This window comes from Strigops habroptila, chromosome 3, assembly GCF_004027225.2.
Source record: "Strigops habroptila isolate Jane chromosome 3, bStrHab1.2.pri, whole genome shotgun sequence".
Classification (NCBI taxonomy): Eukaryota; Metazoa; Chordata; class Aves; order Psittaciformes; family Psittacidae; genus Strigops; species Strigops habroptila.
The window spans coordinates 72943901-73049178 of NC_044279.2; the positions used below are offsets into that span (position 1 = coordinate 72943901).

Below are 105278 nucleotides of genomic sequence, written 5' to 3' on the forward strand. Positions count from 1 at the left end.
CTGGACTGCTGATGTAAATTTGATTTACTTCCTTCTCGTGCTTTTATGTTACACGGAAATGCACTGCTTGCCAAGAGGTACTGCACAAGTGAAGTTCAGTACGTTACTGTGCAAGCCGTAACTCCTTGCAAGAGAAGAGCTTGAGGTGCTAATGTATCTGTTTCTCTGATTACAGCAAGAAATCCAATTGGGTTTTGTCTTGGAAGACTTTTTTTTTTTCCTTGGTCTTTCCTTTGATTCCCAGTACATTTTTTAGGTTTATATTTTTAAATAAATTTTAGGTTGAGTATTCTTCAGAGACAACGAATCTTTAACCTAGGCAGTATCACAGCTCCTGATGTCAGACCAGCAAATCCAGTTCCTTTCAATACTTCTGGCAAGGTTTAGGAGGAACTGAACTGTTTGGTTTGTACATGGTGTTCTAGTCAGTAACTACTAGTATGAGTAACAGAAGGAGAATTTATAGATGATCGTCTCAGGTATTTTGTCAGCACGACTGTGTCAAATGCACAGACCTGAAGTCAAAAGTCACTAGCTGGAGATGATGCTGAAGTGACTGCATGTTATGGACACCACAGCAGAACTTGCTTAGCCGATTGTCATGACCCTAACAAATAGTGGAGAGCTTGCACAGGGTCAGGAGGTTGTCTTGAATACATCCCAGAGGTGGCTGGAGCCGATATGAGGACGAGGCTTGCGCTGAAATGGTTAAGGAACCCTCGGAATACTCTGTCCACCTCAATACCATGGGAGTAGAAATCTTCATCAGTAAATGAAGCACCCTGGGAAGGCTAGAACAGCAGTTTCCACAGTGAACATTCAGCCACAACCTTAGGTTGTCTCACACTTTATGGTAAGGGGGATCTCAGATTTCTATTTAGGAAGGGCCTAGAAAGGCCAGGATTTGTAGCAGTAGCCTCAGACCCAGGACTTTAGCTCTGAAGCTGTTTATTTCAGAGAGTTTACAATAAGAACTGAGCCACATGGACATTACCAGAGACAATAATCAAGAAGATCATCACTGTTAAGAATAAAGGGATGCAAATACATTTCAGATAGTAAGGCAGTGTAGGCAACTGTCATACCATTTCTCCTTCTCCAGCTTGGCAGTGACAGGAAAATGTTAGAGATGTACTAGCTAAGGCTTGTTCTCACCAAGGAGCCAATGCAAACTATTGCACACCAAGAGTGCTGCTCTACAAACAATTTCTCATTGTATTTGGTACAGTGGGTCAAACTCTTTCTTTCCTGTGTACAGAAAAACAGAGCACTAGTGCGGAGGGGAGTCTGCATGAGGGATTTGCTGCGGTGCAGAAGCAGTGAGAGACTGCAGACTGGAGTGGTTGGGGAGTTCAGTGATGTACCATTTTTCCCTCAGACATTTCAATATTCTCGTTTGCCTCTGTGAATTTGAAGCCAAATGCTTCAGTGGGAAGAAGTAGCAATCTTGTTTGCTTCTCACAAGACTTATTTCTCCTTGGAATACAGGAAACAACAGAAGAGCAAGCTGAGAATGCATCCTTACACCTGCCTTGTAGACTTTTTGTCTTACCCTTGAGCCTATTATCAAATCTGGGCTTGATGGTCTCAGCCAACCCAGAGTCTTAACATCCATCTGTTAATGCTAAAGCCAGTCTGACTGGCTCAGTTATTAGGATTAGGGCAAAATATCTCGTGACTTCAAGTTAAGTTCTCAACTTAGTTGTCATGGGCCCTGGGGTAAACAATAACATGCCTTGCCCTTTCCCTCTCCTCCCAGTCAAACCATCAGTTAGCCACGTACTGGGACATTTCTGACCTGTGGGGCCAAATGCAGCTGCACATCTTACCTACTCAGTAGCTGTAGCTGTTTGCTGGATAAAGCAGTGCATTAATTGTAGGCTTTATTGTCTTTGCCAGTTCTACTGGTAACAGTAAGGAAAGGTTATAAACTAACGCCCTGCAAAGGCTGAGCACAACCAGTTCTTTGTTTCAACTAACAGCACTTCTGTAGTGAAACAGAATTAAGGCCAAATTGAGACACTAGTCAAAATTCCAAATTTGTACATTGTCGTTGTTTAACGCCAGCCGGCAGCGAAGCACCACGCAGCTGCTTGCTCACTTTCCCCAGCAGGATGAGGGAAAATAACCAGCAGGGTAAAAGTGAGAAAACTCATGGGTTGAGATAAAAGCAGTTTCATAATCAAAATAAAATAATAAGACATTTTAATGAAAACAGAGAGAAATAAACCCCAAGAAAGACAAGTGCTACAAGTGAAAACAATTACTCACCACCAACCCACCGATGCCCAGCCAGACCCCGAGCTGCGACTCCCTGCCAACCTCCCCCCTAGTTTTATTGCTGAGCATGACTTCCTATGGCATGGAATACATCTTTGGTCAGTTGGAGTCAGCTGTCCCCACTGTGTCCCCTCCCAGCTTCTTGTGCACCCCCAGCCTACTCACTAGTGGGGAGGTGTCAGGAGCAGAAAAAGCCTTGATCTGTGTAAGCACTGCTCAACAATAACTGAAACATCCCTGTGTTACCACTACTGTTTCCAGCACAAATCCCAAATATCGTCCCATACAAGCTACTATGAAGAAAACAAATGCTATACCAGCCAAAACTGGCACATACCTGCATGTCCTATATAAGACACAAGGACATTGATCTTCTTAATTGAGCAGAATACATTTAAAGTGTTGTACAATTATTTTCCTGGCTGACATTGCAGAAGACACAAACAAGAAATGAGTGACATTTGTCTGTGGAGAAAATCCCCACAGTAGATAATCTACTTCAAGATCCATATAATGGCCTATAGATTCAGTGCCTCTGGATCAGGAAGGAATTGAAACCAAGAAGGAGGTTAAGTGCTGGGTACTCTGGTGTCTAACTTATTCTTGGCCTTTGGACTGGAATCTTGAAGAATGTCTTTGGTGCCTCAGCTGCATATACAGATGCACATCTCAGACTGATAAACAGATAGATAGATAGATAGAGCCAACTAAGTACTTAATGAGTTCCAGAACAGCTAGTATGCTGTGGGAGCAGGGCACTGCTACAGCTGAAAAACAAAGGTAGTTTTAAAGCCATCCCTTTCTGGAATCCCATCTCTTACTCTGTGATGTAGGGTGATAACCCCTGAGATACTTTTTTCTTTAAGGTTTATCTTTCATATAAATATTTAGAAGCTAGGTTACTTGGCGAGGCTGGGGCATCCCTTTTCCTCCCTGTGCAAGCTAGGCCACTTAGCATCACAGGTTTCCACAACTGTTAGTCCACACAGACAGCACACACAATGGACCCTAAGTCACTGGCCCTGGTGTTTGCAGCAAGACTCTTCGTGCAGTTTTAGATGATATAGCTGGTTAATTAATAAAAGGCGCCAGCAGCCATCACAGCAAAAACCAGAATACAGTTTCCCCCTATCTTTCAGATGGCATTTAAGACAAAATGGACGTAAAAAATAACACTAAATAACACTTCCTTGGAAGTTAAAAGTCCTGTACAAGGCAGTCCCCCCGTGCACCATCACGGTCTTCTCCAAGGTTCTTTTGAGCTTCTCTCAGATTGTCATTGCCACGTGACATGCAGAAACTGGGGCAAACTAGCGCAAACACAGTTATTTAAAACATCGTCTTCTTCCTGGGAGCTATCGGATTAGGCTGTTGGACTTAATCCCATTTAATGTCTCTGGAGGCTGGGCTCAGCGCGGCAGGGCTGGCAGGTGCTCTGCACTGCCGGGAGCAAGCGCTCCCACCCGAGCAGGGCACTGCACTTGCATAGCCAAACTCCCTTCCCTGCTTCAAGCCCTCACTTTTATTGTAGAGGTTAATAGAACCTACAGTGGGCTTTGGTCTATGCAATACAATATCTATCCCATAGAGTTCACCATGTGTGCTGAAAGGTCATCTGCAGAAAGGGGAGCTCAGCGTCTTCATGACAAGCAAGGCTTGATTTAGTTACCTCCTGCCTCAGAGGCGACTGACAGTGTCTTCCCCTCCATGCTTCCTGGTAGGTGGGGCAATGGTGGCACGTAGCTCCTGTGACAGGAAGAGGTGATGACCCTGACAGGTACTGCTGGCCCAGCGGGTGCGTGAAGCTGCCTGGTCGATGAGGTCAATACAGTAAGTAATGCATTTACAGTAATAGTGCTGTACTGCCTCATGTCGCGTTCCTCAGTGGGCACTCCACAGCCATGAGCAAGGCGGGTGACCAAACTCGGCGGCTCTCTCACACTAAGATGGCGGGGGGGGGAGTGGAGGGCACCTCACCCCCTTCCCGTCGAGAGACTAAGGAAAGCAGGGCAGGATTGCTCGTGGGGGCATACTCAAAGCTTCCATGGCAGCGCGGCGAACACAGACGGGCAAATACGCCCGAAGGTACTGCTGCTTCCCGCGTCGAGAACGGGACCTTCGGTGTCCCCTCCCAGCGGCGTGTCGCACCACCCCCTGAGGCGGGGCTGGGGCGCAGACCCCGCTCCTTCCCCGCGTAGGGCGGGGTCAGCCAAACCGACGCGGCTCTTCCGTAAACACCACCCCGGCCTTCCCCCCCACCCGGCAAGGCCCATTCAGCGCGGGGGAGTCCGCGGAAGCGTCTCCCGCTGTCACTCGATATATTCTCCCCGCTTAGTGCTCGCAGCCGGGTAGGATGAGAAGACACGGACTGTTTCTGCGGGGACAGGCGCAAGCTGACCCGAGCCATCGGACCAACTCGCTGTTGGCAGGCCGGAAAAGGTTCTGTCTCCCCCCGTTACCGGCTGAGATGGACGCGCCCAAGGAAGACACTAATAGTCCGTGCTGGGTATATAACTCCGGGGGGGGCGTTTAAAGCCCCGGCGAGCGCCGCGCTGAGGGTGAGCTGCTGCCGCCGCCGGGCCGCGGTGAGTGACCGGGGTGAGCAGGGTAGGGCCGTGTCTGTGCCGGCCTGCGCGGTGCGGGGCGGCACGGCACACGCCTGGGTGTCTACCCGCAGGCTGTGGGGTCAGAGCTGGCCCGTGCCGTGTGGTGTGCTGGCAGGCGGCGGGATGCGCGCTGCTTTGCAGCCCCCGTGGGGCTCCCGCTGCAGCAGGTGGGTTTCGGAGCCCCTGCTGGAGGTCTGTAGTGCACCCCTCGCCCCGCGTCTCCTGGGTTGTCTCCGTCCCTTGATGCCCGCTGCCCACCGGCACGGGCGCTGCAGCCCCGCTCCGGCTCCCTTCCCAGGGTTGTGCGGGGTCAGGACGCTTGGAGACGGGCAGCCGGGTTCGCATTCCCTGGGGCTGGCAGAGAGAGGGTTCCCCCCTCTCTTGTCCTCCTCCCTTCCTCCCACCGGGCCTGTCCTTGGAAACGGTGTTTGTTTTGGTCGGCGAGTGCCAAGCTCCTGCCTCTGGTAACTGCTGAAAACATGGGGCCGGGGGAGGAGACAAGTAGAGAAACAGATGGAGGAAGAGGAGGAGCCGGTGGCGGTGCCGCTGGCCCACTGAGGGGAGGGGGTCGGGAAGGGCAGGGTAGGGCATCCCCGGCCTCACTCAGTGAGGTTTGTGGCCCCGGGTTGTGGCGCTTTGTGCCCAAATGCGGGAGGTGGGGGTGACTGCCGTGGGCGCAGACCATGGGGGCCATTTGCTCATCACGCTTTTACTTACTTTTAAACCTTCGACAAGAGAAGCCTGTGTGTGTAGGGGAGAGCTGTGGAACTAGAAGGGTAGAGGAGAGAGATGTCGGCTCTAAACTGTGAAAAAGGAGGCATGAGGAAATTCCCTACCTCTTAACAAAGGCTCTTTTCTGCTACGGTGCCGTGAGTGCTGGCAGAGGTGGAATCGGTGACAGGGAAACTCGAGCCCAAAGGAGATTCGGTCGGTGCCAGCTTGAAGATAGTAAGGATGTAAGCCCAGTAGAGTGAAAAAAGTTAAGACGCTTTGAGTGGTAAAACTGGACAGAGCGCTTTAAAAGTGTGCGTGGATGGGGTGACTTACTTGAACAAAGCAGGGCTGTGGAAAAACTCTTCTTGAAGATGTTATCTGAAGGAAAAAACCCCTTCCAAACTGTCTTTCCCTCCCTCCAGGTGCTTCATAAAATGACTTCTAAAGGAAGCTCTTTGGGAATAAAAAGTGTGTTTGTGTTCTCTAAAACTAATCTGATCTTGTGATCTTTATCAGGTATAACTGTATGATACAGTTGCCGCATCACACAACCCGATAAGAGCAAGATGCCTTTAGGCATCTACAGTGTTGTATTCATTGCATCCAAGCTGTTTAAATAGCAGCAGAAACCGTGATAACTTGGTTAACTAGAATCTTGAGGTTTGTACATTTGGGAGATATTTTTAGCTTGGTCTCCTATTTAGAGTTTATCCTTAAAAACCTGTGAAATTGTACTGTTTGAAAGAGAGCAAAGAGTGTAATGAAGGCCACTGTGAAGGAATCCAACCTAATATAAAAGTAAATGTCAGTTGATTTTAGTTCAGGAAGAGTAAGGCTGGTTGTAATCACAGGCTGATCCTTTAATAGAATAGGTAGGATATTAAACTGTGTATTAAAACAACAGCCTAATATGTAATACCTAATGAACAATTAAAAAAAAGTTGGTATTGTCTACTCAATATGGGGAGTTACAAAGAGATGTTGGAAGGTCAGAAGGATTTCTGAAATATATTTACTTGAGAATTATATTAAACCTAAACTTACATGTGAACTTGGCTCTTAGTAATTTACAACAAGCTCTGCGCTTTCTGGAAAAGCAGTTCTTCCAGTGTTTATGCTATAAAAAAAGGACCAAGTAACTCAGTTGTCTTTTGTTGTAACTAATTATAAATGCTTTTCTTCTGGTTTGTACTTCTCTTTGATATGCTCAATGAATGTACTTTTCCTCAAAGCTTTTTAGCTGTTGGGCAACATATTTAAAAACTGTAGATGACACGTCCAGATTCTGCTTGCACATTCGTGTGTGTTTACTTTGTTGTGCTTGCTGCCTTGTTTATCTTTTAAACTTGCAATTTAGCAATAACATTCTGAATCTGCAGAATGTACCCATTCTTCCTTACCATTCCATTTGAGGCATCCTACTAAGTAATACATTTACTGTGGCAAAGACTGCAATGTATTTTCAGTGTGTCATCTCCGGTTGCATTGTTGAAACCTCTTATTTAAAACCTCTTATTTAAATTGGGTCTTCTGAAGCACTCTGACAGCTCTGCTGTCTGTATGTATAGTAGGAACAGGTATGGTCTCAGTACATCAAAATATGTCACAGGCCCCTTTGAAATGCAAGTATTGGTTGCTGAAAGATCCTTTACTCGGGCTAGTATGTAAAGATTTAATGTATATAGAATTTTATCATAAAATCATTATAGGGTGGTTTGGGTTGGAAGCGACCTTAAAGCTCAACTAGTTCTGACCCTCCTGCCATGGGCAGGGACACCTTCCACTAGAGCAGGTTGGTCCAAGCCCCTGTGTCCAACCTGGCCTTGAACACTGCCAGGGATGGGGCAGCCACAGCTTCTCTGGGCAACCTGTGCCAGCACCTCACTAATCTCACGATGAAGGAATTTTAATTTCTACCTTAATAATTTGGTCCTCTTGGGAATCAAGATTGGGGTAGGAAATGGCAATATTAACTTGCCTCCTCAGTTGGCTATTTCTGTCAGGAGCACCTTGCAAATCTGAATATTAACAAATTTGAGTGTTTATTAGAATTATTGTACTGACAGTTAAGAAGTTCTTGAAATGGTGATATGAAAATTATGTGACAGTTTTGGGGTTTTAATGGTCATGTAACTTCTTCCATGTTCTTAACACCTGGACTGGAGCAGTAGACACATCTTGAAGTGCTCATGCTAGGCGAGTGACTTGCAAGACCTTTTGGGCCAGTACACTGCTAACAACATTAACCAAATCTTTCGATGGACCACATGCAACATTAACCTTTTGGAGGTTAGTTATTTTTGTATAAATAAAGCGGGTTTATACATGACTAATGCCTTGAAATACAGTGTTCTGATGCTAAGCCAGAAACAATAACGGGAGGGTAATATGAGCTTTTTAGGCTCTGTAGAGTTACTGTATTTAAGTGAGCAGTTCCACATCAAGAACCTGGAGTGCGTCCTACAGGTAGGTTGCTTGTCACAACTAGTTTCTAGCTGGCACTAGCTTTGAGATCTGTAGTGCAGATCTTAAAGAATAGTTTTAGTCTCTTGTGTAACATTAACTAGTGATTAATTTCTAATTGTAACTTAAATACAATTTTCAAGTCAAAAAAAATCTCACCCTTTGGTTTTATGGGCTCTCTTGCAACTCTGTTTTTAGTCAATACTGTTTTAAATATCTGCTTGTTTTCAATTGCTTGTTAGACATTACGAAATTGCTGATGTTAAAGATCACAACACTGTAAGTCTTGAACCTATGACCTCCTTTCCTGACCAAAAGCCTCTCTTAATGGCTTCTTCAGTAAGATGATAAGCTGTCAGTTCTTGCTGCTGTGATTCTTTTCACAAAAAAACAACGTAATTACATAAGGCACTCAAATGCATCTTCTGTCCTCTTGGGAGAGGAGGAAGAGTAAGCATACACCAAACAAATATTAATCATCTCAATTAACAGGGTAGTACTCATCAGGTTATAAAGGCCTACTCACGATGAGCTGGTACCCAAAAACTCAAATGCTCTAAGCTGTAACTAGGTGTCAGTGTAGAGAAATCTTCATTTTTACTCCCTTTTGTTTTTCTCTTGGCCCTGTGATACGTTGATTCACATAAATACACACAAAGATCATCCTTTTGCTTCCAAAAGTGGCTTTTCCAAGTTCAACGGTTCTGAAGTGTGGTATTCCTTGCCTGCTGAAGTTGATGCAATTTAATCATAAATTAAGTCATATTACTTAAATTTGCTGATGCAAAGTATTGTTGGCTATGTCTCTCCATAAAGTCTACTATAGCATGGCGGGCTTTGTGGCTGTAATCAAAGATGGACAGCTACTTTTGGTATCTGGGCCAAATTCCTTTGGTAGTAATTATGGCTGACTTCCAGTTCCTCATTTTAATATGATTAGGAGCATATTTTTCACTTCCTGTCATACAACCATTAATCATCTCTATTGCACTGTGCAGCTGTCTAAATTCTCTGCAGTTGCAGATTATCTGCCTGGGAGGCAGTTTCTTTATGTAGACAGAAGCACTATGAAGCATGACGTTTCTCAGTGGTGTTTATGCTGAATGTAATGTTAAGAGGCTCAGTTACCATTTGATTTAAAACACACAACCCATCCACCCTCACCCTAGCATTATTTTTGGGGTCTATGGCATTGTTGATCTGATTCTGAGCAAAAACCCACCTAAAGGAGGAGGCCAAACTTTCAGCTACACCCTGTCAGTGTTCTGAATTATTTGCCTATTCTGCCCCAGAAACTTCTATGTTTGCTTCACAATTGTTCCACTCAGTACAGTCTGTTTGTGGAAGGAAGCTAATTGCTAAACATCACTTGCTGGTGAAGTCAGGTGGGGGATGGTAACACCATGGATGGTAATGCCTTTATGGATGTTGAGAACTTCCGAAGTTCTGACAACAGGCAACTTCAGCGATTATGGTGGGTAGTCTTGTATTTTTATTTTTTTTAATACAGTGACTTTACAGACTGTCTCTAACATAACCATGAAGGTATGAAACAGCAGAAGGTACACAACAAACTACACCTGTTATGCAAGCAAGTTAACAACTGCGTGATTCTGCATGTCAAGCCAGATCCTTTCTGTAACACCTTTTTAAGAAAGGCAGCTGCTTGTTCTTCATTCACAAAGTAATGATCAGTAGCTGACTTCTGAGAAACAAACAAAATAGTAAGCATTGGTTTTATGCGAACTGTATTTTGTTTTTCCAGGTCTTGTGTACTGTAGCACCTAAAGTGAATCAGAATGCCTCTCAATGACGAGCATAACAGTGATTCGGAGTCTTCGCGCCTCTCTGAAAGCACAGCTGCTTCTAGTGACTCTGAATATTCAAGACAGAGCTTTAACAGCGATTCTTCAAGCAAACCCAGTTCTCCAGCGTGTAAGCCTGTTTCAACCTTACCTGCATTGTGCATAGACAGATGAGGCTAATACATTTCATTTCTTTTTGCTATCATGGGTAGAACCTGGGATTCTGAATATCTGTTTAAGAGAATTAAGAGAAAGGCATGTCTTTCTCTCTGCTGTGAAGCAGCGCATCTCCTTGTGTCTGGAACACCACCAGCAGCTGTATCCTTGGGGGTCTCCCTGTGCACTCCTTCCCTTCAGAAAGTGTAAGAAAAGTGTGCCACTGTGGACATCCTAATCTTGATGTTGGCAGCAGTCTCCCGCTCAACCAGATACAGCTTTGTGCAAACAGTGGGTTTCTTCTATTTGCTCCGCGCATTTAAAAATTAAATCTGTAGCTTACAGATTTACATTATAACATCAAGTTACATGAAAAAAATCTCAAATTCACTTTTTCATAAATATTAGGATCAAACAGAAAACACACATTTGCACAAGGAATGTATTTTGAGTAATGATAAATAAAACCTTGGCTAAGATGTGCTTCATGTTCATGTCTGTAAGCATTCTTAGACTATGCGTACTTCTCAGCATCTATGTAAGTCTTACATTAAAGCAAGATTGTTAGTGGAGCTGCAATTGGCAGCTGTCTGTCTGTCTTTATTACCAGTTTTCAAAGGCTTAATTCCAAATACTAAATTAAATGGCAGAATTTGGGGGTTTAGAAACTTTGGGAGTTACTCTTGCTTTCTAATGTAGAGTTACTGTTATATTGTTAATGCTTATTGGGGGGGGGGAGAAGTGTAACTTATGATGCATCTGCTATGGAACATAAGTGTGGGGGGGTCTCAAGTCAGTAACTTCAAAATCTTCTCTACAAGTAATAAACCTACAATATACCCATTATATGCTCAGAATTGTAATGGACATCTGGTATCTGTTGTTGCCCATGCTTTTGGTCTGGCGGATTTTACAGAAGAGTTGGTAGGACATCTGTGGAATGAAAGATTCTGTTTGAAAGGGAAAGAAATATCTTAGTTAAGATGCAGAAATATGAAATTGCTCTTCAAAATGTTATGAGGCTTGTGTGGTATTACCCACATACACACCCCTGATAAGCTGGGAGTTTCCTGAGTTAGTGTTTTAAGAAGATATAAAGACCTGGTAATCCTAGGTTGTTTCTTCTAGAGTATGAGAGTCCAGTTAGCAAGCAGCAAAACTTAAATTTTAGTATTTTCAACTGCACTTATGAATTATAGATACTTGGCTTGAACTGATCTTGTTTGTTCCAGCAGCAAGTCCTCCTAAGATGATTACATTTGATGAACTGATGGCAGCTGCAAGAAATCTGACAAACTTGACTCTAGCTCATGAAATTGCTGTAAATGCAAATTTTTGCATAAAACATGAAGACTTGCCACAGAACAGGTAAGAGCCTGAATTTTGTGAAAAGCAGCACTGGGGCTGGGAAGAGAGTAAAATAAAATACCACCCCACCCCAAAAATAACCCAGTCAAAACACAAAACAAACAAACAAAAAAACCCCAACAAACAAAATCCCAAACCAAAACATTTTTATCCTGCATCTCCAGGAGTCACTGTCAATGCTATCTTGCTTGGAACAAGTGGTGCAGTCCAGCTGAGTTGATATACTACCTTGGAGCATGTTGCTCTGTTTTAAATGTCATGAAGATGAAGGGTTAATGTAATATGAATGCCCATAGTAAAGATGAATGTCGGTCTATTCTGTGCAGTTCCAAGCCCTGTGGAAAAGGTGAAATGGTGACTTTGTGTGTAATAGCTCATTGGCGTGGTAGCGTTAAGAAGATAAAGCTCATGATGAACATAGCTCTAATATTAGCCCCAGAAGATATGCAGAAGATCCAGAGGAAGCAAGATGTAACTTCCCTAATGTAGGTAGCTAAATAGACGTATCTGTAAGCAAGAGCAACTTAAAAATGACACTGGTCTTTGCTTTGAGCAAACTTATGTAAAAGACAAGGGCATTTTTAATTGCACAAGTCTCTTCACTGATAATTGGTTGTACGACAGAGAATAGTTTTTGAGAAAGTGTAGTACATAACCTGTGAGGTTAGGACAATGAATACAAATTCAATAAGGAAAAAGGAAAGGTAATACCTCTTTACCTACATCTGAATTGCGAGCACCTTCTTGAGACACCTGTATTTTATAAAAGACTAGTCAGTCTAGACCATGATTTGGGAGCTGATGACCCACAGCCCAAGAAAGATGTGGTTGCAGGGCATGGTAGCTGGTGAGGTGCGTTTCCCTCACCAGCTATTGTGGTCAGACTAATCTAAATCACTTTTACCAATGATGAGAAAATAATTGGGAGTAATTTCTGTATCTAATTGACTTATTCCACAGTTTTGCTGGCACGGTGAAACAGATTGTACACAAGGCATTTTGGGATCACTTGGAATCGGAACTGAATGAAGATCCTCCAGAATATGAACATGCTATCAAGCTCTTTGAGGAAATCAAGGAGGTAATGTTCCTCCTCTCCTGCGCCCTGGTATTATTTTGTTAGCTTAGGTCTGAAAGGCTCTGACTTAATTGAAGGGTCTGCTAACTCAGTCAACACCTCTTTTACTCAGAACTGCAAATAGGTGTATTTATAGTATATTAACATATTATGACTAGTTGCAAGTCAGCTCTTCTCTCGAAGCTTTACATCTCTCCTAGTCTCTTTCCAGCAATGTACTGTGAGCTTATGGCATGAACAGGAGTATAAATGTGACTGTACCAGCTCACGCAGACTTTGTTTACCCACTTCCCTGGGCATTTCACACTCCCAAGACCCAGTCTCGGCACCTTTTCTGGCCCTTTAGATTGGATATTAGGAAAAATTTCTCCACTGAAAGGTAGTCAGGCATTGGAACAAGCTTCCCAGGGAAGTGGTGGAATTGCCATTCCTGGAAGTGTTCAAAAACTGTGTAGATAAAGCCTTTAGTGACATGGTTTAGTGGTGGACTTGGCAGTACTGGGAGAACGGTTGGACTTGATCATAAAGGTCTTTTCCAATCTAGTTGATTCTATGATCATGCATACCTTCAATCCTGGCATAATCCTAAGTCTTTCAAAATTTTGAGTTAGTAAATGTTTGTTTTATAGGGCAGTATCCCAGACACACTTTCTGTTTTACTAGCTTTGAGATTTTTTGCAGAACTGTACTGAGATTATTTTAACAGACTTTCTTTCCTGCTACCTTAGATAACGTTCAGTCTTAATGTGTCTTGTTATAGTCAGATAAATACACTTGACGTTAATATTTAGATCTTACTTCAGCATGTTTACTAAGAGGTTTGCTTTTTATTAATAAGATTTCTTTTTTCCCCCCCTACTTTAGATTCTTCTTTCCTTCCTGACTCCTGGAGCAAACAGGATTCAAAATCAAATTTGTGAAGTTCTAGATACGGATCTTATACGACAGCAGGCAGAACATAATGCTGTTGATATTCATGGGCTAGCTAACTATATTATCAACACTATGGGAAAGTTGTGTGCTCCAATAAGAGACAATGATATAAAACAGTTAAAAGCAACTGACAATATCGTAGAATTACTGAGGTTGGTATTTGAGTGTTTTGGGGGTTTTCAGAGGAAAAACCTTCTGAAAGGGTACTGGGCAGTGGAAGAGGGGGGTATAGTCTTGCAAAGTCTTAAATTGTGTCAGTTTACATAACACCTGTTCTCAAACTGTAGGAAAACTATAACCAGTTTACTGTTCCTGAGATACACAAAAATATTAAGAGTAAGTGGTAGTTGTTCTACTGTTTTATTGTAACTTGGATCATACGCAGGGATCAAAGCAACTGGGACGGAAGAATTGTTTCTCTTTGTGCAATTAGAGTAACTACAATGTTAAAATCTGTTCATTTAGGCTGAAATGTGCCAACTTCAGTACAGTTCTTGAAAAACCTTCAAGGGTTGTAGCATTTAGGGATGCTGCATGCTTGTCTTGGTATCTGTAACTACACCAAACCTTATGCACAATACTCCTTCAAGTATCCTGAACTCTATGTAACATATCCGTTACACTGAAATACTGATGAAGCTTACTTCTCCCAGAATTGAAGTGAAAGTGGTAATGTAGGTGTACCTCACATGTGCTAGTTAAAATCAACAGACTGCTTTAATTGTCAAATTTTAAACTCCTCCTTTCAGACAAATATTCCGTGTTTTGGACCTGATGAAAATGGATATGGCAAATTACACAATTCAAAACCTTAGGCCATACCTTCAGCGTAATTTGGTGGACTATGAAAGAACAAAATTCCAGGAAATTCTTGAAGAAACACCAAGTATGTATCATACGATCTTTAAATTAAACCTTTCTTTAAAAAAGGACTGTTTAAAGATGTGCTATAAAATCTATCAATTGCAGTTAATTTGGAGGAAAACTTCGATTTCTTGGTTGGATCTAACTAATGTGAAAATTCCTTGACAAGCAAGCTACCAATGGGCAATTGCTTAACTTGCTGTAATATATGTTCATCTGTAATCTGGGGTGCTTTCAGACAAATTTGTATTTGCTATATTGGTTGGGATCTGAAAAACCAACAGTCAGTAGCTCTTCCTGTCTGGAGGCAGGATCCCTATATACTGGAAGATGAGACTGTATTTCTTTTGTATGCAGCCAGTCTGTCGTTAGTTTGAAGTTAACATATAAAACTAGTTAGTATGCCTGAAAGTTGGGACAGGATCACTTTTCTTTTTTTATAAATAAAAGGCAAAAATTTCTCTGAGGAAAAATCTTAGATGATACAAAATCGACTTGATCCACTGCTACAGGTTTTGTGTGGTGTGGCTAAACAGGGTTCAGGAAAACACATTTTCCAAGAGAAAAAAGTAAGCTTACTAATGTCTGGAGAAGGGGCTTCTAAAATGGGAACCCTGAGCCACTGATACAGCCTGCAGTGTATTGACAGCAATTTAAATGCTCTTACAGAGTTCTGTCTCCCTTCACCTTTATTTTTCCAGACCTGTACCGCAACTAGTAAGTTGCCTCCCTGAAAAAAGAGGAGGGGGGGAGGGGAATGCTTTGGGAACTTGGACTGTCCACTATGTTTGAGTCTTCAGAAGTCATATACTGTTGTTTATGTGTACAACTCTTCCTCAAGGTAGTGCCTATTTTGATGAAACCATGTAGTAAATCTGTACTGATTTGCAATGCATAGGTGCCTTGGACCTCACAACAGAATGGATAAAGGAATCAATAGAAGATGAATTGTCATCTACTTCTGATGAATCTTCATCATCCCCTGGTGCTGATAGTAGTTCTAAACGAACCATTAGTCCTACACTGGTGCTAAACAATGGCTACTTGAAACTGTTACAGTGGAATTATCATAAAACAATTCCAGAGGTAAGAAGTGTATTTCAGTGTCTTCAGATTTCTAGCTATGTGAAAACATTGGTGTAGTATAATAATCCTTCTATTGATGACAATAAGTGAAGTATTCTCTTGCACTTCTTAAATTTCTGAATAGTAAATTTGGAATTTGGAGACGATATGCTAGTGTAGTTTCTGAAATACAAGATAGGCAACAACTAGAAAAGAACAATGTAAACCTTGTTTTTGCTCTATCCTGTCATAGCTCACCAGCTCCACCCTAAGAGCAGTCTTGGCTGTTTTCAAAGGCTGGGCTTTGTACTGACAGCTCTTGGCTTTGTGTACCTTTGAGGGAACTGGTACAGCATTCTGTTTTCCTAAGAGCAGCAGGAATTAGTGGGATCACTCTTGCTTTAGAACAAAATCAGGATGAGTATCTAGAGGTCTTCAAGTTTCTACTTTCTCAGTGCGTATAAACTATTGCTTTGAGAATCAGTGTTCAGTTTTTCCTGCCAACTCCTGATCACTGACCTCTGCAACTTTCCATAAAGCCAGTTTGAAACTGGCCATCAGTCAGGGCTAAAATTAGCATCTCCAGTGAGCTCCTTAGCTATACTTAGGGTGGCCTGGCGGAGAACTTGCTGAATACATGGGGAGGCTCTTAGTGCTCTTAGTCAGTGGTCAGAAGAGAAACCACCTTATTCTTACCTTACTGTGAACAGTTTTGAATAGTAACTACACACAGGTATCCTCTGATGGATCTAGTTTGCTGTACTACTACCAGATAGTTGAATGTTAATGCTCCTGTGCTTCTCAGTGGAGGGATTTGGTTAGGATGAACTCTTTCTAACCTAAAAAAAGTCACCCTAGCTACATCTTGCTGTGGGAATTACAGTCTTGGTATGATCAACTGTGTGTTTGCCTGTAGCAGGCTATGTATCACTTGCAGAATTAGCTCTGATGGTTGAGCTGGTGGTTGTCATGCCCAGTTGTTCATCACTGTCCATCAGTTCCAGTTCATTTATCAAAGGACAGCTGAATCCAGAAGACTGTTGTCTGTAACCTTGATCACTACAATGTCCTCTGGATCCCCTGAGCATTCTGCATCATTGATTTGTTGGTTGCAAATTTCCAGCAGCAGTGATGAGGAATAACATGTACTGTCCTTGGTTTCCTCTGCACTGAAGGCATTACCTTTCTTCCTGCCATAGGCTGGCTTCTGGTACTCATGCATAATGCCACTTTGTGCAATATTATATATTCAGGATATTTCAGCTGCTGTCTCTTCTGACATTGTGGTTAAAAATACAGATGCTTCATGACTACATCCTGTATCTGTCCTTTTTCCTGCCTCTCTCTCTCTGTATGTCTAAATGGGTATTATTGTTTCAATTCTAGACTCTAATAACAGATGAAGCTCGTCTTCAGGAGTTGAGAGAAAAGCTCAAACAATTAAGGATCATAGCTTGTGTTAGTCTCATAACGAACAATATGGTGGGTGCAGCAATTGTAGATGTGCCTGATTTTGCTGAGCAGCTGAAAAGGATCTGTCTTCCTCTTCTTGAAGGCATGAACAAGAAGTAAGGCCTTATTTTTATCACTCTTCATATTTTTTTTTTTTTTTTTTTTTTAACAGGAAATAGCAGGTGGATCTGAAACCCTTGGAAACAATTCAAATGCCAGTGCTTGTTAATAATAGGAAAATGTCAAATTTTAGTAATCTGTATCTATATTCCCTTTACAATACAAGTCAACTCCTAGGCACATGTTTTCAAAGGTATATTTTAATGAAATCTTAATCTTTGTTAGTCTACAGAACTTTTTGAGCCTAGTACTAAAGTTCATTCATATGCTCTTAATACCGGAGAGACTCTGGCAGTACGTTCACTGAATTGTCTTTCCAGTTGCTTCAAACTAGTTGTAGTTAAAGCTATTTGGCTTCTTATTTCTGCTGCCTACAAGTGATGTGATCTGAAGAAGTGTCTTAAAATAGCTTTCCATTCTGCTTTTTCTCATTAAATGCTATGCATGCGGCCCAGGAAAACACCTCAGCGTAATGGCAAAATGAACTGGTGTCACTGCTGCACACTTGAAATTATTTTTCCTGTTAGGTCCTTATTTTATCTTCCACATGGAGGTTTGTGCTGTACCTGTAGATGCTTGTAAATCTGCAAAAGATAACTTTTCTAAATTCTCTTCTTGCAGAGAGCAGGTTGAAAATAAAAGGGGAAAAAAGACAAGTAAGGTCACTTTACAACCTATGCTCTAGAAACTGCCAAAGTTAATGCTTTTCTGGTTTTTGGTTTGTTTTTTTTTTTTCTTCCAGAACTTTTGATTTGAAGGAGGCTCTGAATTCTGTAGGTGTCCAGATTTGCAGTAAAGTGAACAGGTCTCTAAGTGAAAGAGGTCTTCCCACTCTTGATGAAGAAATGCAGAGTAATTTAGTGGGTCAAATCGCTCATATTGTGGAGGAGAATAATCCTGTCTGTTCCTTGATTGGTTAGTAGTAAGATTGTGTATAATTGTTGTCTTGTATGTGTCATGTCATATATCAACTTACTCCCAGCAAGCTTAATCAGCTGTGTAAATTTTTTTTTTTTTTAAAGCACTTTTACTGCAGTAAAATATTGGGGCAACTAAGAGTAAGGAAATATTGTTTACATATAGAGGGTGTTCTTAGTGTTCTGTAGAACATGGCTAGTCACAGCTAGAAATACTTTGAAAAGTGCCTGTACAAACAAGCCTTGACATCCTCATATTTTGGAGGAGAATTTAGAGAAATGAGTGCTATTCAGCCTCCCTTCTGTCAGTTCTGGGCTTAAACTTAGTGGGTTTTGTAATTTGAGTCTACTTAGGTAAAGTAACTTGTTGCAGCAGGTTTATGCTGTGTCCAGCTTGCAGGAGCCAACTTCAAGAAGCTTTCAGTATTGTTTCCCACTACAGCAGGCTTGGGAAAGAGTTGTTACCCACATTGCTGGATTTTGTGCAGTGTTGATGTGTAGGGCGCTTACAAAGTGACTATGGCTTCAGCTTGGGCTCTCAGTTGTTCTGAGTGTACTTTATATTTCATTTCAGACAAACGAATCCAGTTCTTCCTGAGAAGCTTGCTTGCTCTTCCCAGTTTTCAGAAGTCTATGCCTACCATGCCAGGAGGCCTTTCTGTGATTCAGACAGAGATGGAGCTTGTTGGATCTCAGTATGCAAGCATCGTAAACTTTAATAAACAAGTGTATGGACCGTTTTATGCAAACATACTTAGAAAACTACTTTTTCCTGAGACACCAATGGGGAAAGCAGAAACAGGAACAGCAACAGCTACCAGTTAAAAAATATGACCTATTTCTTTACCCCTTTTTTTACCTTCCAAAGTGATCTGTCTTCCCCACTAAGAACAGCCCACTCCAGTGAGTATTAATAAGAGAGATCTTGTAAAGTGTATGCAGATAGCCTCTGAAATTTACTGGAAAGAAATTTAAGTTCAAGGACATATTTAGTCTATTAAAATACATTTGTTTAATGGATTTTGTCACCTGTAATAGCCAGTGAACTATTAGTTTTCCTGGCAAGCACTTACGATTTGCAGTGGGAAAGGGCTGGCAAAGTACTTATTGTTTTGCCACCATTAAAACTTAATGTTATTTTTCAACTTAAATATATTCACATATAGCAATGCAATTATGAAATTGGAAAACAATTGTAGATAAAATGTACCATGCTTACATTGTATTTTTTTGTAGAGCAACATCTAATACAACACTTAAGTTTCTGAAAAGATTTTAATGTAAAAACTGCTTTTGTAACCAAAACCAGATTTGTACTAGGCCAAGTTCTGGTACTCCTGCAACTACTGGAATGAGAACTTTGGCTTCTGTTATGTTAAGGAATGCTGGTGTTGTAAGCTGTTTGGAGTATAGCAGTTACAGAAGCAGCATTCACCATTTGAAGCAGGAATCATTCGGAACTTCTCAACTGTAATTGAGATTAATGATAAACACCTAAGAAACATGATGTTGGTGGGAGGGGGGTGGCGTAAATTTCTGTATATAATGTTTATAAGCATTTTGTTTATCCAGTGGGGGTCATACAGCTCTTAAATCTAACCTCTAATATGTGTATGTACTAATCTTTGATCTTAATGGGTATTAAGTATTTTTAGGTTAGGTCTTTCTGACCTTTATTCCCAAAAGCACTTGAGAGTGACCTTTCAGAGTACCACAGAGCAGCTTCCCCCTTTTATATTCTGTTGGATGAGGACATAAGCTTTTCAAAGCATATTCTGGGGTCTGAAAGCAAGAACCCAAGTGATTAGTCATTCTGAAAATGTGATTGAATTCACTTTCACTCAGTTTGTGAGAAATACTGTGGTTTTCCTTAAAATTCTTTGTAGTAGGCCCCAATACTTAGTTCCCATTTTAGGTATCAGGAATCTTGCATACAGAAAATAAATAGGCTTGAAATTGAGAAATGTGGAAGTAAACTGTAAGTTTACACAGGCTTTATTTTGCATATTTCAGATTACTGAGAATAGGTAACTGCTGGAATACATATTATAGACATGTTGTCTATGAAATTGAATCATAATTTACTTGAAAATAATCTTTTAATATATTACTACATAATAGTCCTTTTACAAATGTCATATATAAACTTCATATGGTACAAGTTAAATAGCTTGTTCTAATATTTTATATTACAGTCTATTTTTTATGAAGAGACAAGATCACCCATAAAAGCTTAGTGTGTCCTACAAATTGTGTATGTACATTACTATGTCTATCATAAAGGTCTAAAAAAAAAAAGGGCATTATTAGCACTGTGGTTTTGTAGTCCATTTTTAGAGAATTATGTACTCTTTTTGGTAAGGGAAATGACTTCTGGTCAGTTGTTCCTCACTGTCCAAGGATTTTGGTCACATGTACATAAGAAACTTTCTTCAAAATGCCTTTTTAGAAAAGAAGTTTCTCTAGTGCACTTCTGCTCTATCCCTTGTAAAAAACATTGCACAAAATAAAGATGAATATGTATTTTAAAGGGAACTGTTTCCTGAAGCCTGAAAAACCTCTGAGAAAGAAACTCTTAGACTATAGGAATTGTGCCACTAGGTAGAACAGGCTTGCTTAGATGAATATGAAATTTTGATATGCAATTCAAAATCATCAAGAGAAGAACGCATTTCAAAAGCAATTATGGGAAATTAAATGTTAGCAATTTGCTGCATCTTTGGAAAGACAAACTATTTTAAGCTTCAGCCAGAAGAGGATTTTATCAGTGTTTGAAGATGATTTACAACATGATTATGAATTCTTTATCATAATATTTTATATGTATTCTATTATAAAATTAAATACAAAACTATAGATCTTCAATGTTCTGGGGAAACTATCATACTAGGTTTTACCAGTAAATACTCAAATAAGGGTTCATTGGGGGTTTTGGTGGTTAACTTGCTAAAGGGCGTTTTATAGCATGGCCTATGTTTCAAGTGATTGTTTAATGTTTCAAACATAGGCACTGCACCTGTTTAATGTCGTGTGTTGCATGCTGTTGGCACTACCCTGGCTCAAATGCACTTGCCTTTACTCTGAAGTTGCCCTTGTGAAACAAGATGAAATTCTGTAGCAGCTTTCCATGTTGAAATAAATATTTGAGGGTTTGTATGCATTAAATTGTTTATGATATGACTGGTGGTGAAAAGTCATTTATGCCAACTTTCTGAAATGTAATGGGTTATTAAATGCTGAAGATAAATGACTGCACTAGTAACATATTGTGATTTCTCAGCTGTGGCTGGAGTGTAGAAGTGTGATTTAAACTGGGCTGCACAAATAACATTCAGAACACTTGCGTGCTTAACTCTGACTCCATGGGAGAGGCTTGTATTTGGTTTGAAGGGCAAGGTTTTGATAGCAGGGGGGCTACAGGGGTGGCTTCTGTGAGAAGCTGCTAGAAGCTTCCCTCATATCCAATAGAGCCGATGCCAGCTGGCTCCAAGAGAGACCTACTGCTGGCCAAGGCTGTGACCATCAGTGATGGTGGTAGCACCTCTGGGGTAACATATTTAAGAAGGAGGAAAAAAACCAACCTCCTCCACAACAGCAGCCAGAGGAGAGGAGTAAGAATATATGAGAAGTCAACCTACCACAAAGGTAACTTGTGTACTTGATCATAGCTCTACTCTTGGGAATGGTCAAATAGATGGGAGTCTTCAGCCTGGAAGATGATGGGGGTAGAGGGCAGTGCCAGATCCCTACAGTGAGTGGCACTAAAGACACCAGAGTAAGTGTTCTATTATTCCTGTACAATCTCTTCATCTCATAGAATCAGGGAATGGTTTGAGGTGCTTTATTTAGAAAGGTAAGAATAAACTCTTAATCCTCTGAATACCATTGTCAATTTATTACAGTTTTCTATTGTGGAAGTAATCACAATTTCTGATTACGTACTAACGGAACAGGCTGCAGGTCATTGGGCTGAAACAGTTGCTTGCTGAGCGTGTCGTTAGATGGAAGGGCATGAGGGATGTTGCATGATTGCCATGTGTTAAACTCTTTGGGCTGACTGCTTTATCAAGGAAGCTGAAAGTGGTATGAAATGCTGCTACTCTCAGGCTTAACCTGGGCCTTCATGTCTGGGATGCATGTGTGGGGCTCAGACCAAACTCAAGTCAACTTTATTCATGCAGAATGTGAGCCAGAGCAGAGGTGTGTGTGCAAGTACTGTTTTCACTCTGCTTTTAAAATGTACCTAGCAATTATTATGCATGAACTGGCAAAAACTTTCCGCCATGGGAATTTGAAAAGATCAGTAATGTTTCTTTGTTTAATCTTAAACTGGGGAAGATAAGTAGTCCCCTGTTTGACTGTGATTTGGGGGTGTCTATCACAGATACTTGGGGGGGGAAGTCAGTTTGTAGGTGATCTAGCTACAGCACTGAACGCTAAGATTGGAAAGAGACAACAACAATAATAGTTTCTGAAAGCTGATGTTCCGCTTTTCTTTGCATCCTAAACATCGTAAAATATCAGCACTCCCATTGCTGTGTGCCCTCCCTCGTGTGTGTGTCCACCTGCTCCCCAGATTCAGGGAGAGACCCGCAAGCGCTGACAGACATTAAAGCCCCCTCCGAGGAGCCAGGGCATCGGGAATGGGGGGACAGGAGAGTCCCGGCCGCCCTTAGCGAAGCCCCCCCGCCTTTGCCCCGTTTTCCTCTGTGTGTGTCTGCTCTCACCCCGCCAGGGCACCGCGGGCCCGGAACGTTCGTGCGCCGGGCGGCTGCGGCGGGAGGACGCGTTTGGCCGCCGCACACCGGTCCCTCGCCGGCAGCCTCCGCTGGGGTTTCTCTGCGGCGCTGGGGATGGAGGCGCTGGCCACGGAGCTGGGGGCCCTGACCCCGGAGCAGGCGGCGGCTCCCGTGAACACGGTGGAGGTTAGCGGCGGGGAAGGGGCGGCACGCGTAATGGGGGTCTCCGTTCCTCAGGGAGCCCTCCCCTGGGTTTGCCTGGCCTGTGTCCTGCAGGCAGGAGCGAAGAGGCCTCTGCTCTCTGCGGCAGTTCCTTACAGTGTGGGGATTGCCTGGCGTGGGGAGAGAGAGGGGGTGAAGGAGGCCGTGTGTCAGGTCCCTTTGGCTGGACTGAGCTTCTCGTGTGGAAAGAGCACGTCAGAAATGGAGCCCAAGAGCCTCGTGCTGTGATTTGCCATGAATTCCTCTGCCAGCTCCACCGGGAAGGACAATTGCACAACTGCAGCGTTGACACGTGCTTCTGAATGTCAAACTAAAGTGATGATGCTCTGTGAATATTACAGTATGCTCTCCTCTGGAGCTACGTGCTGCAGCCTCGTGCTGTGCCGTCTGGTCCTCCTCACCTGTGTCCTCCACCTGCATCCCTCATCTCAAATGAGAGGTGGGCTCCCCATGCCATGGGAGGAAAAGGTGGGGCTGGTGTAAGAGGATGTTCCCTGAGATCATCGAAGAACAGAAATGGAAGAAAGTTTGTAGGAACTTTGGTATACTTACACTTTGTTTGATATCAAACTTTGTCTTTTTTTAAAAGCATAGCTTTGATAGTTTTGCTAAGTCTTTGTAGGAGTTAGTTAGAGTACTGGTAGGTTTTACAGAGATTCATGTCTGCAAATGCAGCTCCCAGGACTGAGATTCTTGAGTGTATTTTGTCAAGGAAAAGTTGTAGCAAGTTTTCCATTGCTAGGAATATAATTTACCATGTTAACGAGACCAAAAAAAGTTAGTTGCTCTTAAATGAGGATGTCTTAGTAAGGAATTTTCTAAGAAATATATATTCTCACATAAGTTGTTTTTAAAAAAGAGTATGTGCGATTGCATCCTGTTTAAGTATTGCATAGTACATATGGCTTAATAAGATGACCCGAGTCCTCTCCCTGTTTTGTTTTTACTCATCTAGGTTGGTTTTGCACAGTCTTTTTTTCTAAATGGACTTGATTTTATATAATATTACTGTTTAAAAGAATGATGATAATAATAATAACCCACTCCCACCCATCCCTCAAGCTTAAGTGTCTTAGATGCTTGGTCACTGCTTGGAAAGAGATTTCAAACTCTTTTTTGTTTTCAGGAAAAATGGAGACTTCTTCCAGCATTTCTGAAGGTCAGTGTTACACACTCATTTCATGGCATGAATACTTCGTCTCCTTTCTAACTTTACATTCCCCTCTTCTAGCTTTTGCTGATTCCTGGAATACCTACCCTCACCTGTGTGGATTTTGCAGTTATTTGTTTCTCAATTCCAATACAGTTATGGATAAAGTCATTACATAGATAGGATTTCGTGATTAATTTACAGATTCATTTGTGGGGGCATCCTTTTAGAGGATTTTTGTATGGTTATTTTCAATGAACAATATATATGTGTAATGTTTCCAGATAATTTTACTGGTTTACTGGCACTCAAGAGATCCTGTCATGGTCTTTATAGAAGACTGTGGTGTTAGGTTTGTGGTTGTGTTTGTCATAGGAAGCATATAACCACAGTTCTGGGTTTTGTAGAGGCTTGAATATATGTATGTCTTTCCTCATGAAGTCAGAGCCTGACTGAACTCAGAGATTACTAGTGTCTTAATTTCAGTGCTACTCATTTAATCTGGTATTTAAGGCACACTTCTATATAAAATGCCATTGGATGTAATAACAGGACTAAAAAACAGTCGGAAGTGAGGGAGGAGAAAGGCAGTAATGAAAATCGTGTCATAAAGACAATAGGTAAAGTTCGTGATATTCATAGGTACTTTCAGGGAATTGCAGCTACTTCTGTACCCATCATCAGTCTTGAGAAATGTTGCCCACTTCAGCAAGGTTCTTTTCAGCCTCACTGTGTTAATTCCTTTCCTTCCCAGTTTCTTCTCTTCTTTCTTTCCTTCCCTGCACTTCTCCTTTTGTTGCACCCATGAGTGCTTGATCCTGGCAGGAAAACAAAGCTCAAAAGCCAGTTACTGATTGTGTACGTTTTCACTTTGGCTCAGGGCTCTGAAGGTGCTTCAGGGCCCTAATGAATCCTGTTTCTGTGTCTCTCCTAGCAACCACATGGACTTCCACCACGAGCTTGAGCTAGTGATATTGTCTGAATTCTTGAGACTGTGAAAAAGGGAGGGTTGCTGCTGATCGTGAGGTGCAATTTGCTGTGTGCTTTATGCCAAGTGTATCCATCCCACATTATTTCCAGCCAGTCAGCCCTTTACTCCCGGGCTGCTGATGGTGGTCTGGCCTTTCTGTTGCATGTTGATTTATTTATGCCAGCAGTGATACAGTTATACAAAGCTGATATTGTGCATTACAGTTTCTAAAGTGGAGTTTTCTTTCAATAAAGCTGTTGATATCGCCTCATTGGAAAATGGAAAGAACTACTGGCCTGATTTCTAAACACTACTAAATCTATAATATTTTCTTGCCTATATCATGGACAATGTTGTTGTAAATTAGGGTAAGTCTTTTCTGAAGAATTCTGCTCTGGAGTCGTTTCTACTTTGTCTTAACCCATGGAGGCTTCACTGAGAGGCCTGATTTGTCATTCTAAGCTTCCCAGTTCCTACTAATAATCTTAAAATGAACTGTTGCCTACTATGCGAACTATGTAAACATGTCTATTTTATGTATGAAGTCTTAAGTCTTGTAACATGTTATTTGTCATGGGATGTTTCAAAGCTTAAAGCCCTCTGTAAGCATGTAAGCACATGTCAATATCAGCTAGCACTCCTTCCTTTTGAAGGCTGGATTTTGCACTATAGTGAGGATAGTTACACCTTTTATGTCTGCAAATGCCAATCTGTTAACAAAATTAATGCTTCTCTTAGTATCCCTTCAAGCCAAAATCTTTCTTCTTTTCTTGAATCCCAGATCATTTTACTTAGTATAATTCCCCTTATTTTGATTGCTCTGAACACCCTAAACTTAAGTCCTTGGTATGTACTGTATCAACTCATTACCTGGGGGAACTGGGTAATGTTTATTCTGTGTGATATTACCCCTGTGCATGTCCTCTCTCTTCCTGCCTACAAATCAAACTCAGATTTCTTAGGAGTGTCCTGCCCTCCTGTGACTGTTTCCTTGCTTATTGACCTCTTTTACACCCTACTTCTGTTACATCTCATTTGCCATCCCTCTCATTCTTTATGCCAGCTGCTCTTGGTAGGGTGCAGACAACTTCTTTCTCAAGCAGCACACGTGGTTAATTATACTCTAAATGCTTAAAAGTATTTCAAAATAACAGCAATCTGATAAAAGATTTTGACTTGCATTGGCTTATTTATTTATATGAATTTCGAAGTCTATTGAGTGTTTACTGTGTACAGTTACTGAATTATTTTTCTGACTCAAAAGACAATGACAGCTCGTGGCGATGTACAGTTTAGACCAAACTGGTTGTCCAGGCCCTTCTCAGAAGTATTTAACTGAAAGAATTTAGCACAGGTCCAGCAGTACTTATAAATTCTTGTATCTTAATTTCTGCCTTGTACAATTTATGGTTATTGACACTAATTTTGTTTGCTGCATTCATGTATTTTTCAGGTGAAAGGACTTGTGAAGCAGCACATAGACTCATTCAACTATTTCATCAATGTAGAGGTATGCTTTCTTAGTGGGAAAAGGGTGGCTGTTAATACTCAGAAATGGCAGAAATGATTCTGTTTTGTTGTTTGCTTTTTTTGTCCCCCTAGATAAAGAAGATCATGAAGGCCAATGAAAAAGTTACAAGTGATGCTGACCCAATGTGGTACTTGAAGTAAGCATGAAATGATTTCCATATAACTAGTAGCATCCGTACTATGGGTTTATGGGTTTTATGGGTTTTTTATGGGTTTGTTATTGGCTATGTTTATAGGCACCTGTGTAGATATAAGTCAAGAGAGTATTTTCCATGCCTTACCTCTTCTTTGGAGCATTGAAAGATAGGAATATTTAGACAACAATCATATGAAGCAGACTAAATAGCCAGCTCTTAACAATACCTTATGTCATCATTTTTCTGTAATTTAGTAGTCTTGGATGACAGGTGGGAGTTTCTTTTTGCCTATTTGCAAAGGTAACTTGGGTTTTATTGTGTGTGCAGTTTAAATGTTAACTAACTAGAACATAGTTCAAATACAATGGGTTACTTTGGGAGGCACAGTTGCTCATTAGTAACCAACCTACGTTTATCAAAGCAACTTCATTTTTCAGTATATGTAGAATTTTGCTTCCTACGGGTCTCCTGAAAAATATTTCTTATTGCTTATTTTGGAACTGTTTGTATTACAGGTACCTCAATATCTATGTTGGTACTCCAGATGTAGAAGAAAGCTTCAATGTGACACGACCTGTATCGCCTCATGAGGTATTAATGTTTGCATCTGTCTTGTTTGTTTGTTTGATCCTGGGAATGTCTTGGGTACTAGCTGCAGATAACTTTATTTTGAGTATGTGCATGCTACCTGAGGTGAAATAATGCATGCCACCATCACTAAAGAAAAAAGCTTCAGAGATTTAAACCTTGTGTAATAAATTCATTTAACTTTATTTTTTTAATTCTTCCCCCCCCCCCCCGAAACGTGTGAATAGCTGTATTTGGTGTTTCGTGGTAGCTGTATTTGAGTGAGTTTCCATGAAAGCAGTGAAAAGTACTTCTCTTGCTTAATCCTGTGGCTCTCCTTATGACAGCTGAAGTCCTCATGCTGCAATGTAGTCTTCTTTGATGTTTTTATTAGCTTCTTTTAAATATTAGCCCCGTTACTGTCTATACCATAGGTCACTTCAGTCTCCCTTTCCCTCTCAGTCTTCTTTGGGAACGTCTCTGATTTTTTTGCTCATAGTTCTGAAGTCTGAGTCAGAGAGCAGACATGAAAACTTTGAGCAAAACCAGGTGGAAGTTGATAAAATTACAAGAAACTGCAGAAGAAAACGTAAGCCTTATGGGGAGTATGTTTAACTTCTTTGCGCTGCTGTAAGCATGTAGACTAACAAATGGATTGCGTACTTCTGGAATGAAGATGTATACTGGAGAACAGATGCTGCTGTGAACTGAAATCAGAATATCTGTTGCTTTTGGAAGGATATAAGGTAGCTTCTGTACATATAAGAAAGCCATAAACTAAGATAAGGTTTAGACTTTTTAGGATTGCTTCCAGGTATCTGAAGTCATTCAGTTCCCTTCAAAGATTGCTCAGGAATAAGGTACTCCTCTCCTGTTGCTGTGCTTCGAGATTTATACCACTGCAACAGAGGTACTGACAGCCTCTTTTTAGCCTCAGAACAGAAGCTGAGATTGGAACTTTGCCAACATACAGCTTGTTGTCAACCTAATAAATCAGATCACATGTCAGATGCTTTTTATCTTGCTATATACACTTGGTTCATGGAGTTGGATTGTTTGGTTGTTTTTTTTCACGTCGACTCTTATCATGAAATACATTCTGTCCTTTGGAGAAATTCTGGAAAAACAAGCCATCTAGTGGCTCCCTCTTGTGCATAGCCACGTTTCTGTCTCCAGTGACCTTGCTGTGTAATTGTTATTTTGTGTCTGCGTCTTGTGTGGACAAAGCACACACAAAGAATCCCAAAGCCCTTTTTTTCCCCAAGTAGTACTAATGAAGCTGTCTAACTCCCCTTCTCATGCAGTTCTTATGGGAGTTTCATGAACTCTTCATACAAAAGAATTTAAATTAATTAGCAAATAGAATTATTCTCAGTTACTTTTAAATTTGATGAAGTTCTTGGGAGTACAATAGGACCTAGTTTCCTACAGATCACAGCTTAAAAACTGCTGATGCACATCAATATTTTATTACTAGAAAACTAATACACTTTTTAATGTGGTGAGAAGGAGCAGTGATGTGGTGAGAAACTCTGCAATGATTCTTGAGGCATATTTTTCCATATAGTTGCATCTTCAATGTACAGCACAATCTTAATTGCCTTTTATTAATGTATAATCAATATATTGAAATACTACAGTATCATAAATGTACAAGTCTGAAAACTGATAAATTTATAATGGTGGAGCTCAAAGGTATAGAATGCTCAGTGAGGTCATGAATGGCCTGATGTGCATTGCTCAGCTGTATTCAGCAAATGCAATAAACCTTGTCTTACATGAAGATAGGCCATACCTTAAGGGCTAGCAAACAGTCAAGGTGAGGTTGGGGAGAGCAGACCAGAAAGATTGGATTAGAAATGATTGAGCCTTGAGATATATTATGTCCTAGTTATGTATATCTTACTCCTCTTGCTGTTTGAGGAATTTGCAAACAAATTCTGGGAATCTTTACAGGAAGTGGTACTGTAGTGAACCTTCTGTAAGTCATCTTTAGAAATGGTATCATACAGTGAGATTTGCTCATTCTGTTAATAAGGTGGTGCACTGTCTGCCTTACTGTCATGTGTTTCTCTCCCATCAAACTTCATATGACTGCACAGCTCTACAGCTGCTGAGAGTCTTCATATAGAAATGTCCCCGAGCTGAGCACTGCTCTCAGAGCCTGTGACACAGTATGGTCTTTGTGCCAGCTCTGCTGATTAGGCCTGTTTGTTTAATTAAACTGTTTAGAAGTTATGCTCTGCAGTGCTGTCCTTTGAAGACAGATCCACTGGCTGCTTTTGAAGCATGACAGTAATTGTATTTGGGGTTTTTTTGTTGTTTTTTTTTTAACAGGAGAGTCATAGAATCATAGAACAGTTAGGGTTGGAAAGGACCTTAAGATCATCTCATTCCAACCTCTCTGCCATGGGCATGGATGCCTCACACTAGACCATGTCACCCAAAGCTCTGTCCAACCTGGCCTTGAACACTGCCAGGGGTGGAGCATTTACCACTACTTTGGGCAACCCATTCCAGTGCCTCACCACCCTCACAGTAGTCCAGGTACCATGAAGAGCTTGGTCAAGCTTTGCTTTGCTTCATTTCTTTCAGGATTTAGGGGAGACAGGGCAAACACGGGATGTTTTAAGAGAGCCTCTTCTGCTTGTAAGCCAACATCTAACCACATGACTGTTCTCCTTTTAGTGCCGCCTGCGAGACATGACTTACTCTGCCCCGATTACAGTGGACATTGAATATACACGAGGAAGCCAGAGGATCATACGCAATGCATTGCCTATTGGCAGGTAAGATACTGTATGTCAAGCTTCTGGTACTAGTTTTCATTTGCTGCTGTGTAGGGAAGAGGTTTTACTGCAAGGTAAATGTAGGCTAACCTTGCTTCCTTGTTAAAAGAAATAGCGAGCAGACAAATTTACATGAACAGCTGTACAAGATGTGATTGTTAGGTTCTGTTGTAAGATTTTGAGTTGCAAAAGCTTCTGGAAATCCCTTTTCTTCCAAAGAAGGGTGGATATGAGGATGGCTGTTGTATATGTTTGTACTGATATAAAACCAAAGAGGGATATATATGAAAGAATACTGGAGCTGCAAAATGAAAATAATCATGTTTGCTTTGTAGCCAAATTACATAGTCTTTCGTACATAATATGCAGAGATACATCTGTGGAAGGTGGATGGTAAACCCAGTAAAGCAGGTATTAGTTCTTCTGCGTGAGGTTAAGATTGCCTTTAAAATTCATTTGGTTTAGAGCCAAGGCTGAGCTTTAATGGAGAAACGTTGAGGATTTTTTACTGGTTTTGTTTTTCGAAACGCTGTCAAATGACTTGAGGTAATTATTTTTTCTTTTAAGAAATCAGATGTCCTTCTTAACCATACAAGAAATGCAAAATACCTGACAGTTCTAGCATTTAGTGAAAGCAGAATTCCATTTTAAAGGCAATAAAGATGTCTGTCTTTTGTAGACCACATTTCTTAAAGACCAACCCTGCTGGCTTTAAAGGTCTGTGCCTTACAGAGATTGTTTAGTGTGTGCCTGTGCATCTTACTAAAGGTGGAATACTGGTAGGAAAGAGAAGATAGATAGAAGAGCTACACTTGCAGTGAAATTTTAAGCTTTCATATTAAAAAAATATACTTTAATTCTATTGATAGAACATGATACATGACAATGCATTTACAAAGCTACGCCTGTATAGCTGTAGTAACAGTTTCTTGTTCTAAATAATTTCGTAAGAAAAGTTTTGAAAAGACCATCTAAATTTGAGTCCTTTGAATTACTTTATGGTGTGTGCTACAGACAAAGAGGAAAGTTCAAGTAAATGCTCATTTTCAACACAACACATTATCAGTTTCTGTACAAAAGACAGTCTTTAAAGAATAAGTTATAGCTAAAAGAAGCACAACAAAAACTAGTCTAGACGTTTGTCTGCATCTCCCTTTTAAAAATAAAGGAGTAAAGATGACTTGTAAAGCATCTATAATATATTGGAAAAGACTAAATTACTGCACAGTATGTTGCATCTTACATTAAGGCCTGTTCCTGTAAATTCTTCTCTTTCTCCTGTGACAAATGGGGTCAGCTCTGTCATCAGACTGGGTTGCTCAGTGCTTTATCCTGTCATGTCTTGAAGACCTCCATGGGTGGAGACTGCCCAGCTCTCTGTGCAGCTTGTTCCACTGCTTGGCTGTCCTCATGATGAAGAAGTTTTACCTTATATCCAGGCAGTACATCTTTGGTTTCTCTTTTTGCCAGTTAGTGTCCAGTTTCAGGTCTCTTTTCAAACTATCTGTTCAATGAAATAAAGTGAGATTAAAGGGAAACCCCATTGTTCATAGATTGCATGTGTTCTTATTACCTTAAATGTGTTTTCTCAGTTTATTCAGCGAGGCTTTTGTTATGAATTTAACTCTTCATATTTTCCTCTCTGAGTCTAAAGTAAAAGTGTATGTATGTGGTTTTCTTGCAGAATGCCTATCATGTTGCGTAGCTCCAACTGTGTTCTTACGGGGAAAACTCCAGCAGAATTTGCCAAACTTAATGAATGTCCTTTAGATCCAGGTACATTTGCATTCATGTTCTTTTTTGCCATCTGTGTTTTTAGTTTTAAATCTTTTTCAGCATAGAACTACCCCGTTAGTATGTTTCCTCTCACTGTGAAGTCATCATGGGAACTTCTCAAGTGTATGCTTGTAACTAAAAGAAATGGGCAGCCTTTTGAAAATAATAGGAAAGTAAGACAGCATGGAATCTCTGTATTTGCAGACAGTTTTCAACTACAAAAAGAAGTACACCAAAATGTTGAAAAAGTTGACAAGTGTGTATAGGATTGTAAAATGATGTGTTATATGGGAATAGAGATGGAGTTTGTTCAGGAAAATGAAATGGATCAAGGGAGAGTGGCATATAATGGTGTCCTCCAGAGTGGGAACTATCATTTCCTGTCTTTTATAAAGCAAGAATAAAGTGTTACATGATAATATTTGAAAAATAGAGAGGAAATGAAGGGTTATAACAAGCAACTTCTTTGGTTTTTATCTGCTGCCTGGACATGTGCAGTGCTTGCTTGTGGTGGCAAGATACAGTGACATGATGTACTGGACTGGAGGAACATTAATAGCTACAATTTAAGAGGGAAATCTAACATGGTGTATGTGCAGATTCCTTATATTGTCTTAGATAAAACAAGGGCTTAAAATATATTTTTGAAAGTAATAGAAAAGAAATTTCTCACTGGACTGCTGGAGAGAGCGAGTCAGTAATTACGGAACACTTCTCTCTTTATTTGATACCAGGCATCTGGAATGGCCAGTTCTTTTTTGATGTCCTTATGATATATTCTTCTCACATGCAATATTTTTACCTAATTTGTAGAACGAACAATTCTACACCATCTTTTAATAAGTATGGTTATCTTACAGGTTTGGGATTTTTTACAGCTTTACAGTTTTTGGTCTGATTGTGGGTTCTTCCTTTCTAAGTACTTCCCAAATGAAGTCTTAGATCTCGAATACTATGTGTGAGCCCAGCAAAACTTCTGTTTAGACTAGTGGTACATTTTTGTAGCTATCATAGGTTCCACACAGAGTTTGATCTTCACTCTTTTGAGGGAGAATTTACTCTCCTGTTTTGTATTTATGTACTCCCTGTTTACTTTCTAATAATTTATATTCAAAGGCATATTGAAGGAGGCAAGTAAGGTGCAAGGGTACTGACGTGCAAAATCTTTGTTTTCCATTGAATAGGTGGTTATTTCATTGTTAAAGGTGTAGAGAAAGTCATTCTTATTCAAGAGCAGCTATCCAAAAACAGAATCATAGTGGAAGCAGATAGAAAAGGCACAGTTGGCGCTTCTGTTACCAGGTATGGTAAATGCTTGCAATTACATAAAGAAATAAAATCAAAGTTCATTGTTATAGTTGAAGTACCTGCATAGTTTTCTTCCTAGTGTAGTTTAATAGGAAAAAGCTGTAGACATTCAGTGCCCCTCTCTTGCTACTGCCATTTTGTGCACTAAAATATTAATCCCAAAATCAGTTAGTACAGTATTCCCACAGATATCAGTGGGAGTTGCTCATACGCTTGAGGATTCATCCCAGACTAGGGAAAGCAAGTTCTAATTTTTAACATAACAAAGTGCACTTCCTGATTGATGGTGTTTAGTCTCATTTTGCAGCAAGTAACATGAAGTTACTGCCGTGGAAATTGGATAGTAACCTTTTGTCTATCTAATTGGTGTAAAATCTTTTAAAGGCAATTGAGAAGGAAACAAAAATCAAGTATTTTTGTACTGCACAAATTATTGAAAACAGCAAGATAGATAGTCTAAATTTGGCCTTTCCTCCTCGATTAAGTTTTCTCTTTATCTTGTTTGCCTTTTTTTTTTCAAGCTGCGTGCTGGTATAAGATGGTGCTTGTCACTGTGTGAGGGCTGTTTTTTCTTCTCCAGAGCCTCTCACACATATGTCCTAGTTACTTTACTGTTCCACAGTAAACCTAGATGAAGTTAAATGTACAATACAAGATATGATACAAGGTACTGTTGTATCTGATTACTTTTGTTGCTGCAGTACTTGTGCAGAGATTGAGCTTACTGGTTATGTCCATGTCGATAATAAAATCATGCAAAGATGATTTTGAAAAGTACAGGCTTCTACTTGCTTAAGTCAAATATTGACCTTCCCCATCACAGGCGATAGTACCCTATTACCTTGGAGTTACAGGGTGGTGCCTGGCTGTTGTAGTGTAATTTTTAAAAGAGAAGAAAGTTGCATTAATTCAGATGCAAGATTACTCTAGCTTGATAAGTTTTATACAGGAGATTCTAGGAGTGTCAGTGCAAACTTTGTTGGTCATATGTTGGTTTTTTTTTAACTTCAGTTCCACTCATGAGAAGAAGAGCAGAACGAATATGGTTGTGAAACAAGGAAGATTTTACCTGAAGCACAACACTCTGTCAGAAGATATTCCCATTGCTATCATATTTAAGGTAATACAACTGTTGGTTTGGAAAGAAAAGAAAAAGGGAAAAAAAACCCCAAACTGTGCTCTAGACGAATAATGAAGATTGGCAGCAGCTCTTGGATATTAATACATACAGAAGGACTTGGCACGGCTTAGGGAATGCAAGCTTTTTTCCCCTGGGAAAAATCTTTGTTGTACAGCAAAAGGAGAAAAAGCACTGCATTTTTCTGCAAGGAGAGCATTGGTGTGCGAAGACAAGTGCCTGCCACCACCTTACTGCTTGGTAAGGTCCCTGCTGCCTGTGCTCCTGTTGCTACAGAAAGTCAGAAGGGGTTTGGGTTCTTTTGTTATGAGCTATGTTGCAAACTTGTGTTAAGGGTCTTCATTTCTGGTTTTGGTCCCCACCATCTCCAACTTGTGGACTGCCGAGTAGCTCAACATCCTTTGTTTCAGATCCGGTGACATAGCCATGAGTTCATTACACATGACTTCCGGTCATAACTGTAAACAAAACTGATAGCCTTTGGGGAAGTCTTGCAATTCTTAGACCTATTCCTAAATTTTTTAAGATAACCAGCAAGGCTTGCTTGTCTTGGCAGTTTACTTCCTTCCCCTATGAATGAGCTCTGCCACAGTCAGAACACTTCAGAATCCTTGTTTGATTCAGGTACAGTCACCAGTATTTTCAGTGCAGTGAATACCTGGTTAGGTACCTGAGCTTTGAAGCAATCTGTGGTGGGACTTACAAAAGCATGTGAGAGGCATCTACCCTGATTCTGGGCAACAACTGGGGAGTACTTCCCTTGACAGCTTAGCTGGTGATCATGCCTTTGCCCTCATTGCATGTGAAATTGCCACAACTGCTTTCTTTTGCCCTCTGCTTCTCTCTTTCATTTTAATTCACCCAGGGGTGCCCACAACTGAAGGCATGATGGTGACTTCTGTCTAGCTGCCCAACGGGACTGGAAGCAGACTGGTAGCCCTGTGTGTGGTATCAAACACGTGGGCTCCAGACAGTGGAGATAGTGGGTGAACATGCACTGTCCAGCTCCTGCAGAAGACAGCAGGGCATGGCCAGGCCTTAAGCTAGGACCTGCCCACCCAGGAGTTGGTAGCTTCTTCCTGTCCTGTAGGCTTCACTGCTGCCTGTGGGTTTGCAGCCTGGTGCACTTTGTGCGCAGAAGGAAATGGGTGGCAGTCTTGGAGGCACTGTTCACGGGGAAGATGGCTTAGGGCGCTAAAATGCTTCTGATTGGATCTAGCAACCAATAGAAGAATAAATCCTATCGCTGTTCACAGCACGGAAAGTTTGGGAAGGTGGTAGTCGCTGGAGGAATTAAATTGCCAGGAGAGGGCAGCACTTCCTCACAGCATCCAAACAGTTTCTGCCAGCAGGGCTGATTTGTTGGCGTTGGCAGGTACTGGCTTTTCTGTATCACCACAGCTCTTTGGCTGATTGAGAGTTGGAAGAATCGGCTTTCTTGTAGGAAGCGCTTTGGGGTTTGTACTAGAAAATAGTTTAATAACTGGATTTAGACTGGAGAAACAAAGGTCTTATCTCTGATGAAGCTGATTACTTCAAGTAGCTGGAGGAGATCATCTAGTTTTAGTGACCAGTGTTAAAAGAGGTTGAGAAGTTATTCTGGACAGAAATGCACATAAAAACGTCAGGATTAAGTTCACAACTTTCCCTTTGCAGGAAAGTGTTAACGTGGTTCCATGTGCTGGAGTACCAGACAGCTGGATTCCACCTTCACTTACAGACTTTTATTACATTTTGTCACCCCCTGCTGGTATAGATAAATACCTGCTCACACAAGAGTAACTGCTCAGGGTTATTAAGTCTGAGGAGGTGGTTGTTGGGGGTTTTTTTTGAACAGCATTGTACTATTTGATCACCTTCTGACAATGCTTGCTATAATTATTCCGCTGTCTATATGTATGTTTTGTATTCTAGATCATGTTGCATACTTTTTCATTTATTTGTTGAAAAAGGGGTTACAGTTGTTAGAAGCTCTTGGCTGTAGTGCTTTTCAAAGATTTACACTGATTTAATCCAGCAGCAAATTAGCTGCACCCACTTCAGCTATTCTCAATGTTCCGTTCTTGACCCAGCACTTAACCCGTACTTGTGAGCGGTCATTTTTCTTACTTTTTCTTTAGCGACATGGGAACTTTAGGAATCTTCTGTCCACTTTTGATGAATGTCCAGCTGGAAACTGAAAATCACAGATAGTCTTTTCAATGGATTCTCAGGCAGGCACCAGCCTCTGGTCTTTCTTGGGCATTGCTGTATTGCAGTATTACTTTGTTGTATTTAACTACTAAAAGCAAGGTTACAAATGCTACAGCTCTGAAACTAGAAAATCCGTAACTTAGGGATCCCTATGTAGCTTTAGCTCGCTCACACAGTAGTATTATGCATAGGAGATTCGTTGTGTGCAAGAAGAAGAATAGTTTCTTTCTGCTGACACCCAAACATTGGGCATGAAGCATGGGACTTCGTTGTTACTGCTAAGTATTGTGACTCTTATTACGTAAAGATACACATCTGCGAGGGGCAAAGTTAAGCTGTACGCACAATCTAAGGTCTGAAGTTTTGGTTGCCTTTGCATCCTGAACTTTAACAAGTGCTTTTATAATTTCCAATTGAAAAGTAAAGGGAGAAAGCAATGACAAAAACCTTTTTTTGCTCTGCATTTCCTCCCATTCCAGCATCCAGGCTGCCACCAAGTTCCACAGACCTCAGTGTTTTGACTAAGAAAACAGCTAGTGATTGGTAGAGGGCTGCTATCCAGTGCATGGACCACCTAGGGGGGACAGTTTTGTCGGGGGCTATCTGAAAGTCAGTGGGAGAAGATTGGGCCATTTTGGATTGTCTTTCTAGTCCCAATAGCTTTAAATGGCCCAGTGTTTCCTGGCAAATTACTTGGGATGTAGATCAGGTCCAGAAAACCATTGTAACTTTATAGAGAAGAAAGCAAGTATTGGAGATGTATGATCTAACGTGGATTTAAAGCAAATGCAACTGTAAAGTGGAAGTGTACTAATATCCCTTAGACATCTTTGTCAAAAGCAAGGGCTGTGAAGTAGAGAGCATTACAAACACTACCTGCTGACAGAGCTGAGGCTGAAATTCATGAAGAGCTCCCTAGACTAGATCTAAGAGCACTGTTGTATTTCAGGCATGAGTCATGGGACACAGCTGCATGCTAGGGCAAGACCTGGGCATACAGTACTCTGATCCTTTTGTTTTTTCATGGTGAGGAAGGAAATGCAGGCAAATGGGCTGTGGGGAGGGGTGAAATAGTGTGGATCTAAAGATCTGTTGGTCTGGATAGGTGTGGAGGGGGACTGGACTGTGTGAGGTCATCCTAAAGGGTGCATCTGCCTTGCCCTAGTCTCTTCTAAGCTGCAAACCTTAATGACTTTATTCTGCTGCTTTGCTTTTCTGCCATCCAGACCTGTAAGGATCTTTGCAATAACATATTTGACACCTCATTGTGCTGTGAACAAGGAGTTGTGGTTTTGTGAAGTTTAGCACATTAACACAGCTAACTGAAATTTGGCAGGCTACAAAAGGCATTCTAGGACAAACTTGAAGTGTGCTCTTCAGGTGTGGGGGAGTTAGTGCTTTGTTGCTGTGCTAGCTTAAATGCTTTTCCCCTAAACTTTCTTCTTGAAAGTGACAGAATTATTTGTGCAGCCCCTGTATATGTAACTGAAGGTTTTGGTTTGAAATAGTGATATAAATTGGACAGTTTTTGCCCCTAAAGTATGTATTTGTTGAGGTTTCTAAAGGGCTTTAGCTGCCTTGAAATGGGAAACAGACACAACTAGTTTCCTGTTCACTGTGTACACTGCTTCATTAGTTAATATACACGTGCAAACCAGAATGGTATTTAGGGTGTTCTGAGTTGACTTGCAACCCAGGAGACCTTTACTTAGCTCTGTGTCAGTTGTGCACAGATCACAGGACTCTGTGAACTGTGCATCGTGGGGTTTTTTGACTACGCCAGGCTATGAGCTACACATGCCTTACCTTGGGGGCTCAAACAGTTTTAGGTAGCAGCAGGCCTTAGAGGAGATGTGGAATATTTGTGTAGTAATTTAAGGTGTTTCTATCCTGAAAAACGTCAGGGTTACAGATGAGATAATGCTGCTGCAATTTGCAGGGCGCTCCCTAAATTACAGGGAGTTAGAGCTGGGTTAAAGGTAAGGAGCTATTTTTATTTTTGGGTTTGAGATCTTGATTCAGTAGACTTGAGTGTGTCCTGGGAGCTGAAGTAAATGGAGGTTGCATGCTGCACCAAAAACTAGCTGGGTGAAAGAAGAGAAATATAAGTAACCTAGGGGGACTTAGAAGTTGAATTTTACAGGCCTGAATTGCTAGGTGAAATGTCTTTAGTTTATGTGGGAGCTATGAGGAACTGCACTAGGACCTGCGGCAAAAGATTTGAACAGCGGGTCAAGTTTCATTTTTTACAAATGAAACTGTGTTAGTCTTGGAGCTGTTAAAGATGCAACTCTAGAGGAAGAACTGAATGGTGGTCTTACTGGATCCGCAGAATTACGGGTTCCCATGGCTGCAGTTTCATAGCTCGTAACTTTTGAATTATGAAAGCTCCAGACCAATTCTGTCTGTGATGTCAACCTTGAACTTCCCTGACATCTTTTTAATCCAGTCATCTGCCTGTCTCCATTCTGTAATTTAGCCTGATGGCCTGCAGAACTACATTCTAGGGAAGTGCCATGGAAACACCCAGATATCATCATTAAGACATGAGCTGGGGGAGGAAGAGCTGGGCTCACATTCTCTCGTGTGCTTTCTAATATGCACGTGTGCATACACATACACATTTTGGGCAGCAGAAACCTCCCCAATCCTAGGAAGTAGCTGACTCCAGCTGGACCACTTTCTCCTGCTTGAGCTCAGGGTGATCTGAATGTTTGCTTTGACTTGTCTGTTTTATGTCCACCAACTACTAGCCTTCCAGCCATGCTCTTCAAAAGCCTGTTACCGTCTTCTTCCTCATCCTTTCACTGCTAATGTTATCCCTTTGCAATGTCTCCTTCCCCTCCCCCCCGTAAAATTATCCCTTTGTGACATTGCCTCCCAATCAAAAATAAACAAGACATCTTGTCTCCTGCTTTGCTTTTATGTTAATTCCCTTTCCCTTGCCTTTGTCCTAGGATCATGAGCACTATAAGCATAGGACCCATGCCTACTTTGCATGTACTCAGTGTTCCTGTAACACAAGCAACAACCCAAGAATATTTTGTTACTATCCTAGTGTGATGTTACAGACTAATTTTGAACTCCTTTTTTGTTTTGTTTTGTTTTTTGTAGAAGTGCAGCTTCAGGGCCACATTTACTAAAAAAGCGTCAAGATTACAAACCTGTGTGATGCCAGCGTGGGTCTGTTTGCTTGCCCTGTTAGTGTTGCATGTAGGTGGATTTGTATGTGCAGCTCTGCCCATGATGTTGAAAGTTACTGAGGAGAGAAAAATGGGTTCACTTTTAGGCTACTGTGTCAGCACATCTTTTCAGTCATTTGCCTAAGCTTTTAGTCATTACTCATAAATGAAATTCCCCCAGTTTGCACTTATTTAACAGTACAACATACATTGTTTAGTGGCAGGCCCCCAGCCTTTCCCACACACAAATACAGAATTCTCAAGTGAGTTTGGCTGCTACGGAGTTCAACTAGAAAATCTGCATGTGCATGATGATATGTCCTCTTCTCATCTTTGTGTTGTCAGACTTCTGGTCAGAGAATTCATTAAGATAGAAGAAATAATCAACCCTTTTTAATTTATTGTGGCTTTCAGGTTTTTTAATGGGTGGAAAAGCAAAGTAAAACTGCAGATTGACTTCCTGCCACACACGCTTGCTTTGTTCACTTTTTACATGCCTCTTATGATCTAGTTGCCATCCAAAAATTAACTGGATGGACAGAAATAGGGTGATATCTTACAAGTTTTAGATAAATATACTCCTGGTATATGTGCCTGGTATGGCACAAAGATTCCCTTAATTAAAATTGGCACAAAGATTCCCTTAATTAAAATTTGTTCTTCTGCAGGCTACATGCAATAATTGTGTGAATCCAGTTGTGGTTCCTAAACTGGTTTGCTGGTCAGCAAGTCCTAAACACATGGAAAATGACTACTGTGAAGCTTTCATGTTTTTGTAGTGTTTCTGGCTCTCAGGTGTCATGAGGTGGTTTTGTTAAGTTCTCTGCTGAGGTTTAACTACTGTGTGACCTTCTTTAAAAGGGCTGAGGAAGCGTAAAATGTTTGAAAATAGAGATCTGACACTACAGCAAGATCACTTGGCAAAATTCTGGTTCTGAAAAGAGCTTTGAGATCAGAGGGGCGACTACTTAGTGGGAGCAAACTACAATGAATCTCTCATCTGGTGAAGTAACTGTGTCTTGATTTCGCAGTCAAGTTTGTCTGAAGTGGTGGAATTGTGATCTGTGCTTTGCACTAAAATGAGAATGTTTCCATACTGTGTGGTGTGCTACTTTTGCACTGCTTTTAATTTCCTAATAAACTACAAGGTGAACAGGCAGAGTTTTAAGTTAAAGGACCTTCAACTAACCACTTCTTTGTTTGAAAAGGAAAGCAGAAATGAAAGAAATTAAAAAAAAAAAAAGCTGGATACTTCTCAGTTAGAGCAAGAGTTTTGCAAGGGGATAGCGCTACCTAGGTGCTAGAGCAAGAGTTTTGCAAGGGGATAGCACTACCTAGGTGCTAGAGCAAGAGTTTTGCAAAGGGATAGCGCTAGCTAGGTGCTAAGCTAGCTGCCCAATGAAGGCAATAAGAAGGGAAGATATTTGGGCATTTTTGAGGAAAACGTGACTTTTGAGGCACTGCCAGTTTTTTAATGAGAACCAGAGTACGAGGGTCTACATAGGCCATTTTTACAATGGTCTTTGTGGCAGGCAGTTTGAGGAATAATACGAATGGCAAACATAACTTCCTCACAAAGTTCTGAGGAACATACTACAACTCAGCCAAAAGAGGTTTAGTGAGATTTATTCCATTTCTTGGTGTGGCAGAAGCTCCAGGCAAATGTTGTGAAGGGGGGAGCTTTAGCACCATCTGGAATTCCACAAAGCCTTCACTGCTGGCTGCCACCTTGAAACACTTTACTGATAGAGAGATTTTCTAAACCTGTTAAGCGCTTTCTTAGTTTATTAAGCTTTTTCCGTGGTATAAAGTCTAACAAGGTGTCCAAGGATCAGTGAAATAATAGAATGGCTTTCAAGTGGAATTGTGTAGTGAAGTCATCCTCTAAATGCAGAGAGCTGCAAAGGAGCTAAATGTAAATGTTTCCCAAATAGGACATGCTGCTCAGTCAACTGAGTTTTGCAAAATTGCTTGTGGTAAGAGACCATGTATAATCTTGTTAAGAAATTTCACCTTCCTTTATTTATTATGGATTATTACTTGGTTTCATTTCAGGGTTGTTAATTACCCAGTATTTATTTATTTTTCTTAAGAAAAATAAATAGGATTTAACTTCTGTCAGTGAAGAAGAAAAGCTCTCCAAAAAGTATGTGTGTGTTCCTGCAGCTTACCAAGAGTTCCATTTAGCATTCTTCCATAGCTAGAATATTGTGCTGCCAGTGCCAGATGGCAACAGTTTCTTAGCGAAGAAGTAGCTCTTGCTTAGTAAGTAATGCAGACAAACAATACCAAATTAGCATAAGCAAATGTCAGTGAAGTTAAACATAAAGCCTGTGCTATTTCTGTCTTTTCTTCTTTTCCTAGGCCATGGGTGTTGAGAGTGACCAGAGATTGTACAGATGATTGGCACAGAGGAACACGTGATGGCTGCATTTGCTCCTAGTCTGGAAGAATGCCCAAAAAGCTCAGATTTTTACCCAGATGCAGGTGTGTCTTTTCACATGGCCAAAGGCCGTAAAAAATGTAAAGACAGTGGGTATTGACCACTTTGCTGTGTCAGCAATTGACATACACTTTGTGTTTTGGAGATTTCTTTTTTGGGGGGTATTTGAAGCCAAGGGTTTTTAAATGGGCACGGACTTGTCAGAAAGTAAGGCTTTTCTTTCATTGCCTAACTGACAGAAAGCCCAAAGTCAAGAAATGCTTTCTTTCAGAAACCCAGGGTTATGCTTTATAACGTATGGGACAAGTAGTTGATGTCCATAAGATTATGGTTTTTTTGTTGAGGACAGTTCCTGTTTTTTAAAAAGTAATTGTATGCCCCATTTCACAGAAGCCCCACTGATATGGATATGATCATTTCATTGTGAGTAGATGTTCTTCTCCAGTTCTAATTTCTTGTATAAAGTCCACAATGGGTAGCCACCCTCCATCCTGCTAAGATTCACCAGAATTCTCTTCAGGTCATGTGTACTTTTATAATTAGCCTGAACAGAGGCCATTTTTCTGGCAGCATTTCCATCATGTACATACTAATCTGCTAGAAGAATTAATCTTATAGTGCTATTTCTGCTATTTCATTGTAATCTTTATCAAATTTCTATGTGTGATGTTGAGTGTTGTAGAGTGAACATTCTTCTAGTTTGCGTCTTTTGGGGCTTTTCAGGGATAGACATAAGCGTCAGAGCCTCCTAATTCACAGTCAGAAAAGTAAAATGGTGATGCTGGAGGAACATAGAGAAATGTGAAGCATCCAGGAAAATAGAAAAATTGGAATACAGAAGTTGCTCTGTGCATGAAATGTCAAATGAAATGAAAGAAGGAAGAAGGTAACAGATAGAAAGGATAGCCTGTTATTTAGTGGAGAGGGTAACTCTTTGGTGTAGGGGGCATGGCTTCATTTCCAGGCAGGAACTTCCTGTGTGGACCTGGATAGTTACTTTGACTCATCTGATTCTGAATTCTGCAGGTTGATTCCATTTCTAGGATAACTGACAAGAGAATAAGAATCCATTAATCACTGCAGGGTACTCTTTGAGACAGATGCGGATGCCAAACAGTAGCGTTTGTGCCTATTAAACAGTGAGTGCCACCTCACAGTTTAATGAATGAAACTTATCAAGTACACGAAAGAAAGGTAGAAAGTCAAATTGGATAAACCAGACATCTTTGAAATTTCTATAATCCTTTTTCCTGTCTCTGCAATCTCCTTTCTTTTGGTATGTAGTAATGCTCTTTCACCATTTCCCCTTCCAAATGTTATCAACATATGCTAAACAACATGTTGTATATTTAATTATAATCAATTGTGTCAATGTTCAAGATTATTTTTTTTATTAGCATCACTTACGTGTTTCATATTTTGCACTTTTGTCGTGGTTTAAGCTGAACCCAGGACAGCTTTGTTTGGAATTTGTATCATCTCTGGAGAGGGATTGCACGGACTGAGGAATACATACAGGCCTCCATGCGTGTGTGTATTTGCATAGGTTAAATTCTGACATTGACTCAAGTTAATTCCCACCAATTGACAGGCACTGAAGTACATTGGAAACAAGTACGAAGGCAAAGGATGTGGGGAGGCCCAAAGAAAACAAAGATGGAAGAAGCACGAGAGCTGCTAGCATCAACTATTCTGACCCACGTTCTTGTATGTAATGTTGGGGTTTTTTCTTTAAACTGGAGTAAGTTTGTATGGGTCTTTATGGCGTGAGCATTGTTGGCAGGGAAAAATGTCTTTGAATGCTATGTAGCTGAGATAAAGTAAACCATTCTTAAAATAAAAGGGGAAGACTTGGATTGAGTCAGAAGTAATTTTTATATTTACGAAATGCTGTACCGTTGAATTATGTATCATACAATGTATTTTTTTCTGCATAGCCAGGCAGTATCAGCTGTTACTCCACAACCTTATTCTCATGACCTATACCTTTATTCAGATTTGTTTTCATTTACTATCTGTTTTGATGTCACTAATGTATATTACTTTTAGCATTTATTAAGAAGGTAATGTGCTCAAATTCCCTTTTGTAAACTCCAGTCAGCCAGATTACCCGTTGATTTAAATGGATGTGTTGAGTAAGAAACTAAGGAACTGATCCTGAAACATCAGTATGGTTTCTGTTTTGTTTTGTTTACAGGTGAAGGAATTCAATTTTCGTGCCAAGTGCATATACACAGCTGTGATGGTGCGCAGAGTAATTTTGGCTCAAGGAGAAAATAAAGTAGATGACAGAGAACTACTATGGAAATAAACGTTTGGAGTTGGCAGGGCAGGTGAGTTTTTACTTCAGAGTGAAGTGCTCTCTTGGGTTTTTCTTACTGTCTGCTTTTAAAAGATACAGAATAAGGAGGCATCCCTGTCTTCTTGATTGAAGTGTTTTTCCTCTCATTTATTTGGTTGGATTTTTTCTGTGTTGACTCATAGATACGCTTCCGTGATTAAAACTAAGAAATTATATCCTCATTTCTGTATTGCCTCTTTGTACCATATGAAGGGACAGAGCAGTGTAATATGGTATTCATTGTAAAAATGTAGTGCCAAGAAGGCAGCAGTAAAATCCAGCGTCCCTGCTAAGCAAGTGAGTAATAGAATAAATGGGAGCCATGTAGATGCCTGTATGTCAGGTCCAGGCTGTCCAGCTATGGAGAACCCAGCTGTGTAGCAGCTCACAGAACAGCCACTCAAGCCTCCTGTAATTTGCAGAAGCCTGTAAGATTGCTTAAGTAGTTGTCATCTGCCCTTATGACCTCTAGAGTAAGATGAACAAAGTGGTTTGAAGTTAACTTGAGCAGCTAAATGAAAGAATTGTGTGGACTTCTCTGCTTGCTGAATTTTTGGCATTGAAGGTTAGAAGTAAGGGCTGTGAAGGAGGGGAGTGGTTTGAGGTGTTCTTTTGCAAGAGAGGTTGGCAGTTCTCAGCTGTTGGCCAAATTATGTTCTCCTAATGCAGTGGGGAATTTGCCTATGAGGTGAAGAACTGCTTAGTTACCATGGCATGAGATTTTTCCTTTCTATGTGTGGTTATTTGATTAACTAATTTAGGTTAGGATTGGACTAATTTGCTGTGCTTCTGATTTAACTTAAGTTGGAGTTTTGCAAGTCAGTATCATCTCTGGTAATTGATCATGCATCAGAAACTCGGACAAGTATACATAGTGCACCAGGTTGGAGAAACTGTGCATCTCTGCTCCCCCCATGATTTGCATTGGGATTTCTGTTGTAGCACAAGTAACAATGTCCAATTCATTTTTGTTTGTAATCCAGTGGAATTTCTCATCTGTACTTTTTAAGATGTCGTGATTGCATATTGTCTCATGCTCCTATTCACCTTCCCACCCTGCCCTGTCCTCCTTGCACACATGTGAACCACACACACAGGGTGTACAATTATTTCAGAGTAAAAACACAATGCTTTGCTTCCTAGTCTCTAAAAAAAACTAAGAAGACACCTCTTGAACACACTCTAAACACAAATACAAGGGGAAAAAAAGGCCCTCTTAACCTATTAAGGAAAAAAAAATCCTTTCTTGAAATTTAATTGTTTACTGTTCATCCAAAACTTTTTGTGCTGAAGCAGAGCATATTTCTGAAGGTAAGGGAGTATTAGAGGAATTAGTGCAATATTCTAGTGGAGCAAGTATTTAAGCTGTAATGGATTTATTTGGATTCTTGTGTTAATGTTGTTGCTGTAATTCAGTATGATTGTAATCAGTAAAATTAGTTGTTGCTTTGTTGTCATATTGTTCTTCTTTAACTGGATTGAAGGAGTAGTTTGTTTTTTCCCAATTTTTTAGGGCAGAAGTAGAGCAGGTAAAAGGTTTTCTGCAAAGCTGTATGAAAAAGGCCTCTCCTCACACAGATGTTAACAACCAAAGTCCTTTTAAATTAACTGGGAAGAGGTTTTAAGAAGTAGAGGATCATCATAACAAAAGCCAGTGCATATTTTTTCTGCATCAAGGAGAAACTATGCTGGGGGTGTGTGTGTGTTGTGACACTTGATTAAGAGTAGTTCTGGCTCCCTGTGATATTTTAAAAGCTCATTTCAAGCTGAACACTTCAATTCCTCTCTGCCATGTTATCAGTGTAATATTAATTTGATAGGATTACAGACTAAAAAGTGTAGAGATTTGTTGCTGGTTTCGAAATGTTTGTGTTTTGCTAAAGTTTGCATGGATGAAATGGTTGGTGTGTTGGGTTTTTTTTGGGGGGGAGGGTGTTCTGTTTGGGTTTTTTTTTTATGCGAGCATGTTCCTGGAATAAAAATCCTGTTGATTTAAAATTTGAATAAAGAAAAAAAGATTCCCATGTGAGGAGAAAACATAGCGTCCTAAACAATGTAAAGACATAAAAGGCATTGTGTTTATAAAAATGTGTGAAAACAATAGCTGCTAATTTCACACCCCATGGGACAAGAGAGTACGAAATGGTGCTTTAGCTTTAGATAACAGAGTCGTATCCACTAGCCAAGCTGGTTTACAGAGCTTTCTCTAAGTCTTTCCTGCCACTAGAGGCTCGGTAGGCCAGGTGCCAGCTGAGGTGTTAGCAAACCTGCCGAATTCAGGCTTAATCTTTTCACCTACCTTTTCTCTTTCCTTAATGTGTTCATTATTTGCTAAGCATTACTCTGTTCTTTGTCCTCTTTTTTTTTTTTTTTTTGTTTCTAATGCAGCTTGCTTTGTATGGGTAAGATATGGAACAGCACCAAAATCCGGCACCCTGGAAAGCAAGGGATTTCTACCCTGTGACAAAGAATACCGCCTTGACTTTAGAGATTGCCTAATCCCAGCTGTTCTGATAATATAATTAAGGCTGCCCTAATGTCTTTAATTTTGCAACCAGTTGTGTGAAAGGGAAGAATTTGGCACTCTAAAGGCTTAAACGCTAAAATAGCAATCTCAAGGCGCCTAATTAGAATTCTTCCTGACATTAAGTCCTAATTGGTGAAACTGTATTTCAGCAGCTTAACACTTCTTTTATTAATTTTTTCTTAGCATTTTCAATGAAAAAATCAATTTGATGAGCTGTCAGTGGGGTTTTTTCTTAAATATTAATTTGCTCTTCAGTGCTCCTGTCTGAAGCAGGCTGAAAACCTGGACAAACTATGGAATCCATTGAATATTATCACTGGCATTCCATCCTTTTTCTTAATCTCTTGCTCTTGACCTAAATAATGCAGTTATTGTGAGATTCTGCTTTGCCAGATAGTCAGAGCTCGAGTCTGTGAGTGGAATTAGCCAACCGACGCCTTTGAGACTGGCAGATAATAGCAAGTTGTGTAACTTGGGGTGTAACTTACTTTTTTAGTTCGGAGAAGAGGAAGGATGGTGTGGCTTTATAACCCTATGCATGTGGAGTTTGGGGATTTTTTGCAATTTTATGATCAAAGAAATCAAATATGAAAACATTTTCTAGGTGAATTTTTTAGATGTTCTATTAAATGTTTCGTTAAATGTTTAAGTTCTTACTCAAACCTGTTAAGATCAAAGTATGCCATGACTGAGGTCAAAAGAGTCTAAGTTCTTATATGAACAAGACATCTTAAAACTGTGTGCATTCCCTTCCTTTTACTTTTTCCCTTACTTTGCAGTAATTCCTTCAAAATCTAATTTTTGGAGACTTTAGTGGGTTCTCCTTCCTAATATGATGCTTCATAAAAGATGCTTTTATTTCTGGTGGAAATATGATTTAAATGAACTGTGGTACCACAGGTGAGTTGAAGGTGACTGGATTTCTTGTTGGCAGTGGTGAGAGAGTATTGTCTTGTACATGTTAATGGTACTACAAGCATCAGGAAGGGAAAGAAGGTCTACAAAACTTCCTCTCATGCTAAGGCCAGGTCTTAAAAAACTGCTTAACCAGTTTTCAGCAAACCTCTCTGTCCAGAGTGGGAAACAGGATTCCATTTTTGGCCAAGGGTTCGCATACAGTGTGTATTATCACTGGTTTTACAATTTAGTGGCTGAATGCTATGTGTTCTTAGCTCTTGTAGACTGTCAAAGATAATCCAGCTTGTCTCCATGGATGCCAGTGGGAACATTTATTGCAAATCAGATGTCAGCCTTGAGTTTCCATATGTTTATTTGTTATTTTTTAATTCTTAAATGCACTTGTGATGCCAGTGAAAAAGTAGCTTATAATTTAGTTAGTTAGTTAGCTTTGCTTTAACATGTCATTCGCCAAATGGCTTTGGTCAGCCTAGTGGGGGCATGTAGGTAGAGGAAAGCAAATTAAAGCTAGTGGCCCATCCCAGTGACAGAGGAATGAGTGGTTTGCTTTCTGATTTCCAGAAGATGAGGAAAAGTTTGGACTGTGTTTGATGGAGACAGTTAAATTCAGATTGATTCTGCACATATAGAAGTTAAATTGTACAGCTGCTTCAGATTGTACAACTGACTCCAGAATGTCTAGCTTGTGGTAGCTGAATACCTAGTTTGTTCAGCATACAATGCTTTGTACACTGGGAAACTGTCATTTCTGGGCATTGGTAGCTGCTGCGTTTGTAGTTCTTCTGACACTTGGGAGCTACTGTAAAAGAGAGTCCCAGGACGAGAGAGCCAGGCTTTAGAATTTACACTGCTTGCTTGCAAAGCTAATCATTATGAACACTTAAAATGTATCATGTAATGCAGATTTAAGTGTTTTGGGAAGCTATTAGTGTCTGCAAGGAGAGGTTGAGCAAATTGCAGAGCAAGGCAGATTAGAGAACAAAAAAAAGTCAGATCATAAACTTTGGTAGCCTTTTCCTTTTATGGCTATTTTAAGGACTAGAAGTGATTAGTATAACATCTACAGGACATAATTTGCTTAAACTGCAGCATGTTTGAAAGTTTGTACTGCTGTTTTGTTTTTTTGGTTTTGTTTTTATTTTAGTTCAGCTGTGTTATTAGCTGCTTTGCTTAAACTGTAGACTTCACTCACAGAGCAGTGATAGTAGCACTTCTAGAAAAGGATATTGAATCAGGTGACTCTGTGGCTGTAATTGGTTTTGCATAGATGGGCAGAAAGTAGCAGGATAAAAGTGTATCTGAGTGAGGAAGCTGCCTCATAACCTGAGATACGTCTTGTCAGGTGTCAAGAGCAGAGGTTGCTTCTTGGCCCTGAAAATGCCTCTTTTGTTCTGCTTGTCCAGAAACAATGGTAACTGTGCACTTCCTGTTTTTTCAGTCTGCTCTACAAATGGTGCACTGTTTCCAGACTTTGTTGCTTCCCCTAAGGGCCCTTTAACAGTCACTTGGGTGTCTATCTTGTCCAAATTAAGTAGTTCCTAGCAAGGGGCACTTTAAGCAGCCTTTTTTCAGTTTTAATAATAGAATATCTCAAAGTGACTCTCATTACTGCTTTAACTGCAGTTATTCCAATCCAGTAATAGAACAGAAGATGGTCTTGCCTTCAAATCTTGTGCATAATTCAAGGTGGTACATTTAGGATATTAATCTTTAAAAAGTTCTGTGACAAAGTAGATCAGATGGATTAGAATGTATAGATTAGGGAAAATAGTAAATTGACAGCATATGGATGGGTATGCTAAGATATTGTGAAGGAAGAATTAAAGCAAACCAGAAGGGATAAATGCGTAGGCTTATCCATTCTTCTACTTAATTTGCTTTCTATGTAATTTCTCCAATAATGCGGGTTTAATTTACAAGCAAAAATCCTGTGAGAAAATATAATTTGAGAATCAGAGGGGTATTTTTAACTGACAAGAAGTAATAGGGTAGAAATATTAAACATGTTTATGTCACTCCCCCCGCCATTTTCCCAACTGGAGAAGTATAATTTTTCCCTTAATCCAATTTTTTTGTATTTCCAGCTTCTTTCTCTCCTATTTGAAGATTTATTCAAAAATTTAATTCTGAACTGAAAAGATGGCTGACCAGGTAATCCCCAACAACGTGCAGCTCAGTTTGATTGTCGTGAAGCATATGCGTCAAGACCAGATCACCAATGGATGGTCAATGCTATCTCCACAGTAAGCATTTTTGTTTTCATTCTGGTATGTAAAGTTTTTCCAACCATAGCAACCTGGTGGAGCTTGATGATCTTTAAGGTCCCTTCCAACACAAACCATTCTACGAGTCTATGGAAATGTATACGTTTTGTTCTATACTCTACTATCTTTGACCATAAAAGCAAATCTACATTAACTTCTTTACAGATTAAAATTGCAAAACTCTGTCATGGGCAGGGCCTTTGGAATTCACTAAAGAATCATTAATCATCAAACCACTTTTTATTCCACTATTTCTTTCAAAGTAATGTTTTAGTGTTTGTGAAGGAATGGTAGAAACAAGCAGATTTCAAAATAGCTATCATGTTTGTATTTATCCAGCTTGCTGCCTTCTAGTTCTACTTGTATGTGTTCATGGTATTTTTTATTACCTGGATTTAACTAGGATCACATTAACATGATCTGTTGAAACGTGGTTGAAAAACAGCGGGAAAACATCATGAACAGAAGATAACTGGGGTGGGAATATAGGCAAAAAAACCCAAAACCAAACTGAATTTCAAGCTTTTTAAGGGCGATGCCTTTTTGTTCATATGAAGTTGCTAGTATGAGCAAACTTGCAGCATAGAAATGAGTACTTCTCTGCTTATATACTGGAGTATTTAACAGGAAAAACTGCTACATGCCTTATTATTGCAAAAAAACCCCATACTTAAACCTTTAAACATTTGTCTTGATTTGATCTTAGACTGTGTCTGCCTCTACTAGAATGGATATTTTCATTTGTGCAAGTGGATAAGAATAAAAATAAAATTACTAGCTTTGTCTCTTACCTCACACATCTACAAGAGCAACTTGTGAGATGGTTCCTGAAATCTAGATTCTAGCTTGTAAATGACTTTGAAATCCATGATTTTTTAAGAAATTAGATTAGTCTAAGTATTTTAGTAGCTGGTAAAAATTGTGCAACTTAATTTTTAATCTTTGGAACTCTTGAGAGGGCTTTTCTGCTTAGTATGAAACTGAGTGTTTTCTTCAGTTCTTGTAAACAAAATTAACTATACAAATTGCATCCAAAATCACCAACAGTCTGTTACTTACAAATCCCAGTGTTAAAGCTTATCACTGTTTAATTTTATGAGTGCCCCAAATGTAGTTAAATCTCTTCGGTGCACATAACCAAAACAATTGACAGATTTGTTTCTCTAAATGCTAGTGCTTTCTTCTAGCCGATGCCAGTTTTTCCATTTGGACTGACAGAGATAAATCTGCAAACTATTCAGTACGTATTGTAAAGTCTTCCTTCTTCCACTGTCTTTGGACTTTTTTTTACTGCCACATAAGCAGTTAAACACCATCTGCTCTTAAGCATTGAAAATAATTTCTCAGGAACAATGCCCAGTGTGTACTATTCAAGAGATTAAGCAAATACCATAAAAATCATTCTTGGAAATGACAATCTCCAATCTCACCAGAATGCTTCAATGATAGTCTCAAAGAGCATGAAATAACTCAGTAGATTCATAATTACACCAGAAGCATGCAAAAGAATTCATAGCACTACTACATCAACTATATGGTGGTGTTCAGTGATATTTGCTCTAGGTCTTCCTTTTACCCTGGAAAACACCAGAAGCGAGGGTTGGTCAGGCAGTAATGCCACAGGCCTAATTTCAGCATCTGCAGAATCATCCAACGCTGCTGAGGGAGCACCTTTCAGTTTTCAGTAGAAAGTTCTTCACTAGGGATGGTCTTGCAACAAATTAGCAGAAGGCAATCCTTGGGAAAGCGTTACCTTTGAGATCTTCATTGCATTTGGACTGGCTGTTGACATGGTGGCCGGGGTGAATAGTAGTTGGGACAAAAACTTCCTGTATCCACCGACTCAGGTGCTGGGAACTGTATATGGAGTAGATGTCATGACGTCAAAAATTGTAGCACCAACTTTCAAGATCTTACAGTAGAGATTATTAAATTTACTTGGCATGGAGACATGATTGTGTCCTACAACATTCTCTGAACTCCTCTGTCATCCTAATTAAAACCACGAGTGATACTGCCTGTGATAATCATCAAACATAAAATCTCTGACCATTGTTACCAGAGGACGTGAATAAACCTAATGCGCCCCACGCTTCTTCTATGAGAAGGCACATCAGTGAGTCTTTTCTCTTTGGATTCTAAAAGACTTCAAGGGCATACAGAGAAGTTTGATGTCAGACTTCTCTGGCATGAATGCCTGTGTTTCCTACAAAAATAACAAATCATGAAAAAGGCAGAACTGAAAGTTTGTGGGATCTATTGTAAAAGTGTATTTCACTCAAAATATATTAAAAAAAACCTCAAAAAAAAAAATCTATAAAGGTAGAACAGGAAATAATTTAATTTAGCTAAATTTGAGTATTAATTTACCTGTGAGGGACACATGATGAAGAATCTTGGTGTGATTGAATATATAATAGCAAAAGTATCCTCTCATCTGACAGAGCAGTTTTCTGTTTAAACTTTTTAAAATACTTAGTACGTTATAATAAATAGTTTATATACAGATAGGTAATTAGAAATTTGTTTTATATAAATGCGCATCATTTGCTGTGTAAAGCTGCTCATATCATTCTGTCTAGATTCTGAAAAAAAGGCATGTATTGTCAAGACAGGGATAAACTGCAATAACTTTCCTGAAGGAGTAATTTTATTCCATAGGGAAACTGGTCTCTGAAGAGATTCAAAATGGACCGCCAAGGCGTGACACAAGTATTGTCCCGCTTGTCTTATATATCTGCTCTGGGAATGATGACTAGAATCTCTTCTCAGTTTGAAAAGACAAGGAAAGTGAGTGGTCCTCGGTCACTACAACCATCTCAATGGGGGATGCTCTGCCCATCTGACACTCCTGAAGGAGAGGTGAGGAACTTCTATTTTGCTTTCAGTGTTTCTTGTCCTGAGGCACGGAAACACTGTTTATTTTGAAGCAGGTGAGCCTCCATCAGAGGAGAGATAAATTATCCTCAGCCTGATAACTTCTGTGTCTTCTCACATCCCATCCATTTACATCCTGGTCCTCCTTACTATATTGCCTTTTTTCTCCTACCTGAGAGGACTGTCTGGAAACTATTCAGAAATCATTTGGCTGCATGAAAATGACATGAAGCCTCCCAGTTTTGCTCTTTTGATCAGAGCAGAGAGAAGTCCTAAACTCTTACCCCTTTGTTCTGTAATAAACGTTCTGTTCTGAAGTTGCACCGTAAACCTGCAATTTTTCTAGAAACATGTATTATTTTTACAGAAACAGCTTTAGCCTACAGCTTGAGGAAGAATAACGCCTTTGTATGTTTTACTTTAAAGACATCATCCAGCTATTTCAACCAAATGTTTGATACTGGCAATCTTCTTTTTTTCTTTTTTTTTCCCTGAATAGAAACTACTGAGGGAACTCTGAACTTTCTGGTGTAAATATGTAGTCAATATGAGCTAGTCTCGTTAAGCAGCTGAAATAAAATTGCACTGTATAAGATGCTTGGATATTTTTCATTTTAAAATGTTGAAGTTTGTGTTAGAACATACAGGATGTTTTGCAAATTGATAAATAGACTGATTTTGTATTTCCATTATGCTTCTAAGTAGCTGTTGTTTTGCAAAGAGAAATACAGGGTTATACATGGTTGGATAACTTAAGAACTACAGCTTCATCACCTATATTTTTTATTAGTTTGTAAATGCTAAAACATTACATTTCAGTGTAATAGAGAAAAATCTTCCTTTCTTCCCTCCTAATTTTCAGTGTAGTTAACTTGGTTCATTTCTTTCACTTAGACTTTTTTTTGTTGTTCATAAGTACAATTATTAGTAGTAATACTATTACTACTATTAGTAGTAGTAATACTTTGGAATAAAATGTATAAAAAATGTTTTTTGGGTGGTTTTTTTTTTTTCATTTTAGGCTTGTGGTTTGGTTAAAAACCTTGCCCTCATGACTCATATTACTACAGATATGGAAGATGGTCCGATTATTAAATTAGCCAGTAATCTTGGAGTTGAAGATGTCAACTTGCTCTGTGGTGAAGAACTTTCATATCCAAACGTGTTCCTTGTTTTCCTTAATGGTATGTAACTTTTCAGCAGTCTTGACTCTGATTTGTGGCTGATGGAGAGTTAGGTTTACAAGTTCAGAGCTTTATTCACAGAAAGTATTTAATTTTACTGTAATCTTTATGTATTTTTATATTTATTCATGCAAGTGCCTTTAAAAAACAGAAGGGAAACATGAATTGTTTGCAAAGTTTAGCAATGCTGCTCTCTTTAAAACTAGCTTTTAAAGGGCAACTTGCTTTGTGAATGATTAGAAAAAAATTAGACCTTGGAAAATAAGCCTCTTTGTTAAAGGGATGATTTGGCATATGTGCTTTTCATCTGCACACTTATGTTCCTTCTACCACTGATCCTTTAGTATTTCTAAATCTACAGGTACCATGATATCACATTTCAAAGTATTGACATGTTAAAAACTACAACTGTGATTTTAAAGTAACCCTTTGTCAACAGCGTCCACTTACAGGGACTGTTATTTAATGTCTGTCACCGTGAATAAGTTCTCCATTTACCTTAGAATTAAACAGCAGTTGTTCTTCAATCCTGCCTTTTCCCAGTAACATAAAAGCAACACTTGGCCAAACTGATTTCTTTGCTCTGTTTTTCTGTAGCAGTATGTTGAAGATAAGGTTCAGTGAAACCACATGCACTCTTTTCCGTCTTGTTTTATTTTCCAAACGGGAGTGCAGAGCAGAAATATTGGACTCTTCCTTCACAAGCTCAATCTGTGGTATGGAACAAGATAGCTACGTTCCCACATGTAGATGTTCTAGTACTAAGTGAGGCAAAACAATTTACTGTTCAGTCTACTAGTTTGTAGGTTTAATCCATAAAAAGTTTCAGGCTTGTGGATGACTGACTTGATTCTGATTTAAACTCGTGACCTAAGAGGGCAGAAGATCTTCTAAGTACAAATCCTTTAAGCTATAAAGATCTTTATATTGTCTTACAAACTCCCTACACTATTATGCTTTGTCTCCTCCTTTAAAGTTTTGTTTAAAATGACACCACAGTTATTTCACATATTAAGATAATTTTGGTCAGGTGACTCTAAATAAATTTTACTCTCTTGTTCATTAAGAGTAAAATACTCATCATCAAGAGAGTAGCCACGACAGATACACATCTTGTTCATCATACTGAAGTACATCAGAGTACTTAATTATGCACTAAAGTTCCCTGCTAAAATAGCAATAGCTTGTTGAGCTAAGTTCCTGAAGGAGGAATTCTGGTGCTGTTATGAGTGATCACATATATCAAAAATACCAGGTCTTCCTAAAATTTCTGACAAGGCAGCAGGACAGTTCCTTGGTCTGTTCTGGAAACCTTGGGTCCATTTCAGTACAGGTGAAATTACAGGCTTCAGAATTATTGTTTGCTTGTACACTAATTGTTGAATGGGCACCTGAGCAGAAACATATAAGCTGGTTTCTGAAGCTATTTGGAGGCAAATAGATAAATGACCTGTGAAATTCTGATACTTAGGTTTTTTTATGTTTACTGAGAGAAAAGAGCCAATTCTTATTCATATCAGAAAACAGGAAATTTTATGACAACTCCTGTTATTTGCAAGAAGTAGGAAATACTTCTATGCATGCTAGACGTGACCAGAATTTCTAAGTAGAGTTTTGGATATGCAAAGAATGCACAATGAATTTATTCTCTTTCTGAACAGGTAACATCCTCGGTGTCATACGTGATCATCAGAAATTAGTCAACACATTTCGGATAATGCGTCGGGCGGGTTATATCAATGAATTTGTTTCCATTTCTACAAATCTTTCTGACAGATGTGTCTACATTTCCTCTGATGGAGGGAGATTGTGCAGGTAAACATCTCATCAGAATTCTTTCACTGGTGAATTTACTATGAACATTGTTTTATGCACAGTAAATACACTGGGCTAAGAGTTTCCTGGGTACAGATATAAGCAAATTCAGTAGGATTTTTTTTTTCTCCATAAATAACCCTCATTCAAAACAGACAGGTCTGAAAAACATCCTATATAGTCGAGCAACCTAAAAAAAGAAAGAAGCCCAAAGAAATCTGTTTTACCTGTAAACAAAATTCAAAACAAATTGTTTCTTCTATCTTAAAAAGGGTGAGGGGCAATTAAAATCAACCTGATTGGCAACTCTAGTAATATCCAGTGTCCTCAGAGGGGTTTTTTGCTTCCTGCGAAGTGAGAAGCAAGCAGCCATTAGTCTGATATCCCATGGGTGTGATATCACGTTTTAGAATGAGAAGCTACTCATTGTCTTCAAGGACTTTTACTTCTGGTGCTAAACTTCCTCAGGTGTGTGTACTTGTTTGCTATAATACTAAGAAGTATTTGGTTTATTTCATTGCTTACCCTTCAAGGTAAGCAATTTCCTTAAGATTGGAAATTCAATAAACATATAAGGAAGGTCTCTGTTTTGAGATGCTCAGACTCTTTATTAGACAGAAAGAGTGCATAAATAAAGCCATGTCACAGAGAAAGCAAAAAGGAATTGGATGGCTAAAATGACAGAGTGTGGAGCATAACAATGTTTTGGGACAGAAAATCAGGTTGATTTATAGTAGAGGCTAGAGATTCCAGTCAGATTATGGCAACACTGTGCTGGGTTATTTACAAGTAAAACGTCTCCAAACCCAAGTAATTAGCCTAAAGAACAAGGCATAAAAGATGAACAAAGCAGAGATTGGGAGAGGCAGAATGAGTTAATAAATATATGCATATTTTAGCACTGACTACCTGTGTGCGTATTTTATGTGTACTTCAAAGAAGCAGCAGTCACAATTACAGTTGGCGTTCCACCTTATTCATTAACTGAATTTCAGAGTGTGTTGAATGCAGTTGGAGGTACGCTAGAGGCTTCAAAATAGTACGTGTGCCTACTATCAGTTAATCATGCCTGCTCAAGACATCCAGAGTAGGGGCATATTCAGTGGCAGAGAAAATACTTCTCCAGTCAGGGCTAATATCGGCCATTCTGCAGGTTTGGAGATGCAGCAAAACTTCTGATCTGTAATATAAAGACAAGTGAAGTCATGTAGATTTCCAGTTTACCAAGTTTGCTTTTTGGCAACCCCACCCTGCAATTGTTCAGCTACCCCCATTAACGATTTGAAAGTGCTCAGTAGTCTTCAATCCGTTATTTAGACTTCAGAGTGGACTCCACAAGTATCTTGTAGCTATTTGCTGCTCTTTATAAGAGCAACTTGTCCAAATAGCAACAGCCCTTGACATTTCATTCTTGCATGCCATCCTTTGTGTCAGTGTTTTTGTGTGGTAAGGAAGCCTTCAGAGATCCATGCGCTGTTGAAATTTATGGATTCATCTGAGGTCATCCATAGTAAATGCCTGTACTTTACATTATGTAAGTAACAGCAAAATACATTCTTGCATGTGGACACTTGAGCACAAACTGTTCACTCAGTGTTCTATGAAGTCCCTGCAATATCCATAGAACTTAGTGCTGTTCTTAGATTTTTAGATTGGGAAATCAAATCTTTTAAAGCCACCACAAGATGTCTAGGTAAAACTTATAAAATGTTAGTTTAAAGATTTAGAGGGGGGAAAGAGGCTTTCTCCTGAAGATTGAAATCTTAACTTCTCTTGTACACTTCTTGGGTACTTCATAGGCAGTATGTCAGTTCAGGATATCTATGTATCAAACCAAGGTTACTGACTGTATTTATGTGTTACCTGCCTAAGCATTTGCTATGATAATACTTTTGTTGGTTTTGTTTTGTTTTGTTTTTTTAATTGTAGACCCTACATAATTGTCAAGAAGCAAAAACCTGCAGTTACAAACAAGCACATGGAAGAACTGGCTCAGGGATACAGGTACAGAATTCAAGTAGACTATATTCAAGTTTACTAATAAATACTGTGTGGAAATACTTCAGTCGGTCAGTATTTCACCATTTTGGAGTTAGCTACGTAGGGAAGTCTACTCTCTTATGTAAATAAATAATTGGTGTATTGGAGGTTCAAAGTCAAATTAAGTCTGGTCTTATTTTGTTACTGCTATCAAATTGGTAATTATACAGAATAAATACGTCTCACAGACTCATCTCTTTGCAAGTGGAAGGCCTCAGGCAGTATCATCCTTCTCATTGAAAAAAATCAAACATTTTAAAGGAATATCAACTTGACTGTCCTAAACTAGGCACATTCAGAATTAATTTTGAAACTCCTTGCACAGTCTTAGTTTGGGTGTTTAAAATAACACACACAAAAGTGTTTAAATGTAGCTTTAATTAAATTTGGCAAACCATCACAAAAACTTACTAGATTACCCTTAAATTTGCCCACATTTATAATGATGATGAGTAAATGCAGGAAGATTTTATTTAGTTGCTCAGATAAGTGACATTGGTCAGCCAGACTATGGGAAGCAGTCAATGGGCAAGGGGCTTAATTTAAAAAAATACATATTCTTTAAATATGTAAAATGCACAGAACTTCTCATGTAAAAGTATTTTTCTAGTTTAACTTCTACACATCACATTCCTCCAATATATGCATTATGTAGTTTTATTTTTGCAGAAATACAAGAAAAGACGGTGCTTCTAGTATTATTTTTTAATTTAACTGTAGGAATTTTGAAGACTTCTTGCACGAAGGCCTTGTTGAATATTTGGATGTGAATGAAGAAAATGACTGTAACATTGCGTTGTATGAACATACAATTAATAAGTAAGTATGCATTCAGATGAAACACTGGTACAGTAAACGCTTTCATAGGGTGGCTCTCTGAAATGCAAGTATATTAGTAAAGTTACTGTTTTCACACTTACACTTTTCCTTTGCAGTACTGTTTCCTTGGTTGAAACAACTCAAGATGAAAGCTAAAGAAAGAAATCTGTTTACATGCATCTTAAATTTTATCCATTGGGTAGTTTTTATCAGGGCCTATTAAAAACCACGACAGATGCATAGTAGGCCCTGATAAAAATGTCGGTATAATTCTGTGTATTCTTTACCACATATGTTAAACACATTCCTGGTATATGATTTTCATTTAGAAAGATTTCCAGATTTGTTGTGTTTTCCACATATCTGAATGACCTGATGCTTTGGTTTTTCCCCTGTGTCTTGTGACCGTGATAAAGAGTCCACATTAAAGGAAGGATTCTTTTAAATTTTTAAGTCCTCCAATCTTTTATCTTTTCTTTTTAATGTTTCTCTGACAATATCCTGTCAGCTGAAGGCTGCATATAAAATGTTAGAAGTTATCTCCATGAAATGTTTGATCAGTGGATTTATGCAGAAAATGCATTATCTAAATGTTCTGTCCTGGTCAAGCACTCATAGAAGCCAATAGAAAGACATCATTGATTTCAGTGGAGCTGGATGAGACCTTCAGTTATCTTTAACCTTTGCCAGATGAAATGCATTAACTCTGCTAATTAAATTGTATTGCTCCTGCCCAGGCTTTTGAACACTTCATCACTTTCAGAAATTGCTCTTGCATGCTCTTGGCTGGCTTCTGTATACATGAGTAGAGAAGAGCACACACAATTGCTGTCGTTTGTGCCAAAATTAAATAACTTCCACAAAGCACCAGAGCTGAAAAGTTTAACTTACAGGACACGTGACACAGCTAGGAAGATTAATGGGAGCGTATCACATGAAATCCCTGTTTAATCAAAAATAGCGGGAGACAGTGAACTTCCAGTAGACTAGTGTGAGGAAATGACTCCACAATAACTGCCAGAAGGTTTAGGAGATTCGTGTGTTGTCCATCAACTTGTTTTGAGTTTAGCTTCAATGCTTGTAGCTAATAGTGCCATAAGTATTTCAGCTTGTACCAGATGAGCGTGTTGCTGCTTGTGTTTAGTAGTGATATTCCCTACATTCTGAATAGTTGATTTGTGTACCCCCTTCCCCCAGCTGATCATCTTGCATTTTAAATGGTGCAACCATGTTGGTACAGCTTGTTCTGGTAATACAACTGATGCAATCCACTATTGTGAAGTATCCCATTAACATTCCTGCTTTTGTAATGTAGGCTTCTTTTGGCTACAGTATCCTCTCTCTACCTTTCCAATCCAATTAGGGGCTTTTTCTTTGGAGGATTTGGCTCTATTTAATGCGTTCAATTTCTTCCTCACACATTTGTAACTCTGATTTTCAAACTCATGAGGTTACTTCCCTTTCTCGGGCCCATTTCTGACAGTGACATTTTGACTTGCAGAAATTAAACTGCTCTGTAAAGTCTAAAGGTCTCTTATTAGCACTGTGGAATACTTCATAAGATACTAGGATCTGCATATGTTGCATCTTCTTTGATTGAAATAGGAAAAATGGAAAAATACTGTGTTGAATACCCTATCTGAAAATGTATATGTAGTTCCATGCACTAGTACCTTCTGAAGAAATTCGCTGACTTCGTTGTCAGTAAGTCTTCAGCCTTTTGTTTTATTGTTTGAGAAGTGTCAGCAGTTCTGTGAAGTTCTGCAGAATGGAGGAGCAGTCTGTGCTTTAAGTTTGCTACTGGCTCCTGAGACTATTTTGCAATTACTTGACTGCAACTGGGATTCTGCTATTCGTATTTTCTTAAGCCAGGCTTCAATTAACATAGCTGCTTTTTATCAAGTGAAGAATAGTGGCTATCCTCTTTCCAGCAGGTGATTTTGAGGTTGCTCAAGCATATTTGTGACTTACCTATCATATGCAGAAATCTTTATAATTTCATTAGGTTTGCTCCTCAGGGTTTCCAGGTTTTTTTTTGGTTTTCAGATTTCTTTTTTTTTTTTCCTTCCAGTAGTACCTACATTGTTTATGTAAGTTCCTGCTGGTCCTTGTCTTCAGTCTTTATGTACTTGTGGATAATTCCTCAGCCTTTTTGAGCTTGTGATGCTTTGCTGGCTTTTAAGTGTTGTAAAGTAAAGATTTTGCCAGTCATTCCTTTGCAAGGTCTTAAAGTTTAGTAATCACATTAATTTCTTTAACTAGTTTCAGAAAGTCTTCCGAAAGACTTCTAAGAGAAGTCAAACATTAAATATGGGATTTTCATAATGCAGTGGGGTTAGGTGTGTGGGAGAAGCAATGCATGCCTAAACCCAACTCTGTGTGATAACTCCAGAACATTGTGAAAGATATTCTTTGGATACGTTTAGTTAGTATTATCTTTAATTCAGATTTCCCCATTTCCTAGTTACTTATCTTGATTTAAATTCAGATCTGCTCCAGCCAAGCTTTATTGTACACTCCATCCTAAATTTTAGTCACTCCACTTGCATCCCAATGCATGTTACGATTTAATTGTCTTTATTGAGCATGGACTTCCTCCTCTGAAGTTCATGCCAAGTGGAACAAATTTTGTAATTTCTCAGTCTTTACTCCTCATCCCTGTCTTTTTACTTGTTATCAATACTGCTTTTTAACAACATAATCGCTTCCAAAATATTTGCAGAGCTTTTCCAACAGTATTTTATTATGCCTTATCACTTATGGCACTGGATCTGTTCTGGACACAGATGTTTTCCCTCTAACTGACTATGTAACAGACCTTGGAAAAACTAAAACTACACTTTCATTTTTTTCAGTACCTGAATCTGTCTTGCTCTTCCTTCCTCCACTTCCCCAGTGGATTCCTAGATCTCTGAGATTTGTAATTTGATGCGGAGGACTCTCATTACGTGAGAAGACATTCCTTAAGGCATTTTAGGTCTTACTGTATAAAGTGATGATTTATTGTCTCACTAAACTCGCTCAGGTTGTCGTTATCTGGAGGCCTTTTCTCCACAGTGGAAATTCTTAAACCCTCATTTATTTCTCCTTTACTTCTTTTCATGTGGAAACACTTAAAGCCAAAATAAAGCTTTTTTTAAAAATTAAAAAAATCCCATAGTGAATCCATATTTTGAGGTCCTGCTGACTTACATTTCCTGAACAGAATTAATTGAAGTACTATGAGATACTACTAAATTAAATAGATTCTAGTGAAGATGTTTGTTCACAAGAATGTTATAATTGATACTTTTTCTTTTAAGAGATACAACACATTTGGAGATTGAGCCTTTCACACTTCTTGGTGTCTGTGCCGGACTGATTCCATATCCTCACCACAACCAGTCCCCAAGGAACACTTACCAGTGTGCCATGGGGAAACAAGCAATGGGTAAGACTTTTTTATTCCTTTTTGGAGTGTTACGTAGTTTTTGAAGCTATGTAGCAAAAAAACCCAGAAATTCTTTCTTTCCAGTTCATGAAAAAGCTCTGCTGGGAAGAGCAAATTAGCGCTTCTTTTAGCTTTGAGGAAGAAAGAATTTACTTCTGAAAGCTGAAAAAACTAAAAGCAAAAATACCATTCAGTTTTACTTAATGAAGATCATATCTTCAGGTCTTAAAGCAAAAAATTGAGAAACTGGGGCACTATTGCTTTTTTGTTGGGTTCTTTTGATAATTCAGCATAGCTGCAAGATTGGCAGAGTGGTTTTTTCCTCTTTATGCTCTAATATGCTGTGGGTTTCCAGACAAAAAGAGTTTAAAAGTGTTCTCACAAAGAGAGACAGAGCATGGAAAGAGGAGAATTTCCCTGAATAGTTGAGTAGGTGTCGTAAAAATGAATAAATAAATAATTACATCTACATTAGAGAAGAGGAATAAAAAATGTGAAAGAAAATGCTTAGTTACTTGGACACTTCCTGCAGCTGTAGTTCAGATTTCTGGCTTTTCCTGGTTTGGATGAAGAGGGCAAGTAACAGCTCTCAGTAAAACAACTGAAGACTGGATCACTTAATAATTCTTTTCACAAATGTAATAGTTGGTCATTAAAACCCAATGGGTTTAGATTTGTTGTCATGGGTAATTGACATTAGGTAAGTTCTAATCCTTCCTGTAATACACAGCTAAACTAGCATTAAAGCATCCAAGTCATAAGGCCCATGATCAAGCCAGAGTCCTAAGAAGAACCTGACCAGTAGTACATCAGTTCAGACAGCTGTATTCAGACTTGTGCTGTACATGCCAGTTTTATGTCTTGTATTGATGGCTTGCTTGCAAGTCGAGAGCTACAGCAGAACAACTCTGTCATGAAAAAACTACCACTTCTGTTAGGCTTACTAAACCATTTGTTGGGTGCTGTGTGTTCAAAACTGAAGCACTGCACCTTTTGTGAGACTTCTCCAGCAAGAATTAATAGCAAAGCAACTGCTCTTGTGCTGAACTGTCATGTTGGGTGCATCAAAATAGCAGAAAATAGCAACAGATGCATGTCTCCCTTTACATTCAAAAATTAAAGAGGAACGATGCAATCTTTTTCCCTTACAGTTCTCCCCATCCCATTATCTTTTCCCACCCCCGAGTCTCTATTTTATGACTATTAGTCTCAGAAGGTTTGGTTAGTTACCACACACAGTTAAGCAGGATCAGTGTGTACAGAAAGCCAATTCAGATATCTGTGGAGTTCTTGAAAGTTTTCTGTGTGAAGGTTTTTTTCCCCCGTTTTTGTTTTGATGTCATTTGCAATTTCATTGTCTGTTGTTTTCTGAGTTGGTGTATTCAGCTGTACTTTGACCCTGGTCTTGCACATTTAGCTCCTTGGATACAATCCTCTGACGTTCCTGCTGAACGCTAGGAACACAAAAGCCATTGAATATCTTGAGCAATAAAAAAGCCTTGTTTCGGTTTGTTATGACAAACACTACTCAAAGAATAAGCAGCTAGATAAAGTACATTTTTAAAAGTTGGCACATGACCTTGAGCTGTATTTCCTCTGCCTGAAGTATCTGCAAACACCTGAAAGATTTTTTGTAATAACTGTTTTAAAAAAAAAAAAAAGCCACATAAGTGAACAGTATATTCAGGCAGAATAAGATTTTTTTCTAAATTTTGTTGATCAATTGAGACTCTAGAGGATATTCGTGAACATTTCACAGGTTTTTTTTCCATTTATATTTTAGGAAAAGATGTAGTGCTTCAAACCCCTCCCCTTTCAGTAACCATCGTTACTCTTCTTTCTCCATACTGAAATTGCAGAGCAGCTCCCGGTCCAGCATTACCCACGTGGAAAATCTCGTGTCCACGTCCACCGTGCCCAACTCCTCGGCTGTCAAAACCTGGGGGCCATGGAGGGAGCCCCGGGGTCTCAGAGTGGGAAAGGAGAGCCCTGTGCTACTCAACACTGACCCCCTCTGACCATTGCCACAGGGCTGTGCCAGCAGCTTGGACGCTCTTGGCTCTTTTTTTAAGCAACATCAAGCTAGGGAAAGGTGTGAAAGCACAAGTGAATGGAGAGAGTAGACATCAGAGCTTGCAATGGGCTCTCTAATGCAGTTATCTCTGACAAAGCATTAGGTGTTAAAATATTTAATGTTTATGTAGGATAACATTAAAATGTCCCTTTCATGGGCAGAATGAGTCATCTTGGAGAATAGGGCTGCACTTACTGACCAAACTGGATTTCAGTGAAATGAAGTTGAAATGAAATCCCTCTGTTTTGGCATAGATAATTTACCATATGTTGCAGGTCGAACTGTAAGACTGAGGGGAAGTCATGATTATGTGGCAAATAAAACAGCAGCTGCAAAGACCCTCAGTTGAATGTTGACATTTCAGTGCAAAGTTAACAGTTGTAGCTTAAATCTGAGAAGTATTTTAAGATTTAAAATACAAGAGTCTGTGCTGTTTGCATTCCATGTGCTGCGAAAATAATGTTTAAGAGGATCAAAGGCTCCTACAATTAGTGAAATAATTTAAATGGAGCTTTTCAAGTCCATTAAGACATAGACAGTCAGTTTGACACACTGTCCTCTGTGACTGTGAAGTGTTGTGTAAAAGCCTAATGTCAGAAATTAAAACATACACATTTTCCTGCCAGTAATCCACCATATTTGCACATGCACATGCGCATCTGTGAAAGTGGCAGTGTTGGGTACACAAAGCAAGCTGTACGCTCTCACAGCACAACTGTGCGCTGCACTTTCAACCCATATGTCATCATGCGAGTCTTGAGTAAGGAAAGGAGGGTTTGGGTGCTAAAGATTACTTTAACCTGTGAAAGAGTTAGAAGTACTTGAGGGGAGGGTGGTAGGTTGGCAAGACCTTTGTTGCAGAGGTTTATGTTAAAGCAACTTTGCTATTACAAAAAAACCCTCTTCCTGTATAATGTACATTCTGCTTTGCTTCTGTGAAGTAGCAAAGCCCTTTATATACTGCTTTGCCTTGTGCTGTAACCAGCTGAATGTGTTAAAGTTGAGTTTGAGAAGACAAATGTACTTCAAGAACTGAGTGCTGTGGGGTTTTGGGTTTTGACAGTTGTGAAAGGCTTGTTGGTGGGCTGAGAGCTCAAGTGCTCCCAAATTTTGTATGCCAGCCTGTTGGCAGAGAACTGAAATGAACATCAAAGCAAAACCAGCTGTTGCTGGTCATCACAGCTGGACCTGGGTACTTTGTGGTTAGGGCTCAGTTTTGCCACTGTTCTTTGAGGAGAGCGTTTGTGCCCTGTGACAGTCTCTTTTTGCCAGCTCTTCTCTCCCTGGTAGCAGGCACAAGAAGTGCTGGGACAGAAATGAGCCAGACTACTTTCCCCAGTTTACCCATAATCTTTTTAACTGACTTCTTAATCTTTCTACGGTGAAAAGAGTATTTCAAATGCTGAACGTCCAGATCTCCTGATATGTGTACTGTGAAAATCTCTCTGGGATGAGTTGGAGTCCCCTTTACAAGATTTAGTGCAGTGTTTAAAAATTCCTTTCTCTGTTGATTTGTGGTCATATAAAAGAACAAAATAGTAGAAAATCCATGGTGAAATCAGGAGAAATTCAGAAGTACAGCAGTTCTTTCCTTGGCATGTGCAATAATAGCCTTTTTGGCTTATATCTTAAGCAGATTGTTTTCTATATTCTTCTTATTTTTTATTATACTATGTAAAGTTGCTCTAAATAATACACTAGAGAATTAGATAAATGCTTATTTTAGCTGGCTGTTTGTTCTGGTGAGTTCTCAAAACTTTCTGCATCAGAATAAAAATATCCTGCTTATGCTAAATATCGATAGATAGTGATTACTTCACACTACAGAATGATCAAATGATACTTATAAATAAAAAGTCAGGAAATGGGAAAAAAAGGGAAGAATGCACACATGCATTCACAATATACCAAGGGAAAAAAAAAGAGAAAAGCAAGAAAATGATCTTTGTCGTATCCAGGTCAACGTTGTGTGTTTTGCTTTAAACAGGGCTAATTACCGATGGAAAAAAAAAGTGGTTCTTGCTGTTGGGATCATTATAAATGTGGGTCATTGTGAGCAGGGTTTGTTATGGTGAACTTTAATTATACTTTACTTTTGCTTGGCTGTTTGGCTGAAGCAAACAAGGGCTCTGTTCTTTCAGAGAGAAAACAGAAATAAAGCTAGTGACTTCCCCCATTTCAACACCCACAGTGAGGTCTCGTCCCAACACACCAATCCTCAGAAGACAAGAGCTGCTTCTTAATTTTACATAAGCAGATTGTGGTTTAAGGCTGTGGTTTGTTAGACCAGTGTAGAGAAGGCATTATTTGTATAACCATTACATCATAGCAATTAGGACAGATATTGTTGACATACGGCATGCTTTTTGGCTAATTTATTTCACTTGTACAGTTGAATCATTCTCTAACTGGCTTCTTTCCTGCTAGGATATCCATCATTTGTATATATGTATATGTTTTGCATTTGATATGATACAGCATTCAACTCCTGAAGACTTGACTGAATACAGTTTATTATTGAGGCTCAAGATCTCAGTCATGTCAGTCGCCCATGGCTCCTGATCTGATACACACAGTAATAGTCCTGTTAGGCTCATCTGAACCTCTGATAAAAAAATACCAGCTTTGAAATACATAAAGCTCTGAGAGAGAAATAATTTGCATTGCCTGAAATATGTAAAAGTGTCAGGTGTAATCCTTGATACACAGGAGACTTCCACAGATTTTTACTGGGGTATAAAGGACAAGTTTAGCTATGATCAGGTGATCTGGACGTTATCACATCTAAGCATCCCTAACCAGTGAACCATAGCAGGTACAGCATATAGGCATCTCAGAGGAGAAAAACATAGTAAGCATTTCAAAACTGAAAGTTGGCATGGCTTTCTCAGGACAAGATTTCTTTCAACAACAGGAAAATGTACCTATCCATGAAACTTTTAAGATGAGTTTTACAGCAGAAAACCTATCCTGAAAGCACTCAGATTATTCGTCTTAGGTGCAGAGGCAAAAATGGTCTAAACCTTAAGTTTTTATTTGGAAGTAGATTTTCCTACCTGTGTAGTAGGAAAAACAGGTTGGGTTTTTTTTTATCAAAGCGCAATGAAGACAGTGTCTAACACTTAGGCGAAGAGAATATCAGAAGTAATAGGGCTCTCACACGGTGGGCCTTGCGAGGAGTGACGGGGAAGCTCTTCAGTGTTGATGAATCCAGGCCCTACGAGCTTGTTTCTTACTGGATACAGAAAATACTGCTCAGGGATGATTGACTTCATTCTCAAAAAAAAAAAAAAAAACCCAACAGAAAGGCAACTGCTCAGAAGTGAGAGACAATTGAAGCCTGTCAACTCTACCAAATCTTCCTTGCCATTTGAAAATGCTGTGCCTGTGGCTTCAAATCCACTTTCTAGAACCAAGACAAGTCCAGGTGTGCAAGAGCCAGTTATAACACCTTATTTTCAGACAGTATCTGTTGAGCTATCTCCTCATTGTTGTCCTTGGAAATCATCACAGAACCATAGAATAGTTCGGGTTGGAAGGGACCTTAAAGCTCCTCCAGTTCCAACCCCGTGCCATGGGCAGGGACACCTTCCACTGGAGCAGGTTGCTCCAAGCCCCTGTGTCCAACCTGGCCTTGAACACTGCCAGGGATGGGACAGCCACAGCTTCTCTGGGCAACCTGTGCCAGTGTCTCACCACTCTCACAGTAAAGATTTTTTTCCTAATGTCTAATTTAAACCTGCCCTCAGACTTAGGGTGGTTTAGGAGAGAGAGCTTAGTGCCAATGACAGGACAGGTCTTTGGAATGCTCATGATGATGCTGCCTGGTTTTAGAAATCTGATTTTCTAGGCATTTTATTTAAATGCAGGAAGTTGGAAGTTGCAAATAGATGCATCTAAAACATGAAGCTGCCCTCCCCAAGAGCAGATTTGTGTTCAGCTGTACTATATTCTGGTTAAGTGAAGTCTTCATAATACACTGGCTGCTTTCACTTTTCCTTGAAAGCAGCCAGCCTCTGAAATTGCAGGAGAAAATGAAAAGGTTTTGAAAGACTTACCTCCTAAGCACAAGTACTGCAGAATATTTAGCACTTAAAGCTTTAAAACTTTAACTTTTTAGACTATAATTTCTTAATTGCTTAGAGACATAGCATAGTCCTGGTACAGCAAACTCTAATAACATACGATTGCCTTAACTTTTGTTCTGCTACACAACGGTTTATGTTTCCCTGCTGGGTGTTAATTATTTTTTCCTCAGATTTCAGAAGACACTTTGGCAGTCTGATGGGACAGGGCCAAAAATTTCAGTCTCAAGCTGGGAGGTCTATACAAAAGACTGAATTCTGAACCGTAAATTTAAAATTAATTTCATGTAAAAAGACAAATATATTGTGAGTGAACTTCTACTGTAGTCTTTCCCTCAATGATGCCTCTAATTTCAGAAAGTAAATCAGTCTTGGCTGCTGCTAACTATATGCTTTGTTCATGCTTTGTGACATTCTAACACAGGCTGTTGTTGAACTAATTATTGCCCAGAAAAGGAAGGAAATATGATGTGGAAGACACAGAGCTTGATCCACAGTTCCTCTTGAACTCGACAGGAGTCTTTCTATTGATTCTCACGAAATTTTGGACCAGGTCTATGGAATACAAGTTCAGCTCTCCAAAAAAACTCTATGGCTATTAGAACAATAAAGCAAACTTCATACTTGCAGTTTTATTCAGTGTTGTGATTTTTAAAAGATCTCATCCGCAGTCAGTCATATAGGACTTGACTTTCTTTTGTTGTTGCTCCTTTTGTCTTAATGGTTAGGTTTTCTATGCTTAAGAAAAAATAAATAATTCTTTCTGGAAGCTTAAATTAAGAAGCCACTTATATTTAAATATAATTTAAATATAATAATGTAAATTTGTTTTAGTTCTGTCTTTCACAGTTGTCCCCCTTTTTTTCCTGAAGAAGTTCTATTATGAGATTAAATTCCTCAGTTTGTGGTTTTAGTTAATTTATATCTTGGTAATTTTTTAAGCCAAAACATTTCTAGAAAATTCACTTTGTTCACACACTTTTGTTTTTCATTTACATACAGGTACTATTGGATACAACCAAAGAAACAGGATAGATACTCTCATGTACCTTCTAGCCTATCCACAAAAGCCAATGGTAAAAACAAAGACAATAGAACTGATAGATTTTGAGAAACTGCCTGCTGGACAGAATGCCACAGTCGCTGTGATGAGCTACAGTGGTTATGATATTGAAGATGCTCTTGTCTTAAACAAGGCCTCTTTGGACAGAGGTAAGAACCATCAACTCTTCCCACTTCTCTAGCGTGTGTGTTCTAATACATATTTTAATAAACTTCTTGTCTCCTGGTGTTATCCTAGAATAATTCTTACTGCAGTTACAAGCAGTACGTCTCCAATTAAGAAATTGAATTCCAAAACTGCTTTGAATGCTTTTGTTTGTTTTCTGCATGAATAGTGATTGTAACTCAATGCTCGGTGAAGTTGCCATCGTGGGAATAAAATTCTGACTGTGGATATTATAAGAAAAAATTATTAACTTTTGACCTCAAAAAAGTATAAATGGCCCCTTTTAAAAAATATTTAGTTTACAAAAAAAGGGAGGTATTATTTAATCTGTTCTGTTGGGCTTGCCTTTTAGAGGTTACCTGAATCCCTGCTCATTACTAACAGAGAGGGGGTCTCATTATTTTCACCAGTAACAAAAGCAATAGATGAAATTAGACTTCTGTATTTGGGAAAGGAATGGAACGTGTGGTAGTTTGTGTCATTGTGAACTCTGTGGTCTGAGGGAGAAACAGGAGTATTGCCTACTATCTGAGAGAAAGTAATAATGTTGCCTAAAGCAAAATAATGTGGTGTTTATTCAGAGATAAACTAATGACCTGCCTTCTTTAAAAAAAAAAATCTATGCAGCGTGGTGTATCTTAAGTAAAAGTATGTAAGCACCAAATATAAGGTAACTAAGTGAAACCAATGCTTGTGCCTGCCTCACTCCACATTTCTTCAGTGCTTTATATTAATGCTGCTGGGGGTTGAGGGAGAGTTGCTGGAAAACTTAGTCTCTCTTCTCTCTCTTTTCTAAATAAATTCCCTTGAGAGAAGACATAGTGCAGTGAGATCAAATTGGTTTTAGTTTCGGGTGGCCAAAATCAGATTCTTCCATCACTTCATTCCCCCTACACTCCCTTCCTCCTGGTTGCTAGGCAGCAATAATAGTATTCCTAGACATGTATCTTTGGCATTAATGTCTGCCACGTTTAATTTATGCCTCCTTTTCTAAAACAACAACAGGCATGATTTAAAACTGAATGTTTTCTGGTAGACTGGTAACATTTACAGGGAGAGCTGTGGTGCTTGTCAGGAGTTACTTGACATAATCTAAAGATATAGATGTACTGTATGTGGCTGCAACAATATTTCAAATGAACTAAAATAATGTAGGTTGATTAGAAAGCCTTGCTCTTGGCTGTCTGTAATTCTAAATGTGATGAAAATGTTTAGTATTGTGGGTAGTTGCTGTACTTGGAGAGATATTCCAGAGATGCTACTTTTCTCATCTAAAACCCAAAACAAACCTATTTTATAACAATATATATAACTCAGAATTCTTTCAGCTGGGGAGAAAAGTGAGCAACAGGGTGGTTATGTATGAAATACTCAATCAGTACTTTCCTGGTAGGCTAGCTTGTGTCAGCCACAAACATGAGTAGAAGTTCAGGTTTCTTAGAACTCCCGAGAGGAAGAGGTGCTGTTCTCATCCTGTTACAGTTTTCTCTCCTATGTTATTTCTCTGTGAACCATCAAAGGTAAGAGAAATGATGCATGTGCGTGTGTGTGTGTGCAGAGGCATAGAAGTGGATTAGCACAACTTCAGAACTGAACTGTAGTCCAATGTCTAAAAAAAAGTAGCATGCATGATCTGATTTTTAAATTGTGAGCTACTAAGTGTCCATGTACAATGTTATATATATTCAAGACAATGAATAACCTGATTAATAAAAGAAATATTTTATGTTCTGTCACTCAGCAGGTGGATCAGCATTCTTGTTTTATTCTGATAATGTGTTATAAAGAATCCTTGAACTCCTAAGCAGATAAGTTCTTGTTGCATTTTAGGTTTTGGAAGGTGTCTTGTATATAAGAATGCCAAGTGTACACTGAAGCGCTATACAAACCAGACATTTGATAAAGTCATGGGTCCAATGTTGGATGCAGCTACTCGTAAACCAATCTGGCGCCATGAAATTTTAGATGCTGATGGTATCTGCTCTCCAGGTATGTCAGACTACATGTTCAATCATAGCATGTTCCTAATCTGAGGTAGAAATTAATGTTCTGTTAATAATTCTTGTGCACCTTGTTTACTTAGTGTAGTAAGTGGGGTTTTTTTCTTGAAAGTGACAGTATTGTAATGGAAAATTAAAAAATGTTAATTTCTGAAAGCAGCAGGGTACCACTCATTGGAGGGTTTTGGGGCTTTACATTTAGGGAACTTTATATTTAAGTAGAAGAGTGAGTCTTTAACAGTGTGAATCTATTGAAGCATTAGAACTTGTATTCCTCTTATGTCCCCAAACTGGCAAACTTTAAATGCTGTAGGTTTTTTACTGTTGTCTCTCATATGTTCTGTCATTGTTTTCTAAGGATAAAGTCCTTATTATTTTGATTTCATATGTTCAAACCTCCTAGCTTGCTGTCTGTTAATGCAGTTGTTTGAGGAAGTAAAACCTTGTGGTTTTAACACTTCAGCAATATGCTTGGAGAGAGAGAAGAAAATAAATACAACTATGTTTAGCTATGAGGATAGGTGTATAACTTTCCAATGGAAATAAATTTCAGAAAGAATCCTCCCATACTGTCATCCTTCAATTAAGAAATGGCTTAGTAGATCTGCTGAGATTTAATAAGAAAGGTGCTGTAAAAGGCACTAAATTTAATTCCATTATAGCAACACAACTGCGTCACTTTTGCTCTTTTACACATCACAATGGAGCTTCCAAAGTTAATTAAAGAAAAAAAGGCAAGAATCTCCTGAAGTATTAGGACAGATAGGACTGGGATGGACTCCAAACTGAGGCTGTTCTCAGTGTGTAGGTAAAAAACCTCTTTAAAGTAGTTCATGTGGACAGAAAAGAGACATAGGCCAAAGTTCAGTGTGATTTTGTGGGGGAGGTGGGAGGCAGGTATTTAATGTGCGTTTGTATCATTGGGCATGCTACTGGTCTGGTTTTCTATGTGAAGAGCAGGATAAGGGAATGGAGAGGAAAATAGCTGATGTATGAGACACAGAAGTGATAGAAAAAAGTAACTGCAAGGAGAAGCTGGAAGTAGTCTTGCATAACTCATTGTGGGAATGATGTGATGTCCTGAATATAGATGTGAATTTCTAAAATTTGTCAGTCTTGCTTGTTAATTTTCTCCATAATTACAGCAAATGACTTCAGGTGCTTTTGTGTATTCTTTAGACCCAGGGTATGTTGAACAGCTGTTCTCATAGTGCACCAGAATGCTAGCTATTCTGTTTTGGTTACCAAAAAAAAAAAAAAGCTAGTTTAATGATTCCCTTCCCATATAGTAGCCAATAAAATAACATGGCAAACTTCCTCTCAGTTTGTCTTCCAGGTTACCTTTTTTATAAAGCTTAAAATGTATTTCTAACATAGGTAGCCAGGTATGTTTCCATAGTGCTTTTTTCCATTGTTCTTTGTAGGTGAGAAAGTAGAAAATAAGCAAGTCCTTGTGAACAAATCAATGCCAACTGTGACCCAGACGCCTCTGGAAGGAAGTGGTGTGCCTCAGCAGCCACAGTACAAAGATGTGCCAGTAACGTATGTTGCTTTATACTTGGGGAAGGTACTCGGAGGAAAGGTATCTGAGAAAATACTCAATTCTAGAAAAGTCAAAGTAATATATTTTGCAATATATAGAAAAAAGCAAATACCAGAATAATTTCCTTCCTGCTCTGGGATGTCTACCTCTTTTTCTTTTTTTTTAACTCCCAAAAATCTCTGCATCTCAGACTCTGGGGTTCATCTCTGTTGGTTCCTTGTACTGTGTTCTGCCCTTGGTTCATTTCCACACCTGCACTTGATGCATAGTTTCAGTCAGCATATTATACCATAATTTTGTTATTAAATACTCATGGTATATTCCTTAAACTCCCTTTGTCAACTGTAACTCTCTATTTGGCTTTTGCTTGTTTAACTGAGGATCCAGAAATTTGCAATATACTAGGAAGCTTTTTCCTGTCAAGAAGAGCCCATGTGGCAAAAAAAATACACATTGTTCTTTACAAGTTCAGCTTAATTCTCCCTTTGTTTCTGTTGTATCTCTTAAGCCTTTTACAGAAACATACCATACTCTGGAACTTGAAATAATCTTTGTTTCATTGGCTTCATATATGTAAGTTCCATGAAGACTTCAGTTTGTCCAGAAGCTTACCAAAACACAGATGCTTGTTTGTAACTTGTGTTTGGTTCATAGATGTAAACCTCATCTCTTTTTTTATTGTACTAGCTACAAAGGTGCAACTGATTCTTATATTGAAAAAGTAATGATTTCATCAAATGCAGAGGATGCTTTCTTGATCAAAATGTTGTTGAGGCAAACTAGACGTCCAGAAATTGGAGATAAATTTAGCAGTCGTCATGGGCAGAAAGGTAAGCTATACATTTAATAAAAATAAGTGCATGTTGGGTATGCCTGCTGTACATGCATAATATCATCATGCTCTTTCCATTGATCAGTTCAGATCTTTCATGAGGACCATATCCCTTTTTTTGGTTAAGTTCACTTAATTTAGCAATGATGTTTCTGGAACTGAGGAGAGGAATTGGCAAACACAACTCTCTGACTTACGAATCTGGAAAATACAGTAGTTGCCCATTTTAAACAAGAACAGGGGTTTGAGGTTTGCTTGTTAGGTTTTTTTACCGTAAGTGTGAATTTGGTTTTAGGTGATAGGTTTATCAATGGGCTACCAAGAGAGATTGGAGGAAAGAGTGAAAGGGCTTATTTTGAATGGGTGGAAAAAATGGAATGGGATGTCTGCAAGTCATCTGCACAGACATACTGCTTTAAAGAGCTATGGTGTAAAAGGGAAGCAAATCAGGAATCAATTAGGAGTGCATCAGCAGAGGCTGGAAAGAAGGGGGAAATGTTTTTAAAAATATACCTGGAATATGATCTGGGGCACCTCTGGATCTTCAAACTGAGAACTGAAAATGGGTACCTACTAGGAAGCTGCTTGGTGGCAGGTAGCCCTCTAGTGTTAATACCAAGATGAAAATCAGGAACCTGTTTCTATATCTGTTGAAAAAAGCAGTGGGTTCCCTTTGACCTTCATGGCAAAAAAACATGACTCATACCATGGATCTTGAAGGGCTGGGAGGTGTGGGAAGGGTGTTAAGGAAGAAATGACTGAAAACGGTGACTGCGACATAAAAGCATGTTTCCATCCCATTGGTCTCAATGGGGGACAGGTTTAGACATCTTTTAATCTGTCTGTACACTTGGAAAATAGAGGGTTTTAGTACTTTCAGCAGGACCTTCTGCCTTACTCTATGCTGTGCTAAACCTATTACCTGCATGTTACAATCTTATGACATTTTTAGGCCTTGTTTTGGTGTGAGAACATTGCTCAGTCTCTTGTAAGATGTGGTGGGGAGGCAAAAAGGTTTATATTACCAAATCCTTTCCATTGCAGCACATGCACTCCTTTCATGCTGCTGGGCAAATGTGATGCTGTTTTAATAACTACTGAAGCAAAAGAATTCTTACTACCTTGCTTTGATTTCTGAGGAACTGGAACCAGAGCACTGAGTGCAAAGCATACCAGCCTCTTAACATCTGGTAACACAAGTATCTGCTAGGTCTGTATGGAGACCAGAGGGAGGGAACTGAGGAAATAACAGAGGACACTGTTTAGATTTGAAACTCTAATACTTAAAAACTAGTTGTAGTCAATGAACTTTGCAGTAATACAACAAATTATGATACTATGTAAGGGATGTCTTGCAAACAAACTGGTCTTTTGTGAGCAGTGTTCTGTTTGTCAGAAGACACATGGAAGAAAGAATGCTTTTTGTTATGAGGGGCGTCCCAAAGCGTCCCTTTCAGCAATTTGTGACATGGTCCCACTCTAGTCCCAGCATCATGTTGGGTTTGACCTTGTGCTGGTTCACATCCTGTATTCTTGGAGCAGAACCAGAGAACTCTGTAGGCAGATATGCCCTGGAGTGAGTCAGCAGAGAGCTGATACTTGCAAACATCCATATGTAGATATGATTCAGTGAAAACAGATGAAATTGCAACAGATGTCACCAGAACACAGGCAGTATCCAGCTCTAGAGCTCTTTTAAATGAAGCTTAACCAGAATCATCTTCAGCATATTCAGTGCCTGTGTGACTGGAAGAGGTATGAAGAGTGGTTGCTTACAGATGGACCCCAGGCACAAGTAAGAAGTCATTTTTATAATGCTCCATGCCACTGTTTACTCACATGTGTAGCCTGAAATCAAATTTGAGGTCTTTTATGACCTTCTGGGGCTATGGAAATATATAAGCATCAGTGGCAATCAGGTGGCCAGATGTAACTGAAGTGAAAGACCACATCACTGTCATGAGATGCAGACCACAGTAGTCCTCATTTCTGTAGTCTCCAGGTTTGGTGATCAGGACATCTACCTAGAGCAAGCCATCAGTCAAAAGAGGTGAAATGGGTACAAAAGGCAGTAGTTGATCATAATGTCGGCTGCTACTCAAGTTTGCATGTTTTCTATGGAGTACAGTCAGTGCAGGCTTTCTCAGTACATCCAGCTCTTCCCAAGATCACCTTTCCACAGGGTCTTCTAGAACCATAGGACTGGTTCTAGAAACTCTGTAAAAGAAGTTCTTCCATTGATTCTGCTGTCATTAAGAAATAGAAACTCTTCTGATAAGCACTGAAACGTTTTTCCTGATGGCTTTTGATCTAAAAATAGGAAGTGATTTTCACAGAGTCCCTGAGTGATTTAGAAACAAGTACCTGTTGAAGGCTTCAAAAAAGTAAAGAAGCAGCAGTACGTTCTTGACCTTTCTTTTAAAATCCAATCTAGTTCTTGCCCTACAGCTACATGGAGTGGTTTCAGTAAGTGAGAGGGAAGATCATTAGCTTCAGAGGCAAACAGAGTTGAGCAGTTGGAATGGTTCAACTGCCTCATTCCTTCCTTCTCTCCAGGAAGATCCTCCTTCAGGAAGATTTCATGTAGAGTCTCTTTCATATAATTTTTTAATCTCACAATGAAGATGTGCAGCACTTTTAAGCCTATGACTGCTTTTAGAGCAAAGCCCATTTCTTCATATATTTTGAGCTTTGTCTAATTAGTCCTTTCTCCTCATAGGTTGCATGCGGCGTTTTACCTGCAAGTTATTATATAACAATATGATCACTACTGCGTAGGACATTTTCTGACTAGAATTAAAAAAAAAACCAAACCCACAAATTATAATAAAGAAGCTGCTTGGTTAATCATGATAAATATTTATGGATATCTGTATGAAAAATAAGCAGGTAAGATATTTCTCCTAGTTTAGGCTATTGATGTGCACCTATTGAAATAGTTGAACAGGGTTTAAATGGAACCGATTTTCATACCTGTCCAAAAATTAAAAAAAGGAGGCCTCCACAAATCTAGAACTAGCAGAGGAAAAAAGGTGAAAGTGAAAGAATGACAGAAGAAAGGAGGATTGTATCAGGCAGGCTGCATTAAGGCTTTAGAGAGCAGAGGGCCTTCTATACCACTAAATGCCAGTTAAGCATCTCACTGTCCATAGCAAACTCATTTTAGAGGTCTTAAAGGACAGACATCTCACGACTACTTTTGCTACTCATCAAACCCTGATACTCATGGTCAAATGCAGAAACAGCTAATGTGCACTGTACTGGAATCTAGTAGTATTTTCTTTAACATACCAACAGGCATAGAAAGTTAGGAATTTTTTTTCCCCCAAAGTAAAATACCTGTGGAAATCCCATGGCAGTGAAAAACAACATCCTAAATGCTGTAGGGAACTTTGAGGGTGCCCATAATAATGCCTTGCATTGCATCAGGTTAGAATGATTGATCCCTCATGTAGTTCTGCTTTAGACCTATAATAATAACAAGCCAAAACCATCAGAATAGCAAATGTCCCTTTCAGCATGGTTTTGGAGATAGAGAATTGGGGTTGTTCAGCCTGGAGAAGAGAAGGCTCTGAGGATACCTTTAGGGCAGCTTCCAGTGCCTAAAGGGGCAGACAAGAAGTCTGGAGAGGGAAACTTTACAAGGCCATGTAGTGACAGGACAAGGGGAAATGTCTTTAAACTGACAGAAGGTAGATTTAGATTAGATATTAGGAAGAAGTTCTTCCCTGTGAGGGTGGTGAGGCCCTGGCACAGGTTGCCCAGAGAAGCTGTGGCTGCCCTATCCGTAGCAGTGTTCAAGGCCGGGTTGGACAGGGCTTGGAGCAGCCTGGTCTAGTGGAAGGTGTCCCTGCCCATGGCAGGGGGTTGGTGGATGAGCTTTAAGGTCCCTTCCAACCCAAACCAGTCTGTGATTCTGTGGTATGAGTGGAACATTGCAACAATTGTGTTACAGAGTTTGCAGGCATGTTAGTTAGCTGTCCTGTACATCAATCTGTAGTAATCTCTTGTGATCGGGAGATTGATCATATTCTAAATTATTACACTGTACTAGGATACATGGCCTTCCTGGTAGTAAGCCTCTCAGTTTGCTGGCTTGTAGTACATTGTGGGAACAGATGTTACAATAAATGGGAGAAAGGAGAAATGTGCTTAGCGGAGAAGATGCATGTGTTAGATACCATGAAAAAAAATGTTGACAAGAACAGTGGCGTTCCCTGTTTTGCAACTTCAGTATACAGCAAAGAACCAGATACTGAAATTAGTCTTAGATCACAGGCAATGATAGAACTAGAGAAAAGGCATGAAAAGGAAAGGGAAAATCTTCTTTGCTTGCTGTTTAAAAACACAGCTGGTATCATCCTTCTCTGACATCAAATCGAGGAAGGATCAATCATAACAAAGGCATATAAACAAATGGGAAACAGAAATCATTATACTAACAGTTTAACATTTTCCATTGAGAGAATTTTTAATTAGCCTGAATTTGTTCTCTCATCTTTGTCTGAATGCAGGCGATTACCACTTCAAGTTTAACTTGTGGGTGTTAGCTTTAAGCCCATCATAGGGCATTTAAACCTATGATAAGATTTTATCATAACAAGTACCTTGATTCAGTAAGAAGGAGAGAAAGCATATTTCTCTCTGTATTGTCAGTCTTCTCTGTGAAACATTTTTATGTTCTAGGAGGAATGCATGAAGACGAGATTTGATTTCACAGAATTGTAGTTTTAAAGTAACTAAATATGTGCAAAATTAGAGATTGCACAAACCACGTTTCTCAGATTTTTTTCATGAGTTTCTTCGTGTATTCCAAATTGATTTGTACATGTTCCTTGGGCAGAAGGAAGAGGAATAAGAGAATCTAAAAGTGTCTGGAACACAACAGATTAAGTCTCACAAACCAGCTTTAGCCTTTTGTTACAGAAGAGCCTTTCATTAAATATGTAGGTAGATTTTGTAGGCTTCTAATAATATAGATCTATGCCACTGCTTCTGTAATTGCTGTCTTTGTGTCCTCTCACATGTCAACATGGTATTGGCAAGGGTCACCACTTTTGGCCTGTCCACAACACCCTCTTTTCATGCAAGTCCATGTTTTAAGTACACTTCTACCAAAAAGCTAGCCTTTCTGTCAAGACCTGACAACAAAGGAGTATATGGGGAGAAATGAATGAGACCATCGTGTTGTGTTGTGAAATGCAAATATTTTGCTCTATTTTAATATTCGTCTTCAAACTGGATGTTGCAGTAAGATCTTTGAGACTGAGACTGTCTCTTTAGTCTACAAAGCCCTTAAGCTTCTACTGTCTCATAAACATCTACCTACCAGGGAGGATTTATCCGGAGCTGTAGGGCTTTGTTTTAACTATATTGCATCATATATTTTCCAGAAGGATAAAGGAACTTTTTTTTGGTTGATTATTTTGGTTTTTTAATCTTGCATTCTTCAAGCAAAGTCACTTTTCAAAGCACAGAAGGCTAAAGGATTGTTAAGCTAAAGAAGTTTCATCTGAGTTCCATACAAACTAAATTATTATATTTCCAGATTTCCTCTTGCTTTGCTACAAGTCACAATGAGGGAAAAGTTGGGCTCCTTTGATGTGAAAAAAAGCAATATAACACTTCTCTGAAAGAACATTTCTCAGTCTCTCATGTGAAAAAGGATTAACACCTCCAACAAAGGTCCTGTAGATCACAGAACTAAGCAGCAATACTGAACAGTATTCCTGAGGAGTGGAAAAACTGTATTTAAGCAAGAGATTGTTTGAACTGGCAAACAGAAGCTTTTTAATAGCTGAAGATCTAAGATAAAGGATTAAACCTTCCTGAAGTATCTGCACTTAAACAACTCTAAAGACAAGGAAACAAGTTTAAATTCATGAAAGATGGCCTTTGTTTTCCAAAACGAACCATGTTCCTTGCTGTCAAAACAAAATCCATTCACAGCATTGTCAACTACATAAACTTCATGACAATACCACTTATCTACCAAAGTCTGACCTTGCTTAGTTTTAAAAATGTTTTCTAGTTTGAGCATCTGCCTTCTGCTTGCCTAACTTCATAGCTGAGAACAGCTTACCTTTCTCCTTTTAATGGGCAGTTGTACAGTACGCATAAGCAGAACATGTAAAGTAAGATGTTAGTTTTACATGGCTACTTGTGTCTTTTTTTCCCCTGTGTTACAAGTCAGACTTAGTACTTTATCTCTAATAAAACATCAGTGGGTTTATAGGAATTAAATGGTTCAAATGGCATTAGAAAGAATTTGCTGTTATCGACTGCAGGAATGTGGGATGATTAGTAGTTATTAGGCATCAAGAAAGGTAGGAATTTCTTTCCTTATTTTTATCTTCAGAAGTTGAACATGAGAAAATGAGGTGTCAGAATGCCATTAAAACTTCTACCATTTTTTTCTAGTTATTTTTAACAAACCTGCTACTTAGCTTGCTGTCTTAAGGAGAAAATCACAGCATTTTTCTATCTTGAACAGCAAACAGGTAACCTTATGACCTTTTCAGTAAATCCTCAACTGAACCTCTGAAATTAGGGTGATTTAGCATTTTATGGCACAGAGTAAAAATCTCTAATTCTGTTTCCAAATAGTGTATCCTGAACACACATTTTATTAAGCTCTTGACTCATTCAGCCATGTGTATTTTGTAAAGTTCCTATGGTTATTGTTTTACAATAGCTGCTTCCAGAAGCATTGTAAGGGTTTCAATTAATCAGCTCTTTGTGTGCTTCAGACTATGCAAATTTATCACATCAGACCATTCAGCAGCTCATGGGAAAGCAGTGTACAAACTGTATTGTCTTCTAGCACCTCCTCTCATTTAGAGTGATGTTTTTAATAAGAAAACTAATCAAGTTTACTTATGCATTATTTATCTGTTAATTTTAATTCTGTTCTTTACCTCTTATGTCAAATGGGATGTAGCAAGTGATATGATAGATCAGTGAATGATTCAATATTGAACAAAGCTTATGTGATGCAGCACTTTTTTCTTCTAGACTTGTTTTATGCTTAGTTAGCCAACACAGTATGTAATTAGAGAGTTTTAAAGCAGATGTACATTTTTGTTTAGCCTTATGAATGTTTGCAAATCTGTTTGTCACTTGCCCATAATACACAGTGCTGTGTTAGTTGTGTTACAACTTCTCTTAATTGCGTGATGTAGTTTTCCTTCTCAAGAGTATTTCCAAAGTCTAGCAAATCTGGTAAATCTAAAAGAGATGCCTTTCAAGTTAGTTTTAGCTCTTTTACCACCGTATCATTAGAATAAGTAAACGAGCACATTTAGTAATGCACTGCTTTTTATCTTGCTGATAGAAACTGGTATTACTGCTGCTTCTATTCACTTAGTCTCCTTTGCTCTCTAATGTCCCTCCTGCTGGTAGTAATTAGTTTTCTATATTAGGTTGTTTTGACTTATTTGATGATTTTTTTTCATTTGGCATGTATGTGTATAGAAGACATCTTACCGTAGCCCAGTGAAAAACTTTCCCATACTGTCGTGTTTTGTCCTTGCCCCCTCTCTGCCACCCCCTTCCCCCTCTCTGCTGAATTACTGTTTTACAAGTCTGGGTATGTTCATGTTTGTCAGCAAACCATAAAAGCAACCATGTAAGAGATACACCAATTCTGGAAACCTGAATTTCTCCCGATGAGAAAAAGAAACTCTCGAAGGACAAAAGTACAGGAGTGAGGGGATTGTTATGCTCTGTGGAGGTACATGGGTGGTGAGATGCTGTTGGGATAGTGGATGTGAAGATGGGGGCCATCATGCATAGTCAGAGGGCTGTCATTTATTGGCTGGCATACAATAGCATTGAAAAACACTGCCTATGGCTGTTTGATACTTGCATGTTAAACCACTGTAGAAGTCGGATTTAAGTTTATCCTAATTTAAAATGTTATCCTTGCAGTAAACTGCCATGCTTATTAATAAATATTTTTTTGAGGGATATTTTAAAAGAATTTGTTAGCATTTTCACTGATATTCCCTCTAAGGTGGCACTATGAAATTGATATACAAAAGTTCTTTTTTCTAGAATTTAATTTGTTTTTCAGTTGAAAAGACATGAGATGTAGCAAACTGCTGGTGATTTCTTGCTCAAACATACAACCCTTTTGTTAGCCACCATTAAAAAAACAAAGAATTATTTCTTGTATTGTCTGCAACTTTTTCTGGTTGTAATGTTTAATTCTGGTCCTAGATGAGAACTCCAGAGTGTATAGGTGAGAGCAGATTCAGGCCCAACACAGTATAGCATCTAGTCTGAAATTGTATTGCTAAACTTCAGATGCAGCATGTAAAAATTGTGAGGTAAAGGGAAGTGAATGAAACCAAATTATTTTGTATGTGCTATATGAATGCTGGGGATAAATTTTCATGTGATGTCTAAATCAGTAGCAATTAGGAAATCTTTATAACCTGCAGTCAGCGCCACAGAGCAAAGTTACCTATTAGTTTGAGTATGTCCTGTTTATGAATATTGTGTGGGGAGTACTTGGGCAGCTCAGCTGTGAAATGCAGTTCATGCTTGGACAGGGCAACATTTGGAACTTGAGGCTCTCTTAGATCCTGCCTCTTTTCTCTTTCACTCTTTCATTAGTTGCAAGTGATAATTCCACTTATATGGATTGATTCACTTGATCACTTTTTTGCAGCTGCTTGGCAATGTAGAACTGCTGAGTTTGCCTTTTACTGCCCTGCTGCAAACCCTGGCTCAGCGATGGGGGATGAAAAAGAGTGGGAAACTCAGGAACTTACAGTGCAGACCTGCAAGTGTTAATGTCTTAAAGAGCTTCTGAAGGCAAGTGACTGCAAAAGAAAATCAGGTTTACATTTTAAAATTAAAATGCAAGTTACTTGCTTTTAGGGTGTCTTTCAGCTTTTTTAACAGTTTTTTATGAATAAGAATGAACTTTCTTAAAATATAAGGGAGGAAGAAGCTTCTCTCTGTCCTGTTCTCTAAATACACATGGGCGTGCTATAGATCTGTTATAAACTCAGCAACTTCTTAAAATACAGAAGCTTAGAATTGAGGTTTTATAGCTTTCTCTTTTTGTTTCTTTTCTCTGCCCCCCATCCCCCTGTAAAACAGAAACTTTCTCAATGGCCTAGTGAGCTTCACATTGCTGGATTCTGTCTAAATATTTTGTTTTTAACTTCTAAGCTCATTATGCTGTCTTTGTGTTAACTTGTATTAAAATCTGTCAGCTATGACTGGTCTCATAACCACAGTCAGCGGACCAGAATAAGTTAATTATTTACTTGTGTCACTAGTGCTCTTCATCTAATGAAATGCACAGCTGTGTTAGATCTGCAGTTGGGTGTGTAGGTCCCATTGTTACACAAGTCAGCGGAGGGTAGAAGCCGCTATGATGGAGAGCCCTCAGTTCTTTCTGCTGTTCTGCCTTTCTGTGTCGATTTCATGGATCTTTTATCATTCACTTTCACACAAAACAAACAACACAGTGGCTGTCTGCTATGGGAACCAGCTTGGCATATAAAAGGTTTTCAGACCCTAAAGTAATTTTAAGTTAGCTAAGATTTAATTTTTGGCTTACAGGTGCCATGAAGTCCAGATGCAACCTAATGGTTTCTTAGAAGTAAATGGGAATAAGACAAAATGTACGTGCCATAATACATACATAATAAAGAATTTATGTATACAATTTTAGGATAAAAAAAGCTGTGTGTACAAGAGATAGTGAGTTGGTTCAGTTTTGGGTTTTTTCTTTTTCATTTTCAGCTAATGATTGCAGCTTTGCGGACAGGGTTAGAAGGATGTTACTGATTTATCATAATAGGACAAAGAAAATTAGTTTCAAGAGGTTTAAAAACTAAATACAACACATCCTCCCCCCCTTGCCGCAGACACTCCAATCCTTTTTTTTTTTTCCTGCTCCCTTCCCCCATACTTACCATTCTCATTCTATTAACTACTGTCCCATACACCTATCCCTGTCTTGCTTGGACAGTGGAAGAGGAGCTCCCTCCTGAGCAGACGCCAATATCCCCCTGTGAACTGGCTGGTCAGGGGATGCCTTTTTAGGGATGTAACCAGCACCCTCAGTCTTCCAGGAGCCCCCTCTGCTCCAGCACTGTTCCCAAAGCATGCTCTGGCAGTTGCAGGAGGCTGATCTCAAATGGCTTGCAGACTTTTTCAGCTCTAAGGGCTTCTGGAAGAAATTGTCCAGCTGAAACAGTAGCTTTGGTTCAAAGGAGTATGGGCTTAAGCAGCTGCATTTTAGCACCTGAATTTGAATGCTGGATCTCTTGGTCATTTATAGTATTTTGATCTGCAAAATGCACTATAAAAACAGCTTTAAGGGGTGGAAGGAAAATTTTGGGATGTATGATAGAATATTTTAAATGAGTTTTCATGTTTCTGTTTAATCTCTCCTAAAGAGTTTTAGAGTTTGGGGGTGGGAGAAGGAGGAGGGGTTGTTTTACATCCAGTACTGATGGAGACTGAAAAAAACTTCCAGAACTTTTAAAGGTACAGTTTGTGTTCATGGACAAGCAAAATATAAGCAGTCTGGGGAGCAGATTGTACTTTGTGATTCATCAAAAGCAGTCTTTGCTCAGCAAATGAATGCTATCTGAAAAAATAATTGTTTGTTGATTTATTTGTTTAATTTCCCCTATTTATCTCCTCTTAGTCCATGTCAAAGTCCTGTCTTGATTTGCTTTTATTCACAGTATTTAGCAAAGATACATAAGATAAACAAAATTTGAATTAATAATAATTATTTTGTACATCCAAAGACATACTGTGAGAGACCAAATTTCTTCATTCTTGTTGCAGGAAATTATAGCATCAGCTTTAAAAACTAGGTCTCTTTTGAGATGTTCCAGTCCGACTGGTCAGAAGTTTCTGGTTGTCTCTGAAAACTGTATCTAAAGCTTTCTCCCCTAATTTGCTAACTCACAAATCACTGGGAGCGTTATGTAAGGGTATGCTAATTTTGCCAGTCCTGTCACAAGGGCTCTCTTCTAGCCTGCAGGTTGTGAGCACTGGTCATGGTAATGAATCTGGGTAAAAAGTGATCCATGAGAAAGAGAGGAGGAGGAAAACACTAAAGAAAATCTGGTGATGAGCGTCAGCCCTGCTGGTGGTTCACTGCTTGTGAATTGAAATGTTTTCTCTTCTGCAGGGGTGTGTGGACTGATTGTTCCTCAGGAAGACATGCCGTTTTGTGATACAGGAATCTGTCCAGATATCATAATGAACCCTCATGGCTTCCCATCACGTATGACGGTTAGTGGTTATGTTACGATTAAAGAGACAGTGTCCCCCGAGAGGGAAAGTGAAGTAGAGCAGCCAGAAGAAACAAAGTTTGAAACACGGTTTCACTGAGAACATTCTCCAGTCATGCCACATGCTTGCTCTCCTGAAAGTATTCAGCCCTCTGTTTTGCATGCTTTAAAACATCCTACTCTAAAAGGAGTAGGGATGCAGGCTGTTTGTGCATCATTCTCATCAAGCCAATAAGAGAGCAACTGAATACTCCATGCACATCCTTTCTGTTTGAAAATGTCTTGCTCTTCTTTGTTGCTTATGCCCATTAAGCTGGCTGGGGCAGACCACGAAACAAAGGTTGGAGAGGAGTTTCAGTAATGGTTCTAGCCCTGTGTAACTTCCTACATTACACTCACCTCCCTGGAACTGATGTGAGGCTTGCGGTTGTGCTGCAGGGTCACATTGCCTCACAGTCTGGCCTTTATATGGGACCTTCACTGATTACTTTGTACAGCCTCTGATCTTCTTTCGTGTGTTAGCTTCTTCCCTTCTCTTCCCCCTGCTGCACTGCAGCATGTCGATCTCATAGAGCAGAAAGCCACACTGGATGTTTGGACAACTAGGGAAAATGGAGCTGCCTCCCTCTGGACCTGAAGTTCTTCCCAGACCCTGCGATGAGTCTGGTTTTACCCCTTCACACAGGAGTACTCTCTATCCTTGGCCTTCTTCCACTTCTCCCGTTGCATGCAATAACCCAGGCTGCCATCTCTGACTCTTTGCCTGGCTAACTTACGCCATGTCTAATCCAGCAATGCACCCATGCTCATGAGCAGGCTGTTAATTCTGCTTTTCTTTGCACAGGTAGGAAAGTTAATTGAACTCCTGGCAGGAAAGGCTGGGGTCCTTGATGGCAGGTTTCACTATGGAACAGCTTTTGGAGGCAGTAAAGTTAAGGATGTGTGTGAAGACCTTATTCGACATGGTTATAACTACCTAGGGAAGGACTACGTAACATCTGGTATCACTGGGTAAGAATCTGCTGTTTAGATTTAGATGTTTCAGGGGAGTGGAGAAATGCTTTTGAGACACATCTGAAAAATCTTATGTCCCAGAGCTCAGGAACTTTCACTTATTTTTCAAACAACTCTGTGAGATGGAGGGAAAGGGCTGAAGAATAGTCTGCTACTATTTTTTTTCCTTTGCCTTTGAAGTATTTTGTAGTTGCACTTTTTAAGAATTACTAGTATTTGTGTGGCTGTAATGTGAATGGTTCTTGTAGTACATATGAAAATTTCACAATCTACTTGCATGACAGAAAAGGTAAAATCAGGGTTTTCTTCCTGAGAGATTGTAAGAAATTTCAGGTTTCTGTTGGCAGCAAATCTTATATATACTTGGAATCAGATAAGCATTTCCATGTTGACTTTAATAGTACTGTAAAATATGGGTTTGGAGGCAGGTGTCTGTTCCTTGGGAATATTTTGTGTGTGCTCTTTTTTCTTTTTTCCTTTTTTTTTTTTTTTCTTCTTTCAATTACACAATGATTCAGTCTGGCATAATACTCTAATCTGCGAACTTCCTGCTGTGTTGATCAGACTGGCTTCTGAGACACAGAGTTCAAAGAACATAAGATAGTTTAGGAACAGGAAAAGGCCATATGGCTTCACATGCCTGCCCTTCCAAAATGTATCTTAATCCTACCTTCCTGCTATTTTTATTATCCTCCCACTCCCCTTCTTCTCAAGGAACAAGTTTAGGTCTTTTTTGTAAGTTTGGGAGGGGGGATTTAATACTTTTTATTTTAATTGCTTTTCTTACCAACTTATTCCATATGTTGTTTCTTCTTTTAGTTTTGGAGAGATTATTTTGTTTTCCTTACCTACTCCATATTCTGTAAACTTTATGTCAAGTATCCTGGTGTTTGAAACACTTTCTGTTGATACATCATGGTAACTTTTAACAAATCTGACTAATCTTGTTTCCTAGGGAGAATAAAATCATTTAGCTCTAAAAATCTCCCCGTCTCCAAACTTCAACTTCGTAGTACCCTATTTAGAGACTTTGCTTTAGGATACTGATATTCTTCCAAGTGAATTTCACACGCTTCATCTATTTGTTATGAAATTTGAAGGCAGATTTCATAACAATGTGGAAATTTGCAAATTCCAAATGTCTAGTTAAGTTTTATTCTTTTCTTCATAGGCAGCTTTTGGAATAACACTGCATCATGTTCAGACTGATTGCCCTGAAAGCCCAAACACATTTTTCTAGGACTCATGATTCCCAAATTCAAATTCCTCCTGTACACAACACTCTTAAGATAGGTATGACTCTCTTAAGATAAGTATGTGCTAACTGTGAGTATTGGTTTTGTTTTGGGTTTTATTCCTTCAGGGAGCCTTTGGAAGCATATATCTATTTTGGCCCTGTGTATTACCAGAAACTAAAGCACATGGTGTTGGATAAAATGCATGCAAGAGCTCGAGGACCCAGAGCGGTGCTCACCAGGTACTTTTACAGGCTAAGTACAAAATACTTGCTTACATTCAGAAGTGTGCCCAGCTGACTGGTGGGTATAAAACAATATGTGTTTACCTTTTGATACATGAGACAAAATGATGTTACCTGTTAATATGCTGTTACAGACTAAAAGCTCTCACAGTAGACCGTAGCAGGAGGTTGCACTGAATGTCCAGGTGTGGTCCAAAACTTTTGCCTTTTGGCTTTCCAACCTCATGCTGTCTCTAGGACAAACTGAAGTTGCCTCACACTTTCCATGAGAGTAAATACCAGTGGTTGAACTAGGAGAGAAATCATGAAAAGGTTTTGTAGTTCTTGTATGAACTTTAACACCAGCCACATGAAGAACAGCAAGTGTAGCACAACCATTATTTTCTGCCACAGCTGCTTGCCTATATGAACATAAGTGATACTCCCAAATAATGGGATGTCTGCCCCATTTTCTTTTTTTCAGTGTGTTAGTCATGGGATTGGTGCTTCACATGAAAATGGAAGCTCTCTGCCTTAGCTAACGGTGCACACAGTTGGTTTAGTGGTGCTCGTAGCTTACCCAAATCCCTTGATCTGCTTTAGTATTGTCTCCCCAGCTTCTCAGCTGTTTAAAGATACTAAATTTAAATGAAATTCAGGACCTAAATCCCAAGTCAAGGTAATGTTTACATGTAAAGATGAAGGTGGTGTCATTTCCCCACCCCTTACTTTCTTAGAATTCCTTGTTCCAGTCACTAGCATCATACTGTGTAGCTAGGGCTCTTTATTTGACTTTCAGGAAAGCTAGTGGATGTTCAATTTATGCTGCCTCTTGACTAGTCTTTTAGGAATTTTCTTTTTTCTTCTCAACTAATTAAACTTTTATTATTGCCATCGCCTCTGCTGAGAGGCTGCTTTGCCAGCTTTCATACTCACTATTGTTTTATCATCCATTGCATTTCCTGGAGAGTAGATTGCCTCTAACATTGTTTTTTGCTTTTAAAAGTATTCCTGTAACAGCGTCCAACATCGAATTTGGCTGTTGTTGTCTTGAAATGCATTCTATTCTATATCAAATGTACCTTAACTGATAGAGCAAAGCTCTATTTCCATGTGGAATAAGGCAGAAGATCTGAGTTTCTTGGATGGAACTGATTCTAGATATTGTTCTGATTAAAACAAGACTTTGTACAATTGCAAAGCAGCACTCTTTGTCAGCACAGTCAAAAACCACCAGGATGTTGCCTTCTGAATTGGTATTTGTTAAGTGAAATGCAATACTTTTAGTTTATTTTGCCATGAGAAGTTGACAATTAATTTAAAACATAGTTCTACATATGATGTTGCCCAGATACCTAGTCCTGCCAAATCTTTTTAATAGATAAACTGCTTTTAGTTTTCCTTGCAAGAGGTCAATATAAGCTTTTTCCATGCATAGTTGTTTAGATGGACATTGTCAGAGCTGCCACCTGCATGTCATTTGAACTTACCAGATATGGCAGTTCCTATTATACTGCAAGGGTGTCCTGCGATGGCACTGGTCAGGGCTCCTCTCTGCACTCTGGGGCTGTGGGAGCACACTACACCCTCCTCCTTCAGGTAGTGTTTTTCTAGGGAATACTCCACTTCTTGGAGGTGGTTTTCCGTAACAGGCACAACGGAGAGATCTGCTGAGACCTACAATGCCTGCTCTTATTCATGAGGGTAGACCTATTTCCTCCCACTGGCCAGTGAAACAAGGAACAGGACCATAAAGCTGAACCCGCTGTTCTTCCAGAAAATGCAGAATTAGTGCCAGTAAATTCTTAATGTGCTAAAAAACACTGGAGTTAATTGGTTTATGCTTTTTTCTAAATGCAGATTTAAATAGTATGAAGACCACTTGGCCTTATTTTTTTTTTTTATTTAAAATATCACTGTGTTTTATTTAGCATTTAAGAATTTTAAGAACTTTTTTTTTCTAATATGAAAAATACCTCTTTTTAATGATATTCCCAGTCTTATTTTCAAGAGTCTGCTTTGTTTTCAAAATGTTATATTTAGAATAAAGAATGGAAGTAGTTGCCCAGGGCAACAGCTGCAGTGTACGTGTGTATAGTGGGAAAGGGGAAGCACAAATGCTTTCTAAATACTGTTTTAACATTTTAAGCAACCTTTGGTGTGAGGTATTTTCAAACTCATGTGAGCCGGAACACAAATCTAATAGACTTCAGGAGCATAAGCAACATTTTTGGTGGTTTAACACTACTTTTTAGAGAGGAAAGATTTTGTTTGTTTTGTTTTTTTTCTTAATGAGGTCATTTTGACAGTAGGAGTGAAACACTTAACAGCTTAAAACTCAAATTGGGGTGGCGTGTTTTAGGGGGCTTTTTCTGGGTTTCTTTAATGGGATTTCAGCTGCCTTAGAAATCTTCATCCTGTGTCTGTTGGAAGACCTATCAACTCTTAAAGGGCTGGAGTTGAGACCCCATCATTTTTCAAAAGGTTTTATCCTCCCTTAGTTGGATTGAGACTTTATTGGGACTCATTTCTAAATGGGACTCATATTTATAAAGCTATTTTGTCATTTTATCCTGTGGAACAGAACCCCTTAAAAATTTGGGAAGTAGGACCATGCATAAACTAATATTACAGAAGTCAGCTGGTAAAAGGAACTCGGGCACTTCTAGCACCCGAGCAAATGCCTGAATCTTTGGAGGCCCCAACTGCTTTTCAAATCTGCCTCTTGGGACTTCAGAAGAGAAACTGCATTCACCACAGGGTTAGTCCTTCAAAACAACGACTGAACAGTGATGCTGCTGTCATCTGGGGAGGGGGCCCTTGGGAGTTTAATCAGGATGTAAACAACTTCTATCCATTCTCCCAACAGTGGGAAAAATAGGAGGTTATATGAATGAAAAGGACAATTTGAATTACAAGCAGATTAGTTTTAAGGTTCCAGTGCAGTCAGAGTAAGGGAAACTACCTCCCCCTAAAGACAAATACAACTGGCATCTTTAGAAGTTATTTTGGTCTGGAAATTTTTTTTACACTTGTTACAAAGTATTATTAGGTGTTGAAGGCATCATTGAAGATGTTGTTAAATCATTTTCTCTGAGTTGCAATAAGTAGGCAAAAACTTATTTTTAATGTATTTTGTATGCTTAAAAAATTTTGGTTGTTTGAAATAATATAAACAAAACATACTCCAAAAGTTATGGGCCAGATCTGTGACTGGATATTCAGTGCAGGTATCAAAAACAGCACATAAACATGGGGTTTCACTGAGCATGAAGCCTCATGATTGCCAGTATAATTTTTTAATTCCTCCTCTTTGCTGTCACGTTTCAGGGAATATGCTAAGATGGAAATATTTCATAAAATGCATACGATACATTAGTGCAATCAGGAATTAAAGATTGGTTTTGCTTCGTAGTTCACTTTAATATTTGCAACCTAAGTGCTGCAGCACTGTGTTAGTACATGAGAATAGAACCGATACTCTATGAAATCGCAGTATGACAAACAAGAGGTTAAAAGTTTTGACTGTGTCCAACAAAAAAAAAATCACTTAAATGGTCATAATGTTAAATAATATTTTGTGTCTTGCCTTTTTACCTAAAATCTTTAGCGTATACTCACATTGCTTTGTTAAAACTTGCTTCTAGCACCATGAGGAAAGGAAGCCTTTCCAGGCAAAAAAATGAGAGTTTGATTTGTGTTGAGGAGCTAGAAAACCAGGAACCTTTACAATACAAAAACTAGTCTATTAACTGTCAGACAGAAAAAAACAAACTAGATAAATATTAAAAAAAGAAAAAGGTAGGATTCCAATAATGAGTTAGTAATATGTGTGCTACTTGTTTGCTGCTTTGATTTGGTATTCTCTCCCAGATCAAAACTGGTTTGATTTTAAGAATTTAGTCTTTGCTGTAGTTCAGCTGAAACGTCAGCTTGATGATTCATTCATTAGCTGCTGAATATTGTTTCATTTAGTTAGCTACAAACTATAATGAATGTTTCGCCAAATAAAGAGTACCAAATTGGTGTCCAGGTTGTCTTGGATATACCAGTCAGTCTCTTTTTGTTCTCACTCAGCTGCGTTCTATGAGGTAGAGAGTTGAGGCCTGACGCCTTAGTTGCCACTCACAGAACTGCAACCTATTGCTAGTGCAGGAGCAAAGATGAATTGCTGTAACTTGAATAACATTTGTGAGATCAGCAACTCTGGTTTGTAGAACACTGTCCATTGATCCTGTGCTGTTCCTACAGTTCTCAGACAGGCACTCCTAGAGTTGCAGAAGGTATGTTCTGGAATACTTACAACATTTTTTTTCAAATACTTATTTGAAGGCAACCCACTGAAGGTCGATCCCGTGATGGTGGTTTACGTCTTGGAGAGATGGAACGGGATTGTTTGATAGGCTATGGAGCCAGCATGCTTTTGTTGGAGAGACTGATGATTTCAAGTGATGCCTTTGAAGTGGATGTTTGTGGGCAGTGTGGCTTGCTGGGGTACTCTGGCTGGTAAGTTGTGTAACTGTAATGCTTTTTGTACATTATGGTGTCCCCTCCTCACTTTCTCCATGTGACAAGTTTCATATTTTCATAAAACCCCTTGACCTCAGGTGCATAAAGCAGAATACTACAGGGTAAATGTGCCTCTATGTAACAGAACCTTGCCCTTCTCAGTTTTAAAGTGCTCACAGACACAGATTAACAGTCCCATACACCTTAATCAAAAGCAGTGTCAATGTTCAAAATTGGTATTTGGAAAATTGGTGACAAGGAAGGGTTCTTTGTTATGGTCTGATTGAAGTTAGGGCTAAAGTAAGTGTGTAGTCAGTGGACATGGGGTCTCTCCTGTAGTGGGAGCACAGGTATTGTCTTCCCAGCCAGCTGTGCTTGTGGGAAAGATTACCTTTGTTCTGTCTGCTGCCTTCCTTCCTACCCTTGCAGGGGATTAGCAAATGCCCCATCCTGTATTTCATCTATTTTTTGAAAAGGGGAAAGTAGCTGATGTCAGAAGAGTCAATGTACATGACTGTTCTGACATCAGAAATGAGATAGTAGGGTAGGCGAGTCACAGATTTTCCTGGTACAATCACATGTTGAACCTCACAAGGCTGAAGAGAGGGAGTGGGCACAGAAGAATGGAAGAAGAAAGCAACAACCCTTGCTTTCTTGTTCTCTAGCTATGGAGTTCACAATCACATATGTACCACTTTCTTTGACCATGCCCCTCCCAAATGCCTTTCGCTTTTGTTTTCTAAAACAATGAGCTCCTCTTCAAAGCATCAGACAAATACTCCAATGCCGTGTTGGAGCCTGAGAGACAAGAAGCTGTCTGGTTGGAAATTCAGCTAGCTTCTGCCCAACTGCCTTGTCCCTAAGAAACGTATCTCTAGACTAGCTAATGGTCTTGCTATCTTACTCTGAATCCTAAGCCAGTGGTGAGTTTACCAGCAAACAAACTTGTTTTCCAGGTAAGGGAAGCATAAAACTGGATGTCAAAACTATGTGGAGCTCACCACGTGTTACACTATGGGCTTTGCTCAAACCATCTTTTCTCTACAGTAATTTTGAGGTGCTAGATTTAAAGTTGCCCTGTAGCATGCTGGAAATACACCACTATTATTAGAAGATAGGGAAACTTATTTTTATGTTCTTTAGGGGTGTGAGGGAAATGATTTGCTTTTGCTTCGTTTTGTTTTAGCCAGGCCGAAGAACAGACTTGTGAGACCAATAGGAATTTATGAGATACAACGTTCTTGCAAGCTTTGAAGACAAGTTCCTCCCATGACTAAGGGAGGAAAAAACAAATGGTGCAAGTTACAAGTTGCTGTAATATTTATGTCGGGGAAGATGGGGAGTTGGAAGGCAAAGGAGAAAGATTCATTTCTAAATACCTCATAAGAACATTGCTGGAAACTTGCCGCATCTTGGAGATCAATATCAATCTATTGGAAGAGGCAGGAAATTGGACTTTATTCACTTCAGTGCTTCGAGAGTGATTTTTCCATGATATAATGAAGTAGGAAAGTAAGGTGTGTTCTCAGTTTGTAGATGTGTAAAAGTGGCAGCTACTGTTTCTGCCCTTTGCTCAGACCTTTCTTCTGAAGCATGGGGCTTCTGCCCAGAAACAAAGCACCACATCTTTCTGCTAACAGCAGCAGCAGCAGTTCTGCTCCTTGTGGAGCAGAAGTTCAGAGGTGGTTAAACACATAAGAAATCCAGAGGAGAACTAAGGCCTGCTCTGTGCATCCTGTTGTGTTTGGTGATTTTTAGTTAGGTGTTGTCCTACTGGCTTTTGTGCAGTATTTTTGAGAGTAGTCGAGTGTGTTTATGCTGTGTGTAACAAGTGAGGCCTTTTTCTGATCCGGCTCTCTTAAAACTACTGCAATGCAAAGAGCGGTTGAAGGAAGTTGAGTGAAGGGAAGAGCATGCCTTAAGTCAACCAGCCAACCACTTCTAACTCTGTAAAGCACTGCCTTAAAAATACTCACATTCAAATGTAGCTCCATTATTTTTTTGATAAGACCTTGGCTTTCAGAACAGTCCTTGAGGATTTTCAGACACCACAGGAAGTGAGGGTGCCTTGAAGAAAATTAGGAATTTGAACTTCAGAAATACTACTGCCTTTTATTTTTAAGGTGCTGTTTAATGTTACAAACTTCATATTTTGTAACTCTTTTTAAAAGAACTGTGAAAGAAACTACTCCCAGACAGAGCCAGACATTCTTACAATGTGATTCTGTGAAAAGCTGTCTGATCTGTGAGAGTAATCAGTGAGAGGTAGTTACTGCTAAATGGTACGCTGTGTCTACCAGTAGCTAAAGCAAGTGGCCTTATAATGAGCATCACAGTAGAGACCAAATCACAAAAAGAAACATCCAAACGGGCCTTTTCAGTGATTCTGGCATTAACAAGACATTGCTGCAAGAAACCTTTTAAAAACATACTGTTTCGTGGCTGGCATTAAAGGCACTTGTCCTAAGGAAGATGAGCCGTTTCTCCCAGACAAGGACTGGGTATGTTCTTCTGCAAGATAGTAACAGCAGATCAGTGTTGGGGCCTGAGCTCGTACTTTTTCAGGGGAAGGGGACTGTTGTGGCAGTGATAGAATTTGTCCCCATAAAAAAAAACAGTAGAAACTTACTGTGTCATACCAGTTTTATGCAAATTTTCCAACATTGCTGTTGTACTGGTGCTTGGGGGCAGGACTCCACTGAATGCAATGAGCAGAATTTGGTCCTTTTTTGCTGCCAAGATGTGAAGTCCTTCTGATCCCCAGAGTCTGAGCATTTTCAAATATACATAAGGAAAGATTTTGTTTCTGGTCCAGATTCAGCCTTGGCAAAGTTGCCTTTTCCTGTGCAGTTTAGTATCATTCTAGTACCAAAATGGTCTTTCAAGTACTTCAGTTTGTGATCTCTGTTTGACACAGTTTTGTGCTTACTGCACCTTAACCTTTCTGGGTGATCCCCATCCAAGTATAAAGCAGGCTCAGAATGGTGTAGCTTTGAGCCTGGGTGTAGTGAGTAGTTTCTGCTCCTCAGTCCCTAGTAGCTGTAGTCAGGTGCCAGACATCTCATAGCAGCAACGTTGTGCCTCGTCAGACTTCCAGGGCTCGCAAGGCTGCTTCAGTTGAGAGCAATTGCTTGCTATGTTATCGTTGGAAAATGGCTTCTGTTTAGGTCACTTCCACCCACCATAAAATGTACCTATCCCTATAAATTTGGGCTGGGGAGAAGTTACAAACCTATAGTCGAGATCTTTTTTGTTTTAGAGGTGTGCTAGCTGTTAACATTTCCCCTATACAACAGTGTCTACAGGAGAAGCTTGTTGCAGGGAAACACCTAGTTCAGTCTATTACCTTCTTCCTGCCTATAGTCAGATTTGGACAAAGCCGAAGCAATTATTGGGAATAAGTAAAGCTTCATTCCTCATCATGAAATGCAGAAATGTAATTAAGGCTTCTGTACCATTGGTTAAAAGCTTTCTTGGGTTGAATTAAAAGTAAAATAAAGAAAACAGAAAAATAAATAGCCCAAATATGGAACATGTGGAGGTCAAGGCAACCACAATTTTCTTGAAAAATAACCAGCTCTTCGACATGCTCTTTAAGTATGTCTGTAAAAGAGAAGTAGCAGTCTGAAAAAGTAACTGGAAGACTAATGCCAACTCTCATAACCAAGAACCTTGTTAACACTAACCAACTTTGTTGGACCTGTCTCAAATGACTTCCACATGCTCTAGGTCAAGTTCGCTGGTAACAGAAAAAAATGACTAAAGCGTTGGCTTTATTGTGGGTATTGACTCTCAGCCTCATTCTGTACCACAGAAGCACGTAGGAATTTTGCTAATTCTTTCTTAGTTGGATCTTCAGACTGTTATGACTTTATGCCAGAGATATACATTTGAAACACAGAAACAAAAAAAGACCATGAGGAAGTGCTGAGTCCCTCTGTGTTCCCGAAGGCCTGGCTTTCTCAACTCTCCAAAACCAGAGGATGGAATATACAGGAGATTGGAAACTGATATTTATAAGAAAGATTTTTTGGTTTCCTTTGTGTGTACACAGAGTTTGAAATTAAATAATTGAAGCAGTTGCTGCCACTGCTGAATTTGAGTCCTGATACTGGAAAGATGGCTGAGTGACCAGCCTATATATTCGTTATATGATCAAGGTTATATCTATATGACAAAAATCCCTTTCATCCATAATTTTAAGATCATTATTTGACCAAAGCATGCAAAGAATATGTGCTAAAGCAGTTTTACTGGTTTTCTGTCTTGACTAAAGCTGTGGCTGTTGACACAGAGAGATGTAAGACGAGGAATGCCTCTTCCTGGAATATGACCTGATTTGAGACATTATAGAGTGAAATTGCGTATAAGGAAAAACACCAAAGTGTGAACCTTCTTTCTTCCTGCTGTTTTTTGTGGCAGGTAGTAAGAGAAACTGGACCATTAGCCACGTTCTCAGAAATAGCTGGCTTTGTTCATGTCCTTTCCCTCATTACACAATGCTGAATTTGCCTTGGCAGTTATGTGAGTGGTGAAGAAGTAGCCGTCAGTCCTGTTAGCTACTGAGCACTGTGATTCTCCTCCAAGAAAAGCACAAGTTTACCATTAGACTCCTATTGCTTCAGTCAGTTGGTTTAAGGGCTTAAAGTTATGACTTACTTAAGAGCTAAAATGTGTCTCAAGCACTTGCTTCTTCCTAGGACTGAGCCCAGTGTTTAAATGCAGGTGGACAGAGAAACCAGTGGATAGCAGCAACTGTTGTGTTCTGCAGAGCTTCATTTATGCACCAACTCTGACCTTCTTTCTGTTTGTTTCCCTAGGTGCCACTACTGCAAATCATCATGTCATGTGTCTTCTCTGCGCATACCGTATGCCTGTAAACTCTTATTCCAAGAACTGCAGTCAATGAACATCATACCTAGGCTAAAACTAGCTAAGTACAATGAATGAACATGATGAAAAAAATGGGGAGAAGTACTTCACAGAAGCTGAAATCCAGCATGTATGACTGGAAGATTTTTTTGGTGAACAGTAGTAACTCTAAAATCTGAGTGGGTAGAAGGGAGGTACAAGACAATATAAGAAATCTTTCTTACAGATCCTACCTGGTTTTAAGTTAACAGAGGAGACTGTCAGTAGAATACACTAGGAGTAGTTATGAAAGCCTTGATTAGTCTGAGTGAGCAGGACATGAGGGAATTGTGGAATAAGGCCATAATCCAGCAAAGTACTTGCATCACTTCAAACAACCCGATGCTTGGTTTTGAAAAGTGCTTTACTGGACATGGGCTTGAGCTGAACTAAACACAAATCTTATTCAAAGAGGTTAAAAATGTTTTCCAGACCAGTGTAATATGAAAGACTAATAAATGTTTTAAATAATACTGCCTGAATATGTGTTGATGGTTGTGTAAGGATGGTTGTGTAAGGTAAAGCCTTCTTATAATGTCTAAACCATTTTCCTATTCCTAAAGCATTTTGTTAAAGCATTAAAATTTTGTGAAGTAGCGTCAGGCTGAAAGAAATGAAACTACTTTCTCAAGAACCTGAAATCAGACATTTGGAGTGGGATTTCAGTATGCAGGTGCATTTGTGTGCAAGCAATGGTGGTGTTATAGTCAACCTGCTTTCAGCTACACATATACACTTTCCATGAAGTTCAAAGGAAGTGACTACATATGCGGCAAGTGCGTGATAGAGCTTGTAAGCTCGTATGTCTAGATATCCTTTAAAATCCTACTGAGTAGAGTAGATGTAGTAATATGTGCTATCTTAGAACTTCAGAACTTTTTTAAACTATGGGCATAGCTAAAACTTTTTTTAAGAACAAAACAAACAAAAGAAGAACCATGAAGAACAACAAATCCTCCACTGAAAGTGAATCAGGTTTGAACAACCTGAAAGGATTTAGGAATGGCACAGCTGAATTTTCTTCATGAGATTTAAGGCCTAGAACTAAAGCAGTGGGTGAACTAAAGAGTCACTTAGTACCCTAAACTCAATTGAGCCCCTGCTAAGTAAAGCATATGGTTAGCTTTTTAGCAAAGGAGTAGTCCCACGGAGGTTGAAATGAAGTGTGTGCATGTTCAGGTGCTTCAGAGCAAGGAGCACTTGAGGTCAGGGAGGATGCAGAACACTGCCCACGATCTAGAAGTCCTGAGATGCTCTTTGGCTCCTTGCATGGCTGAATTGTGCATGCCCACCCTGATGCTGTTCCTGCAGTCATATTGCTGCTGTTCTCTTAGCTACGTAAGAAGCACAGATGCGTATCAGCCTGAGAAGACTTCTTTGCAAGCTTCCACCAGAATGCTTAAACTAGTAGTTTTCTGTCTGGGCTTACAAATCAAGTCTGAAAGAATAGATTCTACTTTTCTAGGGCTTTTTGCAATTGGACTGGTGACAACACAGATGTCAACAAAGGACATTTGGGTTGGAAAAACCTTTTAAAGCACCCCTATCAGGATCTGAACACCTCAAGGCTATTTACAGAGAGTTACAAGAGTGATGTAGTGCTTCAGACTGGAGGAAGAGGTTAACCAGAAGCCCCAGCCAAATGAAGAACGTTTGCTTTGCTCCCTGAAAGCCTCCAACGGAGGCTCGTGTGCACCAGCAGAGGGAGTGAGCCTCAAAGACTACAGCCCACTGGTGGGGGAACGTTTGGCCTGGATCAAGAAAACTGTACTGAGGGTAAGGTGTTCTTGCTAGCTAGTTGTCTCTGAAGTGGTCTCCTAGGTTAGAGGGTCGGAGCTGCAGGACATTGAAGACTAAGCTATGTGTACAATTATACCTGCAGAAATTGAAGCAGACTTAGCAGAGATGGAGAAATAAGCAAAGGATTATGCTCATGAGTAACCCTACTGAGAGAACAGGTCTGTGTACAACCCTGGGGGGGAACCTTGCAGCTAGTTTACCTCAAGCTGATAAAAGTGTGGGGATTAAAGGTTTTCTGAGGGTGAAGGAAATCCTCTGCAATAGCTGAAGTTTAGGAAGAAAGGGGCAGCCTTAGCAATGGTGGATCCAGAAGAACATAGAAACTAGACATGTCTGACAGCAAGTGAGGGTCACCCACTACCTGGCGATACCTACATCAGTTCCATTTACGTATCACTGCTGTCTAACCTAAGCCTGCGCGTACACCAGAGGCTTAGCTGAGTGCAGATTTGACTTGAAACTCAGATTTTTACTTCTTGTCTCTCTTTAAGAGGCTACCCATATTCCATTGTAATAGACACCTGCACGTAATCTTTTGGCAGCAGAATAAGCATTACAAAACCAGCAGCAGAAAGGGAACAAACAGCCATGAATTCCTGGAATATGGTTGGTCAAAGTGGCAATTCAAGGAAGGAATCCTCCTGCAGCCAGGAAAAAATTATGATACGTGGACTGATGAGGTAAAATACATCCTCAGAACGCCAGAGCTGTCACACTGCTTTCCTCTGGTGAGCTTCATCTTTGCAGCCCTTTGAATTATCTTCCTAGCCAACCTCCCCTCCCCCCTGCTTTATACAGTGAATGCCTTCACAAAGAGGTCTTATGTCAGCCAAGGGCTGTGCTGCTGCAACTAGACTTGGCCAAATCAACCCTGCCATGACTCTAATTGCTGAAAGAGATACAATATTCTGAACTCCGCTTGACAAAACCTTAAGACTGTAGCACAAGAAGCTGTGGCTAGAAAACTGCCATAAAGTTTTCATTCCATCACAACTTCTCTCTTGTGTTTAGTGTCCAGGAGAGGCTTCCTAGAAATGCTATTCGGCATGAAAGTCACTAGTGTTAGTCACAGCTGAAATGCCAAATACGGTCCACTTTCTGAGGTAAACTAGAGGGATGAGCTGCTGTTGGAAGAGATACCTACCTCCATATAGTATGCTTAAGTTGCAGCTGACTTTGCAGATAAAGGATTAAATGCTGTTAAAAGGTAGAAGCATTTACAGGGTTAGAATTCAGTCATCAAGTCTATTATTTCACTGCAAAACAAAGATATTAATTAAAAGGTACCCCTTCAAAAGCTATATGTGGCCAACTCTACTGTTCTCTTCTGAAAAACGGAATCAAGCCAGGGATGGGCTGTAGGATCATGTGCGGCAGAGCAAAGCATAGGTCCCTTAGCCAGTTCTGGAACTGTAGGCAAGGCAGGTCACTTGTTCAGAGTCTGAAAAAACACCTTCACTTCAAGTCATTTATATAACCTTTAAGTTTTTTTACTTTTTTTTAAAGGTAAATTTTTCCAAACATAGAACCTAAAAAAACAAGCTATAAAGAAAAATGAAAACAGACTTGCTAATTTTGGCATTCAAAGCCATGGCATGAAATACAGATATACTGAGATCTAATAATTTTAAGATGTGGAAAGTAAAAGGCTTCCACTAAGTACAATTGGGTTGGTTTGTAATGTTCATATCTTGTTAGGAGTTTTGCTTACAAAGAAGCTTCAACACACAGCAAAGACAGTTTTAATTCTTTGGACTCCCTACTTACTTGTTGCTTAAACAAGGAGGAAAACCAATGAAAAATGGAGACCCATGATGAAGATAAATAACCGTATGTCTTTTCTCAGGTTTTCTGATGGTAAATAGAAAAACATCTGTGGTTTATAGTAAAATGGGAATAATTATTCATAATTAAAAGCCTAAAAAGACAAGAATATTTCATCAGTCAGTCATAACAATGGCAAACTAATAAATAGCGCTGTGCATCTGAAAATGAGTTTGCAAGGCCAGCTCAGAACACACCTGTAAAGCCCGATGGTAAGTATAGCTGGTATCACACAGCTGGTGTCACCTTTTAATTAACATCTTTGTTTTGCAGTGAAATAATAGACTCGATGACTGAATTCAAACCAAAACTGCAGGGGCTGAAAACACATCTGTACTTTCTCTGTCTCGAGGCTCTTGAGGATGGCCATAGTGTGAGGGCCCTGAAATGACTTGAGGACTTGCAGCCCTCCCCAGTGACCCACAGAGCAGTGTGGGAGGGAACACCAGCCCTCCTCAGCACAAGCCTCTCCAGGTGGTGGCACAGAGCTGGCTCAGCACTGCCCAGAGGCCCCTTCAGCTGCCTCTGCTCCAGGTGGAGCTCAGGATTGTTTTACAACCCGTTGCCGATGGAGCGGGGCCATGGGGCACTTGATGGATTCCCTCCTCCTAAGACGTGACTTGCCCAGGGCCACAGGAAGACCGTGCCAGAACTGGGATCAGGACTCTGCAGTCCCCAGGTGCCAGACACGTGCTTGCCTTAAAACTGAGCACTTCATCAAGCCGTAAAACCCAGCCAGATGGTGACTCTTTGCTATTATCTGGACCAGTGCTGGGGGGGCTTAACGTGTGCAAGGCACGGTGAAGATCTGGATTCCAATTTCTGTGTCTAAGGCTCAGAAGCCCAGATAATGGATCCATATTTTAGGCCTAAGTGCTGCTAGAAATTTGAACGTGTTTGAACCCAAGTTCTGACTTTGGTCCATCCTTCTCATGAAATGCTTCCACCTCAGCCTTGACCCACCATTTTCGGTGGGGGAGTTCTTTCTTTGCAAAGGGGTAGAGAGACATGGGAGTAAGGGCTGGCTACTTTGTCAAACTTGCTCTGCCCTGTGTACATGGCCCTGGCCAGACCCTCTTCTTCCAGGTAGCAAAGACTGCATGAACTGGCCAGCAGATCAGTTTTGCCTCTTGGCAATCATTTAAGAACTCACTGTATGGACCCAGGAGGTAACTACACCCTTTCTGCTTTTCATACATATGAACATATGTCCCGGAACACCAGAACTCTCAGTAAAACTCTCCAAACCCAGGTCAGAGCCAATATGGAGATTTTTGAAGTTGGAATATTTAAAGAGCAGTTTGTATGGCTTTATTCCTGTCCTAAAGTCGACAGCAAAGATTTCTGTTGGCTGTCCTGTGAATAGACTTTGGCCTTTGTTCCACCTTCCAAAAAATCATCCCAAGCTTGAGAGCAGCCCATCGCTCTCTGCGTCTTGCTGCTGAGGAAGAAAACCAAACCAAACCAAAAACTAGTTCTCCTAATTGCAGTTACCCATTTATTTGTGTATTTCCTGAAGCAGGTACCTCTGAGGTGGTGCCAATAGCCATGGATCTTTTCCAACAGCTTCATTGTGTGTGTGTCTTTGTCCCCTCCTCCCAGTCAGTATATAAATAGCATGTTAGTTCCAAATCAAAAGCAATTCCCTGCTGGTAACTGCAGCAGAGCCTTTTGTCTTTCGTTAGCATGAGTTTTGGGGAACTACTTGACCTATGCATATGCTTTACCATTCCAGACAGTGCACAGTAGTTATTGTCCACTCAGACTCAGCAGCAAAACATTATAAACAGAAAAAATAACTCAAAAGCTAAGAAAAGAAATCAGTGTGGTGAACAGTAAAGTTCTAATTTCTTGTAAATCTATGTTCTAATAATGGAAATGGTTTTCCTTTGAACTCCTAGTGAATTGGAAACTTAAACTCTGCATTCGGGTCTCACCCTGTGAGTGAAAGGCAGGTACCGAAGGTAATTCTCTGTGCTCCAGGCAGATCAAAAGAAACTCATAATCAGTTGGTCGTCTAAAAGGATATGACGGCTTCACATCCAGTTGTTCAGCAGCTTAGATGCAGTCTGGAACGGATCTTTTCTGTGTCTGTTGTCTATAATAGCTTTTAGGGCTGGCTCTTCTTCCAACACAGAGTACAAATCCTCTGGTAACTAGTACCAGCCACACACAACAAAAGCCAGCTAAATCTGGTGTGAGCTCAGAAATCGATGACTGCTTGCCCTTCTCTCATACTCAAGTCAGCAAGGGTCTCCCAGGACGAGCGTTCTGGGCAGCAGAGCGTCTTCTAGACTCCTGTGGACACTGATACTACCCAGAAGAGTGAATTCCGTTCCTCCCTGCAGATGGAAGCTGACCATTGTGAACAGGATGCTTTCACTGATCCCTTTTGGGAACACTGGCACTGCACTTCTCCATGAACCTGAGAACTGGAGCTGAGCAAAATTCCTTTCACAAGCGTTAATAAGAGAAGGTCATTTAAGGCTGACCCGTGCTCATCTTCAACAGAACTACTTCAGACATGTCTACAGTCACAGCAAGCCAGCTGCAATTCATGTTGCTTCTCTTTCAAACTAAAAAGAAGTTCCCCCCTGCCCGGTGCATGTGCAATCCATCATCTGCATGCCTCAGCTCTTCTGCTCCTTTTCTCCCAGATACCTGTATATGTGCCTGCCCGACCCACTTTCTCTCAGTGCTTGTGTCAGCTAAAGCCTTTTGAAGGAACCGGTGTATGTGTTTACCTAAGCAGCCTTTTGATGTCCCTCTTCCAGTTCCTGCATCTGCCAGCATCATGCTCCCCAAGCACATACACAGAGTTGATGCCAGAAGTCATCTCTCAGCTTACTCCATATCCTGTCCTTCACCTATAGCTTTCTCAGGGGTGTTAATAAATGTAAGAGGAAAGTTAACATTTCCTGTTCTGACAATAAAGATGAGTGTGCAGAAAGGGAAGCCAACGCAGACACAAGACCCTTCTCTGTTTCTCTTCCATGGGATTTGCCCAGCAGAGAGCAGAGGCAGCGGAATGGAGCTGGGAAGGAGGGTGAAGAGAAGCATGGCTTCGTTCTGAGAGGAGGAGGCTGCTGGCTCAGCCAAGCACAAAAGTATGGAACCACTCACAGGCTGCAGCCACTGCTAAAATGATGAAGTGTCACTGCGTGTCGGGCTGTTGCCAGCAATCCTGCAGTCTGTGCAGGGACACACTGGGTCCAAAAGCGTCCCGAGTCACTGAACTCAGATCCCTGGTATTGTGGACAACAGTTTTACACGACCCCTTTCACAAGCCATTCACACTCATTCCTAAAACTAATGTAGGTTCTTGTCCCTGATAGTCTATGGGAAAACTTCTCTAGAGAACTTCAGCCTGAAGTTGCCTTGTATATTACTCTAGCTAAATTAACACAGAACAGTTTCTGCTTTTTTGTTCTTGTGCCAACAGTTTTCTGTTGTTGGAAAAGCTCCTCTTGGTGTTTGTTCCTGAAATATTTATGTTAAGAGTCTAGCACTGAGGTTTAGAGTCTAGCACCAGCATAAGGAGCTTTTTATAGCAAGAAAAGTTTGTGTGGTCACAGCCTGTTGGCACAATCTACTGCAGAGTGGAAGCCAGTCATAGAAATGTGTTTTTGGAAGAGCTCAAATTATCTGGGGATAAGTTGATATGAACTGTCATACTTCCACTCTGCCTCTGCTTTGCTAAACGATCAAAAGAAACTCATTCTCAGTTACTTAAAGGCAGCTTCGCATCCAGTTGTTCAGCAGGTTAGATGCAGTCTGGAACATGTCTTCTGTTCCCTTGATGACCCTGCTCTTTTCTACACGCAACAAGTTTGTATTCTTTCCTGAGTAAAGGTGTTGTTCCTTTCACAATGGCAACAGACTCCCTCTCCACTAAAAATATATCATCCGATGCAGTGTAGGGTTATACTGATTATTTAGTGGCTTGTAGATCTTCTGCGTAAGCAAGAACTTGGAGTGAAAGTTCCCAATCGTATACTTTTTGCATCCTCACCGAGACCCGCCCTTTACTCTGTATCAAATAAAATACTGCAGCCTGTGTGTAAAAACAAAAAGGCTTGTGACTTGCAGTGCTTCCATCTGTGCTGTGCTGCCCACCTGCAGCACAGGAGGAGATGCTCCACATTTTCAGAAGAATAAAGTACTTCATTAAGTGTCCTGTGGGATACCCAGGAGCAGGGGATGCTTTTGAAAAAGGCAAGCAAAACCCAAAGAAGTAGTAATGACTGAGCTATGGTAGTACACCAGGGCGATCTGACACCCTGATCAGGGACACCCTGAGCACCCAGGCTCACCCTGAGGGTGAGCAGGAAGACAACAGCACTGACATATTCCACAAAAATGTGGGGACGGGAACTTACCTGGGGAGGCAGGGAGTAATAGAGGTTGCAACAAGCCCAAGAGAAGTGCTGCTGCTGATCCATGCATCACCACCTATAAAGAACATACATCCTTGCATCATGTCAAAGAAAAGCCCAGCCTTTAGACATCCCAGCTGCGCTAAACCCCATCCTTGTCAACCCCTGGA

At 39.7% G+C, this 105278-nt stretch overlaps 2 protein-coding genes across 12 annotated transcripts; both read left to right on the forward strand.

Annotated features, from left to right (window-relative positions):
* Positions 1–4786: 4786 nt before the first annotated feature.
* TCP11L2 (t-complex 11 like 2) lies at positions 4787–21070 on the forward strand. 11 transcript variants are annotated; one of them, XM_030478467.1, is made up of 11 exons: positions 4787–4865; positions 7769–7889; positions 9829–9998; positions 11260–11392; positions 12353–12473; positions 13335–13555; positions 14153–14289; positions 15166–15353; positions 16719–16900; positions 17647–17819; positions 18396–21001. In XM_030478467.1, exons 3-11 carry the CDS (start codon positions 9863–9865, stop codon positions 18644–18646), a joined length of 1542 nt encoding a protein of 513 aa, XP_030334327.1. In that variant the 5' UTR covers positions 4787–4865; positions 7769–7889; positions 9829–9862; the 3' UTR covers positions 18647–21001. The 11 variants fall into 11 exon arrangements, 10 of the variants coding, with proteins under 10 accessions (XP_030334327.1, XP_030334325.1, XP_030334329.1 ...); XM_030478465.1 differs by having other exon boundaries at positions 11257–11392; positions 18396–20981; XM_030478461.1 differs by lacking the exon at positions 4787–4865 and adding an exon at positions 9574–9608 and having other exon boundaries at positions 7514–7889; positions 11257–11392; positions 15166–15355; positions 16718–16900; positions 18396–21070.
* Positions 21071–22606: 1536 nt separating this feature from the next.
* Positions 22607–97618, forward strand: POLR3B (RNA polymerase III subunit B). Its single transcript, XM_030478472.1, is given in 33 exon segments — positions 22607–22746; positions 23909–23941; positions 26356–26412; positions 26505–26569; positions 27085–27160; positions 29825–29925; positions 31610–31701; positions 32886–33003; positions 34021–34129; positions 41887–41905; positions 41908–41978; positions 41980–42009; positions 43557–43578; positions 43581–43672; positions 44163–44261; positions 44263–44298; positions 49836–49882; positions 49884–49976; positions 52658–52877; positions 53914–54076; positions 55738–55891; positions 57821–57895; positions 58652–58750; positions 62053–62180; positions 69342–69551; positions 71398–71556; positions 72992–73109; positions 73798–73940; positions 85113–85216; positions 86060–86226; positions 87593–87706; positions 92021–92194; positions 97018–97618. Coding segments are annotated over 33 exon segments (3390 nt in total). The 5' UTR covers positions 22607–22674; the 3' UTR covers positions 97148–97618.
* Positions 97619–105278: the final 7660 nt, after the last annotated feature.

Bases quoted from the DNA above. Each gene is read 5' to 3' on its own strand.
- TCP11L2 (XM_030478463.1), top strand. From the start codon at position 9,863: ATGCCTCTCAATGACGAGCATAACAGTGATTCGGAGTCTTCGCGCCTC. The intron at 9,999-11,256 runs GTAAGCCTGTTT...TGTTTGTTCCAG, and splicing joins CAAACCCAGTTCTCCAGCGT to CAGCAAGTCCTCCTAAGATG. The intron at 11,393-12,352 runs GTAAGAGCCTGA...CTTATTCCACAG, and splicing joins GAAGACTTGCCACAGAACAG to TTTTGCTGGCACGGTGAAAC.